The sequence below is a fragment of the Poecilia reticulata genome, chromosome 14 (genome assembly GCF_904066995.2).
Source record: "Poecilia reticulata chromosome 14, P_reticulata-male-v2, whole genome shotgun sequence".
Taxonomy (NCBI): Eukaryota; Metazoa; Chordata; class Actinopteri; order Cyprinodontiformes; family Poeciliidae; genus Poecilia; species Poecilia reticulata.
Genome location: NC_088843.1, coordinates 25,344,357 through 25,470,072, shown reverse-complemented (window position 1 = coordinate 25,470,072; position 125,716 = coordinate 25,344,357). Strand labels below are relative to the sequence as shown.

General features: G+C 38.2%; 5 protein-coding genes and 1 long non-coding RNA gene across 16 annotated transcripts in view; 5 read left to right on the top strand and 1 right to left on the bottom strand.

The window, feature by feature from the left end:
- The first annotated feature begins 8,100 nt into the window (after positions 1–8,100).
- Positions 8,101–15,926, top strand: LOC145554931 (uncharacterized). The gene is made up of 2 exons (XM_081615868.1): positions 8,101–10,292; positions 15,848–15,926. Exon 1 carries the CDS (start codon positions 8,594–8,596, stop codon positions 10,088–10,090), a length of 1,497 nt encoding a protein of 498 aa, XP_081471994.1. The 5' UTR covers positions 8,101–8,593; the 3' UTR covers positions 10,091–10,292; positions 15,848–15,926.
- Positions 15,927–17,477: 1,551 nt separating this feature from the next.
- On the top strand, positions 17,478–40,792 carry LOC103476266 (rho GTPase-activating protein 24-like). Of its 6 annotated transcripts, XM_081615507.1 has the most exons (14): positions 25,840–26,049; positions 28,005–28,076; positions 28,472–28,543; positions 30,267–30,338; positions 32,027–32,098; positions 32,893–32,949; positions 33,020–34,723; positions 34,886–35,093; positions 36,052–36,184; positions 36,331–36,404; positions 36,528–36,649; positions 37,396–37,612; positions 38,072–38,992; positions 39,413–40,792. In XM_081615507.1, the coding sequence occupies exons 7-14, from the start codon at positions 34,585–34,587 to the stop codon at positions 39,651–39,653; spliced, it is 2,055 nt and encodes a 684-aa protein (XP_081471633.1). In that variant the 5' UTR covers positions 25,840–26,049; positions 28,005–28,076; positions 28,472–28,543; positions 30,267–30,338; positions 32,027–32,098; positions 32,893–32,949; positions 33,020–34,584; the 3' UTR covers positions 39,654–40,792. The 6 variants fall into 6 exon arrangements, 5 of the variants coding, with proteins under 5 accessions (XP_008426699.1, XP_008426695.1, XP_081471633.1 ...); XM_081615508.1 differs by lacking the exon at positions 32,893–32,949; XM_081615506.1 differs by lacking the exon at positions 25,840–26,049 and having other exon boundaries at positions 27,788–28,076; positions 32,893–34,723.
- Positions 40,793–43,387: 2,595 nt separating this feature from the next.
- LOC103476267 (putative monooxygenase p33MONOX) lies at positions 43,388–57,462 on the bottom strand. 4 transcript variants are annotated; one of them, XM_008428478.3, is made up of 9 exons: positions 57,304–57,462; positions 52,207–52,330; positions 49,587–49,648; positions 47,967–48,142; positions 47,775–47,889; positions 47,482–47,609; positions 46,192–46,292; positions 45,897–46,084; positions 43,388–43,815 (listed from the first exon to the last, which is right to left on the bottom strand). In XM_008428478.3, the coding sequence occupies exons 3-9, from the start codon at positions 49,609–49,611 to the stop codon at positions 43,607–43,609; spliced, it is 942 nt and encodes a 313-aa protein (XP_008426700.1). In that variant the 5' UTR covers positions 49,612–49,648; positions 52,207–52,330; positions 57,304–57,462; the 3' UTR covers positions 43,388–43,606. The 4 variants fall into 4 exon arrangements, with proteins under 4 accessions (XP_008426700.1, XP_008426701.1, XP_017164156.1 ...); XM_008428479.3 differs by lacking the exon at positions 57,304–57,462 and adding an exon at positions 55,150–55,312 and having other exon boundaries at positions 43,388–43,812; XM_017308667.2 differs by lacking the exon at positions 57,304–57,462 and adding an exon at positions 55,150–55,311.
- A 581-nt stretch (positions 57,463–58,043) lies between these two features.
- LOC145554834 (uncharacterized) lies at positions 58,044–59,490 on the top strand. The gene is made up of 2 exons (XR_014090844.1): positions 58,044–58,439; positions 59,123–59,490. It is a non-coding gene; the product is annotated as an uncharacterized LOC145554834 (long non-coding RNA).
- Positions 59,491–67,711: 8,221 nt separating this feature from the next.
- Positions 67,712–102,790, top strand: pof1b (POF1B actin binding protein). Of its 2 annotated transcripts, none has more exons than XM_008428481.3 (13): positions 67,712–68,538; positions 74,197–74,283; positions 89,329–89,603; positions 91,365–91,398; positions 91,601–91,681; positions 92,173–92,265; positions 93,200–93,313; positions 93,817–93,969; positions 94,180–94,299; positions 95,136–95,285; positions 96,758–96,828; positions 97,446–97,560; positions 98,829–102,790. In XM_008428481.3, exons 1-13 carry the CDS (start codon positions 67,939–67,941, stop codon positions 98,832–98,834), a joined length of 1,899 nt encoding a protein of 632 aa, XP_008426703.2. In that variant the 5' UTR covers positions 67,712–67,938; the 3' UTR covers positions 98,835–102,790. The 2 variants fall into 2 exon arrangements, with proteins under 2 accessions (XP_008426703.2, XP_081471681.1); XM_081615555.1 differs by having other exon boundaries at positions 98,784–102,790.
- A 19,620-nt stretch (positions 102,791–122,410) lies between these two features.
- Positions 122,411–125,716, top strand: part of LOC103476269 (protein sprouty homolog 3) — an 18,874-nt gene continuing 15,568 nt past the window's right edge. Inside the window, exon 1 of one of the 2 annotated variants that reach the window (XM_008428482.3) lies at positions 122,411–123,140. The gene's annotated coding sequence lies outside the window, so the exon portion shown is untranslated. Of the gene's footprint in view, positions 123,141–124,302; positions 124,516–125,716 lie in introns of those variants that run through there. The other variant, XM_081615745.1, reaches the window with a different exon arrangement.

The window sequence follows — 125,716 nt, the reverse complement described above, 5'->3', positions numbered from 1 at the left end:
TCAAATTGGACACTCACCTTCTTTTGTTGTCATCTGGATTAGATGAAGTACTGTACAACTACAGGCCATTCAAGCTATTTTTATTGTGTCGGTCAACATTGTATTTTCCCCAAAGTTTTAGTTGTTTTTTTTGTTTTGGTTAAAGTGAGACAGATATTTTTCACTTTAACCAGGCTGATGTTCAGCTGGTAGCTTTTTTCAGTACTTTCTCATTGATTTTTTTTTTCCATTACACTATATCATGTTGTCAGTCAGGTTTTATCTGAAGTGTAACTAATCTCCCTGTGAAAGCAAGGTCCAGCTCTTAAACAGTTTTTGAAAAATTGCACCAAAGTGGGTGGAGCCAGGACACACTGAGGGGCGTGGCCAAATGAGCAGATGAGCGAAGGCGGTTAAACCTGGCTGTGGTAAGGATGGGAGAAAGAGGAATGATCCAGAGTCAGCACAAAGCTTCAGTTATTACAACTGGAAACTAGAGATCAGGCCCAAAATCTGGGCGTGGTGATGAACTCTGACCTGAACCTTCAGAGTCATATAAAGACAGCTACAAAGTCGGCCTTCTGAAGAACTTTTCCAGGATTAAAGGGCTAACGTTTTAGCAAGATCTAGAGAAACTAATCCATGCATTTATCTGTGGTCGCATTGATTACTGCAACAGTGTGTTCCCAGGTCTGCCTAAAAAAATCAGAGAGCTGCAGCTGATCCAGAACGCTGCTGCTGGCGCTCTGACTAAAACCAGGAACCAGCTAGAGCACGTCACCGCAATTCTAAAGTCTTTACAGTCTTTACATCCCTGTAGCTCAGAGAATGGACTTTAAAATACTGATGTTAGTTTATGAATTAATGAACGGCTTAGGACCAAAACACATTACAGGTCTGTATTTGTATCAACCTTCCAGACCTCCCAGGTCTTCTGGTTCTGGTTCTGTCCAGCATCCCAACCAGAACCAAACATGGAGAGGCAGCATCCAGCTTCTATGAACAACAATCCTGGAACAAACTTTAAGAAAACTGCAAAATAACTGAAACACTGAATTCCTTTTAAATCAAGATTAAAAAGCTGTTGTGTTGCTGAAATAAACCAAGCTGTAATTTCCGTTGTAACCAATAGGAAAATTTGATCGCAGTAGCGGTGTGCAACCTAAAGAGGGCAGCACTAAGATGGTTTTAGGCCAAAACAAATTTAAAATATGTATACAAAAATGTCCCAGTTTGCACCAAACATAAAGATATTACTTACTCTTTATGTGATTTATTTATTCTGGAGACTATTTTCTCCTAAAATAAATACATTTTTGCACACATTTACTTTTTCCTACCTTTGATTTGGTCCCATGCTTTAAAATCCATTTTCAGGAATCATGCACTGCAAAACAGAATTAGATTAATGTGACCTTTAATTAAACTTCCTACTGCTGACTTTTAAAGGTCTCTACTAGAAAACGCCCTAATAAACTATATTTAGTTTTACAACTGGGAGCTAATTGAAATCTGACTGCAATACATTTATGACCAAAACACTAACTGAAGTAGTTAGTGCACAACTAGCAAGGAAACAACATTTCTGTGGTTCTGTTGAGGCGTTTGTTTGTGGAGAGACCAAAACCGGTATTATAACAAGTCTCAAGTGCAACTGAAGTCATTAAAACAAATGTAAACATCACAGCTGCTGTGTGCGATAAGTAGCTAATTTTAACTTCTTGTAATTTATACAGCACCAAGATTATATACATTCACTTTAGAAAGCAAAACTAGCGCTTGAAGTAAATGTACAGGTGCATTTCAGTAAACTAGACTACAACTTCCAGTCAGGAAGGGAAACCTAAGTTTTACATAGATTCAATAACTGTTGAGCACGCAGCTACTGTTCAGGTCAGCCAAAAATGTTATGCAGTTTAACCCTTTATAATTGTACTATTTTAGTAAAAATAAAAATGCAAAAAATACTTACTTGGTTCATTCTAATTTCTTAATCTTTTCTCCAAGTGGGATTCTCCTTATATAAGATTGTTTTGTAAAGAATTTTTTTTAAATGAACCACTGATATTGCCACAATTTATTTTGAGTAATTTTTCTGTGTCTTTAATAGAAAGCACCCCTGACTCAGTGCTTGTGTCCTTCACTGCGTCTCTTTCCAGGACAAAGTATTTGGCAAGACTGTTGTTGCTCTAAACTCTATTTTTCCCCCCTTTTTTTCTCGAAAGTACTCCTGACACCGTGGTTCTGTTTTTCTGTCGTTGCAAATGCCAACTTATGCTGTAATATTCAGGAAAAATAGTTATGAATTCAACCTTTTTGTTTCGCAAAGTATGTTAAGATGGCTTTAGTTTGAGAAAAGCAAAATCTACAGTAAAAATAAACTGAACTGAGTTTGTAGGAAATACTTCCATGTGAATCAGTGTAGGGAAATATTTGAAGTGAAAAGGAAAGCAGGTGACAAATTCAATTTTCACCTTCACACAGCGCGTTGTTACAAAGAATGACATCAATTTTCATTTGTATTGACATGTGGATGCCAAAGCTTTCAGCTGAGATTGGAAATTAGTCATCAGACAAACCAGCTGGCACTCAGACAGCAGAGTGTCGATGGTTGTTGCAATGAAATGAGGAGGGATGAATTGTTCAGCTAACAATCTTCTGTTCTCCGACACTTTGGATATTGTCCATATTTGTATCTTTAAAAGCATTTTTCCATTTATCATTTCATTCTGCAGCTTTCCAAGGTTGGTTTCAGACATGAACCTCACTACAGATGTTTTGTCCGACATGATGTGGTTTTATCGGAGACTTCAGGACATGGATCCATCCAAATTTACTACCAAATTTGGAATGAGCTTTGAAATGCTACTAAGCACTAAATGTGCATCATCTGCATTTCCAAGAATTGGGTTGTTGCCAAAAAGCTGCTCTGAATAGTTTGATCGGGGAAAAAAAGCACTGCATGAAACTATGCATCATAAATCACACATGAAGTCAACCATTAAGCCTAATAAAAAGCCTCTTTCTGTCTTCATCACTTTCTGCAGTGCATTAAATATTGAAACATACTAGCCACTGGTTGAATAAATAACTGCTTCAGCGTAAATTACTAATGTGCATCCCTTTGATAAATGTGTTATCTTTAAAATAGTCTGGAATTTAAAGTGAAATAAACTGAAAAATGTATTATGTAGTATGAGATCAGAGCACTGGGAGAGTTGTTTAATTTTTTCAGAAATTGGAACTGATTCAATTTTTTCAATGTATGTTTGGAGTTTGAAGAAAGCTGTATTTTACACCAAATTATTATTACGCTAAATAGTTTTGATTATTGATTACAATGAATAACATACACTTTCATGTTTCACATGTCGCATTCATTCAAATATAGCTTATAAAAAGGTTGAACATATATCAGCTGTGTAATACAAAACACAGTATGCTTAACACATTTTTCTTCAATACAATATATATGGAATTGTTCAAAGTACAAGGCGGAGAAAGTAACGCATGCAGTTCAGGTAATAAGACAGTAAATCTTAACACAGGTAGACGGCTGGTAGACAGAACAGGCCAACCTGGTATTCAGTGCCATAATTTCTTACGTTTCTGCTGAATGTCTAATAAAAGACAGGGTCTCTCTGCACTCCCTCAAAGGGTTGTCTTCGGGTTGTTGGGCTGTCTGTGAAGTTTGGCCGGGGACATCAACGTGCTCCTCATGCGTTGGACAAGCTTGAGTCTCCAAGTAAGACAGCCAGTGTCGGTCTCTGGATCATAGACAAAAATACATAATAATGAAAGCAACAATGAAAAATGGAACAAAGGAATACATTTTTATACAACTGTATCAACATGCCTCTATTACAGAGATGTGGAGTTTCAGAGATATTAATGCTTACAGAGCCGTTTTTGGAGCTTGAATCTTGGAAGAAGCGACGGAGGAGTGAGGGAGCGAGAGAGACTGATGCTGGCGATTCATCCTCAAGCAAACTCATCTTAATATCTAGAAAAAGAAAATGATAAAACCATACAGCAAAATGCATATGAGAAGGCACAACAACAGTAATAGTCACAACATAAATTATATCTAGTATCCAGGGGCGGATCTATAAAAATATTTATGGGGGGCAAGAGGGGAGCATGGATTTTTTCAGGGGTGGCAGCATATGAAAAGAAAAGCATAATTTTATTTTCGTCTCATGTGGCAATACTTGTGGTGAACGAATTCTCATGTTCAGTTTATGCTAAAACCTATATCTAAAAAGATAGAAGGATAGACAGAGAGAGGTAAAAGAGAGAAAGGATAACCTACTGGTTCGTTCTTACAAATGCCTATGGAGAGCCATTTCAGCCAAAATTAAATAAATAAATAAATGGGTAAAATAAATAAAAAATGAGTAAAATAAATCAAAAAATGAAGAAAATGAGTGAAATAAATAAATAATTTGTTAAATTATTTATTTAACAAATTATTTATTTTTTCATTAACCCAATTTTTCATTTATTTATTTTTCATATTATTAATTTCTTAATTTCCCTTTTTTCATTTATCTATTTTTCATTTACCCACTTTTCATTAATCTATTTTTCATTTAACCATTTTTTAATTTAGCTTTTTTATTAACCCAATTTTTCATTTCTTTATTTTTCATATAATCAATTTCCCAATTTCTCTTTTTCATGTATCTATTTTTTATTTATCCCTTTATCCATTTACCCATTTTTCATTAATTTATTTTTAAAATAACCACTTTTCAATTTCCCTTTTTTATTAACCGAATTTTTTCATTTATTTATTTTTCAGATTATCAATTTCTCTATTTCTTTTTCATTTATCTATTTTTCATTAATCTATTTTTCATTTGTCCATTTTTCATTTATCCCTTTATCTATTTACCCATTTTTCATTAATCTATTTTTTAATTTAACCATTTTTGATATCCTTTTTCCATTAACCCGATTTTCTATTTCCCTGAAATAGTTTCATTAATCAATTGAAGTTTCATTAATCAATTTCTCATATATCCCTTTTTTATTTACCCATCCATCCATCCATCCATCCATTTTCTTCCGCTTATCCGGGGTCGGGTCGCGGGGGCAGCAGCTTCAGAAGGGAGGCCCAGACTTCCCTCTCCCCAGCCACTTCTTCCAGCTCCTCCGGGGGAATCCCAAGGCGTTCCCAGGCCAGCCGAGAGACGTAATCCCTCCAGCGTGTCCTGGGTCTTCCCCGAGGCCTCCTCCCGGTGGGACGTGCCTGGAACACCTCACCAGGGAGGCGTCCAGGAGGCATCCTTACCAGATGCCCGAGCCACCTCAACTGGCTCCTCTCGACGTGGAGGAGCAGCGGCTCTACTCTGAGTCCCTCCCGGATGACCGAGCTTCTCACCCTATCTCTAAGGGAGAGCCCAGCCACCCTGCGGAGGAAACCCATTTCGGCCGCTTGTACCCGTGATCTCGTTCTTTCGGTCATGAACCAAAGCTCATGACCATAGATGAGGGTGGGAACGTAGATCGACCGGTAAATCGATAGCTTCTCTTTTTGGCTCAGCTCTCTCTTCACCATGACGGACCGGTACAGCGCCCGCTTCACAGTAGACGCTGCCCCAATCCGCCTGTCGATCTCCCGCTCCCTTCTTCCCTCATTCCTGAACAAGATCCCCAGATACTTAAACTCCTCCACTTGAGGCAGGACGACCCCCCTGACCCGGAGAAGGCACTCTACCCTTTTCCGGCTCAAGACCATGGCCTCGGATTTGGAGGCACTGAGCCTCATCCTGGCCGCTTCACACTCGGCTGCGAACCGCTCCAGTGAGAGCTGCAGATCACGTTCCGATGAAGCCAACAGGACCACATCATCCGCAAAAAGCAGAGATGCGATCCTAAGGCCACCAAAACGGATCCCCTCAACACCTCGGCTGCGCCTAGAAATTCTGTCCATAAAAGTAATGAACAGAATTGGTGACATTCAATTTTTGTAGCTTTGTTCTATTAAGATTGTTTAGTTTATTTTAAGCCACAAACAAACAATCATTTTATTGTCTCTGGGACGTGAAAACATGAGATTTGATTAAATTAGAACTTCACAGATTAGAAGGAACACAGATTTCATAATCAAACAGTTTGTTTATTCAAAACGGTAAAATACAGACGGTTCTTGCACATCAATGGTATAAGAACAGCCACATTTTTTTAAATGAATGTGTCACCAGTGCATTTGGCCGAGTGTTCCTGCTCCAGAAAGGTGAAGGTCTCTGGTCATCCTGAAGCTGTGAGCCCACTGGGAGTCTGAAGGGAAACACTGAGACCAGAGGCCTGCAGGATGGACTGCATCTGAAAACATACATGATGGAAACATTAATGAATGTACTGCACCAAAAAGCTGTACTTTTGACCTGGTGGCGATGGAACCAGTTATGGTAGATCTGAACTTTGGTTTGATGACCTAAATATGAGAAGCTTCAGACTGACAGGAGTTAGGTTAAAGCCACATCTTGTGAAGTTGGGATATTTTTCCTCCAACAGGATCCAGAGGAATCGCAACAAACCAGAAGTTGGACTAGAATTTATTTCAATGTCATTTGTGAATGTCAGCTTCTCATTTTCAACTGTGCATATGCATGTGGGCCACACTTGGCACACCTCAGGGATGTAACCAAGAGAGGCAAAGATTGTAGCACGAATTCAGCTTTTATCCCTTCTCCATTCTGTACCCTCACTAAAGGTCACTGTATTCAGGTTGTCTGTTTACAAAGGTAAAACAAGGCAATCGACTCTAAACCTCTCCTACCTTTTTACTGTCTTTAATCAACCTGTCGGGCCATTAATTTGAAGACGTTTTGTTGATTTTATCCTTAATAAGATGTATTGGATCAGAGGACGTGCTGGTCTCAACATCCTGGAGACGTTCAGTTTGTCACCTACTGCCGAGATCAACTCAAACCCTCCCGCGATCGTAATTGAGCCCTATTGATTAAATATGACTGTAGTTGGAAAACAAACATCAGCGGTAGCTTACCGTGTAACATCTGGGCAACCGGAGGATCCTGGACGGACAGCAGCGGTGCATGTCTGAAAGATGGCCTCCGATGCAGATCTCCAAGGCTCTCCACTCTCATTCTTTCAGCTCGATGCTCCGTAGAGCTGCCTCTGGATATTGCAGTTCACTTACGATGTACAGTAAAGTATGCTCCTTATAGTTCAGTGTTTCTCAACCTTTATAGGCCCAGCGCCCCCCTAGTCTTTATCCAGGTCCCTCAGCGCCCCCCACCAAAGAATTTGCAGGCTACTTTGCACTGACTATTATTTTATCATTAATATTACTATCACTATTGTAGATGTTTTGATTTTTATGCTTGTTTCTGTATTTATCATCAAAAATAATTTCCCAGAGAACAAAAAAGCCATGGGGATAGATATTATTTTCACAGGCGTCTACGAAAACAACTTAAAATTGGCAGGCCTAACAGCAGCCAATCAGAGTGGAAACAATATTCTTATTCTTTGCCATTTTCTAGTTGTTAAATATTCCACCAAATGACCAGATAAAAGATGTTTAACATGCCAGTTTAAACTTTGAACTATTTGCAAAGGACTGATCTCTGCAGATAGAGATCAGTCCTTTACAGTTCTGTCCATTAAAACATGGACAGAACTGTAACTACATTAATCATAACTCTTCTTCTCTTCAATGTTTCTGTGCTGCCTTCAGGGGAATGGGACATCAGAGAATCAACCATAAAATGTCACCCTCATGGCATTTATTGTGCAAACCATAGCTTTCAGAGGAAAAACAAAAGTTTCAGGTCCTTTTAATGCCATACAAATATGAGACAGAAACATGGATTATATCTTTATATAGACCTGCCTATTGATTTATAGATTAATAGTTTTACTGGACAGAAATTACAAAGAACAAATCTGGTTCTTAATCAAATCCTAATGAGTCAAATTGAAAGTGTCATGGAGTCATCAGCCTCATGACGTTAACACTGACATGAAAAATAATATTGAAGAAATAAATATATCAAATCTAATTAAAAACATAAAAATAAGTGATACAGACTATAAAGTTAAATAACGTAAGATATATTTATTCTCGGTACTAGATGTGGTCTCAACAAACCCATGGCACTTCATTATTATTTTACCTTTCATGTGGAAATAGTGTCTGTTTATTCTTGCCATACAGTCCTCTGTATTAAGTATTGCTAGAAAGGTCTTGCCATACCAGTTTATTACTTGTATTTTTTTAAAGTATTTTTAAATTGAATTGATACATGGGTCAGCATATTTAAATATTAGTGGGGACTACTGATGTTAGGGCTATTGGTCGGCAGTCATTCAGGCCTGTCACTGTAGAGATTTTAGGGACAGGGACAATAGTGGTGGTCTTTAAGTGGGAGAGGACAGGTGACAGTAACAGTGAGGTGTTGAAGATGTCTCAGACAGTTGATGTACACATTCCCTCAGAACCTCAGCCAGTTGTACTGTCTCCAATGGCCATCAGCTAAGCATAGCTGCATTCAGCCTTAAAGTTTGTTTTCATTCAAAATTCAGCAGTTTTCTAGTTGTTCTGCTGAGGTAGTGACATCAATTTGTGACATCACACAAATTGATGTCACAAAGAGAATTGATGTCACTCTTATGGAGCAAGCTGCACCGTCATAACCATTGCAAAAGTCAAGAGAAGGAGAAGGATTGTCAACAATTTCTAGCTAACGGACCAACAATGAGTGAGAGCAGTAAGCCATCGTCTTACTTAGCTAGAGAGACAAAGAAACTCGAAGGCATCTTGAAAGAATTCAGCAAGTTGTCTATTGAGGGAAAGACTTTGACTAAATTCAATGAAGAGCTCAAGATTAAAAAGGAAAAGGCTGCATATGAAAATGACAAGCTGCTTAAGGAGAAAGAAGAAGAATTTAAAAAACTACTCGAAGTAAACAAAATTTTAAATGAGGACAATACCACCCTGGAGCACAGAAATACTGCCCTGGAGAAGGAAATCACTGCTCTGGAGCAGAGAAACACCACTCTGGAGCAGAGAAATACCGCTCTGGAGCAGACAAACACCGCCCAGGAGCAAACAGACAACACTCTGGAGGAGATAAATGCCACCCAGGAGCAGATAAACCACACTCTGGAGCAGAAAAACAACACCCAGGAACAGAAAAACACCACCCTGGAGCAGAAAAAGACCACTCTGGGGCATAAAAACAGCAACATGATGCTTAGAAACATCAACCTGGAGCAGAGTATCACCGAAGTGCAGGAGAAATACAAGACCCTGGAGAAGGAAAAGATCACCCTGGAGCAGAGAAACACCGCCCTGGAGCAGACAAACATCGCCCAGGAGCAGATAGGCAATGCTCTGGGGGAGGTAAACGCCAACTTGGTCCAGACAAACGACGCTCTAGAGCAGAGACTCTCCAAAGTGGAGCAGAAATACATGACCATGAAGCAGAGAAACACCACCCTGGGGCCGAGAAATGTCAACCTGGTGCAGAGAAACGCCGTACTGGGGCAGAGAAACGCCGTCCTGGAGAAGAGATGCACTGCCCTGAAGCAGAGAAATGCCGTTCTGGAGCAGAGAAATGCCCCCCTGGAGCAGAGAAACACCATCCTGGAGCAGATAAACGCTGCCCTGGAGAAAGAAAAGACCGAACTGGAGCAGAATTACACCGAACTGGAGGAGGATTACAAAGATCTGCTGGAGAAAACCAATGAGCTGCTAGAGAAACACAGCATCCTCAGACAGAATAACAACATCTTGGAGGAGGAAAACGATGCCCTGAAGGTCAATCGCATCGTCCTCCAGCAGGAAAGCCTCGCCTTGCAGCAGCAGAACACTGCCTTGGAGCAGCAAAACACTGCATTGGAGCATATAATGACTGAACTGCAGCTTGAAAGGGAACAGCTGAACAATAGGCTGAGGGACATAGAGGAGCAGCAGAACCAGCTTCCATCTGAAGAAGAAACCCACGAAGACATCCAGTCGGTTACAGACCAGCCACAGGAGCAGTCATCTGTATTCAGACGAGTGGTCAGGGGCTTCACTAATACACTTGTGAAAATGTATAAAACAGGCACACTGAGGTATTGGGTTCAACTTTAGTATAAAGAAGTGTCATGAGAGCCCAAGCTTCATGCTTGATTGTCGGTGGCAGAAAAGTTTGAGGCAGCAGGACTGCGGTGTCAGCGGAGCTTGACACTTGGGGGCTGATGGTGGAAGAGCTAATCACTTGAAAGATGTTGGAGGGAGAGCTTGAGGCCCGCAGGACTGCGGTGCTATGGGAACTTCACTCCAACGAACTCAGGTCATTGTGATGATTGAATGAATTATGTTTATGTCCACTAGGTGGCAAGCATGCGTTTATGTGAATGCATAAATGTAAAGCATAGAACACAGAAGAAGACAGTTACATTTTTTAATATTGAAAAAGCATATGACATGCTTTGGAAGGAGGGCTTATTAATTAAGATGGATAAAATGGGAATAAAAGAGAAAATGTTTAATTGGATTAAGGATTTTTTTAAAGAATAGAACGATAGAAGTAAGAGTTGGGGTAAATTGTTCAAATATTCATGCTATACAAAATGGAACTTCAGAAGGTAGTGTATGTAGTCTGTAGCTTTTTAATATAATTATTAATGATATTAGTAAAGCATTATATGCAGATGATGGGGCATTATGGGTGAGAGGAGGCAATATTAGTATTTTAAAAAATAGAATGCAATCAGCAATTAATAAGGTTGAAACAGGGTCACATGAATGGGTGTTTCATTTGTCTGTTGAGAAGACACAAGTAATATGTTTTTCAAAGAAAAGGGTTAATCCTACAGTAGATCTTAGGTTATATGGGCAAACTTTAAAGCAGGTAAATATTGTAAGGTATCTAGGTGTAAGGTTTGATGAAAAGCTTTCATTTAAAATGCATACAGAAGATTATTGATAAATGTAAAAAAGGTATTAATATATTGAGATGGGGCTGCACAGTGGCGCAGTTGGTAGAGCTGTTGCCTTGCAGCAAGAAGGTTCTGGGTTCGATTCCCGGCCCCGGTCTTTCTGCATGGAGTTTGCATGTTCTCCCTGTGCATGCGTGGTTTTTCTCCGGGTACTCCGGTTTCCTCCCACAGTCCCAAAACATGACTGTCAGGTTAATTGGCCTCTCCAAATTGTCCCTAGTTGTGAGTGTGTGTGTGTGGTTGTGTGTCCTGTGTGTCTCTGTGTTGCCCTGCGACAGACTGGCGACCTGTCCAGGGTGACCCCGCCCCTCTCCCGAAACGTCAGGTGGAGATCGGCACCAGCAATCCTCCTGACCCCACTAAGGGACAAGGGTGTAAAGAAAATGGATGGATGGATATATTTGTCAGGCAATGATTGGGGGCATCAAGTACATCTTTAAAGAGAATGAATGATGTTTTAATTCGCTCTGTGTTGGACTATGGATGTATCGTTTACAAGTCAGCTGCAAATTCATTGTTAGTCGATTTAGATAGAATACAAACTAAAGCGCTCAGAATATGTTATGGGGCTTTTAGAACATCTCCAATTCCTGCTCTTCAGGTTATTACTGTAGAAATGCCACTGGACTTAAGGCGGATGAAAATGTCAGCAAATTATTGGTTAAATTTACATTACTCAACAGGTATTTAGAGAATGTTGGGAGTATGGTCATAACATGAGTTTTGGATGGGATGAAAATATTCATGCACATCATTTGGGGATAAATTATATAGCATGCTGTAAAACTGGAAGTAAATCTAAAATTGCTCCATGGATATTTGAAATGCCAATAGTAAATTTAGAAACCAAAAAAATAGAACAGTCTTGTGGAGGTTTGTATCAAATTATTCAGCAGTATTTAGAAATAATGTATGAAAGTATGACACAAATGTATACAGATGCATCTAAAGAGGAAAATGGTAAAACAGGAGTAGCAGTATATATTCCTAAACAAAAAGTTTTTATAAAAAGAAGAACAGATAATTTATCAATTTTTTCAGCAGAAATGTTGGCAATTATTTTGGCATTGCAATGGGTGGTGGAGGTAAAGCCCAGAAATGTATCTGTTCAGATTCAATGTCTTGCCTAACTAGTATTATCAGTGAAAAATCTGAAAGCCGTCAAGATCTTTTAGATCAGTGTTTCTCAACCTTTATAGGCCCAGCGCCCCCCTAGCCTTTATCCAGGTCCCTCACCGCCCCCACCAAAGAATTTGCAGGCTACTTTGCACTGACCATTATTTTATCATTAATATTACTATCACTATTGTAGATGTTTTGATTTTTATGCTTGTTTCTGTATTTATAATCAAAAATAATTTCCCAGAGAACAAAAATGTAATGGGAATAGAAATTATTTTCACAGGCGTCTACAAAAAATTTAATTAAATTTAGTTAAAATTGGTAGGCCTAACAGCAGCCAATCAGAGTGGAAACAATTATTCTTATTTTGTGCCATTTTCTAGTTATTAAATCTTGCACAAAATGACCAGATAAAAGATGTACAACATGCCAGTTTAAACTTTGATCTATTTGCAAAACGCCTGAGCTCTGCAACATTAAAACATGGATAGAACCTTAACTACATTAATCATAACTCTTCTTCTCTTCAGTGTTTGTCAGTTTCTGGTGGTGCAGTTCTGTGCTGCCTTCAGGTGAATGGGACATCAGAGTATCATCCATAAAACTTCACCCACATGGCATTTATTGTGCAAACCAGAGCTTTCAGTGGAAAAACTAAAGTTCCAGGTCCTTTTAATGCCATACAAATATGAGACAGAAACATGGATTATATCTTTATATAAACTATTGATTTATAGATTAATAGTTTTACTGGACAGAAATTACAAAGAACAAATCTGGTTCTTAATAAAATTCTAATGAGTCAAATTGAAAGTGTCATGGAGTCATCAGCCTCATGACATTAACATGAAAAATAATATTGAACAAATAAACATATCAAATCTAATTAAAAACATAAATAAGTGATCAGTTCTTTACTGTTATGGTCTGTAAGATATATTTGTTCTCAGTTCTAGATATGGTCTCAACAAACCCATGACATTTCAACAATATTATTTTACCTTTTATGTGGAAATAGTATCTGTTTATTCTTGCCATACAGTCTCTGTATTAATTATTGCTTGAAAGGTCTTGCCATACCAGCTTATTCCTCTGTATTTAATTTTGTTTCTTAGTTTATTCTTGCATTTTGTTCTTCATTCATTTCCATTTAGTTTCATTTTATTAGTATTATCCTCTCTTGGTTTATTGCTATGTCCACTTTAGTTTCTTTCCTGTTGCTACATTAATTTTATCGTTTATTGACGCTCATCCTCAGTAATCTCATCACCTGCTGTGCTGCCTAATCGTCATGTGTTTCACATCATGTGTTGATTTTTTCTCTGTTCAGCGTCGGATTCTCTGTTTTTATGCCATAATTCACATCTAGTTCGTGGCTCCGTTTTATGTCCCGCTTCTCCTGTTTCAGAGTTTTGCGCAATGTGCGCGTCTTTCTCTTCCAGAGCGGTCGGGAAGAGAATCGATGGGGAAAAGGCAGACTGACATAAACCTTTTAAAACAACGGAAACAATTTCTGCATTCTGATTATTGAAATTTAAAAGTGCTGTGTTGTTCTATCACCCCCGTTTCATACCGGACCACTTACAGCACCGTGTTAACGCTATAAAATGAAGGTTTCACACATGGAGGGGTTTCTTTATTTCTTTATTTAAATGGGTTCATTTTTCAGAGGGATACACAGTGAGGGTATCATGATTTTAGCTAACAGAAGCAGGAGAACGGAGCTGCGCCAAGAAGCTAACAGAAGCTACAAACACTGAATAGAAGAAGAGCTGCCATCGATACAAGCATGGTTTATTGTTACACAATACAGTTTTACCAAGTTGCTCAAAGTCTAAACTGGCATTGTTGTGCATTTAAGGTGTAAAGTTTACCTTCGGCCAAACGCCCCCCAAAGGCATCCCAGGCCCCCTTTTTGTAAAAATGTCCGCCAGCGCCCCCTGCCGTCCTCTGAACGCCCCTGGGGGGCGATACCGCCCACGTTGAGAACCGCTATTATAGTTGGATCACAGCTGGTAGCTACGAAGGTGTCCCCGAACATTCAATCGTAACCCAACTTCAGCGGCCGCTTCGTCCAAACTATAAAAACTCCCGACGGTGAAGCTCTGAGTCCATGAGAGCCGCCAACTGAAACACGTTCTGTCTGAGCGGCCACACGAGAACTAAAGTCAGGAGTAATAACACTATTTTCTAATGAAGTTAATGAGCTTCAGCTTATTGATAACCCGTTAGTAGGTCGCCATCTTTCTTGAAGCAAAGTATGGGTGTGACGCTAACCAACCAATTGGGGAAGTTGTAGCCTGATGACGTGCCTCTCCTCATTTGCATTTATTTTTTTCCTAAGTTTTGTGGGGAAATAGAATGTGATAAATAAGAAAATAAGGAAATACTAAATGAATAAGGGGAATTGGAAAATTGGAAAAGTAAAGATTTGTCAAACAAATGTTGAATGAAAAATAGATAAAAGAAAATTGGGTAAATAAAAAAGGGATATATGAGAAATTGATTAATGAAACTGGGAAATAGAAAATCGGGTTAATGGAAAAAGGAAATCAAAAAATGGTTAAATTAAAAAATAGATTAATGAAAAATGGGTAAATAGATAAAGGGATAAATGAAAAATGGACAAATGAAAAATAGATTAATGAAAAATAGATTAATGAAAAATAAGATAAATGAAAAAGAGAAATAGAGAAATTGATAATCTGAAAAATAAATAAATGAAAAAATTGGGTTAATGAAAAAGCTAAATTAAAAAATGGTTAAATGAAAAATAGATTAATGAAAAGTGGGTAAATGGATAAAGGGATAAATAAAAAATAGATAAATGAAAAAGAGAAATTGGGAAATTGATAATATGAAAAATAAAGAAATGAAAAATTGGGTAAATGAAAAAGCTAAATTAAAAAATGGTTAAATGAAAAATAGATGAATGAAAAGTGGGTAAATGAAAAATAGATAAATAAAAAAGGGAAATTGAGAAATTGATATGAAAAATAAATAAATGAAAAATTGGGTTAATGAAAAAGCTAAATTATTTATTTAACAAATTATTTATTTATTTCGCTCATTTTCTTCATTTTTTGATTTATTTTACTCATTTTTTATTTATTTTACCCATTTATTTATTTTTTTAATTTTGGCTGAAATGGCTCTCCATATTTCACCTTGTTGTGTAAAGCTTGTCAAAGTGAAACCTCTCAAATAAAATAAGCCTCTACCATCTTACAGCCAATCCAGAGGCTCAAATGATCTATGTCAGAATTAATTTCAACTCTTTTAAAGTATATGGGTCCACACCAGAAAGTGTTAATTTAACTCTTTTTGGAGAGTTGGTACCTTAGCTTTAATTAAGTGTGCTATGATGTGGAAAATGACTGCAAACGTCACTCAGTATGCTATGTCATCAAAAATGACCTAAACACATAGTACTGAATGACATCAAAAATGACCTCAAAGGACACATCCTGATCCTACAGTACCACACTGAAAATGACCTCAAAGGACACATAATATACTATGATGTCAAAATATGTCATCGTATATGTATATGACGTTTAAGGAAGAAAGATTGTTTGAGTAAAAAGGAACTTAATACAACAGTCAGTGTTATGGTCATTGAGTGACGTAGATTTAAATATCCATTTCTACATATCTACATCATATATCTATATCACATGTCATGTGACTATTAAAGCTTAGTCACATGACACAGATTGCATAAGTAAAAGCAATAACCTACTAAGCCAATCACCTGCCTCTGACTGGTCTCATTTACATACAGGTCTGCCCTCCAGGACGTGCAGCGCCACCGCAGCAGGGGCAACAACTCCTCCTCCTCCTCCTCCTCCTCCTCCTCCTCCTCCTCCTCCTCCTCCTCCTCCTCCTCCTCCTCCTCCTCCTCCTCCTCCTCCTCCTCCTCCTTCACCCGCAGAGCGCCAGTTTCCTACCTTACGCCTCTTGCGGGAAGGCGTAAGGCATGGGGCTTTACAGACAAAGTCTTTATAAAAAAGCCCCGGGACTAATACTTTTTCGTCTCATGTGGCAACACTTGTTCAGTCTATGCTAAAACCTATATCTGAAAAGATAGAGGGAAAGACGGAGAGAAAAGTAAGACAGGAAGGATAACCTATTCTATCCTCTACTATCCTGTCTAACGTCAGCCTGCAAGGCGAAAATAAGTTTAGTGACCAAATAATCGTAGAAGGCCTACATTCTAACACTGTGGTTCAGTCGATCATTGACGTCAATCTGTGACGTGTGATTCGGACTTTGAATTTGCCACCCGAGGATCACGTCATCAATGATGAACTGAGCCAATCAGGAGCAATGTAGGCCCTTTTACTTTTTGGCCTTGTTGTGTAAAGCTTGTCAAAGTGAAACATCTAAAATAAAATAAGCTTTTACCACCTTACAGCTAATCCCGCAGTCTCAAATTAACTGTGTCAGATTTAATGTCAACACTTTTAAAGTATATTGGTCCACACAGAAAGTGTTAATTTAACTCTTTTTGGAGTCATTTAGCACTGAGTAACACTAACTCGGTGTTAGATCTTAAATATCAATTCTCCCATAGTATGTTTTAACTTCATAAGAGTTTTTTTTTGTTATTAATACTAAACAGTTGTACATTTTATTATTCTCAACTTTTAAAAAGTGTTTGGAAAATTAACATCTAATAAAGAGGCAATGATTTTCTGAGATGCATTTATTTCAAAACATGGACCATAAAACATTTTTCAACATGGAATAAGCAAGAACAGTGCTTTGCAAAGAGTTGATTTTTGTCATATTATAACTATACATTTTGAGGTGTTCTTGGAATTTCATGGACGGCCCACCACAAAAATGTTCAAATGTCATTGTGAACAGAAGGAAATTGCTACATGATTTTCAAAACTGTTGTGAATAAAAATCTGAAAAGTGTGACACGCATTCAGCCTGAGTCTTACTTTGCAGAACAATCTATTTCTGCATTTTAAGTTGCAGGTCTTGTAGGTTTATGGCCCTGCCAGTTTTGCATATTTCAGTTATTTTGCTGCTTCTTTGTAAAATTGTTCATGCTCACTGATTGGATGGAGAACATTTGTGAACATCAATTGTCAGTTCTTGGCAAACATATTGTGATTTAGTCCTGGACTTTCACTGCTTTGGCTGTATATTTAGTGCAGTCGTCCTGCTTCACCCCATTCTCAGTTCCTTTGCAGTCTCTAAGCTGTTTTCCTCCAGGATTGACCGGCAGCACAGCACGAACATTTCAAACCGTTTTCTCAGCAATGGCTTTCTTCTTCCAAACTCTTCCATTTTTTTTAAACTAAAAACTAAAAAAGCCGATTTCACCTCATGACTATGCAAAACAAACATTCCAGAGATTGTATTCAATCTTCCCAGTTCGGAATTGGAATAATTGGAATAATAAAATAATTGGAAAACTGCCAGATATTTAAAAGTTATTTGAAAAATGTGTGAGTGCATATGACATTTTTGATTGGATAAAATTTCTAGGTAAAAATTAAAATCATTCAAATATATTTTCTTATAAAATATCATCAATCACCAGATATCATTTAATGATGCTAAATAGAATTTTAATAGAAATTTAATGTACCTCCATATTACAACACTTGTTCATAAATATTTCAAGAAATGTATCCAGCAACATTTTCTCAGAAATTCAGCAGAAGAAACCCCACAGCAACGAGTTGATGCAGAGTCTGAATTGATTTTGTGCTGATTTAATCTCTTGATTGAACAGCTGTTAATATTTGATTGCTTGTATTGATAAGCAACCAGATTTTTGCAACTCACTGTACGCTGTATTGTACTTTGAGCCAAACAGTCTTATTGAATTGGACTGTCTGGAGGTTCATACTATAATTGAGTTCAAAAGTTGACCTGGCTGAGTGGCTCCTCTGGCTTTTATGTCCACTTGAATGATGGTGACAGTGAGAGTGTGCTCGTGCCGCGGACGGCCATACTTCAGCCGCTGCAGAATTTCAGTCAGATCATCTCCCTCTCTCTCTTGCCATCAGCTGTGATTACTTTGGTAAAACAGCTCTGCGTCGCAGAGATCCAATTTTCCTAATGCACAGCCTTCACGCACACACACACACACAGCATGGTTATTGATGAGGCAAAAGGGGAGGGGGGGCAATAAGGGGCACACACACTGCTGGGAAATGGAGAGAAAGAGAGAAGGCGGTAGTGGGAATGAGACAGAAGTTGGACGTGGACAAAGACAGGGACAGCTGGAGAGGGAAGGAATGGCATGAAGGAAGAGAGGAAGAAGAGGGGCTGGCGAAGACAATGGACATCTAGATGTGTGAAGTGTCCTTTGAAAATGGTGCGGGACGTCCAGTAGAAGAGGTAATAAAGCAGAGGACATAGAGAGGGGGACAAGGGAGGAGAGGAGATGCAGGAAGGAATACTAATATGGCGTCTTTTCACCGTGGAGGATGAAGTGTTCTGGAGATGGTGAGGAAGCACAAAGTTCCTTCAGGATGCGTTTACCGACCGTTCACTGGTGTCAAAGGCTAAAGGGGAACATCAAGGAGAAAAGACAGCGTGCTGGTCAGAAGACGCTCCAATGATAGGAAGCAAGGTGAAAAATCTCACTCCTGCTGCTCAGGTTGGATCTGGGACGGTTTTGGGCGCAGTTTCTGCAAAGATACGTTCTCCACAATTACAGGATCAGTGAGAATCTAACTGGGATTTGAGAGCAAATGACAATCCAAAACCATTTTTGCAAAAAAGACACAACACAACAAACCGATTTTCAGCATTCCAGTTTGCTTGTCATGGATCAACACCCTTTTATTGGCAATTTTTCCAGTTTCTGACAGGAACATTTATGAACATATTTAGGTTTGAAGAGACTGCTTTGGACATTTTAGGGGTGAGCATATTTATAAATATAAAAGCTCTTCAATTATACAATAACTTCTACAGAAATCATATCCACCAAAGATTTTTCCAAGATTTTCCATGCTTGTTTTTCAAGAACTCGTCTTGACTAGCTTTTTTATAACTCATCAAATTCCTAATTATTGCCATGAATTACTAATGGGAGAACCTGTATACAGAGAACTTTCCCCTAAGATAAACATTTGCAGATCAAAATGTTGATGAAAACTACATTATTTGAAAAAGAGACTTTTTTTCAGTGGCAGAAAGTTTGGCAAAAGTCTTGATTCAAACTCCAAACTTCTAAAGCCAGTCTGTGGATCCGTGTTAGAGACCTTTTGCTTTTCTTCTTAATTTTTTACAATTTAATTGTTCCATGATTGTTCAGCATCAACTTGATGGTGCGTCTCTTTCTAACCAGAATTTTATTTTTTATTTTTTTGTAAAATGTACAATCTCAATTATAGAGATTAAGAAGGATTCTTTAAGGGACTTATGACCTATTTTATTTATTAATTCCTCTTTAACTCTATAAAATACGTCCTCATTTTGGGTTGAGCTTCTCCAACCAGGCCAGAAGTGTTTGCAGCATGGGACTCAGCTGCTTTAAGTCTTGGAAATATGACAGTACAGGCCACAAAGGTAAGGAATACGCACAGTTGGCATGTTAACTCCCAATCCCTCCCAAACTCTGATTGCATGTGTCATCCACCAAGGAAAACAGTTAAATGCTGAGTCAGGGAGTTTGGATTTTTGTCTTGTGTGTCCTGTCATGTGTGTGTGTGTGTGTGTGTGCGTTGGTAAATGTGGTTTAGCAGGACATTTCGTCAGAATACACACAACACTAGCAGGACATTTTGAATTAACGGGACAGGAGCGGTGTCCTGCTAATTTTGACAAAAATCTAAAAGCGTAGAAAGGTTTCTATTGGTCTAATAACCCCAAAAATGCAAAAAAAACGAGATGTCCGGTTAATACACATAAACCTGATTTTGTGTATAATCTGTGTATCACCACAGCGCCCCCTATGGCAGGTTTGTGTAATAGCAGGACCTCATGAATATTCACACAACCTCTCATTCTGATTGGTTGTCTGCCGGAAGGTCCTGCTAATTACTACAGTGTCTTTCTAATTCACGTGTCGCTGTTTACACACATGAATGTGTGTAAATTGCGAACTCATACACTGGGGATGAGATAGCAATATGATTACTCTGTGCTATATGTCTGAATATTTTATAAAGGTTAGTTGGATGCCTAAACCCAACCTTGGAATGTATTTGGCACCTAAAAATATACAGAAATTAATATATATTTTGATCAAATTTTGTTTAATTAAAAATTATGAATAATAAATGTGTGGAATAAGTGCATGGATAAAATAAATATAAACCATAATAAAGCAATTTTTTCACCAAACTATTCCACTGCTAACAGTTTGTTGATTCTGGTCTGCTCTGCATCCCCAGAACCAAGCATTTGAAGCAGAATTTAGCTTCAATGTACCACAAATCTTGAATAAACTTCCAGAAAACTGCAACACAGTTGAATTCCTTAAATCAAGGCTTAAACCACACCAATTTACAGTTGTTTCTGAATCTTAATCATTGGTAGATGTATCAATATATTTTATGTATATGATTTTAATTTTGATTTTACTTTGAATTTAATTTCTTTGTTTTCTTTTTATGGTAAATGTATGTTATTTTATGACTTTTAGTTCTTTAATGTAAAGCACTTTGGCCTTGTGGCTGAAATATGCTATACAAATAAAATTGACTTGTCAGCAGTTTTCAGATCTTGCCAAAGAATCTCTGCTGAGTTTATGTCTAGACTTTGACTTTGCCATTCTAACACATAAATATGTTTTATTAAACCATTCCATTGTAGATCTGGCTTTATGTTTAGGGTAGTTGTCCTTCTGGAAGTGAACCTCTGCCCCAGCCTCAAGTCTTTTGCAGACTCCAGGTTCAGGTGTGTCAGGTTTCTTCCAAGATTACCCTGTATTTGGCTAGTCCATATTACAATCAACTCTAACAATTTTCCCTGTCCCTGAAGAAAAGAAGCACCCTTAGAGCAAGATGCTGCCACCACCATGTTTGTCAGTGGGGAAGGTGTGCTCAGATTGATGTGCAGTGTTTGTTCTCCACCACAAATAGTGCTTTGCATTTTTGCCAAAAAGTTCATTTTGGTCTTGTCTTATCATTTTGCTGTATCCCAATATGGCTTTTGGCAAACTGCAACTCTCATAGTTATAGGACTTCTTATAGTTTCTTATACCATGGCTTTTCTATTGCCACTCTTCCATAAAACCACATTTTTGCAGTGCATGACTAATAGTTATACTGTGGACAGATTCCCCCACCTGAGGTGTGGATATCTCTGCATTTCATCCAGATCCACCATGAGCCTCTTGGCTGTATCTCTGATCAGTGCTCTTCTTGCTCAGCCTGTAAGTTTAGGTGGATGACCTTTTCTTGGTAGGTTCACAGCTGTGTGATTTGCTCTTTCCATTTCCAGATGATAATGGAACAGTAGTCTGTGAGATGGCCTAAGCCTGCTTTAAGCTTCTCCACAACTTTATCCTGTCCTGTCTGGTGTGTTCCTTGGACTTCATGCTGTTTGTTCCCCAATATCTCTTAGCCAACTTTTGTGGCAGTCATAGAGGAGTTGAATTTTACCATTAGCAGTCAACTTCTGAAGACAATTGGTTGCATTCAGGGACGGGGGCTGAATACTGGACTTTTAGCTTTTATTTTCCATAAAATTCTGTGAAATATATTTGCAGTTGTGACAAAATATGGAAAAGTTCAAGGCTATGGATACTTTTGCAAGCCACTGTACTTACAAATAGTAAGGCAAGTCCAATGACAGAAACAAGGTCCAGACAATCAACAGGTATGCACTGACAGCTCCATTTGACAAAGTCTAGACTGAACCACAACACAGAGGCATATTCATGATGGCACATAAGCAGGTCCCTAGAACCAGAGCAATAACGACCCAGATTTGTAATACCAAGCAAGATATTCATGAATGCTATGCAATGAGTCCCTGAGACAATCTAGTAGCTAACACCAGGATGCAAGATGGTAGCATGATAAGAATACATGGAACGCCACAACCAAGTACCCAGAATAGTGTGAAGAAACATCTGAAGGAATATAACCTTGAACACACCTCTTTAAAATGGGAAATGCCACACAAGGTGGTAGAAAACGTACAAGCTAAGATTCTGTGGGCCTTCCATATACAGGAAGACAAAACAGGAAAAAGCAAACCAACTGAACATGGTGATCATTGAGCAGCAGAGCAAAGCAGTTGTTAGATGTAGCTATCCTGAATGAACAGAAGGTACAGAAAAAACTAGAGAAATACCAAAGACTAAAAAGAACCATCATCCGCCTAGGACCTGAGAAAAAATTTGTCCACATAAGTGATGACTTATTTTGGACTGTCTAGTCCACAATACTAAATTTTGCTCTAGATGGGGTCTGGTGTCCACACGTTAGGCCATTATTTATGACTTAGTGGTGGTGGAAGATTATAACACATTACAGGTTAGACTCAAGATGTTCAGTGTTTCTTTTGTTGTGTAAGTTTACAAAAGTTAGCAACTGTATAGCTTTACCATGGTGCTAAACATGGTGATTTAAAATGAATAAGTATTTTTTGAGAAAAATGATGTCCAGATATCATATAAAAAGATAATTCTTTGTTTTTGCAATCATTAGGTCCCAATCAACCCAAATATCAGACGAATTAATAATGCATGCCATGCAAGAGTTTGGGTCTTAGGTGGTTACAAAGAATGTGGAAGTTGAAGTCAACAGTAGTGCCTGTGGTCACTGAAACCCTCAGGGTAATGACCCCTAAACTGGAACAGTGACTCAAACAAATACCTGGAGATACATCAGACCTCTTGATACAGAGAAGCACACCTTTGGGAACTGCTAATATACTGTGAAGACCACTCACGCTCCAAGGCTTGTGGTAGAGGACCCAAGCTTTTTTTATTTAATTTCCCTTTTAGGATCAATAAAGTATTTTTGAATTTGAAAGAAGGGATAACCAGTCATGGAGTAATACAGAATTACAAATATAAAAATAAAAGCATTTATTTAAAAAATATTTAAAGTGCCAAAAATATATGATTACTTATGTTACTGTTAGCACAAAACTTTTAAAATGTATATTTTGTCGTAATCTCAATGTCGCTACTCTGCATGCATGTAGATTGTCTAGGTAGTCTAAATTGTCTATTGGCAGGTACATCAGCCAACCTTTTTCTGCAGGTGTTGTGTCTGCCATTAGACAACAGTTTATGTTGGATCTTTATCATAAAAACAGTTTGTTTTTATGATAGTGTTTGGAACTGCCCTGCTGCTGAAATGTGCTATACAAATAAACATAATTAATTGATTGAACAGAAATGATTAAAAGAAGTGACAACATTGCTGGTGGGAGATACCATCTAACTGTTGCCTCTAAATAAAGAAAAATGTATGATAAATAACTTGAAATATTGAATGAAAGTTACAAATATTACTCAAATAGTTTTTTCTTGTTCCTGGAAAAAAATCAGACCTTGTGTGCTTCAGAAACAAAATGGAATTCTCCTTTTGTTGTATCCCTCCTCCTCCATCAACTTGGTACAATCCGACAAGTCCAGGTGCAAGCCATTAGTATTCATTTAACTTGTTTCATTTGTTTTGCGTGGAGAAAGAGGTAAGACTCATACAGAATCTCTAAGACATTTAAGTACATATAGTTTAGTAATTTTGCAGAATGTTGTAGGTTACTTGATCTTGGATACACCAAAGCATCTGATTTGCAGCAGTTTAGCTAGTAATTACCAACCATGTTAGCCAGTGTACCAGAGTTTAAAGGGGAAGGTGGCTCACTCCAGAATTAGATAAAACTGTATTTGGTCATTTTCTGTACATCAGTGAGTGATATTGTTTCACAGGCACAAATTATCCTAGATAGTAATCATTAGTATTAAGATGATGTTTTAATTTTTTTAAGATTTTGAGAACCTGTCAATAGAAAGTCAATTATGTAGAACTGTGTACTTCAGTACATTCATTTTCGCATAAAATAACACCAAATCATATTATGTACAGCAGGGTGTCAAACTCAAGGTCTTGAGGGCTGGTGTCCAGCAACATTTAGATGTGTTTCTGATATCACATGGCTGGATCAGATGGGATGGTCATCAACTTGACTGCACTGAGAAGCTATTTCAGTAATATACTTAAGGTGTTTTAGACCAGACAGACATGTAAAAGTTGCAGTACACTGGCCCAGGAGGCCTGGAGTTTAACACCCCTGGTGTACAGTATCATGTTGTTACTCAGCAACACATTCTCTGATCTTGCAGAAGATGTCAGCAAAGAGGTCTCAGAGAGCAAACATGATTCCAATTGTTATTGCTCCTTAGGTGAAGATAAAGAAGGATTTGATGTAAAATACCCCAATTCATTAAAGGTGAGTTGTGACTTATTATGCATAGATTCCAGTGTTTATTAAAGGATTGTTTTTCCTTTGTTTTGCTTTTCACTTTTAAACTATTTTTTATACTACACATTATTAGCATAGATCATGTTCGATGATCATTATAATCAGAATACCTTCTTTTTCCAAAGGAACAAGCAACTGCTCAAAATACAAAAGCTTATATTATATATATAAATATATATATATATATATAATAATATATATATATATTACTCAAATAGTTTTTCTTGTTCCTGGTAAAACAAGAACAAAAACAATAGGAGACTGTTTTCATATATATATATATATATATATAATATATTATATATATATATATGAAAACATCTGATTTGAAATTACAAGTAAAAATAATGAGTTGCATTCAGTTGACAAAAAATGTTTAAGTAACCACAGAAAGACATACAATTAATCAATTGATTTGAAAAATTTAATTTCATTGCTACTATTGATATATCTGCATTGTTAAAAGTTATCCTACTTATTAGTGTACCTACAGTAGAGGTGTTTCAGCTAAAGGCTTTGCCATATGTGGTGGACTTATTATGGAATAATCAGTTACATCCCTTCAATTCAGATTTCCAAAGTTGAACCGTCAGCTGGTGAGTGGACATGCGATCCGTTCAACCAACCTCCAAAGGTAATTTGGTCTCCAACGACCAACTTATTCTTAAAATAAAGTAATTGAAATGAAATTAAAATTGTTCAAACACACTGTTTGTAATACTAGATAGTAGCTGCATAAAAAGGAGGACTGAGTTTTGGAATGACAAGTATAGAAGAATGAAAATTACATTTAGAAGCGCACATACACACAGGTCCTGTGTAATACTCAAAATGTAAGGTGCAGGAATAGGGAGGACTGAGTTTTGAAATTACAAGTATAGAAGAATGAAAGTTACATTGAGGAGCACACATACACACAGGTCCTGTGTAATACTCAAAATGTAAGGTGCAGGAATAGGGAGGACTGTTTTCTACATTGGGAACAAACTCACATATAGTGAGTGTTCTTTACATTTCAGATTTCTAAAGATGAACTGTGTCAGGCTGGTGACGTGGATGCATGCGGATTCTGTTCAACCAACCCTTGCAGAGGTAATTTTGGTCTCCATCGACCAACTTATTCTCTAAAATAAAGTAATTGAAATCATATTAAGTACTGTTCAAACACATAGGTGTTGTGTAATACTAAATATGTTAGCTGGATTAAAAGGGAGGACTGAGTTTTGAAATTACAAGTATAGAAGAATGAAAATTACATTTAGAAGCACACATACACACAGGTCCTGTGTAATACTCAAAATGTAAGGTGCAGGAATAGGGAGGACTGAGTTTTGAAATTACAGGTACAGAAGAATGAAAGTTACATTGAGGAGCACACATACACACAGGTCCTGTGTAATACTCAAAATGTAAGGTGCAGGAATAGGGAGGACTGTTTTCTACATTGGGAACAAACTCACATTTAGTGAGTGTTCTTTACATTTCAGATTTCCAAAGATGAACTGTGTCAGGCTGGTGACGTGGATTCATGCGGATTCTGTTCAACCAACCCTTGCAGAGGTAATTTTGGTCTCCATCGACCAACTTGTTCTTTAAAATAAAGTAATTGAAATGATATTAAGTACTGTTCAAATACATAGGTGTTGTGTAATACTAAATATGTTAGCTGGATTAAAAGGGAGGACTGAGTTTTGAAATTACTAGTATAGAAGAATGAAAATTACATTTAGAAGCACACATACACTCCTGATCAAAATCTTAAGACCAGTTAAAAAACTGCAAGAATTTACATTTCGCACTATTGGATCTTAAGAAGGTTCTAAGTAGAGCTTCACAATGTTAAAGAAGAAATCAGCATAATAGACAAAAACTTTGAGTGGGGAATTCATTGAAAACTGCATTTACACTCAAACATGATTTTTTCAGCTGATCAAAAGTTTAAAACCATAGCTCAAAAAAACCAGAGAAACCCCCCAAAACAGAAATCAGAGTGTCAAAAAAAGGACTCAGTAATGAGTAGCTCCACCATTCTTGTGGAGCTACAAGAATGGTAGCTCTTCAAGAATGATTGAAGTTGATGACTTCAATCATTTAGGCATGCTTGATGCCAATGTTTCCAGGAGGCTAGTGGAAACGTTGCTCCAAGTGTTGAAGATGGCTTCACGAAGGGCATTCACTGTCTGGAACTGATGTACATTTTTGTAAACTTCGTTGCCATCCATCCCCAAATGTTCTCAATTGGGTTTAGATCCGGGGAACATGCACGATGGTCAAAAAGAGTGATGTCATTCTCTTGGAAGAACTCCCTTGTCAGGCGGCATTGTGAACTGCAGCATTGTCCTGTTGAAAAACCCAATCATTACCACACAGACAAGGGCCCTCAGTCATGAGGTATTCCCACAGCAACATCTTCGCTTATGTACCTGCACAACGTTAAGCTCGATTGTTCAATTGAAGGAAAACGCACCCCAAAGCATGATGGCGCCCCCACCGCTGTGCCATGTAGAAAACATCTCAGGTGGGATCTCCTTGTCATGCCAGTAACGTTGGAAGCCATCAGGACCATCAAGGTTAAATGTTTTCTCATCAGAGAAGATAACTTTCTTCCACCTTTCAATGTCCCATGTTTGGCGCACCCTTGCAAAGTCCAAACGGGAAATTTTGTGGCGTTAAAGAAGACGTGGCCTTTGAAGACGTTTTTTGTGTTTTGTTTCTGAAGCCCTTCTTTCTCTCGCAGATGCGGTCTGATGGTTATTGGGCTGCAGTCAGCACCAGTAATGGCCTTAATTTGGGTAGAGGATCGTCCCGTGTCTGACGTACAGCCAATCCGATCCTGTGGCTCAGAGCGTGAAATTGTTTTGGGTCTAAAACTTGACTTTTTGTTCCATAACCTCAGATCATTTAAAAAATGCAAAATGACTGTCTACTGCGTCTAACCTCAGCAGCGATGGCACATTGTGAGAGGCCTGCTTATGCACTCAGCAATCCTACTACGTCAAAGTCAGTGGCTTTTTGCTTTTGCCATCACGAGTCTTGACAGTGTAAAGACTTGACAGAAAATGACATGGAATCCAGAGTTTGCACATCTTTGGCTTTAAAAGACTAAGGTCTTAAACTTTGATCAGCTGAAAAAAATCATGTTTGAGTGAAATGCAGTTTTCAGAAAATTGCCTGCTCAAAAGTCTTGTCTCTTGCACTGATTTTTTCCTTTAACATTGTGAAGCTCTAATTTGGACTTAAGATCCAATAGTGCAAAATGCAAATTCTTGCAATTTTTGACTGGTCTTAAGATTTTGATCAGGAGTACTCACAGGTCTTGTGTAATACTCAAAATGTAAGGTGCAGGAATAGGGAGGACTGAGTTTCGAAATTACAAGTACAGAAGAATGAAAGTTACATTGAGAAGCACAAATACTCAGGTCCTGTGTAATACTCAAAATGTGAGGTGCAGGAATAAGGACTGTTTTCTACATTGGGAACAAACTCACATTTAGTGAGTGTTCTTTACATTTCAGATTTCCAAAGATGAACTGTGTCAGGGTGGTGACATGGATGCATGTGGATTCTGTTCAACCAATCCTACAGAGGTAATTTTGGTCTCAATCGACCAACTTATTCTCTAAAATAAAGTAATTGAAATGATATTAAGTACTGTTAAAACACATAGGTGTTGTCTAATATTAAATATGTTGGCTGCATAAAAAGAGAGGACTGAGTTTTGAAATTACAAGTATAGAAAAATGAAAATTGCATTTAGAAGCGCACATACACACAAGTCCTGTGTAATACTCAAAATGTAAGGTGCAGGAATAGGGAGGACTGAGTTTCGAAATTACAAGTACAGAAGAATGAAAGTTACATTGAGAAGGACACATACTCACAGGTCCTGTGTAATACTCAAAATGTAAGGTGCAGGAATAGAGAGGACTGTTTTCTACATTGGGAACAAACTCACATTTAGTGAGTGTTCTTTACATTTCAGATTTCCAAAGATGAACTGTGTCAGGCTGGTGACGTGGATGCATGCGGATTCTGTTCAACCAACCTTGCAGAGGTAATTTTGGTCTCCATCGACCAACTTATTTTCTAAGATAAAGTCTTTGAAATGATATTAAGTACCAGTGGTCCCCATCCTTTTTATCACCGCGGACCGGTGAAGACTTGGCCATTTTTCTGTGGCTCGGGTTCTTCTTTTTTTACCCCGAATTTCTCCTTACAACAATCTTAGAACGTTGCTTGCGATAATCGTAACCGTTCATCCTGCCATCTATGGCATGCTAAGACTGATCACATCCAGTCGTTGGAACATTGGGACTGCTCCGATCTAAAATCGGGCATATTCTCACAGCTTGTAGGGTTTTCCTTGATTGGGAGCTAGAACTCAACCTGTTCAATTTGACAGGCAGCCAATCAGAAAACGCTGTGACGTAGCTCATGGAGGGGAATCCCAAACAGCTGAGTTGACATGCCCAAAATGAGTCCGGTGGACATCGGAGATATGTAGAAACAGCATGAATGTTTATTCAGCATTTTGTACAAAGAATATCCACAGAAATGATGACGAGTGGAGTTGGAGCAAAATTGCTACCACAGTTGATAAACCCGGTAACTTTTCAGCTATTCCATCATTAAATTAACGTGACACAAGGCTATTCATTCAGTCAAGGCTTATGCTTACACTAGCTATTATGCATTGCAGGTAGATTTGTGTGACATCATTTTGTACTAAGCCTGCTCACATGGCAAGATTTGCTCCTTATGTGCTGGACACATAAACCTGTTGTACTTTTATCAGCTCTGTGGTCACAGAATTTGGAAAATCGTCTGACAATCCTAAATATTGCCGTGTGAACCAGACTTAAGACTTACAAGCTATACTCCTCTTTTCTCGTCTCGATCACTGCCATAATGCTCTCTGACTCTAGTCGCTATGCTAACGTTCACACATCCCTTCAATATAAGATTTGAAAATGCCACAAAAACGAATATTTTTTCATGAAAATTTTAACTTACGACAATGACAAATTAATGGGAGTCCTGAGCTTGTTTCTCTGCAATGAGATGATCCGACTTGGAAACGATGACACACAATGCAGAGGGTGTAATGGCAAAGCAGTTTGAAGCCATTGCCTCATTTGTAAGCCGGTAATATTATGCAGAGTGGGCTTGGAACATGGGAGTCACCTACAAGTCCAGGATAAATCCACTCTCCTGTCTCTGGTCCTTTTCCCTTTTCCAAAGAAACTTTCCTAACATATCGCTTTCTTACTCATTGTGGGCTCAATGTTGGTGAGCAAGACGTAACCGAGAGAATCCGGTTAAAGGGTTTTCAAAATAAACGATCCTCCATACTCAGACAATATGTAACACGAAATATTTTGTGCGGCCCGTACCAATTGGTTCACGGACTGGTACTGATCTGCGGCCTGTTGGGGATGACTGTTAAGTACGGTTCAAACACACAGTCTTGTGTAATACTTGATATGTAAGCTGCATAAAAAGGGAGGACTGAGTTTTGAAATTACATGTACAAAAGAATGTAAGTTACATTTAGAAGCGCACATACACACAGGTCCTGTGTAATACTCAAAATGTAAGGTGCCGGAATAAGGAGGACTACGTTTTGAAATTACAAGTACAGAGAATGAAAGCTGTTTTAGAAGCGATCATACACACAGGTCCTGTGTAATACTCAAAATGGAAGGGGCAGGAATAGGGAGGACTGTTTTCTAAATTGGGAACAAACTCATATTCAGTGAGTGTTCTTTATATTTCAGATTTCCAAAGATGAACCGTGTCAGGCTGGTGACGTGGATTCAGGCGGGTCCTGTTCAATCAACCCTCCAGAGGTAATTTTGGTCTCCAACGACCAACTTATTTTCTAAAATACAGTTTTTGATATGATGTTAAGTACTGTTCAAACACACAAGTCTTGCGTAACACTTGATATGTAAGCTGCATAAAAGGAGAGAACTGAGGTTTGAAATTACAAGTACAAAAAATGAAAGCTACATTTAGAAGCGCACATACACGCAGGTCCTGTGTAATACTCAAAATGTAAGGTGCAGGAATAGGGAGGACTGAGTATTGAAATTACAAGTACAGAAAAATGAAAGTCACATTTAGGAGTGCACATACACACTGGTCTTGTGTAATACTCATCATGTAAGTTGCAGAAATTTGGAAACCTGAATTTTGAAATTACAGGTAGAAAAGAATGAAAATGACATTAAGAAACGCACATACACACAGGTCCTGTGTAATACTCAAATATAAGGTGCATGAATAGTGAGGACTGAGTATTGAAATTACAAGTACAAAAAAATGAAAGTCACATTTAGGAGTGCACATACACACTGGTCTTGTGTAATACTCATCATGTAAGTTGCAGAAATTTGGAAACCTGAATTTTGAAATTACAGGTAGAAAAGAATGAAAATTACATTTAGAAACGCACATACACACAGGTCCTGTGTAATACTCAAAATATAAGGTGCAGGAATAGTGAGGACTGAGTATTGAAATTACAAGTACAGAAAAATGAAAGTCACATTTAGGAGTGCACATACACACTGGTCTTGTGTAATACTCATCATGTAAGTTGCAGAAATTTGGAAACCTGAATTTTGAAATTACAGGTAGAAAAGAATGAAAATGACATTTAGAAACGCACATACACACAGGTCCTGTGTAATACTCAAAATATAAGGTGCAGGAATAGTGAGGACTGAGTATTGAAATTACAAGTACAGAAAAATGAAAGTCACATTTAGGAGTGCACATACACACTGGTCTTGTGTAATACTCATCATGTAAGTTGCAGAAATTTGGAAACCTGAATTTTGAAATTACAGGTAGAAAAGAATGAAAATGACATTTAGAAACGCACATACACACAGGTCCTGTGTAATACTCAAAATATAAGGTGCAGGAATAGTGAGGACTGAGTATTGAAATTACAAGTACAGAAAAATGAAAGTCACATTTAGGAGTGCACATACACACTGGTCTTGTGTAATATCATCATGTAAGTTGCAGAAATTTGGAAACCTGAATTTTGAAATTACAGGTAGAAAAGAATGAAAATGACATTTAGAAACACACATACACACAGGTCCTGTGTAATACTCAAAATATAAGGTGCAGGAATAGTGAGGACTGAGTATTGAAATTACAAGTACAGAAAAATGAAAGTCACATTTAGGAGTGCACATACACACTGGTCTTATGTAATACTCATCATGTAAGTTGCAGAAATTTGGAAACCTGAATTTTGAAATTACAGGTTGAAAAGAATGAAAATTACATTTAGAAACGCACATACACACGGGTCCTGTGTAGTACTCAAAATATAAGGTGCAGGAATAGGGAGGACTGAGTATTGAAATTACAAGTACAGAAGAATGAAAGTCACATTTAGGAGTGGACATACACATGGGTCCAGTGTAATACTCAAAATGTAAGGTGCAGGAATAGGGAGGACTGTTCTCTACATTGGCAACAAACTCACATTTAGTGAGTGTTCTTTACATTTCAGATTTCCAAAGATGAACTGTGTCAGGCTGGTGACGTGGATGTATGCGGATCCAGTTCAACCAACCCTCCAGAGGTATTTTTGGTCTCCGACAACCAACTTTGTTTCTTATATAAAGTCATTGAAATAATATGTACTATTCAAACACACTGGTCTTGTGTAATACTCATGTAAGGTGCAGAAATTTGGAGGACTGAGTTTTGAAATTACATGTAGAAAAGAATGAAAGTTAAGTTCAGATGAGCACAGACACATGGATCCTCTGTAATAAACTGGATAGGTTCATACATTAGGTGGACATTGTTTTATTTTTAGAAACAATCATTCAGTGTTTATCCCTTCATTTTAGCTCTCCATAGAGATGCCTTGTCAGGCTGCTGAGTTGGATGCATGCAAATTATTTTCTGGCAACTCACCTGACATAAGTTTTATCTCAATGACCTTTTTTTTTCTAAAATAGTCATGAGAATACTAAGTACTGTTCAAACACATGGTTATTGCGATTCAAAACAATTAATCATAACAATTCATTGGTTTTGATACCTACACAAGTGTCAGGATCAAATTCTTATTTTAAGATTACACTTTTTTCGGTTAACGTGGTTAACTGTGTGTGAGATCATGATATCATCCATGATGAAATGTCAAGTTTAGAAAAATGTTTTATGTGAAGGACTGTTTTCACCTCTGAAATGGAGTGGTGTGTGATGTAAAGGTAATTTTTTTGAGAATGGGAATTGGGTTCATCTTTTGAATATGATCTTCCATGTCTAGTTGTGCTGTATGTTGAAATTGAGTCATAGTGCAGCACTGACTTTTTAAATACTTATGCTACCTCCCTTTGTCAATTCTTACTTTTCTCTGTCTAGTTTGCAACCAGTCCCTGCACAAAATGTGTTATTGTAAATAAAAGGAGGACATCACTGGTAAGCTTTTAGTAGAAATATTCTTGCTGAAACGCTTTCAATGTATACAAAATATGTTTTTAATCAACAGGTCTGTCCAGAACAAAGTTCAAGTGAAGCGATATCATCAGAAGAGGAGTATGCTCCTGATTCCGTAGATGATTCAGACATCTCATGGGATGACAAATGCACTCCACAGAAATATGGACTAGTTATAGTCCATATTTCCATTTTTGGACTTCTTAATGCACATAGTTTTATGTTTTTTGTATGTGTATGCCATGGTCCTGATAAATAAAATTGGCCCTGACAATTACTGTTGGTGTCATGGGCGGAGCCAAGCACCTCATTATCGTTTGTCCTTTTAATACAGCATTGGGTCACATTCTTGTATTTTGAGTTCTGAAGTGTGTATCTAAATTTTTAAGTGAGATCTATGTTGTGTAACTCTAACAAGATTTTTGACAACTTACTACGTCTTTCTAGCATAAGTGGAAAGGGGTGTCCGTTTAGTGTTGCAAAAAACTGGTTTGAAAAAAGTGTCCTGCTAGTACACCAAAACCAGTATAGGTGTGTGTGTGTGTGTGTGTGTGTGTGTGTGTGTGTGTGTGTGTGTGTGTGTGTGTGTGTGTGTGTGTGTGTACATTGACATTGAGAGGGACAGAAAGCTAAGGATGATGGGAAATAGAAGGAGGACAGTGTTTAAGTGTGTGAAGGCATGGTGGGCAAATGAAGGTTACATTTACTGTTCTGTTCTTGCTTCCTACAGATCAACAAAAATAACCAAAGTAAATAAAAAATGCAGTTTTAAAATAATGATTAGCTAAGTGAAAAAAAATCAACCCAACTCGAACTTTGCTAAATCGTGAATGTAATGTGTTTAAGCATACTTCAGTTTCTCTAGCTACAGCCTTTCCTGAATGCTGTTAGATGTGTGAAAGCAAAAAATCATTTATATAGAACCTGTCTAACAACACGAAATAGGTTGAAAAACCTCAAAAGCAGTACATCATTCCTTCAAGAAGATTCAAGAACAGATGAAAAGCAAAGTCAATGACATTTAATAGTCTGGAAATAGCGACAACCAGCTCATTAGTGAGAACTGAGCTGTTGGTATTATTTGGAAACTTTCTTAAACATTGAGAAAATATTTAAGAAAGGCTAGAAAGAGTTCAACTGTGTCTTCATAAATAAATATTTGGTCTTATAACTGTTACAAAATCCAATATTTCATAAATCTGCTAAAATACCAATTGTTGATGGTAAAATGCAGTTTGCTCTTCAACCAGTTGAATAACAAACTGACCTGTGGTTAGCCGCTGTGACTTTAAAAGTAGAGACAATCTAAAGAGAATTTTATTCTGGACATTAGCTTCATTAGCTGATTAGCTTAGCCAGAAAGCTATCACTAAGCATGATTCAAAGCAGTAACAGTTCAACTTTATCTTTTGAAACAATTTCTTGTCACTATAATGCCTAAAAAAGTTTCTACATATAATAAAATGCAAGTTTAAAAAAAAGATTTATTTTTAGCATACTGGCTAATGAGGCTTATTAGCTACAAATAAGACCAAAATTATCATTATGTTAAATCCCAGGCAGGAGGAATTGATTTATGATGATTCCCACTGAGAAGGACATCTTAAGTGAAAATGTATGATTTATTATTGTGTATATGTAGGTAACAGAGATGTGCTGGCCAGCCCAGGCTCCTATTTCTTCCTATCCAACAGCGCTGGTCAGGGTGACGAGTGGTTGAAGAGCCTTAACAAGGGAGTCTGGATCCCTTTCACAGGTGGGAACTCAAAAACACACAAAATGGTTCATGTGTTCATTGGTATTACTTGGAGACCCTAACGCAAAACATTTATTGCCTCTTACAACCTTAACAAAAACAGAGGACTCCAGTCTGATTTTAGAATTTATCATAAGGGAGGGATTTCTGTTTCTGTTGCAGGGGTTTTTGGGCAACGTCTGGAGGAGACGGTGCTGTATGAGCGTCGGTATGGAGTGCGCTTGGTTCCTCTGGTGGTGGAGCAGTGTGTGACATTTATCCGGGAACGTGGTCTGCATGAGGTGGGCTTGTTTCGCCAGCCTGGACGCACCAGTCTGGTGAAAGAGCTCCAGGAGGCTTTTGATTCTGGTGAAAGGCCGTCTTTTGACAGGTTCAGCTCCGTCTCTTTTACTTATACAGATTTCAGATCCCATTTAAGTCAAGTAAAACCAAGATTATCTGTATAGCACATTTCAGCAACATTTGCATTTCAAAGTGCTTTACACCATAAAACCACAATACACTAACCAATTCTGAAATTAGCAATAAACTTTACATTTTGTCAAATGCCAACATCAAAATCATGAATATGTTGATTAATGTGCCACTTACAACTAGTCAAAACTAACTCTAAACAGGTGACTTTTTAGCCTTGATATAAAAGAACTCAGTGTTTCAGCATCTTTGCAGTTTTCTGGAAGTTTGTTCCAGATTAGATAAGCATAAAAACTGAATGTTGCTTCTCAATGTTTTGTTCTGGTTCTGGGAATGAAGAGTAGACCTAAACCAAAACACCTTGGGGACCTGGAAGATGTTCCAGATTGTTTTGTTGTGACAATGTGTTTTGAATATATTTTGGTAAGTCATTCAGTGATTAATAAACTAAAAAAAAGTATATTAAAGCACTTAAAAAACACCCAGAAGTTTTTTATGGCAATAATTTAATGTGTTTTGGTAATTGAAAAATGACCTGTTACAAAAACCTCCAGAATGTAAGATCTCCTCACCTGGCAACCCCAGTGAAGTTCAGTCTATTACCTAGGAACCCCAGTGGCAAATAGTCTGTCATCTAGCAACAAAAGCAGAGCTCCAGAACATTTGGTCAGCTGGATTTACTGCTGTATGCGATGTACATTGTATGGCTGCTGGAAAAGACAAATGTTACTATCCAGAAACCTCTTGCTGCATTCTTGTTGGTTATGCAAGAGGCTCTACTTCTACTATTCAAAGATGTATGGTTGTATAATTGTACATTTGTTTGCAGTCACGTTGAAGTGCGAATGCTAGCTTTGAGTTGGGGGGCTTGGTGGTTTAGGTAAGGAATCTGGTGTGCTGTGTTTTGTCTGCAGCGGGACAGACGTCCACACTGTGGCATCACTGCTGAAGCTCTACCTCAGGCAGCTACCAGAACCTCTGGTTCCCTACAGCCACTACCAGGACTTTCTGCTCTGCGGTCAGAAGCTGTTAAGTGACCGTACAGGGGTAATCACTCAGTGCACCACACCACAGAGACTGATGTAAAACACAACTATTGGTGAAAACACATTGCTCAGATTAGATGAGGTTTAATGAGTGTTTTAATTTAGAAAGGTTTCTTCTTTCTGTTTTATCTTCATGTCCTCCCTCAGGGTCTGGAGGAGTTGAAGAATCTTCTTCATGAGTTACCTGTCGCAAACTTCAACCTACTCAACTTTATCTGCCAGTATGATCTGTCTGACTTCATTAGTTTTGACATTTTTGGTGATTAAATCAAGGCAGATTGTTTCAAAGTTGGGACCAGCTTCTCTGTTTGTGCAGCTCATGAGGAATGGATGTGTGTGTGCAGGTTTCTGAATGAGGTTCAGAGCTGCTCCAGCAGTAACAAGATGAACGTCCAGAACTTAGCGACCGTGTTTGGACCAAACATCCTTCGAGCCAAAGCTGAAGACCCACAAAGCATCATGGGAGGTAAACTGGCAGCAGCTTATTTAATATTTTTTGCTTATTTCAAAATACTACTACTTCATAAATGTTTTTCAGTGTTGTAGAACATGTCAATATTTTTTTGCTCCTAAATTAAAAGCATAATCGGCAGGAAAATCTGCAGAAATCATGAATTTACTTTTTTGCAGACTTACTCTCAATGTGTTTACTCAATTTTTCCATTTCTCTCAGTTGCCAGGAAACATTAGCATCACTGATAAACTTTGTCTCTCATGGTTGTCTATCGACCCTGCAGGTTTTCTGTCAGATTAGGTTCTGAATTGGTGTGAATCAATTGCAAAACTTTATTTTTCTTGAGGCGGTTATTTTATTGATTAAAAATATCCTTGGAATCGCGGTGATGTTTTAAAAAGGCTTAGCATCTTCGCTGTCAGTCTTCTCTAGCTTACACCTGCAGGTTTTGGGTCAAAAGGGTCAACAATTTCATCAATTTTTACAAAATCCCATACCATGATGCTTAGAGGTAATGCTCAGTGCTTTACCTGTTGGAATTATCTTCCAAAAACGTAAGCTTACTTTTTTTAGACATGTTGGAGGTTTTGATCCAGACCTGAATATATTCTTAAGAGAGGTATTCTATCTTGCAACCAGTAATTGTTAAAAAATATTTCAGCTCCTGCTTAAGTTTAGGATATATGACCTTAAGCAAGTGCAACAACATTTTCTAGCTTTGACTTCTACACAATAAGCTCTTCTTGTCTGTCTCCAAGCTGCAAAACTGGTCCAGGTGCTCATGTCAGAGCTGATCAGAGAACACGAATCTCTGTTTGCCAAGTTCCCTCCTTCTGCCTGCTCTCATCCTTCTGCAACGCCTTTGAAGCAACCCCATCTCCAGCCACCGCCCTGCCTTCGCCAGCTGTCTTTGCCTCTTATTGCAGACCACTCAAGTGAATCAGGACAACCAGCCGCACATGCAGGCCACTCTAGGTAAAACACAGGGGTTCAAGCATTCAACGGTCAGTTGGCGATTAGTCATTCTCACGCAAGTAGAAAATAATAGATGGATCTGAAAAATAGAATTCAATGGAAAAGTTAATTTATTGAAGTAACTGAGTTTAAAACCAACCACAGCACCACCATGACCATCAAAGCACTTTTTTAAACATCCACCTGTGGGCAGGTACCTGGTCCTGCTGAAAAGTTAAATCTGAATCTTTCTAAACCTTGTAAGCAGAGGGAGACTTACACAAGACATTTTAATTTAAACATTTAATATGAGAAAACTATTTCACTTATAACTGGTAATTTTTCATCAATATAAAGGAATCATTGACTTAAAACATTTTGTGTTTTTGCAGTTTCTCACTTTTGAGGTTCAAGTTAACATTAAAGATCCGACTTCAGTATGCATTGTCGTTAATAACTTTCGAAGTTTCTTCCCTGCAGTTGTATCTTCTCTGCTGATGGTAAATCAGACTTGCTCTCTGGTCAGAAGAAACACCTTGGCCATCGCTACACTTCCTCCCATCCAGAGAACTGCTTCTACCCCTTGCCTTCCTCCAGTGAGTCCATCAACCACCACCCTGGCAGGCACAAAGGAGATTTTTACAAGTACCATGCTGGGCAGGGTTCATCTTCTGTAAATGCTCAAACCACAACAACCAACCCCCAACTACAGACCGAAAGCTCAAATCAGGGGGCAATGGGATGGCAACGCCAAGAAAAGGCAGCCTCTGCCTACTGGAGCTGCAGAAGAGCAGAGGAAGAGGGTGAGGTTCCTGAAGCAGCCAGTGGGGGGAGCAGTCAGGCACAGGAGGACAGTACACCCTCAGTCTATGACAACCTGGACAGAGCCTCTCTGTCTCACACACTGGAGGATGGTCCTACTGAGAACTTTGATTTAGATTCTCCAGGAACCAATGTTGGAATGTGTGAAGCAGAGGTAGATCGAGCTGAACTGGGGACTGCAGGAGACTCCTCTTCCTCATGGTCTTCCTGTGAAGTTCTACCATTAGATGAAAGCAATGACGACCTGGGGGTCAGTAGTCCTGATATCCCACCAAAGAGATCCAGAATGTTGCCTCTGAATCAGAGAACAGAACAGGAAATCTGTGATAAAGATGATCATGAAGACAACGGAGTTGAAGGCAATGGTGCCAAGCAACATCCGAGCTCCTGGGCTTCCTGCTCCGTCATCAGCATCAGCCCTCTCAGCACAGGGAGCTCAGAGGTCTTCCTTCCCTCAGTGGCTCCGGATCTCCAGGTTCAAGAGTCTCACTTAGAGTCGAGGGACACTCATTCTCTGCTGGCAAAGCTGAGGCAGCAGATGGCTCAGCAGAAGGCAGAGTACCAAAACAGGATTGAGAGGTATTACTTTTCCGCATTTTTAAGGTTCATACAATTTCAATCTGACCCCTAACACTTAACCTTACCCCTCCATTTGACTGACAGAGCCACTCACCAGGACAGGCATGTTTACTGTTAACACTAATTACCCCACTGTTGGCAACTCACTGATGTCTTTGCTATATTAGCAACATTTCAGACGAAAGTATCAGTATCGGCAACAATCAGAGTCGGCAGGTCAGGCTTTTTAAAGATTGGTAATCATCAGTCGGCCAGAAAACTGCAACCAGTTCACTGCTAATGCAAAGGTGCTGCAACAAAATTGAGACGTTTAGGAAATCTGAAAACTACAGAGAAGTTTAGGAAATCTGAACACTATTCTCTGTAAATGAAGAGGTGCAACAATTTGGTCACTCCATGTCATTTATTCATGGATTACAGGTTGGAGCGCTGCAATGACGTCCTCGAACGGCAAGTTGCCGTTCTGCGACTCAGTCTGGAGCAGCAGAGGCGAAGCCAGAGCGTGGCAGAGATCAAGATCAGAAACATGGAACGAGCCAAGGCAGACGCAGACCGCCGGAACACCACCCTTCAGAGGGAGATGGAGCTGTTCTTCAGGACATATGGAGAAATAAGGAGAAGAGGAGGAGATCTGGGAAGAGCTGGAGGAGGAAGCATCTGAAGACTGAAAGACTGTTTTTCTCAGCAGGAGTGAAGAAGGGAAGAAAGAAGCTGCAGTTAGAAGCGGATGGATTATGTCAAGATGAGTTAATATGAAAACAGATATAAGAACATTACGTTAGTGGAGGTTCACGTTATTAAAGGTCAAATCTGATGAGATTTTTTAAAAATTTGCCTTTAAACCTCAAGTTAATTCTCGTCTTCCTAGAAAACGCAGGCAGCACACTGAAGCCTCTGATGACTGAGACTCAGTCAGTCCCAGGTGATAAAGCATCAGTTTTATGTTCTACATATTCTTTACAGTCAAAACCGTCCACCTTTATTTAGTCCAAAAAGTCCAGACTTGATGTACGAAAGATTTAACATGTCAGCGTGACCTGTTTGTTAACACAGTTAGCACACTGATATTAAAGACAATGTGCTTTGTAAAATGGCAGTGGAAATTAAATGAAATTCATGAATTATAATATGTAAAACTAAAATTATTCCAACTCTTTATCAATTTTGTTTTTGGGAAATCTTTAAGAATTATGAGTAAATATTTTTAGTTCCATCTTTATTCATTTAAGAGCACATTTACAAACCTGTAAGGTCCCATCTCCACACCCTGCATGGTGACTTATTGAATGAGAAAATCCAACAAAAAGCAGTGAAGAGTACACAACTACTTAACTTTAAAAAGGTGGGCATCCACTGTACATTGATTCATTACTCACAGGTTACTTTTGATGATTGTGGCCAATGAAAACCCAAATTGGGCTCATTAGAATTTTTTTAATACTACATTAAAAAAATAAAACCTGGTTAAATTACACAAATGTCAACATTCTGATTTCTTGAGACACGTGAAAAACCTGCACATTTCAAATCACATCCACCTGGACTCTCAATATTTATGTCTGTGCATCATCATCATCATCTGAAACCTGAAACCACTGCTCTCTGCATGAAAACACTTTTCTAATAAAACCTATTTTAAGCCACTTTCTTTTATTAATTATTGCCAGTTAATCTGACATGAATTAAATGAAAACTGAAACAGGTCTCTTCACAGGAGGATGAGATCTATTGTGATCAACGTGGAAATTCTTTGTCATGAAGTGCCAATGAAATTTGTTAAAATAAAATTTTTTTAACCAAAAACAATTGAGCTGAGACTTGTTTTTTCCAGAGGATGAAATATTTATTGTCAAACTGTGCTGGTAACGTGAACTAAACTGTACACACACAAAACAAAAATAGAAAAGAAATAAAAATCACTTAACTGACAGAAACTATCAGGACTGAGTCACGCCTACAGAAAGAACATTAAAGTGTGATGCTTCAGTCTGATTAAAGGGGGAGAGTATCACACTGACCACTAAGCACATGTAAACACAAGTACTATGGACTCATCTTTAACAAATGGAAAGTACATACATCAAATATCAACAGTTAGTGACCACAGAGAAAGACAGCATCTGAATATCACCACAGCAGTTACAAGTGGTAAACTTTCAGGGTTTTTTTCTTTCATTACCAGAAAATAGTAGTAAGAAGAAAAAAGGTTCACTTTATGGTCAAAAGTGCTCAATGAAGATGCTTGCATGTGTAATCTTACAGAAACTTAGATATATCATGTTTATCTGAAAACCAGGACAGCAAATAACTTACCTACATTGAGATAACTTGGCAGAAAGACCATATTTTGTTATTTAGGGAGAAAATACATGAAGTGTTTAAATGTGTGTGTATATATATATATATATATATATATATATATATATATATATATAAATCAAGTGACAAGGTTTCTGTGAGATGCAGAAAATGCACACAGCAGTTTTTAAAGTCCAAAAATGTAAAAAACTAAATCCTTCAAATGCAACCGTCAGTAAAAACAATGGAGAAAAGTGAGTTCAATTAGTGAAAATTTCACATTTCTTTACAAGAAGCTTGAGCTCAGAAAACTACAAACACTACAGTATGTTAGGGGGAGCACAGGTCTCTGATTTGAACTCTGGATGTCTTTATCCCTTTGATTTCTAACTGGAATAATGTCTGTAAAGCTAAATTATGTTAAATCTGTACAATGAAAAAGGAAGAAAAACAAAACTTAAATAATTCAGCTCAACCTTCCACAGGGCAGAAGCCTGCCAATTCTTCCTGAGACGACTTTTACAATATATCTGGAATATTTTTGCTCTGTTGGTTTGATCAACACTTAAGTGGTTCGACATCTTCGTCCCGTCCTGCTTGGTGCCTCATCAACAAGGCAAATGAAAACAGTTTCTACAGGGGATAAAGTGCATCGTTACATCTGGGACCATAATCACGTTTTAACTTCAGCTGAACAAAACAGCAGGTGTCTGTTGAAGCTTCACATAACAGTTTAAACAGCAAAAGGTGAAAGAGAGGATTTGATTTTACACGCAACATCAGCACATATAGAAATGTTTTACTGTTTTTCTGTTGAGTTGTTTGTGGCGGACATGTTGGAAAGTTTATACTAAGTGGTCACGGCTCAAAGGTCCCACGAAAAGTGATTTTTTTTTTTTGGGTGCCCAGCAAAAATAGTGAGATGAATACAACAGAGTTTAGACTGTGATAGCTGTCAATTCAGAAGATTTTTCCTCAGAGTGCCGTCAATATGACAGAGTATCTGGGCTGTTGGAGATATAAATAAACAAAAAACTAATTTCTGCAAAAAAAAAACCCTTAAAATCTTCTACATTAATGTTAAATATTTGCAAGAAAAAGAATTTAGATATTCTGGGTTTGGATTCACTATGAATGCCTCAAACAGGATCTGGAATAAACGCCTAATCAGTGAGTCTGAACACTGGAGATGTTCACATACAGGAAAAATGTACGACTTGCATTTTTTGTAGCAAATATTTGATTACATAAAGTCAGCAAATACATCAGCTTAATTATCACAATTTATGCATTAATCGTGTAGAATTACTTTTTTTCCCCTGTATTAACATTCTACATTCCACATTGGAGAATATCTAATTGTTTTCTCATAAATATATGAAGATAATGTAAGAATTTCTGAGTTTGGAGACATTATTTCTTTCATTTCATCTTTTATATGCAATGGCTCTAATGCTCAGGAAATGTGACTCAAATAACATTCAACATAAAAAGTCGCTCTGAGTTATTTTGGTTTGATCGGGGCGTCATTTTTCATAAGGATTAATGGAAATAAGACAAAATGAAGCGGAATTAATTACGTTTTACATGAGATTTGACTTTTTTATGCGCATATATCTGCATAATTCATGAAAATACTTGACTAAAAATATAAACAACCAAAAAATTAGTAATGTACATGAGTGTGAAGCAGGAAGGGATGAAATGAGGGTAAATGCCTATGAATTAATCCAAAGGTGAAACTATGTTTTTCATGCTAGCTATTTTTTGTAAAACAAACAAAAAAGATGGTTAAAAATTATCAACATAATAAACAAGGTGACATAAACCAAAAGCATGAGGAAAGAAAATATTTAACATTATTTTTAGAGATTAGCTAACCGAAGCTATATGCTCTAGCATGAACACAGTCTGAGCTGCCGAACGTCTGAACTTTAGAGCTCTGGTTCTGAAAAACCTTCAGCTGGAGTTCAACTAGCCACTTGTTTGACATTACAGTTATAATAGATGGTCACTGTTCTCATACAAAGTTACAAACTCAATGGATTTCAATAAATTTTGAATTCCTCCTGAATAAATAAATGAAACCCAGGGGGGTTTAAAATGCTTTCAGTCTGACTGGAGTTTATTTTATTAATGATATATAGAAAATATAAACATCAAATGAGCAGCAAGCACAAAAAGAATTTCTTTGGAAACAGTAAGACTCATGTTTCTGTTTAACCTGAACAATAAGGGACTGTGAACAGTAAAATGAGGAACTCTAGGGTGTTTTTTTCATGTCATGGGACCTTGGTCGTATCGACGGCGTTCGTCTCAGAAGCCGGACGGCGTCAGGATGTTCATGTCTCGGTGTTTGAGCTTGTGTGGCCGCGCTCCCTGCCGCCGACCCTCCACCGTGGGGATCTCCATTTTGGGTGGGGACACCCTCTGGGGGTTGTCAACTAGCCGTGTGGCCTGCGACTTCATCACCTCCATGGGGGTCGGCTTCTGGGCTCCACGGTACGCCTGGATGGCAAAGCCTGCTGGGAGAAAAAAACGCAGCAGTCAGCATATGCAAAAACTCTACTTTGAAATGGACTACATTTAATAAAGAAAAAAAAAGTTTTTAGAAAAATCATCAATAATCACTAAAAAAATTTACTGAAGCATATTTTCTAGATTGTTTGGATACAAATTTCTAGCAACTTCTACTTTGTCATCAATGTTGTTCTGTTTCCTTCAGGTATAAATATGACGCGACACAGAGGCTTGCTTATTTTAACCACTCTTGAAGATGGGAAAGACAAGAAAACCTGCTCTTTAAGAAAGGCAGACATGTCAAACTGATTACAAAGAACTAGCTACTGCATCAAAACCACACATCTCTACAGACTATCTGGAACTTCTCTGCACAGAAGAAAGCAAACATTTCCTTAAACTATTCATGTAGGTCTTCACTTATTTATAGAGCTGTTTAAAAACAACCAAATCTGAAGTAAAAAAAAATTCTACTGTTCATCCAAGATTTTATCTCACTCAAGCAGCCAAACAGAGGATAAATGTAACATTGAATGTCATCTGCATAGTAGTGAAAAAGATATGTTAAGTTTGTTTCTCCTTTGGAATTTAATTTACCTGAAATAATTAATTTTTCATTTGGGATTAACAAAGTAGTTTTTAATTAAAAATTGAATAAAAAAAAAATCATCCCCAGTGGCAATAAACATAATTAAAAAAAGCATAATGACCAAATCAAGACAAATGGTTCATCAGACATAAAGTCAGAGTTCATCCAATACCATCTCAGTCTATAGACCTACATCCTATAGAAGAACTCAGGTTAGCACAGGAGAGGACCCAGCACAATCTGAAGATTGTACAAAGAGGAACAGTCAAAGATTGACTCACTCTATTCTTATTTAAATGCATTTTTGAGCCATCTTCAGATTATACATTTCTAATCTACTTTTCAAATAGTGCATTTTTATTTGCTTTGCACTTTTGTAGCAATTCTTGTTATAAGATGTCTATAGCCAATTAAAAAAAATATTCTGAACAAATTTAAAATCTCTTAGGAAGATAAACAAATCTCCAATAATCCCAAACACATCCAGAAGAGATCATTCCGATTCCTTGATGACCTACCTAGAGTCATCCTGGAGGAGAGATTTTAGGTCTCCAGTTCAACCATTCCAGATGTTAACATCTAACAGCAGCTTCTCAGCAGCGTCTGCTGTCTGGTGTTCATGTGTTTATGTAGAGGGAAATTCTGCGTCACTCTTTGCAGGGGCCAACGACTGACAAGGTGAATGTTGATCAGTGTTTACTGCTAGTCTGAAGGTCTTGCTTTCATCCTTTAACCCAGAATGTGGCTGTGAATCTGAGGCAGAACCTCAATCTACTGCTAAACCACAGTTGCTGTAGATTTAAGATCTTTTTAAGACCATTATGAATACAATTTAAGATCTGTATCATGACAGAAATGTACTGAAGAAAACTGAACATTTCACATAGTAGTAATGCTCAACTATTTTGCACTGAATGGACATATGAATAGGCAACAGAAATGAGCCAGAGGCTAAGACAAACATCCTTCAGCAAACTAGTGATAAATTTACACTAGTTTGCTAGATAGCACATGCATGCTAACAGCTAGTTAGTGGGAGCCTCAGAAAGAAATGAAGATGTCTGCGCACGACTAAACGTTTGCTCGATAGCAAAATCCTGCGAGGAAAATAAATTACGTAGAACGTACGACAGAGTCCTGCCACCACAAAATTTAAGATCTGTGATTAAAGTAATTAAGGCCAACATGTGTATCATTACCTTCTTAATGTAATGATCAATTTTTGGCAAAAAAATAAAAAAAATCACCTCTTTCTTACCAAAAGATGTTTAAAGCAAAAAATAAAAAATCACTTTTGGCAAAAAATAAGGCCATTATTTTAAGAGGTGACGATATTTTCTACTGAATATGTGACATTTTATGGCCTTAGTTTTAGATACACAGATATAGGACTTACTAAGGATGCGTGAACAGATCACTCATGCTGGATAAAATGAGTTTGTGTTGCTAGAACTTGTTTCTGTTTGTATTTAAGCGTTTGCAGGCCTTTGCCATTACCTGCAGCAGAACCGTCTGATCCCACGTCAGAGGCTGAACTCTGGACAGGAAGTCGAGGCCCAAATACGCCCCACCGCTCGACCGCTCCACCTACGCCTGGATCTCCCGCCGCTCCTCCTCCTCCCATGTCCACACTGCTGTTAGAGGAGCTGATGCTGACCTCTGACCCCGTACTCCCGAACCAGCCTCTGCAAACCAACACAAACAGCATGCCGGCTTTCAGCCCCTTATCCAGGTCACGTCGATGCACTGAAGCGGGGCTCAGACCACAGGAAGCTGAACGCTGCATGTGTACCTGCGCTGCTGCTTCGGCGAGCTGTGCGGAGTGTTCGATGGAGTGGACTGGGCAGAGGAGGATTTCTCTTCTCTGGCCTCCAGGCTTTGGATCTGCAGCTTCTACACAATGACACAGAGGAATCTGTTATCTAGCATTGCTACATCTGATCCAGATCTTTGCCAAAGCATTCATAGCCTTTGGACTTTTCCACATTTTGGCACATTACATAACAAACGTTAATGGATCTTATTGGGATTTTACGTGACAGAGCAACTCAAAATGATATGGAAGGACAATGAAAGATGATTTTTGATTTTTTTTTTTCTTTCATTTAACATTCTGAGAAGTGTGTCTGCTTTTGTTTTCAGCACCCTGAGTCCATACTTTGTACATGAATATTTTGCTGAGATTGAAATCTGCCAGATTCCTGTTTGCAAAATATGTTAAAATCAGGAGGAGCAATTTTGCAACTTCTAAATTTGTTATAGGTTTGAACTTTAAAGCTATCCTCCCATAGTATTTCTGGATGTATGTTTAGGCTGACTATCCTACTTGAAGCTGATCTCCACTCAAGTCTTTTGCAGCCTCCAATAACAATCAGGGGTCTGAACATAAATGTGCACCAAGACTTATTTTCTAATATTTGAAAAGTATGCATTATTTGCCTTCCACTCCACAAGGAGAATTTCAACAGCAAGCAGATGAATACAAATAATAATAGTTCAAACCAGGCAGAAATACTGGAGTTGCATTTTTCAGCTTCGCTAAAGATAAAATACTTCATGAAATTTGGATAAATGAACTCTTAACGGAAAAAAGAAAGGAAAAATGGAGGAGGATGTTACTACAGACCACTACACAAAACAATGAGTTATATTGTACATCATTTAATCCTGTAAAGTCTTACAGAATCTTTGCACATACAAAAAAATGCTTCTTCCATTTCCACCAAATACTCCACCACCTCGAGTCAGAACGTAATATCTGCCCATGACTCAAACGTTTGCCTGACAGAAAAGTCCTGCAAAAAAAAATAAACTACATAGAAAATACGAGATTAATATCTCTGCCAAGACAAAATGTAAGCCCTGTGATAGACATATATAAGGCTATCTTACATGTTTTTGAATAAATTTAGGACATTTTAAGGCCTTAATTTTGAATGCATGAATTTAAGATTTTTTTTAAGGGTGTGCGGTCACCCTGTTCATGTGATCTGCGGCTGTTATTGCTCAGCTGGCCTTTAAAGCCAACATAAAAAGCACACTATTGGCTCCTCATGTTTTATTACTGACGTGCTGATCTGACCTGGAGGGACTCGGGGACGCGGTGGTGGTGTCTCGTCTCCTCCGCTGTCAGGCCTTTGTGTGGAGTGTAACTGGTGTCGGTGAGGCCCACCGTCTGCTCAAACTTGTACATGCTTTCCTGAGTGTGTTCTGAGGGCGAACGACAATACATTCACTCCAGTGGAAAGCTGCTTGACAGCAAAATCTATTTTCAGTCTTAATCAAATAATCCAATTTAGAAAATATTCAGATAGCATGGAGAACTTTCCACCCTAATAAAGGGTCGTTACGTAGATTATAGGCGCTCTAACTTACTGGTGATGAGAGAATTCATGATGATGGACGAAGCCTTAGTTTTCACTACAGCTGGAGCCTTGAAGAGGGCGCCATCCTGCCCGGCAGCCTGTTTGACGGCGCCGCCTTCATCCTCCTGTAAGGTCAAACACTCAGACTGAAAGTGGACCTGTTGGGAAACAATCAGGCGTGGAAATGTAAACCATGTTTTACCTCAGCCAGCTGGGAGAACTTCCTCTCCGGTATTACAGGCCGCCTCCACAGGTTGTTGATGCTGATGTCGTGAGGCGGCGTGGACATGGGGGCCTCCAGGTTGTCGTCGTAGCTGAGGGCCCGTCGAGTCATTCCAACAGGGAGTTTCATCCCACCCATCCCAGAACCCTCGATGGCTGCAGAGATAAGTTCATATTTTGTCCTCTTTCACTGTCATATTATTTCATCTCCAGAATGGAGAGATTTCACCGTAGTAAAGCAGCTCTGAACAAAGTGGACAAAAGCTTAAGGTTAACATTAATGTTTTTTTGTGCTTGGAGTCGGTCTCAACAAAATATTTAAAGGGACTGAATCACTTGAAAGACAAAAACTTAAAAATAGGAAAATATCCAGACGTTTTGTTCCATTTTTTTAAGCTAAGAAATAAGCAGGGAAATTGTCTCCAATTCAGAAAATGTTGGGATGATGATTTTAAAAAACAAAACCATCAAAAACAGAAAAGGTGTCCGAACCTCATCTGGGTGAGCTCAAATGATAAAAATGTGAAAATTGATCAACTGATGACTCCTTAGAGGAATATTAGTTTGCTATAAGCAGACAGATTAAATCTATTAAGCTTCTGTCTTTTAAGAGTCGATAAATCTCATCTCGTGAACATGGACCTGAAATAGGTCACTGACAAGGAAATTCTAAGGATTTATTTCCTCAGAGTTTGAAATTTTAGACGATGAATTGGTTTATTTACAAATAAATATTTTTTTTTAAATCAATTATGAAATTAAAATGTTAAAACACAATTTTAAAGTTCAAAAATGTATTAAAAGCAAAAAACAAAACAAAACGCTGCAAAACTTTGTTAAATCCAATTTATAAACTAAATGTAAAGAAAAATCCATCATAGAAATGATCTCAACTCCATTTCATAACTTAACTTGAGACAGACGGAGCTTATCCTTCCAAAAATAACTAGTTTTGCTTGTTTTATTGGGTGTCCTGACCACAAAACAATTTAAAAGCAAAGTTTCAACATATTCAGTTACATGTTAACTTATTAATACTATCTGGTGACATGGAATATGATTCAGTTTGGAACATAAATATTGTTCAGTCACAGCTGAATAAAGTTAATAGTTGGTTTAGGTATGAGATTGCAAGTGGTTGCAGCTGTAAGTTCATATGAGGTCCAGAAGCAGTTGCCAAGTTTTAAAGCTCCGGTCTGAGGCGGTTTTTCTGATAACGAAGTGAGCGACTGAGGGACTTTGGTTTTGTTGATATTTAGGTCAGAATATTCCCACAGCGGACAGATACAAACATTAACAGAGCAGAGAATAACCTGTGGTAAAGCTCTGCAGAAAGGAGTTGAGTAATCATGTTCAGTAAGTCAATTAAAACATTTTGTTTCAGATCAAACTAAACTTGCATTTGTGACTAATATTTTTTTTTATCATTTTATACAAGTTAAATATTTCTTCTTTAATAAAACCCTTAAACTAATGAGAATCAAATAAGCCTTTTTTGTTACATATGATGTATCTTAAAAAATAAATAAATAAAGTGGGCAGAGCATGTACTGATTTATCAATTTAAAACTGACCTTCATTAATCCACATCAGTACTCACCTGGTAAGTCACCAGATCCAGACATAGCTGCAGTTAATTAACAAGTTGAGACAAGGGAGAACCTGAAAGGAAGAAAAGGAAACAGAGAGAGAGGCGTTGGCTTAAATCTGCCTGATTTCTAAACTGAAATCAGACCAATATCTGTTTAGAAATCACACTGTATTTCTAAACAGACCATAAGCATTAGACTTATGTAATAAATCTACTTGTTACAGCAGTGAAATCATGTCTGAAAATTTTTGCAGAAAACAAAAACAGCCGCTAAATTAAGTAAATTTATTCAAAAGTGCAAAGTCTTGTTGACTCTGTAGAAACCCCTTCTGGCACAAGAGCAGCATTCTCCTATAGTACTTCTGTTCTGGTGAACTGCTAGGTAACCGCTCCCCTCTGCCACTCACCTTTGCTGCACCTTTCTGCAGCTCCTCTCTGCCTGTTAGTGAGGAGAACCAGGTGGACTCAATCTCCTAGCAATCAGAGTGCAGGTCCTTTTGGTGTGACTGACCTGTCACTCCGGTTTTAGAGCATCAGAAGCAAACAGTGCTGGTAGCATATAAATTCAGAACTGTGCAAAAGTTTCTACAAACTGTGAAAGACAGTCGGTTTTTCAGCTATGTGCAATGTGGACCATCATACAAAAAATAAAGATGAGTCAACTAAATTAAAGGGCTCTTTGAGTGAAATCCAGTTCAAACTTCCCAGTGGAAACTATCCTTTCAAGTGGGGAGTCGCACAGCAAACTAAACCTGACAAAACTTGACAACTTCACAAGACTGGAGAATAAAGACACAATGAGCTCTGACCTTAGTGCAATCTAGGGCTACAAACACGGAAATAAACATTTTATTGCCTAAAACGCAACAACACAGCATTCCTTTAGTGAACGCTAGATGAATAGTAGCAAAAAATGCATAAAGGTTCAAAACTGGATTTTACTTTTAAGCTGCGGCATATTAAAACTCCCTACACATCCTTACCACAACTTTCATTCTTTCAGGAGAAACAAATTCCTTACATGGGACTTTTGTATTTCAATATTTTTTACATAGGATACATATTGTGTTTAAGAGTAGTGATGGGTCCAGCAACACCGACGCGCCGGCGCATGCATCAAGCCCATAGACCAACACCCGTGTCGGTGCGCGTATTGGTTTCAGCAAGTCACGTGACCAATACAGGAACTGCTTCGAAATGACACTGGATGCCAAACTGTGTTTATAAGGAAGCAAATCTGTCAAAAGCATTTACCAAACAAATTCTTTATCTTTTACATTATCATCTATGGAGCAGCTTCAAAGGAAATGTTTCTGCAGTGTGGGACCATTTTGATCTTATATTGGAAAATAAATTTGTTTTCATTTTTGTCGTTTCATCCGGTTCTTGTCAGTTTCTACATAATCTATCTGAACCCAAATTCAGCTGAAACTGACTTTTAGTTTACTTTCATATTATGTTCTGCAGGTTAAGTGTTGCATATGTTTCACTAAACTGTCTTATTTAAATAAATCCACCTTTTCAATACTGAGGCATTATGAGGCCAGGCATGAGTCTCAGATACACCTAGATAAACTCAGATATGCAGCCATTCTACAAATTACTCAGTTGCTTTTGATAAATCATTTCACATACAGTGAACCCTCGCTGTAACGCGGTTCACTTTTCACGGTATCGCTGCTTCGTAGATTTTTTTGTGCAGTTTTTTTTCCCACGGTGTTCTTTGTCCTAATTGACCATATGATTGGTAAAAACAGTCTCCGCGCTACCTGAGTGCCAATAAATTTACGGTGTTTAATATAGATTGGCCACTCAGGAGATGGAAACTTAAACTTTCAATGTCTGCTGGAAAAAAAAACTGGCCAGAGGCAGCAGAACCCGACCGGAGGCTCGTTTGATGAGATCCGTCACTCTGCCGTAGATACAGCTGTGAATCTCGCGGGGCAGCTTGGAGGAGACGCTTTAATGACATGACTGCGGATCACATTAATAAGGCCAGATTGATGCACACGCACATCCGCCGACCTGAAAACAGGTTTTGTTCTTTGGTTTCAATGTAGAGTATTTATTTATGCTGTGTAATAACTGTAAAAACTAAGGCAACTACTTCACGGATTTCGTCTCACGGGTCATTATCGGAACGCAACCCCTAAGAAAAACAAGGGTTTGCTGTAAATGTAGTGTTTACTTAATTTTTTTCTACAGCAGAAGTTTTGTCAAAAAAGCGTAACAGGCTTAATTTCAAAAGGTTGTAAAAACTTTTTTTTAAGTAAAAATGTGTTGGGGGGGGGGGGGGGGGGCTGTCCATGCATCCTCATTCCAAACACATTCACTTAAATTTTCACTTTATGGTACATGTTCTTCACATTCTTTTTTGACTGTGTATCAAATATATTTTAAATGTAACTGAAGATATGACATAATACAATATATAATATTCAATAAAATACAAAGACTTAAATCTTATTGTATAGACTTGGTCATCAAATCCCTACGTTGCCTGTAGGAATTTTTAATGTCCAGCAGGTGTCAGTATTGAGTGACACAGTATCGACACAGTATCAATACAGTGTTGCTGAGTCGAAAACGCCTCATGACGTTTCATTTACCCATCACTTAAGAGACCTACCTTCCAGTTTTGTTGCTCTGACTTGGGTTAGAAGGAGTGGAGGTAATGGTTATACTGATCTGTCGGATGAACACAAACGCCTCTGGCAATGCATTGTGGGAGAGCAGCAATGCCACTGATGCAACTGAAGGGACAGCAGAGAACAAAAGTGAGTCGTTCCGTTGCATAAATCCTGCAGAGGACAAACAACCACTCAGTGTTTCTCCCTAAGAGCCAACGCCGAAGCGGAAAACCAGAGTATGGGCAGTAACACACAGTACGCCGCTCTGTGTGCTCACCATCACTTATTGTGAGGAAAAGATTGAGAAAGCAGATGGAGGAAGTGGAAATGAGTTTCCTGTCTCCCAGTTCAGCCTCGGCAGACAAAAGACTAAGTTCACATGGAAAACCGACAACGACAAACTCGATCAAAAATGGTTTTACCGCCAAAAATTGAACTGCTAAAGACTGCCTCAATTTTTGGTAGCTTGTTAGAGTTCAAGGAAAATGAATTGTTGCTTTGAAATGCAATTATATGCAGCTGGTTAGTTGGCCTTCCAGTCTTCTAGATATAAAAACTTGATAAAAATGTTGATAAATAAAATGCTAACATTCTCAGTAAGAGGTTGAGAACAAAACAGTAAGAAAAATCTGTTTTGTGTCTAATCACAATGTAAGTAACTTATCTTTGGTTTTGCTGCAATGTTTTTTTTTTTTTTTCCTTTTCATCAATTATTACATTCTGCTGTGGTTTATATTGACGCCTCTCTCCCCCATTTTAATGCCTTTCGTATTTTTTTTTATCCATTTTTAACTATAGAAAAAATTTCATGAGGAATAAAAAGGTATTTAACTTTTTATTAAGTTATTTTACGATTGAAATCCACTTTTTATTGTCTAAAAATATAGATTTATTTTTCTTGGGTCAGTTGGTACTGTAAACACTGCTGCCTTGGAGCAAGAAGGTCTGGTGTTTGAATCTCGACATGGGGTCATTCTGGATGGAGTTTGCAAGTTCTCCCTGTGCATGGAAGGGTTCTCGGCAGGTGCTGCTGCTTCCTCTCTGAGTAAATAACGTGTGGTGTGACTGTAACTTCAGTCAAATATTTTAAGATTGAATTGTGCAGTGATCCAGCATCTGCATCTAAAAATCCCCTCACAAACCAATCACTAGCCTTCATGTGGGCCAAATTACTTCCAAGTGGGTCCATTCTTTCACGAACTGTTTGTATGTTGAGGGTGACACATTTCTTGCATAACCTTGCGTGGTGCCAACAATGAGACAGCAACACAGATTAAAGAAGACAGAATATCAAAGCGTGACATGGCAAGGGTAGCTGGTGCCGTTAATAAACCGTTATAAAACCGGATCACTGCAGCCAGGCTTTAATGTGCAGACGTGCACCTCAAATTAAAGACATGTTTGGTTCAAGAGGGCCTTAAGGCAAATGTTTTAGCTGTGTGAAGCTGACACCCCACCCACGCCAAAAAATCCAGCAAATAGTCTGAACGGTTAGTGCTCTGTTTGTGCAGGTTTGTGCCGTTAAAACTGTTGTTTGTGCAGCTTTAGTTTCTAAGATATTAAAATTTATTTTTTAGGTCATCCAGAGTTCACCATCCCCCATATTGCTCCAAAACAAACCAAAGTGGGCTAGTTCGTTAGTGCTCCGTTTGTGCAGCTTTGGTTTCTGAGATATTAAAATTTATTTTTTAGGTCATCCAGAGTTCACCATCCCCCCATATTGCTCCAAAACAAGCTAAAGTGGGCTAGTACGTTAGTGCTCCGTTTGTGCCGTTAAAATTTTCGTTTGTGCAGCTTTCGTTTTTGAGATATTAAAAGTTATAATTTTTGCCGATGACGCCATCAGCCGCATCCATATTGCTCCAAATATCAAAATTTTTACTTTCACGCTGTTACGTCGCCACCACCAACTGGTATGTAGTGTGGACCACAATGTCACCCTAGGATTATATTATACAAATGACTAAATCTGATTTTACTTTATTTGGTGCTTTCAGAGTTTAAGATTCAGCCGGTCACATTCACCCAATTAGGGGACAATTAATTTCACCTGCTGCATGCCGTACTTTGTTTTAGTTCTTCGTTGGTTGTCTTCCAGCACATTCCTGTCACGTAAGTCTTGTTTTCGGTGTCGTTTTTATGCAATTGAGGTTGCTATATTTTTTGTAGAAAAGGGACTACAGTATAAGTTGTGGCATAATCAATACAGTTATAGTAAAATTCACTGTACATCTAAAATGGGACTGGGACTGCTGATGACGTCATCGGTCAAAATTATAACTTAATATCTCAGAAACGAAAGCTGCACAAACGAAATTTTTAACGGCACAAACCTGCACAAACCATTCAGACTATTTGCTGGATTTTTTTGACGTGGGTGGGGTGTCGGCTTCACACAGCTAAATATTTCTGAGCTAAAATCCGCTAAAAAAAAACAACAAAAAAAACAACGCGAAGGTCCTGACAGGGTCATCTGCTTTAACAATCCATTACCAGACTGCATTCAAAAAACAGCTAAAAGAAGCATCGTCATGTTATTGCTTCAGACCTGTCGTTAAATTTCCGTTAAAATTTTTATTCTATCTAATGTGGCCGAGGCGAGTTATTCGTCGTTTAAAAAATATTGTGAAGTGCTCGTTTCTACGAAGAAAAATCCGATTCAAGACGCTTGTTATTGGGCATTCACAGTATAACTAGACTCGAAAATTATTTTTAAACCTACTCAAAAATTAACATTAACTGCCAACGCCGCACAAGACCGACTACAACTGACCATTTACGTTGCAAAAAGTCGTTTTTGCGTGTAACTTCGTTATTGTTTTGCACAGAGAATAGCGGAACCTCCGCAGCGCTGTGCTGAAAAGCAGAGTACATCAAACAGATAGTAGGTAAATATGTCTGAAAACTGTATTATTAGCGCATTTTGCATAATTATCTCTCACCTGAAGTAACAAATGTATCAAAGCAAAGACGCAGACGCCGTTAATACGCCGGTTTCGACTTGTAGGCTAGCCTTACAACAAAGCAGCTGGGCGGCAGCCATTATTGTGTTTGCAGACGGAAAAGCTTCCTCATGCACTGCAGGTTTCTTTGGTCTCGCTGAACATCGCGAGAGAAAAGAACGCATGCGTGTCTCTTAGCTGTTTGCCGAGATGGTGTGTTCATGTCTATGGTTGAGATCTGCTCCGTAAAAAAAGATGTAGGGTATGAATTATTAGAAAATTATTAAAAATATATCCTTTAATTTCGACGATATTTTAAACAGAAACAGGTTTATGCCTCCAAGCTGTTCTAAAAATATTTCCCTTACGAATTTCTTTGGGTCTCGGTTTTTTTTTTTTTTGTCAGATACGTTTCAGATAATTAAAAAACGTTCAATATCAGACAATAACCTAGACAAACATATCCAGCCCTAATCATGATTGCCCCCTTGCTAATTAATCATGATTAATCTTTATTTTAATCACTCAGTTCCATGCCATACAGAGGCCTGATTATTGCCTTTGTCTGAACACAAGTGCTTCTCTATTTACCCTTAACATGCTGCTAGTGCAGCTGGATTTCACCACATAGGACAGTTAAACGATATTTTTAGTCCTATTCTGATTTGAACATAACACAAAGTAAAATAAAAGATCAGAAAAAGTAGCAAAACGGAAAACATTCATGAACAAATGGGAAACAAAGTCACTGACATCTTTCAGAGTGAGAAATAATGGTGATTTAAAAAATGGTAAGTCATTTTTAAATATTTGGGACAGACTCGCCACGTATCAACAACCTCTAATGTGTGGATCATACAGTTTTTTTTTTTTTTTTTTTTGGCTGTGGGAGGAAGAGTACGCCTGGACATTCTTGCTGTAAGCAATTATATTGCTGCTAATAGCAATATAATAATAATAACTATTATTATTATATTATTATACATTACATTATTATTATTATCAACTACTTTTTTTGTCTCGAAATAAAGATTTTCTTTCTGTGTAAACTGTGGTATTCATGCACAAGGGCGTGGGAACAAGTTTATCATTGGGGGGGACGCATATTGGAAACTTGAAAGATCCGTAAATAGCTTGATAAAAAATGTCAAACAATGTTGTCATCAACGTGTTACTCTAATCTGACCCCTTTTAACGAGTAATCTAACGTGTTGCTATTTACAATCCAATAATCAGATTAAAATTACGTATCCAAGTTATGTATTTGATTATTTTTAGAAAACACATTGTTGGTTTTCTTCTTTTTCCTTGGGGAGATACGTTTCATATGTAACACTAGCGACACAAACGTAAACGATGGAGGGGAAAGAGATGCACATTTTCTGGCTGATGGATGAATTTTTCACTGAGTGATCAAATTACTCTTTCAAAGTAACTATGCCATCCATGGCAATAAACTAACTACACTATATATCATATGTGTGTAGACCTGTCACAATAACAAATTTTGATTTTTGATAAACAATATTATTGTTTTTAGACCATTTTAAGTAATAAATGTTAATGGAAAAATTATAATGCAAGAACACAATCTGAAAGATCAGTATACTTTAAATTATAATGAACATTTAACACTGCAACTGAAAGGCATTTCAAATATCCTAAATAAATTAACAAAACGACAAATAAAATGAATTTAAGTCTTTGTAAATAAAATTTTCCTTCAAAAAAGGTTTAGCTGAGACCAAAGCACCAACCTGAAAGCTTTTATCATACAGTTTTTGTAGAAAGAAAGAGAAGTGATAAATCATGCCAATGGAAATTATTGAATTTTTAAATTGATCATGAGCACGGAGCTCGGTTCATTGTGCGCGTTGAAGCGGACACGCAGCGGCACGAGCTGACGCCGCCGCATGCGCAGCGTGTCGCAGCGCCTCGTGCATCTCAGGATCTTTGCAAATCGGTGCGGATCATGCGCGCCGCTCGGCTCCAATGTAAACCTCAACTATAAACGCCATACCGCTGTCTTGGCTCAAAAACGCGACTATAACTCAGCCTTTAGGAGAGTCTAAAGGAGATGAAAGCTCGGCGGGTGGGCTGGTACAGTCTATAATCAGTTAACTCACACATTGTGATTAACATTAGAGTTGCTACCTGTAACTATCCTGGCTCCCTGGCTGGGCTGGCAGTTTTGGCGTGTCTGAATCGCTGCCAACAAAAAAACTCCGCTTCATCTCCAAGACAACGAACAAAATATGTGTCCAGTTTTTGGCTTTTTCTTGCTCTCTTTTTTCCATCCTTCTCACTTTGCCGCTCCACACCATTTCAAAATAGCAGAACAAATTTTATGTTTTTTGAACAATAACCATTTTTGTTGCTAATCTGTTGCTAAGAGATGAGTGTGTTTACTGGTAACCAACTGCCACGAAGTGAACTTCAGATTTTTACTTTTGCTAAATTTGCCAAAGGTAAATGTCTTATATCTAATCAGGTAAGCATCATTTCGAAATAGTTTGTTTTATAAACTATATCCTCCTGACTACCAGTAGTTCATTTTTGTCCTCTGTAGAGGACATTTCTAAACTTGAATATCTCCCACCCCCTGCATTCTACTGAATTAATTCCTTTTGGTATCTACAGAGGACATTTAGGGCTTTTCAATGATGCCACATGTGAAGGGGTGGGGCTTTTGTACCTTCCTTTTTCTCATTCATAAAAATGACGTTCATCAGTAGAAGCACATTTTATGGGGAGAGACAAAGTAAGTGCATAAAACTTTTTATTGTGCAAATTTTGATTTAAAATTTTGTTGGCATATTCTAAATAAGTCTCTTAGCAGCATATTAAAACGTTCTATAAATTATTTTGACTGTATTTTATCATAGTATTTAAAAGTTGAAAAATTGTCCTCTGTAGTGGACATTTGTAATTATTTTTCTGTTTTTTATCCATCCATCCTTCCATCCATTTTCTGTACACCATTGTCCCTTAATGGGGTTGGGAGGGTTGCTGGTGCCTATCTCCAGGTAACGTACCGGGCAAGAGGCAGGGTACACCCTGGACAGGTCGCCAATCTGTCGCAGGGCAACACAGAGGCAAACAACCATGCACACTCACACCTAGGGAGAATTTGGAGAGGCCAATTAACCTGGCAGTCATGTTTTTGGACTGTGGGAGGAAGCTGGAGAACCCGGAGAAAACCCACCATACACAGGGAGAACATGCAAACTCCATGCAGAAAGACCCCTGGCCGGGAATCAAAGCCAGAACCTTCTTGCTAGGCAACAGTGGTCAGTTTTGTCAATGTGAAATTCATTCTTAAGTTGATGTTTGGATATTTTCTTTGGAAAAAAACTGGTTGCCATCAAGTTTCAATTTCAAATGCAATAAGTGGTATTTCAAAAGAGCAGAAGAAATATGTTTTTTGAACAAAAACAATATTTGTTATTAATCTGTTAAGAGATTAGTGTGTTTACTGGCAACCATGTGCCACGAAGTGAACTTCAGATTTTTACTTTTACAAAAGACACAAACATTTCTAATGTAACTATTGCCCACATTAAAAGTAGGCTTTTTCCTAAAGTAAGGTTTTTAGCTATTTTGTTTATTTATTAACCATGTTTAGCACACTGAATGGAGGAGGTCAATGTAAGACAACATGCTAGTTATAGCCCACATGCCACGGGCTGCATTTAGGTTAATATTACCATTATTCGATCGAGAGCCCTAAATACTGTATGTTTATGTTATTTCCCTCAGTTACTCAACTTTTACTGTTACAGAAACTCACAGTTTCAGTGTTGGGTCACATTGTATTTGGGAAATGTTTGACAGTTGTGCACATAAGAAAAAAATAATGCAGTTTACTGCTAGGTGAAACGCTAGTTAAAATCAAACCTACTTGGAGATACTCAGACAATGTGTATATATATCTATTAATGTTTATATAAATTCCCTTCTCATCCTTCCGCAGGTGGACTCTTTCATCCTCTGAACTCAGGTCCTCTACCAGAGGCCTGGGAGCTTGAGGGTTCTGCGCAGTATCTTGGCTGTGCCTAGAACCTGACATTTCCGGACTGAGATGACTGATGCTGTTCCTGGGATCTGTTTTAGCCACTGCTCCAGTTTGGGGGTGACTGCCCTGATGGCCCCGATGACCACAGGCACTACCACAGGTCCCTGCGCTCCTCGGCCCTGTAGACGCAGGGTGAATCCTAGCAACCTGCGGCCTCTTTGCCGGGAGCACCGAATGCCACCTGATGGAGTAGACCTGCCCATTTCTGCCAGGATCGGTTTGGTAAATGCCAGGTTGCTGACAAATAAAACTTTCGTCATTAGGGATTTCTTTTCCTCTTATTGATTGGATGTTTTATTAACAGAATCATGGACAAGTGGTTTGGTGACTCCAGCATTTTTAATGAACTTGTATCGCGGAACTGCGGCTATTTTAATGCTCCAAGGATGTCAGGGTCCGGTGGAGGAATAGTGACTGTTTTTAAAAGCAGTTTTACTTGTAAACAGTTGCCTTTGGCCTTGTTTAGTAGCTTTGAGATCAGCCTATTTGAACTTGGCAGCTCTCACACTGTGCTGTGTGCGGCGGTCTATCGACCACCGAAGTACAACAAAAACGTTATAAATGACTTTTCTGATTTCCTGGCTGATATTCCAAGGTACGACCGAGTTCTCATTGTTGATGATTTTAATATTTATGTTTGTCGTCCTACTTCACCTATGGCTCAGTCATTTCTTAATGTTACCGATTCTTTTAATTTTGTGCAGTCTGTGACTGGTGCTACCCATGAGCATGGTCACAGTCTTGATCTGTTATCTTATGGTCTACCAGTTTGTAATTTAGTGATTGGTGACTCATTATTTTCAGACCATATGCCTGTTTTATTTGAGATAACACTGTCCTGTGCTAAAGCTAAAGCAAGCGCTGCAGCTCGGTTCTATCATGTTCTTAACCTTTCTACAGCTGGTCAGTTTTCTTCTGTTTTTAATCAATTTATTGGTGTATAAAGCGCTTCATAAATAAAGTTGGTATGGGATGGGATGGTACTGTGGTCTTCACCTTCCAGGCCTTTTCCAGTTCCTCTCTTGAGGCCCTGGTATTTCTCCAGTTTCTCATGCTCCTTTTTCCTGATGTTGTAGTCACTTGGTATTGCTACATCCACCACAACGGCTTTCCTCTGTTGTTTATCCACCACCACAATGTCCGGTTGGTTCGTCATTACCATTTTGTCTGTCTGGATCTGGAAGTCCCACAGGATCTTAGCTCAGTTATTCTCCACCACCTTTGGGGGTGTTCCCCACTTTAATCTTCCAGTCCATATTCTGCAGATGTTCCTGTACACTGCCCGCTACTTGGTTATGTCATTCCATGTATGCTTTCCAAGTACCTGGGAATACCACAAGCAAATGGCAACCTGAATGAAGTCACAAGGAAAGGAGCCACAGCCAAATACCTCCAACGAATAAGGCAAGTCCTGAGAAGCCAGCTTAATGGCAAGAACAAGATCTGTGCGATAAACAGCTATGCCTTATCAGTAATCAGAGACCCTGCAGGAATAATCAGCTGGCCAAAGGAGGAGATGAAGACCACCGATGTTAAGACACTCGGAAACCACTGACCATGCCTGGAGGGTTCCACCCCAAATCCAGCATTCTGACTAAACACGAGTCATAGGGAAGGTAAATAAGGCAGGTGATTCCTTGAGTTTTCTAAATTGAGGGAACCAAACCTTTTTGGAATCCTAAAGACCTTTATTGGAAATAAATGCCCTTCTTAGAGGATTAAGAGGCAGAGCGACCACAAAGTTGATTTGTTGGATTCTGTGAAGACGTTTGCAGTCTAAAGAGGATATGCCACTCAATTCAAGAAGAATGGGTCTAAGTAGTTCCAGCACGCATCTCCTCCTCAGGGTGAATTGTTTGGAATTAAATGCTGAACATAAATCTTTTGTTGATAAATTACAGGCCTTAATATGTTTAATTTTTCTTTTGTGTGTTTGAAGAAATAAATTAATTTTTTTTTCTTAAAAGGATCAATCAATTAATTTTATTTATTAGGGACTCTTTCATACTAAAAGCAGCTCTAAGTATCATGAAGTTGAGGTGAGGTGGTGAGAGAAAACGCAGACGAAGCCCAGGGTGTAGATAGATGAATGATGATGAATATTTAATGATGAGAAGCTCACAACAGTCCAGGAACTGGCAGCACGGCAGAAACGGAGGCTAAGCTCAGACCGGTAGCAACAGAGCAGCTGGAACTAGAGCTAATGTAGACTCAAGACAAATAGTTCAACTGACGACGACTAATTGTACAGACTCTCGGGACTTAACAGTCCAACTGAGTAGACTGACTAAAGGTCAACAACGAACGACATATGACAAGTGTCTGACAAAGAACAGGGACAACAGGTGGGCTTAAATACACAGAGGGTAATTAGGGAGACTAGACATATCTGGGAACAATCAAGACGGCACAGAGGCTCACAGGGGAAAACGGATCCAGACACAGAAAAACCTCAAAACTAAATACAGAGAAAAACAGATCCTCACACTAGGGCTGTCCGAACAATTAGCCCTCAGGTTTCCCTGACAAACTGTTCCCACAAAAATGAGCCATAATACTGGATGGATAATAAATGACTAAAACTATATGATCACGTAAGGTTAAAATAAGATTCATAAATATATATGTATAGAAACAAGGAAAATTACAAAAACCCTAATTGGTTTCTATTTGCTTTTTCTGTCTGTCTGAGCCTCGCGGTGCATCTGACCTCTGACCTCAACTCCTCCCAACTGTCTTCCCATGGACCAGATGATGTCCCTCCTACAAAACCAGCCGATGAAAATGACAGAGAAGATCTGGAGGATCAAGAAGACAGAAAAGACCTCCATCACCTCCAGGGGACAACTGTTAGTCTCCTGTTGGGCATTTGGACTGAAAACTGTGTGAGACTGAGCTTTAACAACCTCCGCTGGTCTGCTGTCCAGTATCAGCGTAGAGCAGTGTTTCTCAACCTTTTTCGGTCCAGCGCCCCCCTAGCCTTTATCCAGGTCCCTCACCGCCCCCCACCAACAAATTTGTAGGCTACTTTGCACTGACAATTATTTTATTATTAATGTTACTATCATTATTGTAGATGTTTTGAATCGGCACACCGATTATGTTTTCCCGTACACTTCAGTGCGCCTTACGCTCCTTCACCTCGCGCACATAACGGGGTAAATGTAGCGAGTTTTGCACTAAACGTATCGGCGTCTGGAGGAGGGGGCGGGGGGGGGGGGGTGGCGTATGTTTCTACGCTCCTTCGTGGAGGGGCGCCGATTTATGTTTTCGCATCCACCTGAATAATGTGAAGTTGCGCTCCTACCCATGGCACTTCAACAATTTACTTGACCTTTTATCTGGAAATAGTGTCTGTTTATTCTCTATTAATTATTGCTCGAAAGGTCTTGCCATAGTTTATTCCTCGGTATTTACTTTAGTTTCTTAGTTTATTCTTGCATTTTGTTCTTCATTCATTTCCATTTAGTTTCCTTTGATTAGTATTATCCTCTCTTGGTTTATTGCTATGTCCACTTTAGTTTCTTTCCTGTTGCTAAATCATTATCATTTATTGACCACCAGTAATTTTCACTTATCACCTGCTGCGCCGCCTAATCATCATGTGTTTCACATCATGTGTTGATTTTTCACTGTTCAGCGTCGGATTCTCTGTTTTTATGCCATAATTTACATCTAATTCATCGCTCCGTTTTGCCCGCTTCTCATGTTTCAGAATTTTGCGCAATGTGCGCGTCGTTTTTATTTTTATTTTTTATTTTTAAACTCCCTACGGTGCAGGGCGGTCGGGAAACATATCGATGGGGAAAAGGCAGACTGACATAAACCTTTTAAAACAACGGAAACTATTTCGGTGTTCTGATTATTGAAATATAAAAGTGCTGTGGTACCGTTGTTCCCTCAAACCCGTTTCATGTCGGACCACCTGCAGCACCGCTATAAAATGAACGCTCTCTATCGTGGTAAATGGGTTCATTTTTCAGAGGGATACAAAGTGAAGGTATCGTGATTTTAGTAATTACATGTTTGTAAGAGCGATTTTCTGTTGTCCTTCCATGGAAGTGGGCAGCTTTCAAATGGAAATAAAACACTTTTTAATATAAATTGCTGCTGTGACATGATCACAGAACTGCAAAAACATATGTATCCTACATAAATACCAGACAAAGTGAATCACAGCAGCAATCAGCCGGTGTTACGCTGAACTGATGCGGAGCGGAGCTGCGCCATGAAGCTACAAACACTGAACAGAAGAAGAGCTGCCATCGATACAGTTGCAGCCAAGCATGATTTAATGTTACACAATACAGTTTTACCAAGTTGCTCAAAGTCTAAACTGGCATTGTTGTGCATTTAAGGTGTAAAGTTTACCTTAGACCAAACGCCCCCCAAAGGCATCCCAGCGCCCCCCTTTTGTAAAAATGTCCGCCAGCGCCCCCTGCCGTCCTCTGAACGCCCCCTGGGGGGCGGTACCGCCCACGTTGAGAACCGCTAGCGTAGAGGAAGAAAAGCTAAACATGCTTCAGAGCTGTGAGAGAAGACGAGTCTGAACTGTTGACGCTTGTTTCATCTGTGGACAACATGGACATTTCCTGAGGGACGATCTGGACAACCCAAAGATCCAACACCAGAACCAGTTGGACTGACAGGAAGCCGGAGGAAAGAGACGGGGGAGGATTTGGCTGCAGCAACGCCGAGACCGAGTGCGTGAGAGGGGCGAGAAGGAAGGAACAACATGAATCTACATCCACCACTGTGAAGGACGACCTGTCTGTAATGTCCATCTAGATCACGACTTTAAATCTGAAACAACAGAGCAACAGAGTGAGCAGCAAAACTTCACTCTACCAAGTATCAAGTACTTCAACTTTTGACACCAAAGAGGACAATGTCCAGAGCAACAGCTAGTTTGGATGTTTCTGAAAGGCTCTCCACTCAAAGAACTATTGCTGGTCGGTCCACTGTCGAGTGACCGAAGCAGAGAGTGAAGATTTATACTTTTATGACAGGAGGTAATAAATCCTCCTGAGCAGACAGGCGATCAGTGTTCCTGCTTCTACGCTTTACCTACTTTCCAGTTGGAAAATCTGCGCTTTCTTGTTGGGTTTTGAATGGACACTTATCTATACCTTCACTGCACTAATGTAATTTTTTTGTTTTGTTGGGTTTCCTAGAAAACACATGAAATTGGGTAGCTTAATTATGATTATTGACTCCTAAGGATGTTTAAGAGTTTAGAAATTCATTCTTCTAGACATAAGAGAAGTCAATTTAAAATGAACTTTAATGTGTGTTAAAGACCCATGTGTTGTCTGTGCCTGCAGAGCTTTCCATCCAGAATTGCTTCATGATTGATTGTCCGACAAGCTCTCTGTATTGTGCATCATTCATAAATAAACCTGATTGAGTGATTTTACCTGAACAGTGCTTGGTAAGTTTTTTTTCCACAACAATGGACAAAAACTTTAAAGGCTCTCAAGTAAAAGGCGTGGCAGTTTTAGCTATATAATGTTGGACCCATGAGCCAATGCTAACATTAGCATATTAGCCTGCAAAGACTTTTATGCGTCATCTTTTCGAAGAAAAATTAACCTGTAACCATATATGCGAGTAGTAAAGGCATACATGACACATGAAAATATACTGAAGACGAATAACTCACCTTTAAAGTGAGCTGAAGCATTCACTCCAGTGACAAAAATAGTCAAATCCAGTTTACTCAAAATAACGTAGTCTTGTACTTTTCTCAGGCCAAACATGTACATTGCTCACATTACTTGAGTTGAATAAACAATTTAGTGAGACTTGAGTAAAGCATACAAACCTAATTTAAGTAAGAATAGTTATTGCCTTTTAGAGTGTTCGAGGCAAGGGCGTAGGAACGAGTCTCATTGGGGGGACGCATATCGGAAACCTGACATATCAGTAAATATTTTGAGCAGAAATGTCAAACAATTATGCCATCAACACATCAGTAATGTGTTATTCTAATCTGACCCTTGTTTCAGTAACAAGTATTCTAACACGTCCAATAATAATCCAATAATCAGGATTCCAGGATGAACACTCACTTTAGCATTTGCCTCACAACTAGCAAGCTACATACTCTGGTAGCACAGACAGGCTACCAGATTCTGATATATTTTATTGGTCAAAAGACATTTGATTATTGGTCAAAATGCACTGATATAAATTGACTTGCAGTTGAACTCGTTCTACTTCTTTCTAAAACCAAAGTAAAAAAAACAAATAATAAAATGGGACCCGGCAGTTTTAAACTCAATACAGCAGTTTGACCAACAAAAATAAAATCTAAAAAACAAGTTTTGTTCTTCTTGAACAACTCTCTACATCAGTGCAACAATTTGATCTACAAAATAAATAAAAATGATACTTTTCACATCTAACAGACACCTTAGCTCCTCACTGTTAACTCAGTATCACTTTCCAGGCCTGCATTCAGTAACTTATCAAACATGAGCCATAAAAAACACTGAAGCAAAAAGCCTAAATGTTTTTATTCTCCTGTCATTTTTAGCCGCAAACATTTAACTAAAAATATCTACAGCTATGTGTTTCTGTCTCTGCGTCCCTCTGACTCTGCAGTCTGATGTTCCTGCATGGATACATGGATTTACAACAGACACTACAGTAATTTACAGGATCGGAATGTGAACTAGGGCTGCACAGTGGCGCAAAAAGGTTCTGGGTTCGATTCCCGGCCCCGGTCTTTCTGCATGGAGTTTGCGTGTTCTCCCTGTGCATGCGTGGGTTTTCTCCGGGTACTCCGGTTTCCTCCCACAGTCCAAAAACATGACTGTCAGGTTAATTGGTCTGTCTAAATTGCTCCTAGGCCTGAGTGTTTGTGTGCATGGTTGTTTGTCCTGTGTGTCTCCGTGTTGCCCTGCGACAGACTGGTGACCTGTCCAGGGTGACCCTGCCTCTCGCCCAGAATGTTAGCTGGAGATGGGCACCAGCAACCCTCCTGACCCCACTGAGGGACAAGGGTGTCAAGAAAATGGATGGATGAATGTGAACAAAATATAAAAAGTATGTTTTTATCAAACAGACTTCATTTTCAGATGTATACATTATTATACATCTCAACTCTATTTACTTTGTAGCAAAAATGTTCACTAATTTATTTTTAAACCTCTCCTCAAGCACTTTTCTTATTGTCTCCTGTAATTAATATAATTTTTATATAATTAATATAATTTTTATATCTTCACACTGAAACTCCACCTGGCTCTCCTTTGCCTGATCTTCTCATAATAAAATAATTTAGCTTATTTAAAAATTAAAAACAGTTCATACATATTTCAATAAACTAAATGAAAACCTCACCAGAGCTTCTTCACCTTTCTTCAACATCATTCTAGCACTGCTGTTCTCCTAAATATCTAAATAATATAATATACTATACTATACTATAATATAATATAATATAATATAATATAATATAATATAATATAATATAATATAATATAATATAATATAATATAATATAATATAATATAATATAATATAATATAATATATAAATACATGTTAAGTGGTCGAGTATGATCAGGTGTTGCTCACTTTAAATAATAAAAAGGCTAATTTCGCTGCTTTTTCAGTCTCATTCTAAATCATTGTGACTAGACTAGCTAACTTTTAAACAAAGTTAGCAGTAAAATTTTGGAAATGTGACTATTCCAGAATTAAAACAGCTTAACCAAAAAAAATTTAGTTCTATATATGAAAATAAACTGACAACAAGATGTTATAAACGAGCAATATTCATGGCAAACTTCCTGACAGATTGTTTACCTCATTCAAACAGAGTTTCTCTGACTCCGTCTGCTGCTGCCTTTACTCTCAGAGGGGGGAGGGAGAGGAAGCGCTCTGCTAATGCGCTGTTGTGCGCCTTCAAAATAAAAGCATGCGAGTAGAAGATTTTAAAATTCTTCGCAACTGAGGTGAAATTATTGGGGGGGGGAGACGAATGTGCCTCTCTCCAATATTGGGGGGGACATGTCCCCCCCCAACCCCTCCGGCTTCCTACGCCTATGTTCATGCACAAACCGCCACAGGGATTTCGATAAAGCAATGGAACTGTGTCGGATTCTTTATTAACGGGTGTTTGTCTACACCTGGCGGCTGAATCACATTATGCATGTTTGTTTTTCACCTCCATTGAAATTTGCAGCTTCTGTTTATGGCTTTTAAAGTGCGTCCGTTATTTTACATTTGGGCTTGAAAGAAACAGTGTAAAGTAAAGTAGAATACTTTTTTTTTTTTTTTTAGTAATGCGAAAGTAAATGGAGTACTCTTCACAAAGAGTGTTTCAGGGCGTTGGCAATAATTAGGCCGACATGCCTGAAGTTGTGTGCTGGGTTCCACAGTAAAAATGTGTCTGAGCCCTCCCGCCTTCCCTAACATTTGCATTCAGAGCAGCAGAGCTCCTCCCTCATGTTTCAGGTTATCCTTCACAAACAAGTCACTCCTCCAACCGGACTTTCCTACCCAGTCTTCCCAACTGAGGAGGAAATCAGTCGGTGGCGAGTCACCAGTTTGCAGACAGAGAAGCCCACGGAGGAGCTCTTTAGAATCCTGCGTGTTGTTGTCTTTTTTTTCCTAACTTCGTGGACTCTCCCAAACTTTTTTTGCTGCAGCTTCGGTTATTTTCCTTTCCGTCTGAGCTGCCCTGCTCCAACGTTTTGAGTCAACATGTCTCACCATACGACCCAGAAGTTTCAAACGTACAAAACGATGACATCTGAGCCGGTTGTCCAGTCGACCCAGAAGTTTCAAACGTACAAAACGATGACATCTGAGCCGGTTGTCCAGTCGACCCAGAAGTTTCAAACGTACAAAACGATGACATCCGAGCCGGTTGTCCACAAGACGCAGAAGATTCAAACGTACAAAACGATGACATCTGAGCCGGTGACCACGCAGGTGTTCTCGACCAGGTCGGTGTCACCGGCGTCTCCGCTCCCACAGGTCTCCCCGGTGTCTCCGGTTTCACCGATACAGTTGTCTTCGGTCTCTAATGTGACTACGCTGCCGGTGACCGCGATGAACGGCTCCTACGGGACAATGAGGTACCTGGTTCCGGTGCAGCAGACCATGCCCCAGCAGAACTACGTGTTCATGCAGCAGCCCATGATGCAGCAGCCCATGATGCAGCAGGCCGTGGTGCAGCCCATGGTGCAGCCGATGGTGCAGCCGATGTACCTGCAGACTCTGCCCCGTGTGAGCAACAGCAGCAGCCATGGGACGGAAATTATCTATCAGCAACAGCAGCAACAGAATTTTATTACTGAGGTGAGTGTTTTCATCTCTCTACCTCCAAAGAGAGAATCATTAGAAAATAAAATGTTGCTCTTAAAACTTTAAAACATTTGGCCTAATATTAGTTCGAGCAAAAGTTTAAAGGGAACATAAATTATTAAAACTTGGAGTTTTTGTTTATGATTTAAGGTACATATTTGAGCTCAGAAACTCAAATGTATTGCAACTTTAACAAAATTTTACTGCTTTGGACTTTGACTTATTTCGATAAACTGACTAAGAAAGGCGGAGCACATTTACGTCACATGCAACTTCAAATGCTGCCTTCACTTTAATTTAGAAGTGGGAAATCAAAACTCTTGCTCTTGTTTGCTGCTAAGGATGCACAAAATATCGGCATTAACATCAGTATCGGCTGCTGTAGGTCATTTTAAAACATGTGATATTGGCCCTATAAGTAAAACTATGTATAGTAAGTAAACAGGTACTAATAGCAGATGTCATAAAAATACCAAAGTCTCAAATACAGAATTAATATACACTATTTTCTGAACATTTTGCAACTTATTTCTCTTGGTTGAGGTTCCAATCTCTGTTTTAGTCGATCTTTTTAAATACGGACAACTATGATCTTTGAGCATCTTCCTGTTTGCATTTTACTTTTTAAAATCATAACGGATGTTTATTACCATCTTTATCCCCCGTGTTTGTGTGTTTTGTAAAGGGGGAGGGACATGGCTGGTATTTGTTTGGTCATGTGATAGTAATGCCTGTAGGATTGTGAGGTGTTTAACTGAAGCAGAGGAATAACGTCAGCCAGGAGTGTTGTTGCTTCATACATTTGTAGGTTTTTGCCGTCTGTAACCAAACTTGCACAAGGACTGTTTTGTATCCACTTTGACAACTGATGGTTTGAGTAATAGTTGACATAATATCAAATCGAACTGTTCTGCAAGGAAATGTGCTTATGCAACTTCAAAAAGTAAAACGAATAAATATGAGGTTTCTCAGATTTGATTTAATTTGATCAAGAGTCATGACCATGTTTGAAAAGAGTGGCCAAACCAGAGATTGGAACCACGAGCAACGCTCGTGGTAAAATCTACAGAAAAGATGCTGTTAAGTGTCTTTAGTTATAAACATTCCTAAATAACTAGAAATAAATGGCTAAGTGGTTAACACATGACAATGATATGGTAATAAGTGACAAAACCCTGGGTATAAAATGGGTTTGTGAATTGGATAAAAGGCAAATTGATAAAAATAACAATTCTAAATGTCATTGAGACGCAGAGGCTCTGGTCAATCCATTCATTCGAGCTCTGTCTGCTAACATGGAACCAGAAATATGGGAGGGTCCACATTACAAATCATATGTTTGAAAAGTGGATACTAATGTCCTGGAAGCCGTGACTTACAGTAAGGTAGTTGAGTGTAGAACAAAACGAGGAAAGTGCAAAAACGTGAAGGGAATAAAATAACCAACACCCAATCTAATCTGGCATATGTCAGCAACCATTCCAGACTCAAAGTAAACACAAATGTGTCTTAACACTGAGACCAATTATTCTTTAATCTTTATATGAATAGTAATGAATTCCTTTTGTCTTCAAATTCCAAGTCAGACAGATCAACAGAAACCCTCCCATAAGTCGAGGGTTTCTCTAAAAAGCTAACCTTAAAAGCCCACTATTGGTGCAGATCATGAAATGTGTTACAGCTCAAGAAATACTCTTTGTTTACACATCTAGTTTGTATCTCATTAAATCAGCGGCACCCACAGTTCTGAAGCATACCCAATAGTGATCATGTTACTTCAGAGTTTGTAGGTGTGAAATTCGGAGAGATTTGTTGTTTGGTTGATTTTGTTAACATGTTCAGTCAAGTCTAATGGTTTCTCGACTCTCGACCCAATAATCAAGGTATGTTATGATGCAGTGTTTGCATTTCTGAAAAAAAACAAACAAAACAAAAGCAACATAATGAACTAAACCATTATTTTTGATTCTCCTATTATTTCAGTTCACTCTCAGACTCCTAATAGCGAATGGCTTCTTGTTAAACTGTTTAAAATGTCATTTGTGGCAACTTGAAAATGTTTGGCTCTTGACTTATGATCCTGGATGTTTAAGGTCATTGTGTGTCATTCTTCACTGTGTTCACTTTTCTGCTGTATTTTGTTCAGATTTTAACAAGTCAAAACTGTACTTGTAAATCATGACCTAGTTATTGAGACAAAAGTATGCGAGGCTTCCTGGTGGACTGGTTTTTTTTGTTTTTCTCAACCAGGTAAATAACTCGTATTAAGAGCTGATTCTGCTGTAGAAGCTTTAAGTCAGACCTAACTCCAACTTGATTTCTTGTTTTGTTTTCTCAAATCAGTTTGGGCTCACACTGAGCTGTCAGACATCTCTGTTTATTAGTTTGCCAGTCATGATCCGTCACAGATGTCAGAGGAAGACAAATGCGGTGCAGGGCTGAGGCCTCAGACAGGCTGAGGCGCTGTGGGGATGTGTGCTATGTGGCACCAGGTTCTCAGTTCTCACACCGGGGTCTGAATTTTCACAGCCTAGAGTATCTGTCAGGAATATGATGAACAGAAAGCAGATGACGTAAAGGTCCGCATACCTGCAGATCTTTTGCTAATTTGCATATAAAACAAACTCCCGCAGAGTGTGAACCTTCCAGGTTTGAACTTCCGGGTTTTATAACTCATGAAGGATTGTTAAAAGACATACTACACCTCTTTAAGATTTAAAAACATGACATGACTTTGTTTGAATCTAAGCCGTTACATTATAGTTTTGGTTGTATGTTTAGAGACGTATCTTGCTGGAAGTTGAACTTCCACCCAAGTCTCAAGATTTTCCCCAAGGAATGTCCCGTAATGGTTCTGTAGTATTCAACATTTCACCAGCACAGCTTTGTCCAAATGTTTTCTGTGCCTCCTACATGGCTTTAAGCAAACTGTGAACAGGTTTTTGCTTGCCACTTTTTTTGGAGTGTCCAGCTAACAGTTGTCCTGCCAACAGATATTTCAGCTTGATCTAATCATCTCTGCAGCACCTCCAGTGTTAGCATGAACCTCTTGTCTGCTTCTTTAATTAATCTGCGTGCCTTGCATTTCCTTTCTGTACTCTTTCCATTTTTCAAATAATCCGTAGCAGTGGTACGTAAACTTTTGGTTTTGGTTACGAACTGTTAAGAATTCTTTTAGTAGTTAATATTTTTATATTCATGCTCTTATTTTGAAGTAGGGGAAGACCGTTAACGCAGTATATCATGCAGGTAGGTGTGAAATAACAAATTTGACCCTGTTAAGGGAGATGTACTGTCCCACGTTTTATTATTGACACACTGTGTACATCAACATGGTTGAATTTGGTGCATTAGCATAAGCTTTTGCTAAGTATTTTCTTGGTGTAGCAACTAATGTTTATGAATGGCGCACTAGGGTTAGGGATAGCCCAGTTAACCTTTAATGGATAGACTTCAAAATTATCTCCTTGACCTATCTGCTGTGTTTATTAATCTTCATAATGCTGTTTGTTAACTAATGATCTGTAGAAAACCACAAATTACACCCAGGTGGACTCTATTCACTAATTAGGTGACTTCTGCATTGGTTGCCCAAGATTTTGTTTAGGAGTTTAAACGGGTTGAATATATTTGGACACCTTAATTTTCACATTTTTATTTGTAAGCAATCAGACATTCACCAGCCTCCTTCTGATTTGCAATTCTTCTTTCTGGTGGTTTGTCATATAAAATACTTTAGTTAGGACACCTCCATTGAGAAACAACCAGGAGATGGCCTTCCTTTTAATTATCCCGATGGAAACTGTTCCCTTCTTTTGCAAGGTGAACACTGCTGAAGCAGAAACAGAGTTCTGAAAAACCTTTTGATTAACAGTCGGTACCTCACTACAGTATAAAGTTACTTTATTAATATAAACTCTCATTAATGGTTCTGCCAATTGTCTGAGTTTCTGCTTGTTTTCTTGTTAATTGCACCAGTCTGGTCCTGAATCTAAGTTCTTGCCGATTAACTTGTTTTTGCTCCGCTCATGATTTCACAGAGGTTTACAGAAGACTCCTGCTGCAGGCTGTAAAACATTTGAATTATATCAGCTTCTCCATGTCTTCCTCTTTTGCCTTTATGCATAATTTGGCCTTCTACACACTTCCTTAGTTACTGATTTGTTTGGTTTTCAGCATACTAGACTATTATCAAGGTATTTGAGGTGCTTTTTTTTAATAATGAGTAATATGTGCCACACCCTCTGTGACTCTGCTGCAGCTTACATTTGTAACACACATAGCAGCAGCTTACCACAGTGCAGTGATTAACTCTGCTTCCTGTGTGTTCAGCTCCTTTCTCTTTAACATGTGGATTTTTAAACATATTACATAATGTTCTGTCTGAATTTAGTTTTTAAGGAAACACGGCATCAAAATCAAATCTGACATCATATTTCCAGTGTAAAAAAAGAATAGAATTGGTTTTTATTTCCACTTTTTAACGAGTCAAGCTAAAGACATACATAATATAAAATATTTATCATATACATAATAACATAATTATTTAGAATTGAATAATTTGTAGAGCACTGTCATTGTAGATGAGGATTATAGTGAGCTAATCTAAACATAAAAAACCCCAGCAGGGATGGCTGGACAAGAAATTAATTGCAAGATATTGCAATTGACATGGGATCAATATCAATATGTGTCTTACAAAATATTCAATAATTTCACTGCACTTTGGTCCAGAACCACATGGCATTCTGGGGGATGTAGGCAGGGAAAAGGCTCTAGCAAGGCGGCATAAACTAACTCACTCACTCTTTTTTGTGCAGCAGCAGTTTAAGGCCACGGTGCCTCATAACCACTGAAAAATAAAAATAAATGGCGTGGAGTGAAAACTGGATAAAACAGGAAAGGTTACGCCACCAGTTTGGCAGTATTTCAAATATTTAAAACAAAAAATTAATCAATAATTATTCATATCGACTAATATGATTCGTATATGTGGTGGTAAGTGTTTTAGCCTTATGGTCCATCCCTACTTTAGTGGAGGACTTAAGGCTATAGGAATGGTAAATCATATCTTGTCATATCAGGAGGTAATTCTGGCTTACAGTTGGCTTTTTGTTTTGCTCATACCTTCAGAGTGACATCAGGGTAAAATGACAGACGTCAACACCTGCTTCACTGACTGTAAACACCAAAGTCTTCATTATTACAATGTATGTTTTTTTTCCCAAGTCATGAGAAAATGTAGAACACCTTTTTCTTGCAAGCATCTAATTTCTTTTTGGAGATTTTTAAAAGCTGCGGGTTTAATCTCATCAGCAGACGGGATCAAATCATACTTATGTTAATATTGACTTCTTCTGTTTGCATATTTCGTTCTTAACCTCAAGGAATTACAATAAAATCAGCCTCTACTTGTCATAGCCCATTAATTTTACTATGTAATAACATTAATTACATAGTAAAATTAAGGTTTACTTGTGTGAGTCACAAGTAAACCTTCTAGCTGTTTTGCTTAGTGATACTTTTGGATATTTGTTTTTATGTTTTATTTTTTTACATTAGAAACCAGTAAAGTCCTAATTTCTGGGTCTGATGTTCAAAAAGACAGAGTCTGATTCTCTTCTGGCTTCTTTATCTGGTTGTTTGTTTCAGACCGATGCTCAAAGCAGCCATTCCGTGTTCAGCCAGGCGTCCAGTCCCAACAAGAGTGAGGCAAGCCTGCTGGAGGTGGAGCAGGAGGTGAGTGGCCTAACAGATGCACATAAAAATGCACCATGAACCGTACTGCAAAGTCTGATTGGTGAAAAGGGAATACACAGTCAAGGAAAAACATGGAATTGAATTATTTTTCATGTCTGGATGAACATTGGTTTGGAAAATGGGAGCACGTTTGTAATTTCAGACTGTACGCCCTGATTTGCTTGTTGTTGTTAATTACAGCTTACAGAAATTAAAAAAGTGCAATAACAATTATTACTATTGCACACAATCAATGGGAAAGTTTTGACATTTCTCCATAGGAAGGTACACCACAAAACGTTATTGCTAAAAAATCTAGTCATGCAAGCATGTTAATGTAAAATTGAGTGGAAGGAAAATGTGTTGAAAACACAACAAGCAGGACTTTTCACAAATATATATTGAGCCCTAACTGTCCCATCCTTTGTGTTATTCCACTACAGAACTAGAGGTGTCAGAAGTGTCCTTTCTGGGGTAGGGAGAAATAGGATTGGACTAGGCCTGTCACAAGTGCAAATTTTGCTGAGCAATAAATTGTTCCAGAAATTATTGCGATAAATGATGTTGTTTTTGTTCTGACACTATCATGAAAATTATTTTATTTATTGATGGTGGCAAAAGGTTTTCCAGTTTATTCAGATGAACCTGTCAACAAGAAGCCTTTTGAACTTTAATCCCAACTTTAAGTTGCAGAGTTTTTTCTTCTTCACTGTTTTCATAAAACCTGGTTAGAAATGCTAAACATTTGGAGGGTCATTTCAACGCACACTTGATTTAAACTCGGAGAAGAGTCTTACACCAGCAGCAGCTCTCCTACGAGTTGAAACTGCACCAACAGACGCTTGATGTTAATGAGCTCAGGTGAGCGTTCTGCACTCCTGCAGATAAACGAGCCAGCAGCTTGTTGCAACAAGTAGAATGTAGCTCCTTTTTCAATAAAAATCAATCGGGTCATTGAAAACAGAAACTGAATGAGTCTCCTTTTCTACTCTGTCTGAACCGCTGCAGCTCAGAGAAGAAATGTAACTGTGATAATGAGAAACAAATTAAGTTTCTAATGAAGTTGGGAAGAGATTATTACACAAACATTTTCTTGCCACTCCCATGAAACCAAACGGCTAACGGTTGAAATTTACCCTGGAATTACTCAGTGGCTCTATCCGTCAACATGATTTCAGGGGGTGGAGAGCTAATCCAGTCTGATATTAAAACACTGCCCAACCTCTAAATTGTAAAAGATTATTTGAAGAGGAAATCACCCTACAACAAATCTGTTCTACATAATAGTTAAATAAATTGTTAAAGAATTGGACTGGAATTGATTATGAGCCAGACGTCTGGGTCTGTAGGAGCATAAGTGAACTTTTGCATGACATTTGCAAAGAAAGCATTTGGCGGATGCAGAACATGACTCTGAGGTGGGAGAGTCGCGCGTATTCTTTGTTTGAGACTTCGGAGCTGAATGTGCAGCCTCGCCCTCCTTACTCCACATTCACACACTTAGCCCCACTTTGCTCACAATCACAGGAACTCCTACTGTTGCAAGGATGAGTGTTAGAACTGGGGCGTGTCTGGCTACGTCCCAGAAGCCTTTGCAATAGGTGGGGAACATTCCTTTGATGTGAACCTGCAGCGTCGTGTATTTAGCAGGGAGGCTCTTTGATTTATGGTGTGTCTGTGTCATTTGACTTGGCACAGCCTGACAAAAGTCTAAGCTGCGTTCACATGAAAAGAGGAGGAGTAATTACCACTGCTGTGACACTTTGGACCTCTAACCTGCTGTCTAGCTGAGAAGGAGGGAACGCTTGGTCAGAAGAAGCCCATCCACCACCAAACTGGGCTGCTGTTGAGAGCTTTCTTGAACTGGAAATCCTGAAGTTTGCTCAAAAAAACAGTTAAACAAAAACAAAAACAAAAAATCATGCTGGACTATACCTAGAAGTTGGCGGTCCATTTACTACATTCTACAGAAAGCTTTTTTTTTGTCAATATTTAAATGTTAATATCCATTTTTGAAGTAAATGTATAACTATTTATGAGAGATGTGCCGATCAGGTTTTTTCCTGCCAATTCCGATCACCGATACCGATCACATAATAATTTTTTTTAATCATAAGCTCTACCGGTTACAGGATGTGGAAAAAGTAACCATGAATTCACCTTAATTTAGACAAAAACTTGTTTTTAATAACTTTTCCCAAGAAAAGAACAAAACGGGCATTGTGCAAATTGTACTACTATTGATAATACTATCTTTAACAGACTGAAAACGTATGAAGGCTCTGAAGCGGCTAAATAATGCAAAAAGTCAAAATAAAACCTCTCAACATTGCCAAAGAAATTCAAGTATAAAACTTAACATTCAAAGGCAAATACAGGATCCATTACAATAAAGAGCCACCTGAGTTACTGAATGAAAACTTCCTGATAGCATGTCGGCTAACTGATTACTGCTAGTTCTGATTGGCTGTTTCTGACTGAGCGGAGTAATTATGCAGAACAGGGAGAAGATTGATTATTTTGTTAGAGATTATCTGTCTCTGTAACATTCTGTAACATTTGTTTGACTTTCTTTTACTGAACTCAAAACAAAAATGCATAAAAGGCCATGTCTTTTTTGGTGCGTTTATAGACTAAAAAACGTGGAAATTTTTAGTTTTGATGTATTACCCAGAAAAAAAACAAATCAGTCTTTCCACTGCTTGACCTTCCTGTTACCAGTTTGAGATGCCTGAGGGGAAAAAATGTCTAATTTTGATAACTGGCTGCCTGATTGGCGAATCACTATTTAAATATGCCTTGCAGTAAAATTTATGATAATATGCCCATAAAGACTAAGTTTCTCTGCATTAAAAGATATTTTCCTCTGTAATTGTGCTTCTCGTCTATAATTTTATGTTGGACAAAAAAAGGACATTTTTAAAATATTTGCTTATTTTATTTGCATACAGTCAGCAGATTTTTAGAAACAGTGACGCAGCAGATTACTTCCTACATGCTTGAAATGGCTTTCTATGCTACAATAATAGTGGAGTCCTTTTCATATTTTGTTTTTCACCTCTGAGTCTGACCTGAATGTTTTCAGTAAACCTCAGCAGTAGACGTTACCGACAGATGGCCTGACACATCTTCAGCCTTGCTCATAATACATTTCTTTAGACTGCTGATGTCAATAATGTTAGAGTTTTTGCCACCTACTGGAGCAGCGTTTTGACTGGAAATCCAGAAACAGGCTAAAAAAAGAATTACTTACCAAAGAAAATAATCATTTAACTTGCCTGACAGCAAATCAAACACAATATTTTAATAAAAAGAACAAAGATGTATTAATTTGTGGAAAATGGATATGTGAATCTTATATCAATCAGTCAAGTTCATTTGTATAGCTCATTCCAGCAGCAAGGCAGTTTGAAATGCTTTACATAATAAAAACAAAAAAAATTACAAAGTTATAATAAAACACCAAATGGATATAAAACAAAAAGAGCTTTGCATGTATTTTTTTTAGGTTTGATTATTTTAATTTTCTTGGTGTAGCTATGTATTTATTGTTGGCAACGAAAGCAAAATCTAGATTAGCCCAATCTAAAAGACACTACTTGTTTGATTTGTTCATAAAGATTTTGGAGCTAGCATATTAATATTTGTCCTGCACTGTTAGTTGTGTAATGTTCATATATTTCTACCCGAGTCACCTGGCCCGGTAGTTGGCCTGCATTTAGCATGTTATCTCCATGAAGGACACCGAGAGCTTGTGATGTATGGAAATCTCCAGTTTCCAGAGTATTACAATATTTTAGCTTTATTTTAGTAAATGAAAAGTCTCTAACCCCTAATGTAGTTTTTATACACAGTTGACTGACAACTCACACAGATATGTTGCCTGAAACTCTGCTCTGCTTCTGAATAGAGAACTAGGCCCTAATCTGGTCAGGAAAACACTTGCCCTGTAATTGAACTCAATGATTCAATCCCTTTAATCATCTCCAGTTTCTCCAATGGTTTTTGGTTTCATCTTACCTATCTGGTGTTTGTTCTTTCTTGTTAATTAGTACTTCAGAAAATGATTTTGACTGTCTGGCCTCAGGCACTTGTCCTCTAGATTCTGTCAACCTGGTTATAGGAAAATGTTTTGGGTGGTGACAAAATTTAAAGAAACGTGTTGCAGTGAAGCAGCCACACCTCTTAGTGGTTTCTTAAGCAACAGAAACAGGGACTGGTTGTCAATCCGGACTTCATTTTTTCTGTTTTCAGTTTTTTTTTTTTTTAGCTTTTCACAATATTATACATCTGAAACCATTTCCTAGGCCTGTGTTGCTGTTGTGATGCTATTTTTACCAGATGTGAAAATATGTGGAAATCTCTCGACACTCCACATGTGTTTGTAATAAAAACAAACTACTAGTGGGTGTGGAGGCCTGAAACACATGTTTGTGCTTGAAATGAGTAAAAAAGGATCAGCTCTGGTGGATTCCAGCGGAGGTGTTTAACGTCAGGGAGGACTTGGGGTTTGACCTCTGCTGTTTGAACACTAATGGTGTGCAAGAACAACTGTGACTCTTACTCCTGGGTTACGAACACACACCGGCAACCAACGAGGTGATTTACTGCTAGGATTGTGTTAGCTGCTATGTCAACATGTGAGACAGTAGGCAGCAAAAAAATTGAGAAACGGATTTAATAGAGTGAACTGCATACTGCTGTAGTTGGCAACATTTTTGCCTTGCAGCAAGGAGATCCTAGATTTATGGAATCTGCATGATCTGATCTCACACATTGGTTCTATGTGATACTCCATCTTCCTAGTCCAAAGGAAGTGGTGGGAAAAACTCTCTTTCTGCTTTAATTTACTTGGCTCTTTTGTAAACTTTCAATTGAATAATGTTCAACTGTGTTGAAATTTTGGTTAGAAACTATTAAGAAGTTTAGAAGTAGTCAATATTTATTTTTCTTATTTTGAAATCTTTGAACACCGATTATGCAGCAGTTCTGTTTTTTTCTCCTCATGTTCTTTTGTTTTCTCAAACAAACATACACAAAATAAAACAGACAATAGAGAACAAGATATAAACATAAATACCATGTCAAAGAAGATTATAGAATACATAATGTATAATCCTTAAGTTAAGTTTGTGTTCTAGGGTTGTATTCTTTCAATGGGAGAATTGAGGTTAGCTATATAGCATTAGCTTGTGCTAAACAACACGTTGGACTGTAGCACAGAAAAATAGGGCTATAGCTAACGTTTTAATTCTACTAAAAATAAGTTTGAATGCAACACAGCTTTACTTCTACAATTTTTTTTAAATTTGAAGAAGACTAATACAATCTTTCCATTCATATTGTCACACTCACATTTGCAGATGACATAGGGCTGCATTTAATATATTGTCACAACCCTTCTGTGTGTTTGGCCAGTTTTAGGAACAGCAATCGGTGATTTAGAGTTACATCTGTGGAACGGTTTTGACCAAGTAGTCATCATCGTTCAAGCCTTCTTTCATAGTCTGTGACAGGAATGAAAAATCTTTTCCAAAACCAACACATGCCAGATTCACAATGACGATGAGTGATCTCTAAATGGAAGGTGTGGTGAAGCAGAAAAGCCAGAAGTATACTGTACTCTGAATAACTGACTGTTTTACCAAAAGCTGCCTAAAATAAGATGCAAGCAGAATTTGAGCATAAAACCAGTGAGAGAAGTGTCATTTGACTGTTGGCTATTATAGTGACATTCGCTAAATCCATCCATCCATCCATCCATCCATTTTCTTCCGCTTATCCGGGGTCGGGTTCGCTAAATATGACATGCAAATGTTTTACTTCTCCCACATAAAAACAAGTCCTGGAAAATCCAGTTGTAACTTACATTCTTCTGATTGAGCAGATGAAACTGTGACAGATTGAGGTTACTGCCTGATCAATTTGTACTGTATCTTGGCCTGCAGTTATACGCTGCCATCAGGTTGGTACACGCCAGGGACACACCTGCGTGAGTTATAATTTCAATGACTGGCTTGATTCTGGTGCAGTAAAACGTGGACCTTATGCAGTAAAAGACTGTTATTGTTGAAGAGGACTCAGCTTTAGGGTGGATATAGATTAAAAACAAGTCGGCACACGTACGCTTGAGAAGAAATCCCATTGGTTAAGCACAATAATGCAGGGCCTAATCAGGCTTTCGGCCTGTTGTTTTCTTGTTTAGTCTTGAATATAAAATCCATTGAACACTTACCCCTTATTTTCTTAAAAACCCAAATTAACACCCTGTCAAACTGTGACATTATTAGATCTGCTCTTTTTTTTTTTTAGATGATTTTATGTCTTAGCAGCCTGTTCTCACGATAGCTTTCAGCACAGTTATCTTAGCAAAGTAAACAGAAATGCTCATACACCTGGATTTTGACAGTTGCTTATTACTCAACTGGTAATCCCATAATCTGTTTCCACCTTTACTTTTTTCCATGCAACAAACCATTACTAGGTCTGAATGTAATTTTTTAGGCAACTAGTAGTAAGCAAATTCATTAACGTGCATCATCAAGGCAGCCAATTATGAAGTTATGAACAGAATACCTGACCATTCTTTACCTTCAAAAGGGTACATTCATTCATGCATCAGATATTTTAAGAAAAAAAATCTTTCCATGCTGTCTACTTCATTTGACAGAACCTTCCTATGACCAAACTGAAAACTGAACCACTGCATAAAAGTATTTACAGAGATGTTGCATAAGAATTGCTTTTATTTAAAGCCAAAATAAGTTATTACATTCATCCTCCTAAAATTATCAGTCTGGCTAGCTAGTCTGCACACCTGCTGCTCCAGCCTCCTTGGGAGGCTGGTGGAACTCTAAAAATTGCATTAACTTAATAAAATTGATGGAATGTGGTTCTGCATCACCTGACTCTGACTTTTTGTTTGTAAACAACAAGCAAAAATGTGTAAGGCTACAAAATATGTTCAACAAACTGATTTTTGCTGAAGATCTTTGCTAAGGTGCTAGCATAATGTTAGCTTGATCCCATTTCGATATTTCTTGCTGATAGTTTGGTTGACATGTACTTTTTACATTGTTAATTGTGTGATGACAGAGCTTAGAGAAGTAGATGCTAACCTATTTTATAAACTAAGCTCTTTGCTTTGAACACTGTAATTACTAATTACTAGTGTCATAGCAGAGTGCTCAGCGCTAAGCTCAAGTCTCTCCCCTTGCTGAGTTTGGCCATAAGTTGGCCAGACTGACTTGTGAGGCCTGCAGAAGCCTTTTAAAAAGATTTTTTACTATCAAACTGCTGATAAGAAGTGGACAACTGCCCTGCTTGGGGATGATAATGCAGCTGCAGCAGTCTGTAAATGCTTTAGAGAAAATCTTGTGCTCTGTCAGTGTTTAAGAAGGCTCAGTTTAAAGCTGTCACACTTTGTTTAAATACTTCTGCTGACAGATAAGTCGCTTTAATTGGAAGTAAGGGCGACAGCTGCTGACTGTCTACTTCTCTTTGAGCTTATCTCTGCTGCAGAGAGAAGTGCGGTCCTGTAGTGATTTCAGTCACATCATTTAGACTCCAGGACTATCTGAGTTTCGTAAACTAAGACCCACAGCAACTTACTGTAGCTCTTTTTGTTTCTGCTCCACTATTTGTTTCCCCATTCCTTTGGAGAGTATTCCAGCTAAATTACAGGGCAGTGAAACAGGATGTCACTTTGTGGTGAGGAAGGAAACACAGAATGTCATGTTTATCATTTTTACAGTCTGGAAATAAATCTTTCAAGTGTTTTAATTTGTTTTAAAGCCACCAATGTATAACTATGGTAGATTTACAGCTTTGCTTTAACTGGAAAGACTTAATGATTTTTACAGATTCTCAATAAACATGGCTGCTGCATCCATTGAAGTTAGTGTATAGCTAGCTTTACAAATTTACTTTTGGTTAATTAACTTAATAATTGAAAGCTTGCTTGTATGAATGGTGAGGCAGTATTTACAGTTTTACACTCTGAAATTCAGCATTTTTACTGTTGCACCATATTTTTGGGGCAAGGTGCAATTGTAGCCACATAGTGAGTGAAATGATACCTTAATCCTATGCTGTAGGAAGTTTTGGCTCTCAAAGCAGCTACAACTCATTGGGGTCATTTGATTTTCTAAAATGAATCTGATGGACTAAGTATTTGTATATTTAGTTTTGCAGCATTAAATGTCTTTCTAACTTGGTTTTCCAATCTCTATCACCTAAATGTTTTGTGATGTAATTCTGGTAAACAGTTATGTTGACAGCTGGTGCATGAAGAAGAGATCTGTCACCAAGGTTTTGCTTGGCTGATGGTGAAAATCTGTAGATGTGAGAGATACCGAATTTGGCCCACAGCCTTTTCTTGGAATGGATTCATATTAGTGGTGCAACAATCACAACATGTCCATGTTTTCAATTCCTTTGATGAATGTTTGTCGTTATTACTATTAGGGCTGCATGATATTGGAAAAAAAAAAACCCCATGTGATTCTTGTTTTTCTAACCCTTGCGACATGGAAAGAAATGTTCTGTTTAAAAGTAACCACTGAATAATTAACATGCCATCTTAGAAAAGGGTTTTCTTTCTAGAAGCTCCTTGCACCATTTGTGGTTTCTCTTCAGTTATTGTCATTGAGACAGCAAATATGTGGTTCTTTGTCCCTCTGCACCAGCTACCACACTAAAGAGAATTCTCAACAGTTTATCTTTGATATGTTTTTTTATTTATCTACTTTCTTTAAAAGTGTGCATCAGGGTTGGTCTAGCAAAAAATCGTCCTCCATCAGAAATATATTTTCTGATATTTAGACATATTCCTGCACATGGAAAATTCCAGAAATGTTGCAATATTTTCTACAACATAGACTCAGACATTTGCTCAGAGGGCTTGTTTTTATAGTTTTGCTGAAGTAAATGTGTTTTTTTAATATAAATGGGCCTTTCAAGTCAAATGGGTCACATCTGTGTTACTCAGATCACTGCATATCTGTAGCATGTAGCTGCTTTGATGCAGGTTAAAGGCCTGAGGCAGCAACATGCTGTTGTACCTGTGTAATTCCTGGAAAGATGATCCTTGCAGCACAAACAGCCTCCTGAAAGGGTTTTGCCAGTTCATTGAACTTTTTGTCGTCTTCTGACCTTTTTAAAAGGTTTTAATCGGAAATCTGACAACTTTTTATTTCCTCTTTCTATTGTCTCTGTTTGTCACTTGCAGAGAAGTAGTTAAAGTTGATGCAATGAGAATGTCGTGATGAGAAACCTGTAATAAAACTGGGGAAAAAAGGCTAATTTATTTTGCTGAGCATCCTGACTGAAACACCTCAATGACGGGGAGATATTTTGATGTACTCCAGCACAAAGAAGCTCACACAGACTCTAACAAAGAGCTTGTGTGGAAAGATGACTCCTCCTCTCTTCAATAACAACCTCTAGTGTTACTTGGGCACACAAAGTCCTGAGCCAGAATGGCACCGCAAGGTCCCCTGTCCCACAAACTGATAGAAAATCTGACTTTTGAGTTTTGGCATATAATTTGTTCTCAATCTGGAAAGAAAATGAATACATTTTAAATGTTTTTTGGGCCAGATATTACCTGTTTGATTTCAGTTACCAGCAAGCAGCTGATATTGTTTCTTATTGATATTTTACATGGATATTGTGTTGTTGCTCGATGGTGCAGTTGATTGCACTGTTGCCTTGCAACAAAAAGGTCCAGGCTCAGATCCCTGCCTTGTGTCTTTTTAACCAGAACCTGCATAGCAAGTATAAAATGTCCTCCTGCTGACAAAATCTTTTACTCCTTACATCTTCCGCTGTCTAAGTCACCTACCTGCTGCTAGCTTTAGAGTTTACTTTAGGTTTGTCTTTCAAGATATGTTTAGGTTTAATTTAGTCAGGATCCCATCACAAAAAAGATTCTGTTCCCAGGCCAAGACTTGAACCTGTATGGCTTTGCGTTGTATAAATAAAGGCTGCTAAATGTGCTGTGACGCATCAATGAATTCCACACAGTCTTTGGTAGGTGTATGTACTTGTGGTTGTGTAATATCATAGAATTATTCATGAGTTTTAAAAAGAAAAGAGAATAATAAAATGCATGTGTGCATAAGACCTCTGGGCCATAAATGTTATGCTGTTGGCAAACCTGTTTGTTACAATGGATATAGTTGTAAAGAAAATGAATTTGTGAGATAAGTAGCGGAGTTGAGTGTGTGAACTGTACCCTTTTGAACCCTTACCAGATCCTCTGTGTTAGTGACGAAGAGCTAATTTAGCTGTTGACTTTTGCTTGGTGTCATTGATCAGATTAAGTAAATGAAATCGGGCCCTAAGAGTGGAAATTTGTGATTGCCACTGGTTGTTGAATCCCACTGAGCTGACTGTGTTGATATTGCCTCTAGTGATGACAAGTATTGTTGCAATAAAGGAGTAAAAAACAAAATACACATTTTCTTATTTTTTTTGTGACAAACTAAACATATGGCGTTTTCACAACTGATAATCCATTAGGTTCAGTTCGATTGAGGACCAGAATTGCAACAAAATCTGTTCCCCCCAGCCTGTTGGTGGCGCTGCCTCAAGAACTACGGAAGCAGCGCAACTACCTTCATCATAAAGCATAAAAAATGGAGTGGTGTCAGATTTTGGCGGTTGTCAGATTTTGGCGGTTGTCAGATTTCTCTTTTGTCTTTGGCAAAAGACCACAAATCATTTCTCCCAGTAGCATTAGACTCATTTCTTTGTTTGGTTGTTTACCCAGAATGCCCTGCGCTGTAGTTCGCGTCCTACTTTTGGAGCATTCTCTGTCCCGCTTGCTATTCACACATGCATTCAAACTGCACCAGAGTTCACTTCAGGGTCCGTATCAGAGTTTGGTTGCACATTCAATCAATGCCCCAACCTTTCTAGGCAAATGAACTACAGCGCAATTAAAGCCGACTAAACACGGTTTTTGATTTTCATTTCAGAACTGCTGTTTTCGATCCTGTTAACCTTAAAGTTTAGATAAAGGTAAAGAACACAGATGTACAATGTGTACTATTGTTGGGGCTGACACCCACTGGTTGGTCTGGTTGGATAACAAGCTCTCACCCTAGAGCTGTGTAGTGTGCAGACTGGTTCATGATTCTTCTTTATCTTCACTCTCCCTTTTTCTACGGGTATGACAGGCATGTGTGTGTGAAGCTCACACACCCACCTCCATGTACGCTGCTCCGCCATGTAAGCAGGTTTTGCTTTTTACACCTCTGCTGTTTGCATTTGCTCCAATTACCATGTACGGTAAGAGACGCTCTTTTTCAAACCTGACACAGCGACCTCTGAGCTCTGCATGATTATAGACCAGCCTGCAGGTTTTTATACCACGTTCTCTGCAGCCAATCAGATACCACAGATATGTGTCATGGGAGTTTCTCCCATTGCCACCAAGCCCTTGTTCAAACACTGGAGACAGGTTCTGTTTTGATAGCGTGATACAATAACCTTCCCAGGTGTGGGAGTCGACCTGTGTAAAATATCTTTTTAGTTGTGAGTAATTATTTATATTTATCTTCATTAAGACGTCATCAGTACCTTTGATGTGGTTTTTGATTTTTGATTTGGTCTTATCAGATACTCTAAATGGGTAATTTGGTTCTGATTGGATAGCCACAGCTTGGCAGGCAGTGCCAACGAATCAGTATCCAGATCTTTTGTGTTTTCGTTTGAGTTTAGTTGGAGGACATGCAAATTGAAACAGATGGGAACATTCCTTACAGGTGTGCTGACTCATGAAGTCATCGTTAGGATTTACAGGGAGGAAAACATTTTGTCTTTAATTGAAGGAAACATGGTTTGCCAGTGAGACAGTCTTACAGTTCAGACATTTGTTAATTGCACCTTACTGATTTGCTGACTTTTTACAATCTTTGCTTTACCTTTCTGCTTTAAATATCTCTATATATTCAGCTCATTCCACAGTTCTTCAGTAAGATTTACATGTTGTTAGTGAGATTGAGATGATTGATTCATCAATCATTTGTCCGTAGGTTTGGGATCTTGGTGACAGACCCTATGATGACCCATTGCTAGTTTTCTGGTACATTTTTTTTAATTTTAATTCAAATAGTGCGTGTTGTCTGCAAGGTTCTTGTTGATATATTTTGCCGTTATCTTACACTAGTGTATTTTATGTATGCATGAGTAGCACACAGCAGGCTTTTTCACAAGACTTTAAGCAGGAAGCAGTTGGAGTTGGAAACACTTGGGTATTTTTAGCCACCTGATTGAATGGGTTGTGCCATGTAGAAATTCCTAGAGTGTCGTTTCATTCTGCCCTCCCCGTAAACGGTTTCTGAAGGACAAAACTCTGCATCCCTGGAGTTCATCTCATCCAATCTCTGAATTTCCAGTTAAACAGCAACCTATTTCCTATTGAGGTGCAAGCTAATGCATCCATCTGCAATACAGTCCTGTGTAGCATTAGCAAGTTTATCTATATTGCACTGAAAAGTGTTCAGTGGGAACCTGTCATGACATTCACTCATTCCATGAAGTGTGGAATTCTGTCTGGCCATTTTCCTTCAACCTCTACATTGTTTCTTCTTCTTGTGTCATTGGTGCAAAAAATTTGAATTGATAGTAAACAGGGTTGTGTAGCACTTGCTAAATGAACTACATCCAGTGTTTGGAAACAGTGAGAGAAGTACTGTAGGCGGTTCTTGGGTGGTCTCTAGATTGTAGATCTTGCTCTGAATTTCTCCTGTCTTCTGCTGTAGTGTAGAATAATGTCTGCGCCTCTTTCATACCTCCATCCTTGCTCTTTGTCTGCTGTTTCACATTCATTTAATCAGACTCCTGGTTTGCTTGCAGCCTTTGTTCTACCTCCATATTTATTTTTCTCCAGTCTCCTGTTTGTTTGCATTCACTTAATACTTAATACGTGTCTGAGAATTTCATTCCTTCTGCTTGCATTTGTGTCCTCCACGTCAACAAAAACTTATGACAGTTTGGACTTTTGTATTAAAAACTGAAGCACAATTAACAGACTCAAGCATTTGATCTCTTTCTTACGCTCTTACTCTGCCTGAATAGTTTTCTCTCCAAATAAGGACAGTTAGAGAAACCACAGCAAATCACTGTTTTATCTGGTCTGTGCAGTAGTAAGAGACCACTTGACTTTAGTCTCCTAATCTCAATTGCTAGGAACTAATAACTTTCAAGACTAATTTAAATGTACAAACATGTATTTTCTTGTTTCTTAAAAATTAATGAATATTTGGATCAACCCGTATCATCATTTCACTCCAAGTTTCATTCAAAAGTTGGCAACCCTAGTTAGTGAGGGTAGTATTATTTTAGTATTCAGCCAGTAAACATAAAAAAATATGTGCAGGTTTAATGTGGGAACTTGTGACACATTGAAAAGGAGGGGGTCAGAAATATCAAAATGTTTCAAGCAAATGACAGTCCTTGACTTGTTTTTGTGTCTTATTTACAAATCCTGCAGTACAGTTTTAATGTGTTGCCCTGATGTTGGTGAACTGACACATTTTTGTTTCTCACAGATAAAAAGGCCAGCCATAAAAATGAGACCAATGTAGTTGGCTGTTTTTTGACAGTGAGAAAACCTTACTACAAGAAAACTCCTTCAGTTTAGAGTCTTGAAGGAGTCGCTGTGATTTTTGTGGGAATGGTTTACAGCAGCTCAGCTCTTGGAGTTTACAGAAGTGATGATAAGAGCTAACTGCTTCACACAACTCTGTCGCTACATGTTAAACTGGAGCCTGTTTGGCTCTGATTGTCCGTAGGTTTCAGTTTTATTGTGAAGCGTGGCATTGGCTTGCTTCACGGCTACATATTAAATTGCTGATGTTTCCATTAGCTGGAAGCTTTACCTTCTACATGCTGGTCCTCTGCTTCATGGTTCTGTCTCTTTCTCTTTCACTAAAGTTCCTTCCAATGCAGTATTTTGCTTCCAGTTGTACTCCAGCAGTTTTGCAAAAGCCCTTTAAAATGACATCATGACGAGCCAAATCAATGAATCACTAGAAGAACTAGAGGGTGCCAATTTTTTCAGAAACTCCTCTGGATCTTTACCAATCTTCCAGATCTTCTTTGTGATAGTTGGCTCCTCGTTCATAGATATTTTCCCCTCTGCTCTGACTTTCACAGTGTAACTTGTGAGCAAGGATTTAATTAGTCTGACCAAAGCTCTGACCTCAACCTCTGAAATCCAACAGCTTGTGGGATGACCAGGAATGCAGACTGCTAGTCGTGACTACACATTAGTGACTGCTTAGTATTGCTCATTTGAAACCATCCATCCATCCATCCATTTTCTTTCACCCTTGTCCCTCAGTGGGGTCGGGAGGGTTGCTGGTGCCCATCTCCAGCTAACGTTCCGGGCGAGAGGCGGGGTCACCCTGGACAGGTCGCCAGTCTGTCGCAGGGCAACACAGAGACACACAGGACAAACAACCATGCACACACACTCTCACACCTAGGGACAATTTAGAGAGGCCAATTAACCTGACAGTCATGTTTTTGGACTGCGGGAGGAAACCGGAGTACCTAGAGAAACCCACGCATGCACAGGGAGAACATGCAAACTCCATGCAGAAAGACCCCAGGCCGGGAATCGAACCCAGAACCTTCTTGCTGCAAGGCAACAGCTCTACCAACTGCGCCACTGTGCAGCCCTCTTTTGAAATCGTAGATGCAAATCTCAACAGTTTTTGCTGAGCTTTATGGAGAGTTTACATGGATGAAGCCACTTAAATATGGACTTTGGGTCATCCAGTCACAAGTCTACATACACGCATCACTGGCATGAATGCCATAAAAATTTTAGTTTTTGTAAGTTTGTTCTATTTAAAAGTAAAAATTGTTATAACTCAGGGTAGATTTTCTCTAATACACACAGGATTAACATTTACGCACACAGGCTGCCACTATTTGGCCAAGATGTGGAGAAACTTAATTGTTTTTGATGGCCAAGGTCCTGGTATATTTCTGGCTGCAAATTTGATTGAAGTTTTTTGTGTGTTCCAGGACGACGTGAAAGTCGAATTGGAAGTGAGCGAGGATGAGGAGGAAGACGAGTACCAGTCTGGTTCTGCAGTGGTTGAAGAAGTAGAGATTGTCAACATCATTCAGCAGAAAGCCCCGTCGGTGAAGCAGAAATTCTCCATGTCAGAGCAGAGGGAGACGCCAGAGCCAACAAAGCTGGACACGCGTTACTTTGGCGAACTGCTGGCAGATGTCTACAGGAAGAACTGTGATATCCACTCCTACATCTTCGATAACGTGTCCAAGATCCGCGGACAGTAAGTGCAAGCTCTCAGTCGTGGTTGTGAATTATATAATGTTTGCAAAAGATGTATGTATGTATGCATGTATGCATTTTAGTGAGTCATGATAAAGTAAAGAAAGCGCATTTCTTGACATTATATTCCTAAATTGAATAACTCATTTGAGAGACCCAGTGGCATGAGTCGGTATTCCTGTTGTTACGGTTTTGTGTAATCATTAGAATAGATCAATTCACTGGTCTGTGAAGAGTGTGCATTTGTTTGCTTTGATTTTTAATTAACTTCACGAGTGGAGTTAATTTTATATTCATATAGTAAAACTATTGAAACTGTTAACACCAATAGACAAGTTTGAGATCGTATTTCAAGATCATAAGTAGACATTGCCACGGTAACGTGAGGTTAAAATGTTTTGTTGATCTAACGAGAAAAAGATGCCGAAACGCTCGGTAAAAGATACGCTCATGTTGTCTGAACATAAGGTACATAACTTCTCTCCTTAAAAACATATTTCTGTTAACGAGTGGCAGAGTCCTAAACAGAATGACATTAACATAAAAACTTGCTTATCTACAGAAAACTTGCTTAGCTGCTTGAAAATTATATTCCTGAAGATTTTGGATTTTTCAATGCATAGTAACGCTGCAAAACACTGAAAACCATGGAGTTCAACAATTTGCTAAAATTGGTAAACCATTATCCATGAAAAAATACATTTTTAATAATACATTACATTTTTCACAGAAAACTTTATGAATCCAACTAAAGTAAACATACCAGACTCCTTTTAATCATTGGGATCTTGTTGTCTTTTTGGCTCGAACTCACTGCAGACAACCTTCATAACCTTAGAGATGAGTTGATAACATTGATATCATAGTTTCATTTTGTTGACATCTAATGAAGCCGATTCCAAGTAAACAACCACAGGGAGGGCTTGGCCACTTGCCTGCAGTGGTTCATCTGCAGCTTGTTCAAACAGGTTGGAGTCGAGTTTCAGTTGTTCCCATCATCCAGAGTTTTACATTCGACTTCTGCAGACTCAGCAGGTGGTCTGCTGTTTCAGTGTGGGAAATTTAGAGACTTAGGAGAAAAAGTCGGTTCTCTTTTAATCTTTGGGTGTCTAAAGTTGCAGCCAAATAGTTGGAAACCAAACAGATTCATGAATTTGTTAGTAGACTTAAATGATGTAAAACAATAATTAGGGAGCGCACTTTAATTTAGTCAAACACAACATTACATTTGTGGAAGTCTTACACTTTATGTCAAGGTATTTAAAGCAACAAAAGTGCAAATATAAAACGTGAAGCTTCAGAGACGCATGCATCACTATTAAGGTGCCGGGTCCCAAATCTGGCCTGCCATACCTTTTCATGTGGCCCTCTAGACTCTGGAGACCCTTCAAGATGACACCTGACATTGTCATGGTTCAAGTTCAGTTGTGCAGCAGAAATATAAATGTAACAGAGCAGAAACACACAAGTCATGAAATGACAATATTTAAGTCATGGTAAGGATGCTTCTAGGTCAGACAATAGTTACAATGTTACAATGTCACAATGTTATCTTAAACTTCATTTATGTCCAATTTTGATGTATGCTGATATTAAGACCAATATGTTTTGTTTCACCTGCCTCCCACTGTGTTTACCTGAGATTCCTGGAATACTGCAAGAACAAATATCAGTTTTCTGTGCAGGCACACACTTTTGACACTCATCTCATTCCAAGCTATGCTGTCTACCTCACTTTGTTTTTCCTCTCTGTGTGTTACAGGAAACACACTCTGAATCTCTCCAGTGAGCTAAAGGTGAGAGACGAGTCTGAGCTGAGCTCTTGAGACAATTAAATACCTTAAAGATCAGCTGTGTACATAACAGACAAGAATCAGTCAGTTATATTCAATAAGATTTGCTCTCTACACCTTATCTGATCAGAAACAATCAATACTGATGTAATCTCCTGTTTGTATGAGGTGGTGAATATGTGCTGAGTTGTGTCTCTGTGTGCAGGGGGAGACACAGGAGGTGGAGTCTCTAATTCCCAAAGGAGCCAATGAACTGACAAAGCAGCAGATGCGCTACCTGCTGGAGGTGAGATGCATGGAAAATACTCCAACACATTTTAATGAATAAATAATAAGCTATTATTGCTTATTTGGGTTCTTGTTCCAGTGCCTGCAGCCATAGTTTGCTTTCACAGTAGGGCTTTTCATTCCTCACAGGTGTTTGGTTCAGATGGAGAGAGGACTGAACTTTATCCAGGCTTTTCATAGATTTTGGTTCAGAGACAGAATTATAGGTTATGTACCTGTAGTCCTGGTAGAAAAGAGTACATCCCTTTAATATAGCTCAAAGTATACATAGTTTATAAAACATTTATAAAAATGTAAAATATGGCAATAAAACAGCATTTTCTCTTACCTGATAAAATTGCTGCTCAAAAACATCAGCATTCAGTCCAGTGGCCTGGCTGTCATCTGCCAAGATATGACCTGTTATTACCTGTGATCCTCCATTAGGGCAGGAGAATGATAAGAACCTGTCTGTTATTAACTCGCCTCTCACATCTGGCTGTGTTTCAGACTCGTTTCACTGCAGAGAAGAGCATGCGTCTGCTGCTCTCCACCTTCAGCAGCCTGAGAGAGGAGCTGATGCAGATGTCTGAGGACATGCGGGTAAGAGCCGCCATCGTCGAGGCAGGGGCAAGGCGTGGTGACTCAGCTCAACCATAATGAAGCCCTACAAAAAACATCAGCTTCTGTTTCTTTTTCTTTTTGCTAATGGGGAATTGAGGAGTAACATGAAGGCAAATATGAAGGTAGAAGAAGAAAACTAGGCAGATTTAAAAGTGTGTTGGGATAATTGCTGCTGCTGCCGCTGACTAGACAGACAGTAACTAGACGGATAGTAGTGGAGTTAAAATTTTCCCAAACAATAGAGGTTTAGTTGCAGATCATTACTTAGCATAAGTAGTATTCTGCAGATTGACCTGGAAAACATCAAATCTGTTAGTTTTGCACAGCATAAGCTATCAAAACAAGCAGAAAGCCGAATTTCAGCTAATATTCAGGAACTAAAATCATTTAGTTGCAGCTCTACTTCAGAGATGTTTTCAAAAAATGTCTGTGAAAATCCCAGCTGTTCCCGCTGTGTTAACATGCTGTTCGGCCTCCTGAAGGTGTTGTTGAAACCTGTACAGTTTAAACTTCACCTTTATTTTCTTTTTTTCATGTTTAAGATTTTTTTTCAGCAAATCAATTTTAGCAACAAAATCCTGTACTAATAACCTCAAACTCTATTTTTTAAAGGGAAAAATCTCTGCAGTAGTGTGTGTGGAGTCGGGATATGATGTCCTTTCTGCTCAGGCCAGACATAAACCGCCTCGCAAAGTTAACGTTAGCATGTCGCACAAACAATGGCTGGAAATTTATTTTCATATTTTCCTTTCCATTATTTCTGCAAATAAGAAAACCTGATCAATTATACAGTGTTATTGATGAGGTTTCATTCCAGTAAAAATGTGGTTTTACAGCTAATGCAGATTGTAGAATGAACTTGCATTTCTGTCCTGACTACTAACAACAGGTGTGTGTATGCGTGTGTTCACAGCATCTGGAAAGCGAGAAGGAGTCTTTGGAAAGAGATCTGGCTTTCAAAGCAGACCAGGCTCTGCAGTATGAGTCCCTCATAGAGAACGTCAGAGAGAGCAACAACAAGCTGCAGGTACTGTCTGTCATTCAAGTGATCTAACACTTATAATCAGCTCATGTGATGTATGAGTTTAATTTATTACATTTGAACCCAAACTAAGCCAAAGTCGTATCACATACGACTTTGGCTTAGTTTTTTTTTTTCTTCCGGCTGAATCATTGAATGTGTGGATAATTATTCCCTCATGGTTTTGAATGGAAATTTGTTAAATGTATTGCTACAGACATATTTGAATAAGATACGTGGTTAGTACAGTGCCAGGGTGGAAAGACATCAGCAATGTCCCACATTAAAATGAACTGTTGACAGACAAACTGAACTGCAGAGGGAGAGTGATGCAATGACCCAGTCAAAGTCCACATCTCAACAAGTTCTGTAGTTGGACTATAGGGGGAGCTGTACACTCATGAATGTCTCAAACTACCGAACCAATGTTTTAGTTTATGGATTTTTATTTAAGTTGCAACCTTTCTGAATAAAGTATTTAAGTGAAGAGTTTGTGTGTTTTTGTGCAGCTGTCCCTGAAGGAAGCCCAAGCGTCCCAGCGTTCCCTGGAGAGTCAGCTCTCCACTTGCCGAAGCAGCGACTCGGTCGGCAACTTCAAGATCAAAGAGTTGGAAGGAAGAATGAGAGGACTGGAGAAGGAGAACGAGATGCTCAAACAGAGGGTAGAGGTCAACTTCCTCCAAAACATGGACTATCCATCCATAAAGAAATCTGATTGGCTTACATATAGACTAATATTTTCTTGTGGACACTTTCTGTTGTGATGGACAACAAAAAATCCCTTGAATTCATTAGGGTTTGTTATATTATGTTTATTTATTTATTTTGTTCTGTGTCCTTACATTTTTTGTCCGTCTGTCTGTTTTGTTCAGCTGGCCGGACAATCCAGCAACGGCAACCTGCACCTCAAAACAGAGGCGCTGGCTCAGCACTACAAGCAGGAGCTGGAGACCCTGAAAACGGAACGAGACAGAGAGATAGAGAAACTGAGGGTAAGATGCAAAAGAAAAAAAAAGAAAATAAAAATACAAAAAAACTAAGCAGGCTTGAAAACATCTTGTTAAAGTCACAGTAGTTTAAAGTGAAATCCCAGAAGACCTGTGTAGAAGTTAGATTTGTACATTTTGCGATAATTGATTCCTTGCTGTCAATTTGGGTCCCAGTTTGGTCAAACTTTACAAAACATAGCAGATCTACAACTTCTTAAGAAATGTATGAACTGCAAAAAAATGTAGCAAAACTGTAAAATGCCAACTATGACCAACCGTTCTCCTCCTCTAGCTAGCAATCAATCTAGCTAACTAATTATCTAGTCACAGCTACCTGTCTAGCTAGCTCCACCTTCCTTCCTTACTTATCTTTTTCTACCTCTCTTACCTTATATTTTTATTAAATTTTTTTCCAATTCCCATCCTTTCTTTCTTAGTTTTTTCTTCTTTCTGTTTTCATTCTTTTCATCCTTGTTTTGTATTTTCTTGCTATTTTCTTTCTCTATCTCCTTTCTTTCCTTGCTCTCCTTCTGTTTCCTTCCTACCTTCTTTCCTCTCTGTCTTCCTTCCCTCCTTGATTCCTGTCTTATTTCCCCCCCTTTTTTTGTTTAATAACCGAATAGATGTATGTTATAGTGTAAACTCATAGGAAACCTTTACATTTATACTTTGAAAAGTTTAACTCTTAACTTTGAGTGTGGACTTAATAATTGGTTGGAACATTTTTTGTAGAAAAGTGCTTGTGATGAAGATTTAGCAATTTTTTCCCTTTATATGGCTGAACAAAATCTGCATGTTTTTGCTTATTCTTTCCCTCCTCTCACTGTGATGGGCCTCAGTCTCAGATATCGAAGTTGCAGATGCAGATCACCACGACCACCACCACTACCACCAAATCCTCATCCGCAGAGAGCTCTCTCCAGCTGAAGATCTCAGAGCTGCTGTCCAAGTTGGAGCAGCGGGAGATCACCATCAAGCAAAAAGAGGAGGTTTGAAACATTCAACACGTCCTTCACTGTAATGTTTCACGTCAGATATTGATCTAATCTACTGGAGATCAACAACAACAAAAAATGATATTTCATCTCTTAGAGTTTAAACCTTTCCTGAATTTAGGGTAAAACGTGGAAATACTTCTTTGCCTCTCCTCTATCGGGGGTCAGAATGTGCAATAAACGCAAAGCAGCATGAAAACTACTCTACTGTTATCAGAACCACAGTATGAAGCTGCCACCACCATGCTTGAGAAATGATTCAGTCCATGTAGGAGCTTCACATACTTGTCCTCTTTGTGGTCTAAGAGCTCAATCTTTGTACAGAAGAATCATCTGGCCTGTCCATGTCAGCAGATTTAAGTTGAGGTTGAAGGTGTTTATTTTGTACTGAGCTTGCTCAGCAGCCTCTCGGTACATGTTGCTGTTAAACTGACATCGCTGTGGACAGCCCTGGTGGCTCCGGAGTTGTTCCAGAAGCTGTTTCAGTCAGAAACATAGAGGAAACCAACCAAATCAAATAAAAGCTCCCATTTTTGGCAAGAGGTCAGTAAAAGTAAAGTTTAAATATATCTTATGTACAACTTTATAATATTTGCACTCTGGTAAACCATATACAGCTAAACAATGCCTATTGGAATACTTAGGCAGTAGTTGGCACACTTCTGCTATTAGCGTAAGTAATTTTTTGTTTAGCTCAGCTTTCCTAAAAAACTAACTAAAGTTTTCCTAGAAAATTCAAAATGCTGAATGTTTCCTAGAGATTGTTGAAATTTCATGTTTGTTTTTCTTGTTTTTTTATATTTAAAATAACACATTTTCTGATACTTTTACAGATTCAAACATTATAAGTTCTTAGAATACCAGCAGCTGTGAAAAATTAGAACTATTGGGAACGGCTTGCCAGCTCATGACCCAGACAGAGTGGTGAGGAGTTTGGCTCTTGACTGGGGGATAAAAGTTTACTACTAGCGAAAAACAATAATTTTAAAAGCTGGTGAGAATATTGTCTATGTAGAATATAAATGTGATAAGAAAAATAACCTGGAGGTTGATGAACTTACTATATTATATTAAATAATGTGAGCAGCTTGCACTTAGAAACACAACACCTGTGGTTTGTTTTTTTAATTACTTCAGAGGTTAGCTGCTGCCTTTCTGGTCCAACTGCATTCTGAGGTTTCAACACTTTTTTCTGTTCAGCCAATTAAAGCACATAAATATTTGTCTTATCAAGCTTCATCAGACACCTGCGCCACAGTTTGTAGCGCCTGAAGTGAATTCAAGTGACTGGAAAACGAGGATTAATTCCTTAAAACATGCAAGAGGGAAATGATGGTCTCTGTAGAACTTATGAGACGTATTTCAGAGAGTATTAAACTGTTACTTGTGGTCAGGAGTTCCTTGCTCAGCCTTTTTTTTCTGAAACTGATTGAACTTTGTTGACTGTGAGCTCTCTTTGCCTTCAGGAGATCAGAAGACTGTTGATGGAGAGGAACGACAGCTCCAAGAACGTCACCAAGACGATTATTACCAAGAGGTACAGCAGTCACACGGCACACTGCTGACCTGAAATCAGTTATTCACTTTGTGAAGTATTTAGCTTAAGAAAAGATGGCAGTCATTTCATTCATTTTAGTCCGACAGCACAAAGCTCTAAATTTCTCAGTTTATGTCCTGTAAAATACTTTATGCAAGTTATTATACAGTTCATGTATAATAGTTTACAGTTTATGGGCCTTATGCCATATTTACCAGTCAGTATTCAACTATGTTGTGGGTTAATATGTGTATTATATTATTTTCTTTACACATCAAAAATTAGCCAAAGGTCGTTGATAATTTCGTACATTGTGTTTCAATCTTTCATTTGGTGTCGATTCACAGCAAAGTTTTCTGAAATGACAAACCAAAAAAAACGGTTTTCCATTCATATCCAGTTCAATCTGATGTTCAAATTAATTCAGATCCATCTAATTAAAGCGTAGAGCTGAGTTTTATTATAATGGAACACAAAATGATTTGTCAGACGTCTCCTCTGCCTCCTGAGTCACTACTAGGTGAATATCATTAAATAGATTACTATACTGATATCACAAATTTACATTAAGCACACTAAAACGAGTCCCATGGTTCTCCATGTGTTTGGCTGTGCAGGTACAGGAACCAGTACCCGATCCTTGGTCTGCTTAGCGACGACTACCAGGCCACTTCACCTGTTAAAGAGGCCAAAACCATCGTCATCGAGAGAACCGGAGAGATGATCAAACAGGTATAAGGGTGGAAGGAGAGGCCTACTGAGAAACCTGCTGACTTTGAGGCATGGAGTCATGTTCCTTTTTAGTTAGTGAAAACTTTAACCTGAGCCAAATGGCTCAGAGTTTTCTCTTTATTAAAAGGAAACTCATATTAGACCTTTTTTTAAAGGTGATGTGTCTAATATAAATTGAATTCTTTAAAGTATACTAAACCATCAACTTTTTAAAATAAAATTAACAATTGCCTTAACTATTACCAACCAGTTAAACTTTGTATTAAAATTTAAACTGCACCAAGGAAGACTACAGGTTAAAGCCTGCTGGCTTTAACCCGGAACTAAAATGATTCTTTTTTAAATAGATGTTTGTATCCAAATCACAAACCACCGACATCCTGTATGTTGGGGCAACAAGGCTTCCTTTAGATTATAGAACAAACCTGTAATGATTCCACCTTGTGGTGAATGTTTGCTACTGCTGAAAGTTTAAGGCTCTGGGACAAAAATCTAATAAATGGATGATGTTTTATAAATGTGAGGAAAAATAAATAAATTAATACTTTCAGGGAATTTTCTGTTTTCCACAAATTTCTAAAGGCAGGTATTTATTTACTTGTGTTTTATGTCAAAGCAGCCAGACCTTTTTATCTATTGAAGTTATTTTGATGAGGATAGTGGTATTTTTGTGAATACGAGGTGGACAAAAAAAAAAAACAGACGAAGAAACAGACGACAATCCATCCATCCATCCATCCATCCATCCATCCATCCATCCATCCATCCATCCATCCATCCATCCATCCATCCATCCATCCATCCATCCATCCATCCATCCATCCATCCATCCATCCATCCATCCATCCATCCATCCATCCATCCATCCATTTGCTGTACTGATGACAGTCAAAACACAAAATTCAAAAACCTCAACGAAACAAAATGTTTTTGTTGTTAAAAAACTTTATGTTCACAAACAGCCTCAGTGAATCAGGCTGTTGACTCCTGGCCACGTGAGGAAAAGTCCATCCTCCTCATCTATTCATTTCACAAAGCTCACCCATATTTTCTGTCACTTTTAGAACAGGTACCCCTAAAATGAGAACAAGTCAAATCAAATTCAAAACAGTTTCTCTAATAAACTGTGCTTAGTGTTTCCAAAATCTGAATATTATCTTCATTTATAGAGAGACAAACCCTGCAGATTGTAACAACTGTACCTGTGTTTTATTTTAAAACAGGAAATCATTACTACTCCTTAAAGACACACTGCTTCTCTCCGACAGGAATGATTGAACGTGGAGAAGACCCTGATGTCGCACCCCCTCCCCCCTGTGCATGCTCCTCCCCCTCCCCTCAGGCCTCCCAGGATTGGTGGTGGTTGAAACCCCTCCCTTTCTTCCCCCATGCACTGAGATCTGGTTCTTTGATTCAGCCAAATCCAGTTTGGTTGGGATTAAAATCTAGTTGGGCTTTCTTTGGCTTCTGTTATGTTTTATTTTCAACTTTTACCCATGTAAAAGTTGCATAATGCCACTGTAAATATCCATTGACCCACATTTGGTTAAAAAAAAAGCATGACTGGGAACTGGGTGACATTTGGTTTGGAATCTCTAATCAGAAAGAAATAAAAAGTCAGACGAATTTAACACTGCAAGCAGTTTTTATGTCAGGACATACTTTTAGAATTTTAGTACCAGATAAATAAGAGTTGCAACAATTAATCACTTCGTAATGAGAATTGTTCCATTTTTGGGTTGTTTGGTCAGTTCCCTGATGAAGAATAATAATAATAAAAATCAGATTTTATAATTGTAGCTCGCATAACGTCTTTGATGTGGTGGTTTTACTGAATGAAGAAGAAAGTGATAAATTTAGAAGGTGTTTAAAGAAAGTGAGAGAAAGTGAATGAAATAGAATTTTGCATTCATAAATACATTTGTTGGTTGATGCTTAGTAGGTTGCAGGGTTTATTTTTGTAATTTATAAGCCACCATATTTAAGTCCAACTCAAAAATTTTTTTGATGAGAATAATTTGCAGAAAGGATCTGGTTCATTACTAGACGGTGCCTTTAGGGTGTACAGAGAGGAGCCCTGCCCCACCCAGAAATAATCATCTAAAAGGAAAAAAGTTACTTCTATCATTTAATAAAGAAATATTTAATTTCATTTTCATAAAAAAAAAAAATAAAAATAAAAAAGGTTAGACTCCTATTGCACATTTTGAAGGCGGTGAACAAAAATATAAACAGCTTTGGATTTTCTGGTCTTAATTTAGGAACTGAAAACACTAATGTTACTTTGGATCTAGATATTCTTTTGCTGTGTTATTGAAACTTATGCAGCATAACAGTCTGTATGCTGCATAAGTTTGAATAAAACTCCAGGAGGGTGCCTTGGAGTAAAGATAACAATAAAACTATGTGGACTGATTGACAAATTCATCCATCTGGTGAAAAGGAGAAGGATTTTCTTTAAGTGAATGTCAGTGCTGAGAAAAAAAGAAAAACTATTACTGGTTCTGTAACATAGAATCAACTGTGGTTTACACAGTTCAGGCACTCAAATATATAAACTGACAAGAAAAAAAATCAATTTTTTGTTTGTATCTTGGATAAAACAAAATGTTTTCCAGCCAATTAAAGTGAGTTTTCCTCCCAAATATGGAGCATCTTTTCGTTTTGAGTTGTTTACCTTACTGTTCTCTTTTGAATCTGTAAACAAGTGTACAGTGTACAGATGATCAATTAGGAGCGATGTGCCATGAGGTGGATGTGGTATAAATATAATACTCATTCTATTTTAATACAACAAAAGTTTTAAAATGTCAATTTTTTAATATTTTGAGATGTTTACCATTAAAACAGTTGCGCCTCAACATCTTGCTCATTCTGGTCATACAGTTGAGCTAAGTAGCAAACCAAAGGGTCAACTCAGCTCCCAGTGGTCAAAAACGTAAATGAGTCTCTCTTTAAGCCACCACTGCCATGCTTTGCCCAGGGGACGAGGAAGTGGATGCTTCGATGCGATTGCTTGCTGCATGTAAATATTCACATGTGTTTGTACGATGATGGGCATGCTCAGTGAATGTGTTGATTGTGGAGCATCCCATCTTAAATGTGGTTTTAAACGTAAATGTTCTCATGGGTGTTTTTCCTTTTGTTTTGTTCTGCGTGGTAGTTTATTTAACCCTGTTTTATGTTGAGGTTTTTATGTGAGCCGAAGGTGCATGGGTCCTCATGCAGCTTCAACGTGTTCCGTGTTTGTCCATCACTGTGGGGTCTGGGTGTGGAATGTCCAGCATCCATGAGGGGGAACGAGACCCCATGGATGGGAACTAATGATGTGGGTGAAAGTTGGGATATGTGGAAATGGAGCACAATTTTTTTTTAGGGGGGTGGGGAGGGTTTAAAATGGTGGAAGAAAGTATTTTAAAGTACAATATTATATAATCTGTAAACTAATATTTGCTGGTTTTCTATGATTATGATTTTATGCGTTTTATTTTTCTAATTAAGCATGTCATGTTGAAGGCTTTGTGTCCACCAGGTGGCAGTCTCATTCCTCTGCAGATCTCTATCATACAGATTGCAGCATGAAACATTACTGAAGCTGATTCTGAAGGAATAATTTTCTCCTTTTAATAAGCATTCACTTCTGATTTTTTTTTTCACGTTGTATACATAATAAAGTGTCAAAACAAAGCTTTCCACACAATCAGTCCCAGCATTAAAGCAAAATGTAGAACATGGGCTGTAATCCATGTTTTCCATCTCATCTCCTGCTGTATAATTCTTATTTCGTAGCTAATGTCAACAAATCTTCTGAACTAAATTTATTTTTAAAATGTTCTATTAAAACCTATATTTTTCAGTCCTTGCATTTTCACAGCTTTTCATTTCTAAACACAGTGGGCATTAGAAATACACAAATTTCATCAAACCTAATTTTTGTTTGCTAGGTTTTGTTTTGCAGATGCATTTTCTATGCTATAAGCATTTTAATATTTTATTATATTTTTATACATCATTATGTGTCAGTTTTACCTATTTTTATTTAGTCTCAGTCAAAAAAGTGTAAATACTGTAACTGTTGGTTGGAACGGAATAACCTCAAAATATTTCTTGAGGGATGATAGAAATAATTCTACACTTGTGAAATAGTTGAACACTAAATAATCCAAGTAATGGACAGAAAGCAAATACCATTTCTGGTATGATGATGGGCATGCTTCTCAGAAGTCAGTTTGTTTAATATCAATGAAAAAGATTAATACTTAAATTTAAAAACTGAAAGATTGTCACTGAAATTACTAATAATTAAATGAATAGGACTAGAAAATAAACATTAAAAATACAAATATCTAAACAGAATAAAACCTAAGAATCAGGAGCTCATAGGATTCTCAGAAACCTAAAGTAAATACTTTATTACCAACTTCTGATTTGAATAACTAACTTTAACCTGAAGTAGAATGGGACATTAGGAAATTAAATGTTTTCAGACCCACTTTTTATTCACTCAACTTCTTGAGCCTCAAGACAATTGACCTTTGTGCCTTGGAATCTGCTTTGACTAGACCAGAGGCTGGGTTGATCTGGAAAAAAAATAACATGGGCAGAAATTTTAATATCTTTTCCTGGTTTGAATAAATATGGGGGGGGGGGAGGAATGAACAAATGTCTTTCCAGACAACATTATTGCTTTTCGAAATATGGAAATCATTACTTTTAAATTAATTGTTTAAAAAAAACTGTCTTGTATATTAAAAACAGACATTCAAGTGTCTGATCATGTATTAAAACACTTACCTTTTCTACAAACATTAATAAAAGAGTTACTCAACGGACACAAAGCCTTTCAACAGATTTGGACCTCATGGGAATTTAGTTCTGAATGCGCTAGCCATGTTAGTGCTAATGTTAGGCTAGCATTAATGCGAGCCCTGATTGGTGGAGAAAATCTCAACATAATCAACACTTTCACTTTCAAGTGGGCTAACAGAATAGTCCACTTCCATGTTATTACAGTAATCTTTTAGAAGATAAAATCCTGGCTCTGATTTTTTTTCTGCTTACTGTACGCTCAAGTAAGCTAGCTGTACGTAGTATGCTAACAGAGTAGATATTTTCTTTTTTTTTTTTTTAAAGAGAACTAAGGCTGCAAGTTAGGCTAAGCCACTCTGTTCTCTCCACTGAGAAATGTCACAGCTAAGAAGAGATTAATAAAAATAATATATCTTTGCAATGTGTTTCTTTGTTTTACTGTCATTTTCCTAAACATACCAGGATGTCTAAATTCTCACAGGAACACTTTAGTTTTATGTATACACTAAAAGTGCATTTCAGATCAGTTCTGAATTTTCAATAAGAAAAATAAATTGATAAAATAAACCTACTAAATGTTGGTCACTGAAACCAAGTAAGGAGGTTATGAGGTAGTATTCTGGCCAATTTAATAAAAAAAAAAAACATTTAAAGGTTTTTCTCATTAAATCCAAAGTGGAAAAGTGTCTGTTATGAAAACAATCTAAAGCAACCTTGATGAAAAGCGTTAGAATGGTTAAAATAATTTTGCCATTCTATATTTAAACAAACAGCAATGCAGAACCTGATAACTTCTGAAAATCAAGCAAAAACAGTTTTAGACAGTCTTCCATTCATCTAAATGAATGTTAGCTAGCATTTATCAAGTGTCATTTGGCAGTATATTAGATGGTGCCAAGTGTTAAAAACCAGTACAATTCTGACTGATATTTTCCAGATGTTCATGTCTTGCTTTGGTGTGGAGAACATTGGATATCTCATCATTTCTCTTTTTTAAATAATGTTCCTGTTTGTTCCACCAATAAGCACACATCACGTGTGTTGCAAAAATGATAATATATCTACATATGTTTCCAACTCTGACATGGCAGTGTTTAAGATAGACTTTGATCATTAAATAGTAAATAAAACTGAAGATTATTACCGACTTTAACTCAAAAACAACAAAGAACCCACCAGCTCCATAGATCTGGATTCTATAGACCCTGTAATCCCTCTCATGGTGGTGTCTTTATCCAATCCCAGAAGACCCTGGCGAGAGGAGACGTACACCAGTCCATCAAAAGACCAACTAAGAGATCTAAAGGACAGACGGCTACGCATGCAGACACTCACACAAGAGTAATTTGAAGTCAACACTTAAATTTAACATATTTCTGGCTAAGTGTTCATATTTCACCAGCAGAGGGAGGGAGCCGGCTTCAGTCTGCAGCTCACGCTCATCTTGGGGTCATCGAGTGGAGCTGATGGAGCAAAGAGACAGGGAATGAGGTCATTGCAGCTCTGTAGGGCTTGGCTCAGTTGGCTGCTTGTCAACCATTTGACTCCAGCGAATTCTCTGAAAGCCCACATGGCCACAGAGAGCAAAAACCATCACAAAGTGCATGGTTTGTGATGGTTGGGAAGAGTTGGGAAGGAACAAATGATTTCATACAGTACATGTTTAGATTGTTGTTGTTTTTTTGTGACCATATGAAAACATGAAGACCAGGTATAAATTAGCACTTTCTGATATTTTATGTATGAAAATAAAGAACCGTGATAAAATATGCTAATGTTGAAGAAATAGAAACATTTTCTACACAGAGAAATATAATTTTTGCAACAAAAAAAGATTTTTTCTAACAAAAATCTTGGGGTAAGATTTTTGTTAGAAAAATCTAACCCAAATCTTACCCCAAAATCACTGGCAGGACATACAAAGATTGTAGAAGATTGAATTTGCTGAACAAAACAAACAAATCTGAAACTTTACAGCAACTAAAACAAAATGTGACGAATATGGCTGAAAGTCAGCGCTTGTCTGCTGATCTATCTTATGGGTTGGCAAAAAAAAAAAATGCTGCACATAAGACCTGCTTGAGACTGAAGCAAGAAAACAAGGAACTTCACAAGCTTGTGGTAAACCTTTGAAGAAAAACTGAGCACCTCAACAGCAGGAAAAAATAACGAGGCAAAAGACTTAGAAGCACAAAGCAAGATGCTCTTGAATGAAAATGATGCTCAAAAAACCCAGCTCTATTTTCTCAATAACCAGCATGAGAAAGCCAAACTTAAAATTCATCAGATGAAAATTGCTGGGAATGTCCCTGAGATGTCAAATGTGTCCCTAGAATGGAAACTTAAGGCAAATATAAAGCAGAGGCATCAATGAGTGATAAAGCTGGATTGTGTTTGAAAAGAATTACTCAGTTTCCAAAGCCAGTTTGACAAAGTCAAGAAAGAAAAAGACCTGCTAGGCCAAGACAACTTGGCTTTGAAGAAATACATTTCTCTGATTAGTAACAAGTTGGCAGAAATTGGCAGAGAATTTTAACAGGAAGTCCAGAAACTGAAAAAGCTGGGAACTATGGGGGACACCGGTGGGGAAGCGGGAACCTTGGGGAATCTCTAGATGATAAGTGATTGCTTAGGAGTGATGCTTGGAAAATACTTTCAACCCTCTTCCATGTTCATCTCAGTCCAAGTAGAAAACCTTCTGAAGAGACAACACGGAGAGGACCAGGACACTCACCGATTGCACAAAGAGGATCATAACATTGGAGAGTTTGAATTGATAATTATAATGTATTTAAACTCTAAGCATTTAATATCTGGGTGTTTTTATGAAAATGTGGATCTTTCAGATCAATCTGAAAAGCAATTTTGATCATATTTCACATTTTATTGTGTCATGTAGTGCGGGGCGCTGGTCATGGTTTCGACTTCCCTCAGTCTTGGTCTTACTTGATCTTGGACCCTAAAAGTCTTGGTCTTGTCTTGGTTTTGATCCATTCTGGTTTTGACTTGGTCTTGGGTTAGGTGGTCTTGACTGCAACACTGTGTAACCCAGGGGTAGGCAAACTTGGTCCTCGAGGTCCGGTGTCCTGCAACTCTTAGATGTCTCCCTGCTCCAACACATTTGAATCCAATAGCTTAATCAACGCCTCAGTGCAGTCAAGTTCTCCAGAGTCCTGCTAACAATCTCATTATTTGACTCAGGTGTGTTGAAGTAGAGATACGTCTAAAAGTTGCAGGAGACCGGCCCTCAAGGCCTGGAGTTGCCCACCCCTGGTGTAACCACACATAATCCAGTTTATTGCATCGATTTAGACAGATTGAAGTAAAATTCTTTATACTCATATTCAATCATAGTTGTAATTGAATGCAGTTAGGTTCATTTTATTATGCCAAACAAAAACTTTTCTGCCTAATCATTTTCATTGTCATTTGGATGGTACTTTATTTGAGGGGAAGTGCATAAAGCTGACATGACATTGTCATTGACATGACATAACACCTGTCATGGACATGAAGGAGTCTTCAGGAATGTTGACTGTTGTCATGAAGTGTCATTCGGCAAATAGTGACACTTAATGCAAAGTAGACACTTTTAATGGACCTTTAATTCAACTTTATATGTCTGGCTACCATAACGGCAATTACCTGTAATGACTACTTTAAAGAATTGGCAATATATTCTTCAATGTGCTGTTCTTGGTGAAATAAACTTGAACTAAGAATGTGGAATGGTCAACAATGAGAGACTTTTCAACAACTGACAGATCCTCCATCCATAGATCTCTTTGTGCAAACTAATGAGAACTGACTACATTCCCCTAATTCCAGGGAGATATTACTTTTGAACAAAATATTCCCCAACAAGGAGTCCTCTGTTTTTAGGTATTTAAAACAAAACCACCCATTCTCACATTGTTTCCTAAAAAAACCCCTCCAACATTCAGCTTAACATTGAACTTCTTCTACTTGTTTTCTCACACACCGGTCTTTGGCATCCGGTCCTCCCTTTCCTCTTCCAGGACCTCTTTATGTCACGTTTGGGCTTGTGCACCATGTACAAACACATGCACTCTTATTGTGTCTCGCTCTCAGTAAACCCAATATCCTCTGAGCCCCGGGGGTTTTAGAGTGTAAAGGCAGCATGGAGGCAGGAAGAGAGAGAGTGCATTATCCACATCAAAGAGCGAGAGTTATCAGGCATAATCAATGCTGCCCCATTACGCACTCCAGTCGGCCACACTCGCTCTCTAATGAGATCAATATGCTTTATTGGCGTGAATGAGAGTGTGATATGGTTATTGGAGAAAAAAAAAGGAACAATTTATCAACAATGTGCAATGCTCTTAAAAGGACAATTAAACCACTGAAAGTTTAGACCCAAGCCAACTATTCTCCCAAATGTTTCGTAGATAACCATGTACATCAAAAATCAATAAGCATCGTGACTAACTCACAACTAACTCACCCCTGAAGCATCTTTTACATACCCAGGTCAACAATGACTTCATTAAAGTTACCTTGCTAATTAACCAACAGAAACCAAACACTACAGTCTTTGAGAGCTTTGGATTTGCCGAACCTAATAATGAAGTCAGACAAACAATGAGTAAAGAGAAGACTAAAGTTATATAGTGGTGCTCTGTAACAAAGCAATGTCACTGAGCTAATGAATTCCCTTTTTTTTCCCAAACAGAATTATATGCAAGACTTGGAATATGTAAACAGCAGTGAGAGTAATCTTTGGAGGATAGGGAAGAAAATATGCATTGAGGAGTCAGGATAAAAGTTTCTTATAGAGAACATTTTTCAAGAGAGCATACTCCTCCATCTCCGAAAAATAAACAAAGACAAAAACAGTTTTCACACATTTGTTAAAGCTGTCACCATGTTGTGACTGTATAATATAACATAGATAATATGCGAAAAGATCAATCTCTCCCACCTCCTCCCAGTGCTACTATTGCTGTCTGAAGAAATGCACCAATCCTGGTCAAAAACAACCAATCAGAGCCAGGAGGAGTGTCTTAGTGCTGTCAACCAACCTCCGGTATAAGCTGCTAAATATGCTAATTGCGGAGAACCAACTTACTGTTACAGGAAACTATTTATCCCCCGTCATCAGTAGTCATGCTAACTAGTCTGAGTATTCATGGGAGTGAATACTCAGGCGAACTACCTGTAGCGTAGCAGGTAGTTTGCCTGCTATGCTACAGGTAGCATAGCGTACCTGTAGCGTAGCAGGTATGCTATGCTAAGTTCATAGTTCGCCCATGAACTTGCAGTTCATGGGCGAACTACAGGTAGTTTGTCCATGAATACTCAGGCGAATTGCCTGTAGCGTAGCAGAGAAACACAAGGAGGTTGTTAGCGACACATAGACAACAGTAATTGGCAGCGCTAAGGTCCTTCTCCTGGCTCTGGATGTTTCAGACAGAGCAGTGTATTTGTTCAGATGACTGGGAGTCATAGGGGCAAGGCAGAGAAGCTCTATTTTTTGACAGATTATTTGTCTCATTCTATACTGTCATAACAGCTTTAACAAATATGTAAAAAAAACAAACATATTTTATAAAAGTTATATACCCCAGCTTTAAGTGAAGTGTTTTGTACTTCATTACTTTTCATCAAGCAATTACTGATGGTTAAATTGGGTTGTGATGTGTGGGGACTCTAATTGGGCAATTGGGAGGGAAGGCTTGTTTTCAATGCACAGTAAATACCACTAGTAGCTCTGAGACACACATTAGATTATTTTCAGTGTTAGCGATATGTTGTCTTATGTTACTTATCCTGAGTTTACTCAGCTAACTTACATAGCGTTCCTTTAAGTGGCAAAAACAGTCTCATATTAAAACATATTTGTTTGTAAACAAAATAACCGAAAAAGAAAAGTAACTGAAAAGCATTTTAATTTAATTGAAATTTTATCTAAATGTTACTTATTAGATTTTTTTCTAATGAATTTTTAAGAGTAACCTTTGATTTTCTATCTCTGTGGAGTATAACTACAACTTGAAGAAGAGGTTCAATATTTAAGCTACTGGGCTGGACTGGGACATGCATTGATCTTCCCAGGCACAGCGAACGGGATGACGAGGCTGGTAAATTGTTTGATAGCTGCAGCAATGAGTGGCATCTTGTGGTCATCAAGTGTCCGATACAACCAGTCCGGAATCTCTAGATAAGAAGTGATTGCTTAGGAGTGATGCTTGGAAAATACTTTCAACCCTCTTCCATGTTCATCTCAGTCCAAGTAGAAAACCTAGTAGAGACAAGAAGGTGAGAACCAGGACACTCACCGATTGTACAAAGAGGATCAACATGCTATTAGATTATTACTTAGAAGAACCTTCTTCTATTACAAGGTAAGCATAAATCAAATGTACCACTTCAAGCTAAACTGGATCGGTATATGTGCTAGGACTTAGAAAATACTCAGTTAACTCCTGATTCTGAGTATTTTCTCAACTAAACAACATTCTTTTTCCGAAGTGAGTCGAGCTGCATTTAACAAATCTTACAACAAAGAATTGAGAAAGTAACATAATTTTTCTAAAAAGACTAAATTAAATCAGATGAGACAGGGTACACAGAGGATAAATGATAGCAGTTAGCATAGCAACATGGAACTTGCTTGGATGATCAAATTGTTGTATGGTAGGCAACCTCTCATGCATCATGAAATGCAAATAGAAAAGTTTCTTACTTTAAAGTTTTCTGAATGTAATCTGTCTGCACATTCTCAGCTTTTCCCCAAGTCACAGACATCACGACTTTCTCTGCCTCCTGCTCTTCCTCTGCCTCCCCACCCTGCCAGGAAAGTGTTGACAGCTCTCATCTTTCATCCATTTGATGTAATTAGGCTCCTCTCTACACATTTGAAGCTTTCCATTCACATTTTATTGTGGGATGAGCTCAGCTTTTCCTGCCGCATCAAAAACCGCTGGTACATCTATGGTTCTTAGATGATGCCTTACAAAACTTCTGGATGAAAGGACAAACCACTTGTTAGAGCATCTGGTACAGCTGATCAATAAACATTTTTACAGAAACCTTTTTAGTCTCGAGTTGTACATATGTTTTGACACAAAAACCGTTCAAAGGGTCCTTCTTGCATATCTCCAATGAATGTTAAACTTTTGTAGTCTCTTTCTGATTGTACATGCATGCACTTTTCTTGGTCTCGTAGGTTTTTTTGGAGACTACTTTCAACATCTTGTGCTCTGCTTGTAGGATAAACTTTCTTGAATGATCAGACCTTTATAAATTGGCTGCTGATTTAAATGTCCTCCACTTGTGGGCTCAGCAGTGTTGGATTCAGTCAAAAACATTAGTTGCGTTAATTTGAAGGACTAATCATAAACATTAGCTCTGCTAATGCTAAAGCACTATACCAACCATGATAAACACTGAGTTCCTTTAAATTTTGTGTATAAACCCCACCTGTTTAGAGTTGTTTTTGAAATATAATCATGAAACATTAATCAATAATCTGATGTCTAGTGACGGCAAAATGTAATGTTGTTGACTGTTCTATGACAGCTTTCTTTTATGATTTTAAATCGTCTTCATTACAAATATAACATCAAACAGTAGATTAAAATATGTCATAATAATATTTGATTCAGTGAGTATAACTGAGGAAGACTGTTAGCTTTTCTCTAAGCTCCACATTAAGTGTAGAAGTGGATATTAAGTGTAAACAATGCAGAATTTTCAGGGCTGTAGTTCCCACTATGGCCACCAGAGTGCGGAAATACCCCGCTCTGAATATACGTAGAGGTGAGTTCGTCGAGCTGCAGCTGGTTTCTGATTTTTGTTGAGTTGGTCACGTTTTGGATTCTAATCAATTAAATCATGCCATGTTTGAAACAGGCAGCTGGTGCTGACCTCCTGCAGGGCGTTCCACAGTTCTTCGTCTGAGTGTTGCTTAAAAGGGTCCAGGTTCTTCCTCATGGAATCTGTGAAGAGCACCGGGTCCTGGAAACAAAACCAACTGGGTTCACAAGTCACAGAATTTATGATAAAATGTTAAAAATCCACCTCTGCGTATTTAAACCTTAGAATAAAAGTTTCTGACATGTTCACAGCAAAACATGGTGGTGGCAGCATCAGGCTATGGGGACGATCTTCTTCAAAGACAGAGAGAATATGTTTAATGAGAATATGGACAGAGCTGGACAGAGGATAGACATACAGCCAGAGAGACAAATCTGCAGTGGAGGGAAGTACATTTTTCTTGTATCTGTACTTTACTTAAGTAGATTTAATAATGGGTACTTTCTACTTTTACTCCACTACATTTTACAGTAAGTATCTGTACTTTCTACTTCACTACATTTCTACAAAACTGTCGCGTTACTCGTTACATCCAAGTCGCGTTGCGTTTTTTGTCCGTTAAAATGTGAAGTTCAGGGACTTAAGGTGGCGCCGTAAAATCCGAGCAATAACGTGACTTACATGTCTGTTGTCACCCATCGCCTCCCCCTTTACTCGCACACGGAGCTCCAGACATGCGCAGTGGTTTCCTCTGAGCGGGAGGAGGTGTCTGTCTAATCTTCAGTAATATAATAGCGCTGCATAAATTATAGATATGGCGACATGTAAAATAAGCAGCGCCTCGCTTTTTTTTGGGAACTTCGTCCAACTTTTAGCGTCACTTCGAAGGAAAGCTTAAAGAAAGGTAAGATCTGTGGACGTGATGCTAGCAAAGCTAGCTGTACTGACTGAGACACACATGTTGCATTTGCGATGAGAAAAAGTTGTCACTCATGCGCTGAATTATTGTGTGTTGACTGAGGTGTCGCATATATGGGACAACACTGTGACCAAAGTCTGCAATATAGTGATCTGACATTCAGGAATGATCCAATTCTTCTGGACGGATCTTTACTGATTAAATTTATTTCAGCTCTAAGTATTTAATATCTAGTTTTTTTATGGGAATGTGGATCTTTCAGATCAATTTGAGAAGCAATTTTGATACGTAAAAGTAATTTTTTTCAGTCACATAGGTGCTGGTCTTGACTTAGTCTTGGGTAGGTGGTCTTGACTACAACTCTACTATGTGGCTCCTCGGTTGCATGTCCTCCCCAACCCACTTTCTTCCCATCCCCTTTCTGTTGGATTTCTTTAAAAATAAATGCTACTAGAGGCAAAAAAAGGTGAAGTTCATGCTATGTTGGGAGACCAGATGTTTCCATCCCTGAAATTATGATGCATAGAATCACATTTCTAAGTGTAAACTATGTTAGAGTGAACACAATAAAAACATGCTTTATCCGTGGCATTGTTCATTACAATGGCTCATTTCTAATGTATTAAAATTAAATACGATCTGTTCACTTAATGATATTGTATTAGCGATTCAGCAAGTACTTTTACTTTTAATACTTAAGTATTTTTAAAAGCCAGTACTTTTTTACTTTTACTTAAGTACAAATGTTAGTGTGGTACTTTTACTTGAGTACATTTTTGTCTGTGTATTTGTACTTTTACTTAAGTAAATTCTTGAGTACTTTCTCCACCACTGCAAATCTGTGTGTAAGAATGGCCTAGTCAAAGTCCGTAGCTGAATTCAGTTGAGAATATTTGGCAAAACATCAATAATGCCGTTCACATTAATCACATTGAAGCAGACTTAAGAACACAGAAAGCATTAAATTGAGATGGAAAATCCTGCAAACTCCAAGGAAAACGCTTGCAAACAACAAACTGACAAATTGAGAGGAGTAAGAAATTGTAAAGTAGTGCAAAGCAGAGCAAAATAAAATAAAATAAAATAAATAACTTAAGTTCTCACATAGAAACAATTAGAGATAAACAATTTATCTATTGGTATTTTCTGTTTGTATCAACACAAAGTAGTGCATTATTGTGCACTGGATGGGAAATAATAAATGGTTTGCAATAAAAATTTAGGGCACTCAGATGATATGAAATGTAATTTTATATATGTGTAACAGAGTTTTAATGTACAGACTGCAGTCTAGCAGCTTCTGCCCAACTCACCAACCTCCTTTTCTGCAAAAACACAAAATCTTATCAAGTATTTTTGATCTAATTTGTTTTGCAAATTTCTTAATGCACTGGAAATAAGACAAAACAAATTTAAAAGTAACTTTTTGGCAAAATATAGGAATTTGTTTTAAAAATAGGAAAGAAATACTGGTTCCATTTGTAATGGACCCGGTTACGGGATTAGAAAAAACTCGATACGTGAAAAACAACAAGTCATTCTTTCCTCTGTATTTACTTAATCTATAGAAGTCAAGGTTTTGTGTAGTTGTCTTCTACGGCTGAAAGAGAACAACTGTTAAAAAGAAAGAAACAATGTCTGACAAACTTGCCACAAGAGGGCTTGAAACAGGAACCGTTGAATGCATTAAAGTTGTATTTTCAGCTAAAAGAATTAACATTTATATTAACATTTAAGAATATATACTAAACAATCTTCTATCTGGTTTATATCAAAAGAAGAAATAAAATATCAGCAACCTTTTACAATATAACTTACTCTCACAAAGCTTAATGGCAATGTGAGGGAGAGGAAGTTAGGTACACACAAATACAACAGTAAGCTCAGAAAGCTCAACCTTCAAAATAAAAGTTCAAAAGATAAAATTCACATATTTTAAATAAACATATAAAGTGCATTTTTAACTCTGTTACACATTAACAGATTGCACTTTGCCTTGTTACAAGTGAAATAACCTATCAACTTTCCATCAATATTAAGGAATCTTTTCAAAGTTAGTAAAAGTGCTAAATGAAAAAATAACTTTGTTATTAGCAGATTAACGGCAGTGTGCCCACCCCTTACTTTCTGTATGATAAAATTAGTGCTTTGAAATTCATTTGAGATCTCTTGAAATTCTTATCATAAAATGTTTAACTTCATAAAATTGTCTGTCTTTAGTTTTGTTTGTTAGTTTATATTAATAGATTTTTTTCAGTATTGTTAAAATTGATGTCAACATTTCCTCATATCCTATTTTGTCTCCTGCATGTTTTGAACATTTCCCTCCTGCTTCACATCTGACTCAAATGAATGGGTGATTAAGAAGCTTCTGTTGCACTTGATGGTTTGCTGAGGATGCTGGATCAGGGATACATCCGGAGCATTCAGGACATTGGGACCTGGGGGTCAGGCTTTAGAACACATTACTTTATACAATAAGTATCTTTTTGTAAACAATATAAAAATGTCCACCCTACAAAGTGTAAAGATTAACTGTATTGGCTGCTGCTTCTGCTGTTAAAGTCCCTTCAGGCGACATTTCTATATATGAATAATCTGAACTGAATTGGATTGAATTTTGGTTGTTTTATAATTTCTTCTTTCAGCCAGTCATATGTGGAAGAAAAGTGAACTCAGTGACATCCAGAGTAATTGATTAACTGTAAGAAAATAAATGGTGAGCCTAAAGAAATCCCCCTCCCTATCTCTCCTTCTTCATGTATCTCCTAATGTCTCGGCCCTGGTTTGTCTTACCTAATTCTATCTCCTGATTCATCCATCAGAGTCTTGTTGTTTCTCTCCTCTCACAAACCCTGTTCTCTCCCTATTGGCTTGTATCTCATCGTGTCTCTTTGCCACTCTCCCTCCCATCATCCTCTCTCCATCCTCTTTCTCTCTCTCTGTTGATGAGGTAGTGAATGAGAGGCTGAGCGAATAAGTACGGACGAGCGGGCGTAGCCGCTGATGCACTCCTGGTCATTAATAAAACTTTTATACAGTCAGGAAATGCATTTGAGCCCCGGTGGCTGGAGCTCCTCTCAGACGCACAGGAAATGGGCGCTTGGCCGACGGCCAATCCTGCTATTTCAGGGATATCGTCCGGAGCCAATCAAGCTTTGCTTGGCCAGTTAATGGATCGGTGGCTGTGTGGTAGGTTGCACGAATGCAACAAAATGAAACAATATAGTGGTCAGTTAGATTAGACTGGCTACCAAATCAGACATCTTATGCAATAAAAAGCTACAAGAGAGTCACTTCTTGTACATAATTTTCTGCACACGTCACTCTAATTACAGTCTTTCTTCATATTGTAAAAAAAAGAACTGTTAAGACATGTATGAAGTCCTAATTATTTCCTTAGCCTGTTTTTTCAAATCACCACAATGTTTTATAATTAAGTTAAATTAAATTTAGAAAATAATTTATCAATCCCAAAGGTAAAATACATGTTTTTGTAATTCATATTATCTAAGTTCCTCCAACTAATAGTTGTAGTGATGGCTTTGAGCAGGAGGGCCCCAAAAAGCTTCTGACTGAAGTCAAGTCAAATTTACTTGCATAGGACATTTCTGCAACAAGGCAGTTCAAAGTACTTTACATGATTAAACGCATGGCACAATTAACAGACAACACAAGAAGTACATTACAGTGGCAGTACCACTCTAGGTAGTTTTGTCTTCCTTCACATGCGCGTTTTTCACCTGACTTTGAGCATACATTATGCAATTCTTGTTAGCTACCAGGGTTGGTTGGAAAATAAGTGCAAAGCAGTCAAAATTAAAAGAACATCTCTAAAAAATCTTTTGAAAAATCATCATTCAAGACCCCTTACCTTATCAAGCATAAAATACATTTAAAAGCAGTACAAACAGCGAAATTTTGGGTCATAGAAAAATTAGATAATTTATTGAAATATGATTCAAGCGTTTCTTGGATTGCCTCCATCATCAACCATCAAGCCTTTTTGTAAAATTGTACAACAGATATAATAAACTGGTAATTAGAAATCTCTGCAAAGACCATTGTTTTGTAAATCCCCTAACTTTTCTTGGACTATTGCAGCAAATTTGCCTCAAACTGCTTCCAGTCATAGTGCAGTGTAAGTGGCACACATATCCCATGAACATCTTGAAAGCATGGTAATTGTTAATAAACTCAGGTAATAAGGAGTTAAACTTGGACTGCATGGTAATTAACAATTCCCATGAAAGCATGGTAATTATTAATATTACCTCCTTACTAAAAGTTAAACTTTAACTGCAGGGCTTAATGTAATAGTGATATCTCCATAACGAGTTGGGCAAAAGTAGACTGGAAGAACTAATTTGTACATCCTGTGAGTCAAACTGCAAAGTACTAACTTGTACACATCACTTATACATCATTCTGCTCCAATCTTCAACTTTTGTTTTCTCTCTCAATACACCCTGAAATCTTACAGTTGTTACAAATTCTTACAGACTTATTGTAGCACTACTAGATTTTATAGGACACATTTAGAAAAAGAACAGCAGGCAGAGTTATTTGGAGACGTCACTGCCTTGCCAACTTCTGGAAGAAGGCCAGAATTGTCTCTCTCACATGAAAGGAAATTGATTAGGATGTGCTGGAATAACCCTGGAACCTCCAAAGCTTAAGCTTGAAATGAACTGGAAGCTGCAGGAACTCCTGTAGCAGTGCTGTGTGACCAAAAAAGAGCCCCTTTTCAAAATGTATACTTGTCAAAATGCCTTCTCGAGAATTTTTTTTATAGCCAGACAGACCAAACTCGAGGCATTTCAGAACTGCAGGAAGTATGTCTGAAGGACCCAAACTGATGCTTTAAAACTAAAGAACACGCATGGTGGTGCTGGCACTCTGCAGTGGGGGTGTGCATGAAGTAAGGCTTTACCTCAGAATTCTCAAGCGTCACTTCAAATCACTCAGTGGACAGTTGAAACTTGGGCACAATCAAATTTTCCAACACTACAAAGATCTTAAACACACATCAAAACTGGTTTTGGCAGGCTAACAGCAAGATTCTGGGATTATCTGTATCAAACATTTTGAGCTGTGCTTTAAAGCTTGGTCTGGCAGCGGACATTGAGCACATCAAGCAGGTTAACATTCACCCAAATAAACTCAGATAAAAGCACTCAGTAAAATAATGTATGTAGTTCTGGTCAGATGACACACATATTATTCTGTGTTGTGTAAATTGACTCTCATTTGCTCTATGGGTGGAATTTCTGTTCTGTGTCCAGGAGATGTTTGTCACTAACATGCGATGTTGTCCGATACAGATACACAGAAACTCAGTGTGGAGTGTGGAAAGAAGAGAGCCGGCAGAAATAAATGACTTTGTCAGCTGGATGCTCTTAATCAGGCCATGTGTCATTGATCTCTGCATGACCCAGAACATTACTTCCCATCTACTACTTTCATCTCAGTCAACTTATTTTTGCTTAGTTGGCATCCATGTTTGACTATCTGCAGAATGAAGTAGGTTTTTAAATGTTACAAGAGCATTTTCAAGCTAACAACAGAAACTGATTAACACAATTTTGATGATAAATAATCTGTTCTGTCTCAAACAATAGACTAATACGCTACCAACGGCAATTAGCTAGAAATATTGCATTACAACATTCCTCTTCTTGGTCCCCTGTTGGAAATTGATTCAGAAAGTCCTCTGCATAACTGACATGTTGAAATGGTTTCCACTGGATGTTGAATGCTTTCAGGGATGCCCTTTCAGACTTTATGGCCGCCATGGCTTGTGTTTTGACTGAAAGTTGGGCGACCAATTCCTCCACCAGCGTGTCAATGGCTTCCTTGTTAGCATCTGCTACAGCTAGCTTAAATAGCCTAGCAAGTTCTTCGTTGTCGACAGAGCGGATAAGAAGCTGTTCTTTTGCTTGTTTGGCAGAATATTTCATTGAGGATGCAGCTATCATTTTCTACTAAACAAAAAAACGTCAACCTAAAGATCAGATATGTATGTGGTAAAAAAAACAAAACACAATGTATTTAAGGAAAATCTGCGGAGCTATGATGACAAACTACTGCATCCCTCGCCACGGTCATGTCATTTGATCATTTTTTTTCTGATTTCAAGCCTGAATTGAATTTAATGAGAATACTGACATTTGTGAGACACTGCTTTTGTTGTTTTTTAATATTAGAAAAGAGATTATATAAATCTATAAAGTATTTCTGTCAAATTAGTGAGTTGCAGTATAAATTTGTGAGATCTCCTTTTAAGAAGATGCCTCATACTTCTTGGGAATACGGCACTTCCTCACTGGAGGTGGATTTGGTTTCTTTTAGATAATCCCATTGTCTTTTTCCCATCTTAATGTCTCTCTATCAGCAGTTTGTTTCATCTCAGATACTTTTCTCAACAGGAAACAGAGCTCCCCCTCAACCCCATTAGGGACCAGTCTCCAATTACATTAATCTGTGTGTATGTGTGTGTGTCTACGCCTGCACAGAGTGTATCTTTCTGTAGCTCAGATCTTGCTGAGTAAGGACAGAGACTAAAAGAAAAAAAAAGGTTCATTTGCACACCCAAACACACATGAATGAGTTTTCCCACACCACTGCACACACAAAAGGCAGGTTTCATATTTCAGTCTTGCAGCATTTTCAGGGTGATCAGTCAGTGATGTCACTGAACAAATGAATGAGGGGAGAGAAGAGCAATCTCCATGATCACTTTCACTTCTAGACTGTCCTTTGTCTAGAAATTAACTGATTTCAGAAATGAAAATAAATAACTTTTATGCTGCTGGTTTAACAGATGCACAAAAGGGAATGAAGAAGAGAGTATCAGAGATGATTGCTAAACAAACGGTTTTATTGACAAATTCCTCACAAATTGTGTTTTAGCTACAAAAACTGATTGACGTACCGCTATGATGTTTGTTTTCTATCTGAAAGTATTCTTTTGTAGAAATTATCTTAGTTTAACGTTCAAGTGCCTGACAGGCCCAGCATGCTCAGAGTGGACCAAAGTCAAACTCCAAACGAGCAATCACACAACATGCTTGGAGGGAGAGGGGACGAAAAGTTCACCCACGGGGTTGTGATAAAAAGGGGCAGACGACGTGAGGCTGAGGATACAATTAGTCTAGCGGTTCTCAACGTGGGCGGTATCGCCCCCCAGGGGGCGTTCAGAGGACGGCAGGGGGCGCTGGCGGACATTTTTACAAAAGGGGGGTGCTGAGATGCCTTTGGGGGGCGTTTGGTCAAAGGTAAACTTTACATCTTAAATGCACAACAATGCCAGTTTAGACTTAGAGCAACTTGATAAAACTGTATTGTGTAACATTAAATCATGCTTGGCTGCAACTGTATCGATGGCAGCTCTTCTTCTATTCAGTGTTTGTAGCTTCTGTTAGCTTCTTGGCGCAGCTCCGTTCTCCTGCTACTGGTAGCTAAAATCACGATACCCTCACTGTGTATCCCTCTGAAAAATGAACCTATTTAAATATAGAAATCCAAGAAATCCGTCTATGGGTGATACCTCGATAGAGAGCGTTCATTTTATAGCGTTAACACGGTGCTGTAAGTGGTCCGGTATGAAACGGGGGTGATAGAACAACACAGCACTTTTAAATTTAAATAATCAGAATGCAGAAATTGTTTCCATTGTTTTAAAAGGTTTATGTCATTCTGCCTTTTCCCCATCGATATGTTTCACGACGGCCCTGCACCTTAGGGGGTTAAAAAAAAGACGCGCACATTGCGCAAAACTCTGAAACAGGAGAAACGGGACATAAAACGGAGCGACGAACTAGATGTGAATTATGGCATAAAAACAGAGAATCCGACACTGAACAGTGAAAAATCAACACATGATGTGAAACACATGACGATTAGGCGGCGCAGCAGGTGATGAGATTACTGATGGTCAATATACGATAAAATTAATGTAGCAACAAGAAAGAAACTAAAGTGGACATAGCAATAAACCAAGAGAGGATAAAACTAATCAAATAAAACTAAATGGAAATGAATGAAGAACAAAATGCAAGAATAAACTAAGAAACTAAAGTAAATACAAGGAATAAACTAGTATGGCAAGACCTTTTGAGCAATAATTAATACAGAGGACGGTATGGCAAGAATAAACACACTATTTCCTGATAAAAGGTAAAATAATATTGTTGAAATGTCATGGGTTTGTTGAGACCATATCTAGTACTGAGAATAAATATATCTTACACACCATAACAGTAAATAACTTATCAATTATTCATATTTTTAATTAGATTTTATATATTTATTTATTCAATATTATTTGTCATGTCAGTGTTAATGTCATGAGGCTGATGACTCCATGACACTTTCAATTTGACTCATTAGGATTTGATTAAGAACCAGATTTGTTCTTTGTAATTTCTGTCCAGTAAAACTATTAATCTATAAATCAATAGACAGATCTATATAAAGATATAATCTATGTTTCTGTCTCATATTTGTATGGCATTAAAAGGACCTGGAATTTTTGTTTTTCCACTGAAAGCTCTGGTTTGCACAATAAATGCCATGTGGGTGAAATTTTATGGATGATGCTCTGATGTCCCATTCTCCTGAAGGCAACACAGAGCTGCACCACCAGAAACCGACAGAAACACTGAAGAGAAAAAAAGCTATGATTCATGTAGTTACAGTTCTATCCATGTTTTAATGTTGCAGAGCTCAGTCATTTTGCAAAAAGTTCAAAGTTTAAACTGGCATGTTGTACAGCTTTTATCTGCTCATTTTGAGCAAGATTTAACAACTAGAAAATGAGACAGAATAAGAATATTTTTTCCACTCTGACAGGCTTCTGTAAGGCCTACAAATTTTAACTTGAATGTTCATTCATTGCATTTGTCGTAGACGCCTGTGAAAATAATTTCTATTCCGATAACTATTTTGTTCTCTGGTAAATTATTTTTGATGATAAATACAGAAACAAGTATAAAAATCAAAACATCTACAGTAATGTTAATGATAAAATAATGGTCAGTGCAAAGTAGCCTGCAAATTCTTTGGTGGGGGGCGGTGAGGGACCTGGATAAAGGCTAGGGGGAGCTGGCCCAAAAAGGTTGAGAAACACTGAATTAGGCAATTTTCGCAACAATTTTTGTTGCAGCTGCAACAATCTGAGCCAAATTCAACGGTTCGGTTTGACCATGCAGAACCCTTTAGACTAAACGCCTTCAGTCTATTGTACTGCTCTGCCTCAATGCAGTTGCCAACAGTTGGATCTTCTTGCTATCTGGTTCTTGTCCACAGGAAAATCAAAGACCTAAAAAGGCCTCCTGCAGCTTGAATGATTACATCACTGCTGGGGTCCAGAAACAGGCAGTGGTGGGTGGTAACTGAGTACATTCACTTCAGTACTGTACTTCAGGAATTAATTTTTTTACAAATCTTTACTTTGCTTGAGTATTTATTAGAGGTGTGCCGATCGATCGGTCACCGATCGATTTTCGTGACAAAGTGCATGATTGGTGATCGGCGATCATTGGCTCTTGTTGCCGATCACACAAACCGATCACCTGCATCTCATTTCGCAGCCTGCCTGTGCAGCTGGTCTCCTCTTTCCTTATTTGTTGCTGCAAACGCGCAGCAACAAATCCTAAGCGATGTGTAACTATAACGCACTGAGTGAATGGGGACGTTTGCGTGTTGCGGCGGAAAATTGAAGCACGTTAAAATGCATCAACATAACGAAGCTAATATGACATAAAAACAATGCCATACTTGACAGAGTTTGGCTACGTCGAGGCTCACTGCAGTAAAAAAGACATATGGAGGATCAGACAGCAGGTAAAGCAGCGCACAGCTACAAACACTCACCCAGATTAGCACGACGGTCAGAAAGCTAAACAAATAACCTGCAAAATTATTTAAGTCTTCGAGCTGAGATGTAAGACGCTGGTTCTGCTCTCGCTGTTGAACCACTGCTACGCGCTACAGGTAGTAATATTTCACAGATGGAGCGCCACTTCTGCTCCACCTGGTAGTGACTCTCACACCAAACCTCTGTTTAAAGCTGCAGCATCTAACCTACAAAAATAAATTTTACATACGTATTAAAACTTTCGCTGTCCTAACATGAGACAGATAATCTCTAAAAAAAATAATCTACCTCCTCCCTGCTCTGCATAATTACTCCGCTCAGTCAGAAACAGCCACTCAGAACTAGCAGTAATCAGCTAGCCGCCATGCTATCAGGAAGTTTTCATTTAGTAACTCTGGATTGTTTATTGTAATGGAACCTGTATTTGCCTTTGAATGTTAAGTTTTATACTTGAATTTTTTTGGCAATGTTGAGAGGTTTTATTTTGGCTCTTTGCATTATTTAGCCTCTTCAGAGCCTTCATATGTTATCAGTCTGTTAAAGATAGTATTACCGATAGCAGTACAATTTGCAGAATGCCTGTTTTGTTTAGTTTTCTTCTTGGAAAAAGTTATTAAAAACAGTTTTTTGTCTAAATTAAGGTGAATTCATGGTTCCTTTTTCCACATAATGTAACCAGTAGTGTTTATGATAAAAAAAAATAAAAAAAAATTATGTGATCGGCATCGGTGATCGGTATCGGTGATCGGCCCTCATGGGTGATCGGTATCGGCAGGAAAAAACCTGATCGGCACATCTCTAGTATTTATTGTTTGGGAAACTTATAACTTAAGCTCTATTTCAAAGACAAATATTTTACTTTGGCATAATATAACAATGTATTGATATTAGAAAAATATAATTTGTACTTTTAAATACCTGAGTAGTTTTTAAATGCACTTTCAAATACTTAAGCATTTTCAAAAGTCAATATTATGGCACTTTAAGTTGAGTAAACCTTTGACAGAGCAACTTTTACTTGTAGTTGAGTAAGATTTGACCATCAATACTTTTACTCAAGTACCAGAGTTGAGTACTTTGTCCAAACAGGTTCCTTGATCCCTCCAATGCTACTTCATCCACATCACCACCAGGGCCAGGATTTTGCTGCTGCATCAAAACATATATAAATTGTTTATTTATATATTGATGATGTTCAGCATGTAAGTCAAAGTTTTATTGATACAATGAAGCTAGTTTGCCAAAAATGACTTCACACTATGAACATAAATTCTTACATTTGGAAATGTTGATGAATCAGTTCTGTTTTAATAAAATTAGATTTTTTTAAGCGTTCCTCCTCTGCATCTTGACTTGATTCCAGAGCTTGTTTAAGTCCAACTTCTGCCCAGTCATGGTAAAGCAGAGTTAAGTGAATTGAGCTGAATTCAGTGATGAAAGAGGGAGGAGTTGGAGACGGGAAAGGAGGAGGGCTGTCTGGAGATAATGTGTGTGTGTGGAAGAGAGACACAGACTGCATGCAGCTCTCAGTCATTCATCTCTTAGAAAGAGGAGAGGAAGCTACAACAGAAAGACAGGGAGAGCTTTTATAAATAACAAAGAAGACATTTTTTTTACCTAGCAATCCTGACTCGTTTCTCCTCTCATTCAGACTCTAGAAGCTGCATTTTTTTTCTTTGCAATCAAGTTTTCACATTACACTGCAAGTTCAGCTCCTGTGTGGAGATATTTCTGATTCACTCTCAGGCATCTGAAGACTCATTTCCTGCTCTGAGAACTGCAGACAAAATATACCAAAGCCTGTTTGTTTAACACGATTCCAGCATCAGGAGCAGTCATTCCAAAGTGAATCTCTTGAGCAAGGACAGAGAGGGGCTGGGAGGGTGAGACTCTTTTTTTATGCAGTTTACGCAAAAGGACTAGTTGGCTTATTTGTGGAAGGTGAAGAGCGGGGTGACCTGGAAAGGAAGCGCCCGGGAACAGAAACGCTCTGGGAAGGAGGAGGAGGAGGAAAGGAGAAGGGTGGTTCAGACTGAGAAAGAGCATCCTCCCAGCCCAGAAACAGATATCAACAAGACCACAACACCAGGTTTATCTTTATGTGTTTTAACAAAGAGAAACTAGGGATTCTGCACGCTCACATTCGGGACGCACCGGCACACCGCTGCAGAATGGATCTCCCTCCAATCAGAGGTAAGCATAAACTCATCCTGTCGCCATTCGATCTCATCATGATCTATTAGTGAGTGGCCTGACCTTGAAGCGAAAGAATTGTTTCAAGATTCTCGAGGAAATTCAGAGCTACTCAAACTCCCTGTTGTAACTCTGTGGAAGCAGAGTTTGCATCCGAAAATTTACTCTGTTTAAAGTTTGTTTGTACTTAAGAATCAGTGCAAGTTTTTAAATTTCAGTAACTAAAATAACAATTTCTCAGGAATAAGTGTTTAAATCTGCAACACTAAATAACCAAGGTGACATAACTATATGTAAGTACTGTCGTTTTAAACGTTAATTAACAACCAGCTGCATTACACGGTGATTTAACACCCTGCTTATGTTTGTGCGCATCCCTGAGAATAAAAACCTTCTAAATTCTCCTTCTGCTGAATATATTTTATCATGGAACAGAACATACAAATAGTACAAATGCTGCTCTAAAGTCTTATTAATTAAAGAAAACAGCTTATTGACATGAAATTTAACAGGGAAACAACAATACTGGTGAGAAAAATATGAATGCAAATAGTTGTAGGGCATTATTAACACTGTAAAAAAAAACCACAATTTTTGCGCATATTTTAGAAGTCTTATTAAAAGAATTAAATAACACTTTTCAACATGCAGACCTACAAATATACAGCGTAAAACTGCCAGTAGTCAACGTTTCACCATCAGTAACAAGAAGGTTTCATCAGCAGGACGTGTTTCTGCTCATCCTGTAATTTAACTGTTGTATCACATAAGAAGTTGGTAATTAGAAATAGGAAATTTTTTTTTTTTTTTTTAATATATATATGGTTTACCTTGTGGTGTATCTATTTCATCACTCTAGTACAACCCTGTAAAATGCCTAGATAAGTTTTTTCTCAGCAGCTTTGGGATGAAGTTAAGGTAAATTTATTGCAGCTGTTCCACTTCTAAAACCAATACTTAGCTCCAGAGCAGTTTACATGTCCATGCATTGGGGACATATGAGGCCGGGATTGATCGTCCTCAAGGTCGGATGTGGAACGTCAATATCCATCTGCGTTGGGTTGGGTTGGGACTGGAGGGGCGGGTGGATGAGAAAATGATGGGATGGACTGATGGGAAGAACGGAAAGAAAGAAAATAAACCGGATGCAGGGAGGGAGGAATGGGCGGGCATTGGGAAGAAGTGTTCACCATAGTTGGACAAATGGACAGATGTTCGGAAGGAGAAGTTATCCACAAGGAATGAAGGATGGAAAGAAAGGAGCGGAGATACGAAGCAAATATTTTCTTCATTTATTCAACAATAAACAGCTAAAGGATGGCAACATTTCATTCAGCAAGTATCCAACATCAATCTTTGGGGAAGACATAAGCAAGTAAGATGTGCTGGAGAAAAAAGTCACATCTCACTTTCTTCTAGTAAAAACTGCACTGGAAGGAAAAAAATATTGGATCTCCTGCTGATTTCTGAAAGTCTCCTCATTTAGGCAGAGACCAGATTTAAAAAAAACAAAAAAAAAACTGGACAACATTCAAGTTAAAACAGGGTTTGCAAGTCATTGTGTAAAATAAGTATTTGATCTCATTGCAGCATTACTTAGAAATTGTTGGAAAAAGAGATAAAAGTACTGAGATATTTCACCAGGTTTTAGTGCTTTGCATGATTGATTCTGACCCACTGCTGTTGACAGAAACTATCTAAATCCTTAAGATTTCTTTGCTGTTTGGTTGCAGATTTTCTCCACAGATTTTTCTTTTCCATCTTGAAAGACTCATTCATCCATGATGCTAGATTTTTAATCCAAAATGCAGTTTAATGACTCCTTTATGCTTATTTTTAGCCCCTTCCAGCCTGTATGTCTACCATGACTTTAATTATCACTTAATTTCTCTTTCTTACCCATTCTGATGGTCAATTTGAACTTTTAGTAAGCCAAAATGACTGAAGAGCTAGCTAGCATTACCTTTGCTAACATGTTATAATGTAACTTAATTGCAATAATGATATCTTAGAGATTGGAACGTTAAACAGGGAAAACCTTAGCATTTTGTGGTTTTCTTCACACCTATATGCATATTTTAACTTATCAAATGACAATCAAAATGAGTAAAGGGCTGGCTAGTCTTACCTTAGCTAACATGTTATGCTAGCTGTGTCATACTGCCATTAAATGATCGCTTAGAAGTTATAACTTTGAATTGTGTTTGACATTCCTCCCAGTCTTCTGGTGTTCCAGTTGCCTGTTAGAAAACCAGAAAATTGGAAGAGAATTGGAAACTGTTGTTCTAATAACAACTAACTAAAAAAAGACAATTGAATTATGTTTCTGTTCACTTTAGGCTTTCAGCAGCTGAAGCAATACTTTTGCAAACAAATATTGCACGGTACTGTGCGACTAATTTATGAAGACACAAACTGAGGGGAGAATAAACATTGAATTTGTGCAACCAATCGTTTCACATGTGAAAACCAACCTTTTGCTTAAAGTCTGGTTCCTTTTTCATGATCTTACAGCATTCAAACTAAACATATTGGTTACGTAGCATATGTCTCTGGTTAAGTTTGTTCCCCAGAGG

Bases quoted from the DNA above. Each gene is read 5' to 3' on its own strand.
- LOC145554931 (XM_081615868.1), top strand. From the start codon at position 8,594: ATGTCACAAAGAGAATTGATGTCACTCTTATGGAGCAAGCTGCACCGT.
- LOC103476266 (XM_008428473.3), top strand. From the start codon at position 19,557: ATGGGACTCAGCTGCTTTAAGTCTTGGAAATATGACAGTACAGGCCAC. The intron at 36,185-36,330 runs GTAATCACTCAG...GTCCTCCCTCAG, and splicing joins TGTTAAGTGACCGTACAGGG to GGTCTGGAGGAGTTGAAGAA. The intron at 38,993-39,412 runs GTATTACTTTTC...CATGGATTACAG, and splicing joins TACCAAAACAGGATTGAGAG to GTTGGAGCGCTGCAATGACG.
- LOC103476267 (XM_008428478.3), bottom strand. From the start codon at position 49,611: ATGTCTGGATCTGGTGACTTACCAG. The intron at 47,610-47,774 runs GTAAGTTAGAGC...GTTCGCCCTCAG, and splicing joins CATGAATTCTCTCATCACCA to AACACACTCAGGAAAGCATG. The intron at 46,085-46,191 runs GTACACATGCAG...GTTGGTTTGCAG, and splicing joins TCGCCGAAGCAGCAGCGCAG to AGGCTGGTTCGGGAGTACGG.
- pof1b (XM_081615555.1), top strand. From the start codon at position 67,939: ATGTCTCACCATACGACCCAGAAGTTTCAAACGTACAAAACGATGACA. The intron at 91,399-91,600 runs GTGAGAGACGAG...CTCTGTGTGCAG, and splicing joins ATCTCTCCAGTGAGCTAAAG to GGGGAGACACAGGAGGTGGA. The intron at 91,682-92,172 runs GTGAGATGCATG...GCTGTGTTTCAG, and splicing joins AGATGCGCTACCTGCTGGAG to ACTCGTTTCACTGCAGAGAA.